We start from the raw sequence: 144,179 nt of genomic DNA on the forward strand, positions 1-144,179 counted from the left end.
AACTGGGCCCTTATCTGACACCATAACCAAAAATTAATTCAAAATGAATTACAGACTGAAACATAAAACTGAAAAACTCCTAGAAGGAGACATAAGGTAAACACTTATGACATTGAACTTGGCAATGATTTCTTGGATATAACACCCAAAGCACATGCAACAAAGTAAAAAGAGATGAGTGGAACCACATCAAACTTAAACACTTATGTGCATCAAAGGACACAATCGACAGAGTGAAAAAGCAACCTATGGAATGGGAGAAAATAACTGCAAATCATATATCTGAAAAGGAAGGGGTTAATATCCAGAGTAGATAAAGAACACCTATAATCCAACAATGAGAAAAGCAAATAACCTAACTTAAAAATGGGCAAAGGACTTGAACAGCCATTTCTGTAAAGATGATACACAGATGGCCAACAACCACATGAAAAGATGCTCAACATCACTCATCATCAGAGAAATGCAAATCCAGGCCACAACGAGCTATCATCTTATACCCATTAGGATGACTACTATTAAAAAAAAACAACTACAGGGGCGCCTGGGTGGCTCAGTCGGTTGGGCTGCCGACCTCGGCTCAGGTCATGATCTCGCAGTCCGTGGGTTCGGGCCCCACGTCGGGCTCTGTGCTGTCAGCTCAGAGCCTGGAACCTGTTTCGGATTCTGTGTCTCCCTCTCTCTGGCCCTCCCCCGTTCATGCTCTGTCTCTCTCTGTCTCAAAAATAAATAAACGTTAAAAAAAAAAAAAAAAACCAAAAAACAACTACAGGGGCACCTGGGTGGCTCAGTCGGTTAAGCATCTGACTTCGGCCTTAGGTTATGATCTCGTGGTTCATGAATTCAAGCCCCACATCAGGCTCACTGTTGGCACAGAGCCTGGTTCAGATCCTCTGTCCGCACCCCACCCCCCCTGCCCCTCCCGAACTTGCATTCTCTCAAAACTAAATAAAAACATTAAAAAAAAGGGGCGCCTGGGTGGCGCAGTCGGTTAAGCGTCCGACTTCAGCCAGGTCACGATCTCGCAGTCCGTGAGTTCGAGCCCCGCGTCGGGCTCTGGGCTGGTGGCTCAGAGCCTGGAGCCTGTTTCCGATTCTGTGTCTCCCTCTCTCTCTGCCCCTCCCCCGTTCATGCTCTGTCTCTCTCTGTCCCAAAAAGAATAAATAAACGTTGAAAAAAAAAATTAAAAAAAAAAAATTGTTTTAAAAAAAAAAAACATTAAAAAAAAAAACCCTACAGAAAGTAACAAGTGTTGGTGAGGACGTGTAGAAACTGGAAGCCTTGTGCATTGTTGGTGGGAATGTAAGATGGCCCAACTACTATGGAATACAGTATGATGGTTCCTCAAAAAATTAAGCATAGAATTATTACATGATCCAGCAACTCTTCTGGGTATATACACTAAAGAATTGAAAGTAGGATCTCAAAGAGTATTTGCATGCCCACTTCCACAGCAGCGCTATTCACGATAGCAAAGAAAACAAGTGTCCACTGATGGATGAAGAGAAAAATGTGGTCTTTACATACAATAGAATATTGTTCAGCCTTAAGAAGGAAGGAAATCTTGTCACATGCTATTACATGCATGAATATTGAGGACATTATGCCATGTGAAATAAGCCAGTAACCAAAAGACAAACATGGTGTGATTGCACTCGTATGAGATACCTAAAGCAGTCAAATTCACAGAAATAGAAAGTAGGGTGGTTACCAAGGGCTAGAGGGAGGGGGAAAAGGGAATGGTTATTTAAATTTTTTTTTTTTAAATGAGTAGGGTTCACTCATTTTTTGAGAGACAGAGAGCGAACCGGGGAGCAACAGAGAGAGAGAGAGGGAGGGAGACACAGAATCCAAAACAGGCTCCAGGCTCTGAGCTGTCAGCACAGGGCCCGACGCGGGACTCCAACTCACGAATCGTGAGATTGTGACCTGAGACAAAGTTGGATGCTCAATTGACTGAGCCACCCAGGCACCCCAGGAATGGTTATTTAAAGAGTATAGACACTCCTCTGCTCAAATCCCTGCAATGGCTCCCCATTGCAACAAAGAAACAGCAGAAGTTGTGATAATGGCCTCCAAGGTCCCCATAGCCTGTTCCCCACACTGTGCTGGCCCATCTCCTTTCTCTCTCTCCTTTCACTCACTCTGCTCCAGAGTTCCTGGCCAGCCTGATGTTTCTCCACCCTGCAAGGCCTATTCGTATCTTAGTGTCTTTGCTCTAGACAGTTCCTCTTTCTGGAATGTTCTGTGCCCAGAAATCCTTAGATTCCTTCAAATCTTTGTTCAAATGTGACTTTCTCAACGTGGCCTACCTTGACCACCCCATTCAATACGTCAATGTGTAGACTCTGTTTACCCTCCTGTACTCTTATTCTATGTACTCATCATCTTCTGGCATATTCATATTATTTTTTAAATATTTTTTATGTCTTCCCCTGCTAGAATGTAAGCTCTATTGGGGGGGGAGTGATTTTTGTCTGTGTGTAGTTGATGTGTATTCCAAGCGCCTAGAATAGCGCTTTATAAATAATGGCTCCTTAATAAATAGTTGCTGAATGTTGAATCAGTCTTCACAAGAGAAAGCACTGTTTCCCGCGTGAATCTGGGGAGTGCTAATATGGAAGACTGCATCTCGCACACAAAAGGTATCCTGTGGTCAACTAAGCTTGGTGCCCCTTTCTTGGAGACTGACAATGGACTTGATGGCCTACTAGTATATTTTTGCGAAAATCTAAGCTTGTTTTAGAGGCTCTTCTGTGAGAAGTGACCAATAATGATGGGAAAATGTTTAGAAATAAATTCAAGTGGCAGAAATGGCACATTAGGAGTACAGGAATAGAACTAGGGGGACAGGGGCAAATACCTACTTCGGTTCTATAAATAACAGACTTCACTGTACTGTCAGCATTTAGGGCTGGCCAGCCTAACGTGCTGACCGAAGGCTTCAGAGGCTCCAAACAACAAGCTGGGTCATGAGGACTTCAACTGGAAGAAAAGAGATAGTCATGAGTCCCGCTGGCTGCGCTGACTGCCAGGGAACCATCTATCCGCTCATTCCAAAATGTGGTTACGCTTGGCACTATCATTGGGCCAGGCACAGAACAGAAAGGGGAAGAGGAAGGTGAAAAATTCAAGAGTTGAGGGAGATTCCAAATGGTCTCCAAGATGAACACAAGGGCTCATGGTTAACACATGGGTTAATGCTGTGGAGTTCGCGGAGGCCTGAGATGGCAGTAGCCTTAGCAGCGACACCCACAGTGAGGCTGAGGTGGGGGATGGAGAGAGCGGGAGCCAAGCACCTCAGCACACCCAAGGGCTCCAGCCATTGGGCTAGGTCCTACCTGGCATTTATTTATTTATTTATTTATTCATTCATTCATTTATGTATTTATGTATGTATGTATTTATTTATTTATTACTGCAGCCAACCAGAGAATCCTGACAGCATTACCATAACCAGATAGCCTCAAGTATTGTCTTCAATCACACTTTATTATTCTTAGAACACTTCTTTGGCAGGAGTATTTGGAACATAGCCAAAGAAGCAGGAAATAAGGGGTGGGGGGGGGAAGACTTTGAATATCCAAGATAGACAGTATGGGTTTACTTAAAATTGAAATACTTCACTTCTTCAAGAACTCCTTTGGCACTCAGCCAAAGTCTCGTGAAGGCAGTCTATGGAGTTCACAAGATCACAGGAGAATCAAAATGGCAGGTTGAGGCAGCGACAACCAGAGTATGAGAGCAGAAGAGAAGACTGAAAAACTAGAAAGTAGACACAATAATTGAGAAAGTTTACTTCTTTGGGTATAATGTAGGGCAAGGACAAACCCTTGACGGCATCAGTGGACTCAGAGACATTGCTGCATTGTGGAATGGGTTCTTATTCACCGTAATGCCCGACTCACCAATAAAAATTCAGTTGTGATCACTAAGTCCACTTAAGTATGCAGGGATGCATTTGGGGAAGCTCTCATTCCCAAAAGACTAAAGTTAAAAATAAAATGTCAGCTGGTAAAAGGGAAGCTTCAGCTGAGAAGAGTTAATTAGTTTGTTAATTAATCTGTGCCTCCTCTAGGTTTTAGGCTCCAGTCCTGACATTTAGAAGTTGTACAAAATCATGTTTATAAATATCGTTCTGAGTATTTTTAGCTGATGGAGTTTTGTCAGCAGGCTTTATTTCTGCATTCAGTTATCAGTGACTAATCTCTTTTTTTTTAAGTTTTATTTATTTATTTTGAGGGGGAGAGAGAGAGAGAGAGAGAGGGAGAGAGAGAATCCCAAGCAGGCTCTGTGCTGTCAGTGCAGAGCCTGATGTGGAGCTTGAACTCATGAACATCATGACCCTAGCTGAAATCAAGAGTGGACGCTTAACTGACTGAGCCACCCAGGTGCCCCATGAGGACTGTTTGAATTCAGTTTTGTTGTTTGAGAAGCATTGGTTGGTTCTGGCCACTCATGTGACTGGTCTTGAGTTTCTATCAGTCCATAGTATCATGCTGCCTTCCTGAAACATGCCAGAAGGATTTCCAGGTCTTTTTGTCTGGCCTTCACAATTTGAGCATGGCTCTGTATGGGAGATTAAACAAGTGATCTCGACATCAAGACTCATTCTTCTGCAGACAGAAAACAGGCAAGGCTGACTGCCTGTAGCACCACCCCTGCCATCTCATTTTTGGACAGTAAAGGTAATTTCTGTCCACAGGAATGACAGGCCCGTGTCACGTGTGTGGGCGGGCCTCTTGATAGAGAAATGCTTTGTTTTAGAGAAGGCAATGTGGATAATGACTGAAAGCCCAGGTTCTGGATCAGATAGACTTTTTTTTTGGTTTAACCTCCCTTAACACAACTATGATACTTAACTTTCTAAACTCCAGTTTTCTCGGGGCACCTGGGTGGCTCTGTCAGTTAAGCATCTGACGCTGACTCAGGTCATGATCTCGCAGCCCATGAATTCAAGCCCCACATTGGGCTCTGTGCTGACAGCTCGGAGGCTGGAGCCTGCTTTGGATTCTGGGTCTCCCTCTCTCTCTGCCCCTCCCCTGCTCACTCTCTCTCTCTCTCTCTCTCTCCCAAAAAATAAATATTAAAGAAAAATAAACTCCAGTTTTCTCCTCTGTAAAATATTGATTATAGTAACTGCCACATGGGCTATTGTCACTGATAAATGAAACAACTTTTGTAAAGTTGTAGCTAATATATCAAATAATAATTATTACAAATCTACAGTTGACAGAGGATGTGAACAGAGATAAATGGGAAGGAAAGGGGAGTGACGTGTCTATGGTGAATCTCTCATACGTCTTAGAATTATAGTCCATTCTTTAGTAGCCTGTTTGATTAATCAATCATGGAGCTATTCCATTCTCTTGATATTGCACCTGATCGTTCTTTTAGCATTAATTGTACTACAATATCACTAGAATAGAACTGTTAAGATTTAAGTCCTGTAACATTTTGTTTTCAAGATCTGAGCATAGTTACTGCATTTTTAAGGGAAAATTTTAGACTAGATTATAACCTGTGTTTTGCTGAGCAGAAGAAAATCTGTAGATGGCTACTCTTGTCATTTTATTTTAATTTTTTATTAAAAATTTTAAATTTTATTTATTTTTGAGAGAGACAGAGTGTGAGCGGGGGAGGGGCAGAGAGAGGGAGACACAGAATCCGAAGCAGGCTCCAGGCTCTGAGCTGTCGGCACAGAGCCCAACGTGGGGCTCGAACTCACGGACTGTGAGATCATGACCTGAGCCAAAGTCGGCCACTTAGCCGACTGAGCCACCCCGGCGCCCCTACTCTTTTCTTTTTAAATCTATGCCAGTGCAAAGACCCATTTTCTGAACTTGAGGAGCATGGATTTGTTTGTAGAAGATTATGAGTGTCTGAGTACTCGCTTCATAAATACCACCCAAACTGGCCTCCACTTCCTTCCTGGGAGTTCACATCTAAGTATTGAGTTTATTGATTTTACTTTATTTTTATTTTTTAAACAGGCTTCCATGCCCCTTCTGCCCTCAACCACCTCCCTTAGGCTGTCATCCTGCTCAGGGTAAGAGGAACACAGCTTCAGTTCTGGTCAGTTTCCAGAACCGTGTGATATCCGTTGAACCTGTCTAGCCTAGTGCCTCTGTGAGTGTGAATGTGGGTGTGGGGTGAATAAAGCAGAGATTGTCATCTGCTGTTAGTGACCTCCTATAACATCTCCGTGGGGCAGGGGAGTAGAGGTAGAGACTTTTTTTTTTTTTTTTTTTCCCCACCCCTGGATGGGGGATCATAGGTTGAGAAACTCTGGCCTGGCATTACAAAGTTTAGGGCGGCTCTTTGGTGATTAAACCCCTGGAGAACGCAAGCGTGAGGGCTGAGCTGGGGAGAAGTTGTTACCAGTGTCTGTCAGGCAGGCCTGCGGGTGGATTTGAAGATGGAGGCCACGTTGACAACAATATTATGTCTGCCTGAACGTCCCCCCGTTTGGATTCTCCTTGGCTCAGTAACAACTCCCAGGTAAACTGCTGATGCAAAAGTTTGGGCTTGGTTTCCCCGTGTATCCTGGGAGTCCGCATCAGCTCCCTTTTCCCTGGATTTATTATGCCCATCAGTTCAGAGCGCTGCTTTCCTGTAAAGCTTGCTTCATCAGCTGGCATACAGCAATTCAAAGCTTTCCGGACTCTCCAAACCGATGAATCAACTGAAACCATTCTCTGAGTGCCCGTGATACGTTTGGCTCCCTCTGGGGACAGAGACGAAGTGTCTCCCTTTTGAGAACACGTGCGTGAAAACGTGTATCAGAATGCACTAACGTAACAGAAGCACCGCTTCTTACAGAGGTAAAAGAATTCCCAAGCCAAAGGGATGGGGGGAAAGGATCCCTCCATTTGCTGATGTGACACGGCTCAGGGTCTCGCGCAGAGGAACGCGAAGAGAGGGAGCCTGGGTTCCGGGGCGCTGGTTTGCAGCCCGGTGGGGGGGGGGGGACGGGGGGTGGTGTCTCCTTGGGCCTCCAGCCCCTAGCAGATTAACCCTTTGCAGCAAGGACTGCGAGCGAGAAGGCTCCAAAGGAAAGCGCAGGAAATGTTAGCCAGCGCGCGGACTGGAAGGGGGGCGGGGAGGAAGCCGAGACTGCAGCGAGACCAAAACAGGGTGGGGCGCGGGGTGCTCCCCGGGGAGAGGCGCCCGCCCGGGTGGCCGGGATGGAGATCTCTGCGGGGCGCGGGGAGGCAGGCCGGCGAGCTCGGGAGAAGGAAGCGGACGGGCGCCTCCCGCCCCCGGGGCTGCCCGCCAGCGGCCGCAGGGCAGGGCGGCGGCGCCCGCCGGCGTCGCTCTCCCTCGCCCGGGTCGGCCCGGGCTCTGGCCCGGTGGGCGGGCCGGGCGGCGCTCGGGGCCGCGCTCCGCTTCCCCACTTTCCCTCCGTCCCTCCCTCCTCCCGGGGCCGTCCCGGGCGGCCGGGCCAATGAGCGCCGAGAGGAGGGCAGCGGGAAGCGGAGCGCGCCCGGCGCGGCCCTCCCACCGCGCCCCGGGGCCGCCGCGCCAACGCCGAGGTTGCGCCCCGGGAGTTCGCGCGGCCCCCGGCCTGGTGGCTCGGTCCCCGCGGGCGAGGCGGCCGTGCGCGCGCGCGCCTGGGGCAGCGGCCCGCGAGCGCTCGGGCTGCGGGACGGGGAGCGGGGTGGCGCGGGCTGGGGCCGGGGCAGCCGCCTCCCGAAGATGCAGGATGGCAGCGGAGCCGCCGTCCAGCCTCTCGTACCGCACCACGGGCTCCACCTGCCTGCACCCGCTCAGCGAGCTCCTGGGCATCCCGCTGGACCAGGTAACGGGCGGCCGGGGCGTGGGCGCAGCGAGGGACCCTCCTCCCGGGCCACCGCGGGGGGTGCGGGCTGCGGGCACGCGTTAGCCACCGACGGTCCTCCCCCCCCCCCCAACCCCAGCCCCTATAGCAGATTTCACAGCCACAGACTCGACAGGTGGGCTTTTTTTTACTGACAACGTTTTTGTCCTCGAAGTGTGAAAAAAATCGGTATACCCTGAAAGACGGGTTCAAATGCTACGTATATTTTTTCTTCTTGAGGTTTTGGGTTGCCTCGTTTCCTGTCACGAAGTTCTAAGGTATTCTGATAAATGAATCAGGTGTTTTTTTTTTTTTTTTTCCCCATCCGTGTAGTCGAGGCTTGATTATTTTTAATTTAGATTTCTGTCCTTAAAAGATAAGCCGGATTGGTCTGTTTCTGCAGCCTGTTGCTTGAACAGACACCTGGGTTTTAGACTTGGGTGGTGAGGCTTGCCTGATCAGAGGGACAGTTATTTTGTGCCAGGTGTGATGTCCATCGGAAAGGGAGGAGTTACACAAGATTGCCATGGTTTCCCAAGGGGCTCCAGTTTATCCAGTGGGTTCATTCTTGAGGTTCTAGGCTCCCAAGTGAGTTAGGATAGTGGGAGAAGGGAGGCTCAGAGAAGTTACTTGGACCGTCCGGGAACTGTCTGCTACCGTGAAAACTGAAAATGGCAATAAAGAACAATATAATTCCTGGTAGGAAATCTGCCTGAGGGTTGAGGCTGCCTTACTCATTTTCTTGTGTCTGCAGGTGCTGTAGGCTAGATCTGCCGGGTCTTTCGTGGTTGAGTCAGTAAATATACGTTGATTTAAGTGGAATGAAGTGTGTTGGGGGACCGCCCATTCACCTCGGTTTAGTTTCATACTGAGGTTTGCCCCAGGTTTCTTCCTGTGCTTTTCACTACTGGTCTTTTTTTTTTTTTTTCCCTTCTTTTTTTTTTTCTTCTTCAAACGGGAGTATACCTGCTGCCCTCTCCACGCACATTCCTTCTGCAATGAGGAAGTGAGACCTGGACATTTGCCTTATTCACATACTGTTTACTGAGCCACCCTTCTACCTGGCTGCCTCCAAAGATCTGATTCAGAGCTCCACCTCCTGTGGCCATTTGCCTTCTCATCAGTTGCAAAATCCAGAAAGTTAACAAATCGGGGGCGGTATTAGATGCTAACCTGTGCTTTTGTAAATCAGTCTTGGATTTGTAACGAAGATGGGAGAGTCCCAGGGACTTAGGCAAAGGCAGAGATGCTCACAGATTCTTTTGCCCTGAAACTGCTATATAACTCATAGCTGACCTTCCTTAAGCGGAATGTGTTTTGTACTTACCCTTCAGCCCCAGCCCCAACCCCCATCAGAATTTATTTTAGTTGCATTTTCTGTTTTAAGTTATTTGGCATTGCTAGAGAGAGGAATCTGGGGAGCATTTTCGTATGGAAAGGGATAGTTAAGGAACCCCGACAAGTTACGACTGAGAGGTGCTGGTACGATATTATCAGGTGCTTTTTAACTCATCTACCCCCGTCCCCAGTCTCCTGGGTTTGTCAGAGGAACCCTGTTTTTAATTTATAAACAAGAATAAAAGTGGCTTAAGGATGTTTAAGGCTGGGACAAGGGGATTTCTGGGATAAACTGAAAAAGAAAAGTGGGCCATGGGCAAGGAAGGACCCCCCCCCCCCCCACCGCCCCATGATGTCTTTGTTCTTTGGATGGCCCCGCCACCTTCCAGCAGGGTCACATCTGAGTGACTCTTGCTGGAAGAAGTACATATAGGGCAATGCCCCAGCGCACTTATTTAAGGCCTGATGAAAATCGCAAACCATAAATAATGTGGTTTGAGGTAAGTTGTGGCTTGAGAATTTGGAAGCTTCGTGTGTTTTTCTCCCTCACACTTTCTAATGTTTATTTTTTATTTATTTTTAAGAGAGAGCGCACGAGAGAGAGGGAGTGGGGGAGGGGCAGAGAGTGAGACACACACAGAACCCGAAGCAGGCTCCAGGCCCTGAGCTGTCAGCACTGAGCCCGATGCGGGGCTCAAACTCACGGACTGCGAGATCATGACCTGAGCTGAAGTCCGGGCCTTAACCGACTGAGCCACCCAGGCACCCCTCTCCCTCACCCTTTCAAGGCCTTTTTAAGGTCTTAGATGTCAGACTTGACCTACTCTGCCAGCAGACTTCTTTTGTGAGTGCTTCTGTGACCGCTGGCTGGCTTTCAGCCTCCTAGAGCTCCAAATGCCCCCATGGGTAAAAGGGGAAATGGCAATATGTGCTGCATTCTGGGGGCCCCCCGGGGGGGGGGGCTCAGTCAGTTAACTGTGTGAGTCTTGAGATCAGCTCAGGTCATGATGTCAGGCCCGTGGGATTGAGCCCCACGTGTGCTGAGAATGGAGCCTGTTTAGGATTCTCTCTCTTTCTTTCTCTCTCTCTCTCTCTGCCCTTCTCTCCTGCTTGTGCTCTCTCTCTCTCTTTAAAAGAAAAAAATCTGCATTTTAGAATGGAGAAAGTTTACGCAGATATAAAATGCTCTACATCGGGAAGGTCCTTCATTCACACAGGGTCCTGGCAGGAAACTCAACTCAGTGGGTTGCAGTGGAGACACTTTAATGAACTACACGGAGGGATGTGGGCAGCATTAAGGGACCCACCGGCGGAGGTTCAGGTACTGAGACCTGGATGCAGAAGGGGAAGGGGAAGGGGGAGGATGTGTTGTTACTGTTGCCCAGTGAGAGCTGTATCCACCCCCGCAGGCGGAACAGGCGGAAGCAGAGAGAGAGAGAGCCTCAGCCTTCCTTCCCTCCACCCACAGTCCTTCCGTCTCTTGCCCATCTCCGCAGTGGTCAGATCACATCTAAGGGTGATGGCCTGGGGTGCCTGGGTGATGCGGTCTGCAGGGGCTCCACTCTGGGCACAGAACTTGGAAGAGAAAGGGAGAGCCAGAGGTGGAGGACAATCCAGGAATAAGAGAATAGTCCTCAATAAATGTTTGCTTCTGTCCCACCAAAGAGTGGCTTTTTATTGGCCTGCAATATGCTAGAGGTGACAAAACATGTCCCTTGTGTTACTTAAATAGCTCCTTATAGGCCACCTGAAGACGTTGACTCTTCCCCCCCTCCCCATGTTAGCATTTCATAGCATTTCACGCTTGTATTCGTAATTTCTGCATTGAACGTACATCTGAGAATGTCTTTGGCTTCTGGGTGTCCCTGTGTCAAGTATTTTATTACTTGCAAAAAACCTAAAATATCTGTTGAGCATTCTACTGTGCGAGTGAAGAACTCATTTTTCATTTGATTCTTTCATTTATCTGTTCTGTTAACTCCCCAGGGAAGCTTGCGGGCGATCGATCGTGAGGAAACGTCTATTGTTTTAATTTCCAGGGACTTTACTAGTCTGACATCTTCGTAGGGATGTTAAATGTAAAATCATCTTACTTAATTAGAAACAAGTAGAGTACAGAAGAATTCAGATGCAGAGGGTAGGAAATGGATGATGATGTAGGACCCGCCACAGGTGTGTCACAGGTGAGTGTGTGAAAATTGGATTTCTAAAACAGTGGGTCGCTGTGTTTAGCAAGTATAGAGCGCCGACAGCTAGTAGGATTATTTAGATCTAAAGCTTCACTTGCCCGGGATAAATTAGGGAAGAACTTTTCTTCCTCATTTAGAGTGAATCAGGGAACAAAGGATGAGTATTTGTCTTAGTTTTTAAGTCATCTGCTCGTTTCCTTTTCACTTGGTTTTGGTTGTGGAATGTGACCTGATCTGCCTTTAAACTAAGGGTGGCTTTCCTGCCTGCCTGCCTGCCTTCCTTCCTTCCTTCCTTTCCTTTCCTTTTCTTTTCTTTTCTTTTTAAATTTTTAATGTTTATTTATTTTTGAGAGACAGAGAGAGAGACAGAATGTAAGCAGGGGAGCGGCAGAGAGAGAGGGAGACAAAGAATCCGAAGCAGGTTCCAGGCTGTGAGCTGTCAGCACAGAGCCCGATGCGGGGCTCGAAGTCACGAACGGTGAGATCATGACCTGAGCCAAAGTCGGACACTTAACCAACTGAACCATTCAGACACCCCTCTTCCTTCCTTTCTTTCTTTTCTTTCTTTCTTTCTTTCTTTCTTTCTTTCTTTCTTTCTTTCTTTCTTAATGCTTATTTATTTTTGAGAGAGAGAAAGAGAGAGAGAGAGAGAGAGAGAGAGAAAATTCCAAGCAGACTCAATGCTGTCACCTCCCCCCTCCCCCTGATGTGGGGCTTGAACTCAAGAACCAGAGATCATGACCTGAGCCAAAGTCAAGAGTCGGATGCTTAACCAACTGAGACACCCAGGTGCCCCTAAACTAAACATAACTGTCACAGTTTGTAAGACTGATTTAACCACCATGATGGATGGATATCAATGTTGTTAATTGCGTGATGCATTGGATATCAATGTTGTTAATTGTTAAAACGCCTATTTTGAAAGGAGTTTTGAAAGCTGAGCAAGAAATGGTTTCCTGACTATAAGGAATTTCCATTCTGGTGGTGGGGAGCTCTGGGGGCCAAGGCTGTTTGTATCGATTGTCCTACCAGACTTTGTATACTTTTGCATAAAGTAGCAATTCTTTGTTGAATTAGAAGTCCTTGCCTGGCTTTCATTCCCCTCCCAAACCCCAACCTAATCAGAAAAAGGGTCAAGGGAAAAATAGACCAGGACATAAGAATCCAGGAAATGATTTTGAGATTAAAGCGGCAAAGGTTTAGGACAATTAACATAAGCTTGTGTTATAGTTTAAAAGGCTGGGTGAATGAAGACCAGCTCTAAAGACCTGTCATTCTTGATGAATGGTGATTCCAGTAGTGAGTTTCGATTATTCCACCAGGGCCTCTGACCATGAGGTTTCTTTACTTGCCTGGAGCTTTTAGTCACCGGTTGTTTCCCTTGTCCAATCTTGGAAAGCCCCACCTGCAAGTCTCTTCTTATCTAGATCTTGCCCTTGGTTAAAAGCTCAGCTCACATTCCATAGTCAGTATTAAACCAATGAAATATTTATTTAATGCTGTTAGTGCCTGGTACCTGGCCAGGTGGTACAAATACAAGGCTAAAAAGCATCAAGGCCCCTGTCCTGGAAGGGCTTGCACACCAGTAGAGGAGACAAAGGACCCATGTAAGTATACAAGTACTGTGTACTCACTGACTTGTGCAGGTGCTGACAGAAGTTTGTAGATGGTGCCCTGGTGGAACCGAGAAGGCAAAGCCATAGGACATGTTGGATTCCTGTAGAAGTTACTATTTACTTTTAACGTGGTTTACAACCAAGTGGACAGCAGATCAGCCTTTGTTGGGAGAAGGGTCCTTTGCTTGGCCCACCCCCTCCACACTCCCCACTGATGCCGCCTCCAGGCTGTACCCTTGGGTTTCTGACTTGAACAATCTGCTCCTCACCTTGGGACTTTCCAGTTCATCCCAGCTCAGGATGGGTGTGGGCATATGGCAGGCCGGAGAACATCAGCCCTGCAGAGTGCTAGTTTAGTTTTCTTTTTTGGCCTCAGTAGTTCCTGCAAAGTCAGGTCTGCACTCCCCTTGATACCCCCTTCTTCTGATGTCGAAAATGATTGGCAAACAGGAGGAAAATAATTTGGTTCGACTGCAGACAACAAGTATTGAGTTTCTCCCGTGTTCCCCAAGAATTCCTTGGGGTTTGTTGGGCTGTGATGATTCAAACAGCAATAAAATAGGGCCCATCCTCAAAAATCTTGTTGGGTGAGGCAGGGACACATACGTCAACCGGTGTTGCTCGTGTGCAGTGACCTGGACCAACGGTATCAGCCTGGAAACTGGTGAGAAATGTACATTCTCAGGAGCGCCTGGGTGGCTCAGTCCATTGAGCGTCCGACTTTGGCTCGGGTCGTGATCTCACGGTTCGTGAGTTGGAGCCCCAGGCTTGCTGCTGTCAGTGCAGAGCCTGCTTCGGACCCTCTGTCCGCCTCTCTCTCTCTCTCTGCCCTTCCCCCACTCATGCTGTCTCTGTCTCAAAAATAAACGAGAAAATAAAAAGTAATGTCCATTCTCTGCCTAGTGTCCCCATCTGCTGCTCGGGGGACAGGCACAGCCCTGGGTGGTTTAATGAACCCCCTGGGGCGCTGAGGCACCCCGAAGTCTGAGAACCACTGCTCCGCACGGCACACTGGGATCCCAATTAATCAAGCGGAGTGGAGGGAAAGATCTGTTCTTTGCGAGGGGACAAGGCGTGGTTGTCAGAGAGCCTCTGGCAGGTGAGGAGTAGCACGTGTTCGGTCTTGCAGGATGAGGAGGAGTTTAGCAGGCAAAGTGGGTAGAAAGAACACACGCATAGGTGTGGACGAGTGAAACCGCTCAGTTCTGGGAGCTGAGAACCCCGCTGAAGTGGGTTGTGGGCTGCAGTGAGTGGACCGTGGGGTCCAGGCTGGGGAAGAGAGCAGGGGTTACGTCATGAGGCAGCCGATGGGCTTTGGCGTGTCTGTACCTCATCCTACAGACTGCAGCCCATCACATCTACTCAGCTCTGCCATTGCATGAAAGTAGGATAAATAACATAATACATAGTGAATCCATAATTGGGTGTGGCTGCATTCTCAGGAAACTTCATTTACGGATACTTGTAAACTGGTGTTTCGAGGGCACCTGGGTGGCTCAGTCGGTTAAGTGTCCAACTTCGGCTCAGGTCACGATGTCCTAGCTCATGAGCTTGAGCCCCATGTCGGGCTCCGTGCTGACAAGTCAGAGCCTGGAGCCTGCTTCGGATTCATTCTCTCTCTTGCTGTCTCTCTCTCTCCCCCCTGCTCTGTCCCGGTCTCTCAAAAATTAATAAACGTTTCAAAAAAGTTTTAAATTGGAGTTTTGTATAGTTTTTCATGTGTCAGGAAATTTTCTTCTTTTGATTATTTTCAATCCTTAAAAAAGAGAAAAAATGTTTTTTTAGCTGGCAGGCCACACAGAAAACGGGCAGTGGGCTGGGATTGGCCGAGGATTGGATTTTGTAGACCCTTGCTAGAGACGAGTTTTCCATAAAATTTGATGCATGGACATTCTTCAGAATCTACTGACGTGTGTTTCAGGAATCCGGCCCCAACTGGTGAATCAAATGTTGGGGTGGAGGGGCTCCCCAGGTGATTCTCCGGCCAGCTGAAGCTGGGCACCAATGCTGCCATCAAAGGGAAGACAGTGACGGACATAAGGTGTGGGAAGATTTTAATTTTGTGGAGCAGGGCAGGAGTCATACGGCCGCAGGTGCAGGGATGGAGGAGGGCGGGCCTTTGAGGATGGGAGAAGGCGTAGCATTGTCTTTCTGGGATGTGGAGAAGGGGGTGTGCACGGTCCATTTCACAGGCTGCTGGGTGTAATCGAGGGGCTGAAAACCACAAATTTTGAGAGGCATGAGTTTGTGCCAATATGCGATTTTTCTCTTTGAGCAGCTCCTTCTAGGAGCAAAAGTAAAACCGTTGGGCGTTTGCAGAGAGGGTTGCTAGGCAGTTAAGAAGAAGGGGTGTTGAAAGATGCCGACAAGTACTTGGAAGTGATGGGAGAGGGAAGGGACACATCCAGAGTTTTGGAGGGACTGAGGAGTAGGTGCAGAGGAAAGAGGGCGGGTGGGGGCTGGCCTAGTGAGTGGAAGATTCCTAGAGAAGCTGTTCGGGGCAGTGATGACAGTCCGGGTGTGGTTGTATGGTAGGGGTGACAGTTGGGTTTAGCCAGCCACCCCTGTGGACTGGGGGGGATCTGGCAGACTTCCTCCCAAAGTTTGAAGCAGGTGGACTTGGGACGTGAGCCGGAGGCGGAGGAAAAGGCTGGGCAGTAACTGAGCTCTCTAGGCTGGGAGATTCCGAGAGCATATGGCTAGACCGGAGAGGGTAGACCCACCCTCCTGTCAGGCACTCAGTCAGCTGCTCTGCGTGCATGATCTCACTTCATTATTTTGTTTGTTTATTTTGAGAGAGAGAGAGAGAGAGAGAGAGACAGCATGCACTCATGTGCGAGCAGGGGAGGGGCAGACAGAGGAGAGAGAATCCCAAGCAGGCTCTGTGCTGCCAGTGCAGAGCCTGACATGGGGCTCAATCCCACCAACGTGAGATCATGACCTGAATCGAAATCAGGAGTCAGACGCTTAACCGACTGAGCCTCCCTCCCCCCACCCCCCCGCCCCCCGCCTGCCCTCGCACCATCTCACTTCATAAAAGGAGGAGTTTGGGCTGAGTCTGGAGGGAGCACAGCTTTTCTAGAAGGATGGTGGAAGAGAAGTGGGCTGAGGCAGCAAAGGGGAGGGGAACTTGGAAAAGCAGTGACGCTCCTGTCTCTGCTCACCCGTTGGCACATAGTTCTCCACCAAGGCTGGGAGGGAAGGGAGAGAGCTGGGAAGGCCGTGCGGGGTTTGGGGTAGAGCAGAGGGAGGGCTTTGAGGAGGTCGGCAGAGGGAAGGAGGTCTGCATGGGACGATGAGTCACGGAGGAGGAGGAAGTCCGAGCGGCACATGGCTGCAAGTTGACAAAGGGGAGCTTGGTGGCTGGGCATGGGAATCAGAATGAATGGCAGGGTTCTGGGCAGTGGGCGTGGGCCCCTGGGGTCCCGGAGTCCTGATAAGCCTGTGGCCAGTGACCGACCTTGAACATGGAGTGCAGTGTTTCCTGGGGCTGCACAGAAACGTGGTGGAAAGTTCCTTTGTGGTTCCGAAGAGATTGCTCAACTTGCAGAAACAGTGTGCGAATACCAAGCGATAAGATGTGTTGAGGGCAAGGCTGTGAATTCCATAGAGTCGAGAGGGCAGGGCTGGTGGAGCTGGGGACTGCCCCATGGCGTGGCCCTGAGGGAGCCTGTGCACACAGAGCAGGAGAATGAGCCGTCTCCATCTGGGGGGACTCTGGGTGAGTCCAGGAGGTAGGCTGGCCCGTCTGGAAAATGCTGACTGGTGTCGCAATCTGGTGGCTTAACTTGACAATAATTGAAGAGAGGACAGAGAATGTGCAGGCGTGACCACATACTTCCTGCCATTTTAAGCAGAGGCCCAGTGGGTTCTGGAGCTTTAACCTTTCTGTCATGGAACAAGAGTGGATTCTTCCCAGCTTGGCCTCGGCTTACCTTTCTGGCTTAATGACACCGGCGGCTCTCTATATTGAATGCATGTGCTCTCAGGCCTTCAGTCAGCTGCTCTGCGTACATTATCTCATTTAATGGGTGTGACAGCATTGAAACTTATGCTGCAAATTTCAATGTAAGCAGTGGGCCTACGGGGCTTTAGTGCCTTGCCGGCAGCCCAGAGGCTGGAAAGGGGCAGAGGCAGGACTTGAGCCCAGGACTGTCTGATTGTTGTGCTTCCAGGAAGTATGGCAGCCACCACTTACTGCCCTGTGCCCCGTGCTGTCATCCCAGGGGACTGTTTATTTCCTATGCCTCAAATGCCGTGTGCCTTTCGCACCTGCCAGCTTCCGCCCACACTCTTCCTTCTCTCTCTGAGCCTCGTCCTCTTCCCTGTTCTCATTTCCTGTTTCATCTCCGCCTGCTCTCTGTAACCTTGGCCTTGCTGTCTCCCTCCGCTCCAGGGGCAAACGGGTCCCTTCGTTTTTTCTGTTTCTCCCCGGGACTTTGCATACCATATTGCGGGGCTTACCTTACGTCTTAGATATTAATTGGTCTTTCTGCCCTGCCTGACTCTGGGAGGCCAAATAACTGGGTTGGAATGGGGCTGCGGAGATTGGTTAGGGTGTACCTTAATCAAGCGACAAACCCATACCCGCTTGTTCAACCACTGTATCGCATGTGAACCCTTGTAATACAACGTGCTGCATGCTTCAGGGAGTCCCTGCACGTGCCACTGCCCGGGGGCCACCAGGCCTCTGCAGCCGCCCTGCGAGCTGCCGCCTTAGGACGAGAAGGGGAATGTGCTGGGCTGGGGCCAGATGGGCCCTGCAGAATCTTCCAGGAAGAGGAAGCTGTTGGAGCAAAGCTACTGAGACTCGATTGGAGAAAAGAACAGCATTCTTCGTGGGCAGTGACTGAGGGTGAACCTTCGTCATCTCGGTGTGCTGAGTACAATGCAGGAACTTCATAAATGTTTGTTGAACGGGAATTTTATTTATGTTCTTGCATTGGAACGAATGAGTAAATTCAGTGAGGCTTGGGAGCCAACTCTTTTTACCAACTGGTTAGGTCTGTTTGTTATTTGGAACCTGCATTTCAGATTCGTAGGCCTGATATCTGATTGGAGAGTTAATGAAGGGCCTGGTTGCTGATAGTTTGAAATTAGCCTTGGCTTGTTTAAATTCTCCATTCCCAGTTGTATTATGTGGGATTGATGTATGCATTCCTTGGGATTATTAATATCAGTTTTGGGCCCGTTTTCTCAGATTTGTGTGGGCAAAACGTGGAAGTTTCCCGCAGCAGCCTACAATCAGGTGTCGTGTGTAAAAGATGCCCTATACCCAAGTGTTTTGCAGCATGGCCTCCGAATTACATTTATAAAGAAAGGTTTCTGAAAAAGGTTCTGTCTAAGGAGAGACAATCTGGAATTATGTTTTGTAGTAGCAACTTGTAAAAGGAATTCAGTATGTGTAATTTAATAACAGAACTTGGTTGTGTGCCTTCCAGAAGCTTTCTATTTTAAGTAAGTCAACCCTTTCAGTAAACAAGATAAAGGAGAAACTTGCTGTGGTCGTATTAATGGCTATTTCTAGCAATTTCACCAAGGATCAGTGTAATACTCGGTGGGAAAAGTTAACTTCAGGTAGTTTGTACAGCTGAAAAATGTGCTTTATGAAAAGACCTCTGTCCCTTTGGGCTTAAGAAATGTGACCATCTCCCCCACGATGAACTCTTTGACCTCTTTGTAATGTGCTTTCTGGTTCTCCCGAAGACGTGCCCTTGGTGAATCAGATATCCAGTTCCTTGTAACAGTGGGGCTGTGGTTACAACTTCCTCAAGTTGTCAGCGGTTCATCTTTTATGCGTTAGTAATCAATCGGACTCCAAATTGGTTTTCAAAGCCCATAACAGCATGAAAGCGGTTTTAAGTGTTGAATTCAGATTTCTGGGCTGATAGTGCTGGGGGTTTCCCAACCATCTTATTATTACAAAGAGTCCATTCGCAGGCTTGTTTACCAAACACCAGCACAGAACTCAGGTCTAACGTGAGAAAGATCGAGGGAGGGGTAACCTTTGAACAGTTTTTGTCCCCGTGGTTCTAAATTCTGAGGTCAAACAAGTAATTAAAATCACAAAGACTGCAGTTCATCTTCTCCCAGCCCCTGATTTGTCGCATTCATCATTCTGTAGTTCTAATTTGTCAGCAAAGGTAGACAACAGAAGGTTGCTAAGGCCTAGAGGAACTAGATCTAGAGGAACTTTGGCTAAATTCAAAAGTCCTTCTGTGAAATTTCATGAAGTGGTTTCATTATGAATGTCATAGAGTTAAAACTTCTTTGTTTTTTTTTTTTTTTGTTTTTTTTCTGGCATTATGTTTTACCCTGTCTTTGTTTTTATTTAATTTTATTTATTTGTTTAAATTTTAAAAGTTATTTGAAATTAATTTTGTGGCTTTTATGTTACTTCATTTTTAAATTTTTTTAAATGTTGATTTTTAGAGACAGAGAGAGACAGAGCATGAGCGGGGGAGGGGCAGAGGGAGACACAGAATCCGAAGCAGGCTCCAGGCTCTGAGCTGTCAGCACAGAACTCGACGCGGGGCTCGAACCCACCAACTGTGAGATCATGACCTGAGCCGAAGTCGGACGCTTAACCAGTTGAGCCACCTAGGCGCCCCTGTGGTTTTTATATTGTAAAAGTACAGTAAAAAAAAAAATTCGTTTTCTGCCTAGGTAGCTTATATGCTTAGTATCAAAAGCACAAGGCAGAAAAGAGGATATAATGAAGGGTCCCTTCCCACACTCCCCCTGCCCCTTTGCAGCTGCCCAGATCACCTCCCCACTGGCAGCCAGTGACGTCCTTTCAGAGATGGGCTGGGCATACGTGTGTACAGAATCTCTTTGTCTGTGTTTCTGAGAGTAGACAGTTCTTCCACTCCTTGCCTTTTTTTTTTTTTTTTTTTAACTTAGTGTCTCCTAGGAGTGATTCGTATCTGTATATACAGAGCTCCTGTGACATTTGACTTGCTTTCTGCCTTTTCTGAGAGTTCTGTTTCTGTTTCCAGGAACTGCCTTGCCCCTTAGCAAGAGCATGGAGTGCCAGTCATGGTGGGAGAGGAGGTCGGGGACGGGGCTTCCCACGCTGGCGCCCCCTCCTATGTTCTCATTCCCCAGGACTGTGGTATTAAACAGCACACATTCAACTGGGTAAATTTAAAGATCAAATTGGCTTTATGCAGCCTTTCGTGAGTTGGGCAGCACCCCGTTTAGCAATTGGAAGGAGCTCCGACAAGCCGTAGAAAAGGAAAACATTTTTAAATGTTTGCGTATTTATTTTGAGAGAGAGAGAGGAGAGAGAGAGGGAGGGAGAGAAAGAATCCCAAGCAGGCTGTGCACCTGCTTGGGATTGACAGGGGGCTTGACACCGTGAACTGTGAGAGTATGACCTGAGCTGATATCAAGAGTCACGCAACTGGCTACCCAGGGGAAGACTTTTAAATGCAAAAAGGGTGCGGAAAAAGGAAATTATTAGCAAAGAATGCATTGTTCCAGGCAAGGTCCCCTTCCTAAGGGGACTTGAACAGTCTCTCTGGTGGGATTATTGCATTGGTGCTGACCAGGTAATTCTGAGCTGATTAGTTAAAGCTTATATTCCTGGGGGTGGGGGGCATTGGGTGGCTCAGTCGGCTAAGTACCTGACTTAATTTCAGCTCAGGTCATGATCTCATGGTTCATGAGTTCAAGCCCCATGAGTTTGAGCCTCGCGTTGGGGTCTGTGCTGATAGTGCAGAACCTGCTTGGGATTCTCACTCTCCCTCTCTCTCTGCTCCTCCCCTGCTTGCTCTCTTTCTCTCTTTCTTGAAATAAATAAATAAACTTAAAAAAGTTTTTTACATTCCTGGGTAATCAAAACTACAGCTAGGCTAGGTATTAAGTCTTTGCCGATTGGGGCTTAGCATAAGTGACTCCCAATTTGGGTCTGCTCTCTTCTGCTTAACAATGGGGAGCACCGAGGTCCCCTTCCAGTAGCACACATGGTGGGGAGAGAAATTGGGGTTTGTTTCCAGTTTCCCCTCACATGGAGAGAAATCCATTCTGGACTGAGGCATAAGAATATTAAAGACCCCTGCAATCCTCAAGTCCCAGGGATGAAAATGGCTCTGTCTCTAACTGGTGTCAGCTGTATCTCGTCAGAACTCTTGGTATGCCCATCTGCTGAAAACCTGTTCAGCCCTAAAATTCTATTCTTCCAGAATCTTCAATAATAGCAAGGAAGGCTTGTTTTTTGTTTTTTAAAATTTTTTATTTAAAAAAATTTTTTTAAACGTTTATTTATTTTTGAAAGAGAGACAGACAGAGTGCAAGTGGGGGAGGGGTAGGGAGAGAGAGCGACGCGGAATCTGAAGCCGACCCCAGGCTCTGAGCTGTCGGTACAGGGCCCGACACAGGGCTCGAACTCATGAACGGTGAGATCGTGACCTGAGCCGAAGTCAGACACTCAGCTGAGTGAGCCACCCAGGTGCCCTGTAAAGAAACACTTTTTGAAGGTAAAGCCCGCAAACCAAGACTCTTTATTTTCCACTTTTTGGTGGCTGTAGGTAATAGGATTCTACATGTATATTTTACTTTTTTATTTCTGCAAATGTAATGTGTGCCTTTTGGTGAATGTTGGCTGAATTGAGTTAGCCTTTGGGGTTCTGGAATCCTCTCTCCTTTCATCTGTTGAGGTGGAGGAAATTTTCTATGACTTTCAGAGTCCTTCTAGCTGGACTAAGAATGAAATTGACATGAGACAGATTAACGGGAGAAAATCAAATCTAATAGCATATGTATGAGGAATCCGCACAGACATGAAAATTCTGAAGACACTCAGGCCACAGAAAACTTATTTTGTGACCTCCTGAGCTAAGGAGAGGGGTAAGGTCTGGAGATATAAAGGGGAGGATGACCATTAGCAGGAAGGTGAGGAGATGTTTAGAAAACAAAGGTTGTCCTGCTATGCAAATAAATTTCTTCAGTAAAGAGGAATCTCTGTTCATAGCTCTCTTTCTGGTTCTAGCTGTCTTTTCCAATGTAAATTTACACAGTGGAGGGGGAGGGAAGGAGATTTTTCTGCATCTGCAGTTTGGATTGCTTTTAAGTCAAAACAATCTTTATGCCAAAGTGGCCCCATCTTGGGGTGGCCTGACCCTGACCACTGCACCCCTTTTTTAGTGTAAAATCAGAATTTAGGAATTGGGGTGCTTTACTCTAGAAAAAAGATCATGTAAAGCAGCGTGGCTATTTCTTGTCTACTAGGGCTTGTTGAGCTGTTTTTCTTCCCTTCTCCATTCTTCTCCAAACAATACATGTTCGTTTGCCTGCAGATTATTTAACGGAAGGGGAGAAAACCAGCATTTCTATGAAATTATATTCCGAGAGTCAGTTTATGTGGAGGAAAGGACAAATGATTTTTAATTTTTTGTTTTTAATGTAATGGTAGAGTTTACAAAAGAGTATAGTGGTAGACTATTTCACATTTATTTTTGTAATCTCAGCCTCATTGAGCTAAGCTCAGTTTTATAGTTAGCTTTACTAAGCTGCAAAACTGAAGTTGACTTACGTGGTGTTTATCTTTCTACTGAAGCATTTAGAGCATCTTTAGACATATCTTTATCTGATTGCCAGTTCTGCTATCTTAGGTTAAAGGAAGGGCAGAATGTGGCCGTAAACTAAAAATCATTTCCTCAGGATTTAGGTTGGGGCTCAATTTCTTCATACCAACGAATGAGGAATTATGAGTGTGCCCCTTTGAGAGCTGAAACTGCGGAGAGAATTTTAAGGCAGGTAGTAGGCTATGAAACTATTTCGAAACTGACCCCTTATAAGTTTGCATGAGAGCTGGAAAGCCAGATCTTGTGTACTTGGCAGCCTTGAAACTTTTATTAGACTAATGCGTGTCTAGCTTTGGTCCTCTGTTGCAGTTTCCAGAAGAATTGGAGAAGGTAGGAAAGAGCAACGAAAATGGTTCTAAGAACAATTGAACTTGACAATTACGTGAAGTTTGCTACACAGAAGGAAATAACCTCAGGTGAAAAAGTGACTAAGGATAGCCAAAGCCACAGATCATGGAGGGCCATCAGTGAAGACCTTAAAATGCAGGGTAGGTGACCATAAGTGGGGTGTACCACTAACGCACCTCGTTTCCCCACAAAGGCCTTGAATGTGGTGGCCTTTGTAGTATTATTTTGTAATCAGCCCTCATAAACTCAAGTGAAAGGTACCAAGGTCTTAGCAGTATTTTAAGAAAAGACTTGCACATCTTTTAAAGATGGCCCTTTGCTTCGTAATAGATGGGTCACATTCTTTGGTAATTAAAAAAAAAAAAAAACTTACCGTTTTGGAATAATTTTACATTTATAGAAAAGTTGTAACGATAGCACAGGGCGTTTTTATGTATGCCTCACCCAGTTTTCCCCAGCGTCAACATCGTACGTGGTACATCTGTCAAAATGACAAAAAGCCAACACGAATGTATAACTATTAAATAAATTCCAGAGTTTTTGAATTCCACCAAATTTTCCATTCATGCGCTCTTTTTATTCCAGGGTCCTGTACCTTCCAGTTCACTCATTTAAAGTATAGGGTTCAAAATGTTTTTTAGTATAGTCACAGAGTTGTGTAACCATTGTCACAAGCTAATTTTGGAACATTTCTGTCCCCCACCCCAGAGAAAGGCCCATGTCATTAGCAGTTCCTGTTTCTTCCTAAATCCTGCCTCTCCGTGTCTGCCCCTCCCAGTCCCTGGCAACCCCTAACCTACATTCTCTCTCTGTAGACTGACCTATCCTGGCTGTTTCCTGTAAATGCAGTCATATAATATGTGTCTTTGTGATTGGCTTCTTCACTTTTCAAGAGTCTTTGGTGATTTTTGATTGGGTGCTCATGCCTCGTTGCCCTGTTGTACTTTAACTGTGGGAATATTTTGAGACCCGGATTTAAAGCGCAGCCCTTTTAAAAAACATTTGGGGGGGCGCCTGGGTGGCGCAGTCGGTTAAGCATCCGACTTCAGCCAGGTCACGATCTCCCGGTCCGGGAGTTCGAGCCCCGTGTCAGGCTCTGGCCTGATGGCTCAGAGCCTGGAGCCTGTTTCCGATTCTGTGTCTCCCTCTCTCTCTCTGCCCCTCCCCCGTTCATGCTCTGTCTCTCTCTGTCCCAAAAGTAAATAAACGTTGAAAAAAAAAATATTTAAAAAACAAAACAACAACAAAAAAAAACATTTGGGTTCCCCTTCTGCGGGGACACCTGGGAGTATTCCCAATCCAGGCTCACTTAAATTGTACTTTCTGCTTTGGACTTTTTTTTTTTTTGGGCCATACAGGGCACGTAAATTTAGGCCTCCAAACTCTCATTCTCAGGGGAGTCTTTGCACGTTTCCCCTCTCCACCGAGAGTCGCGCCCCTATGAACGCACACCCCACTGTCTTGGCTGCGGGGAGGGCGGTTTTCCCTAGTTAGCCGTTGCCTTTCAGGACTTACGGAACAGTCCTGACTTCAAGACGCGTCTTCACTTTTTGCCGAGTCTCCAGTTCTTCCTCCCGTCTCTCCGTTCTCAGCCTGCCTGCCTGGTCTCTGGTGCCCAAGCTCTGGACTGTCTGGAGCACGTGCCAGATATCCTACACGTCTGATTTCTGCTTTCTTGCATTTCTGGCTTCTGAGGAATTTTCCCACCAGTTCAGCTGTGCATGAAAATGATCAAGCGTGGCAATATGAGCTCATGTTTAGCTTCACAAATATAGATGGCAGCACGTAGGAGTATTTATAGATGTGTGTATATTCCAGAGTTAGTGTATACACATAGCTCCTTGCGCTTTCAGCTGAAAGGGTCTGCAGGCAGTGACACTCCGTTAGTGGTGAGGACACCTGTACCCACATGTTGGTTTCTGATACTTTTCTCCAAAACCAGAATAAAAGCTCGTGGTGAGAATGTGTCAAATTGACATAGGAGCTCACTGAAAGAGGTCCGAATGACTAGAGGTGGAAAGATTTGAGCAACAAAGTAAAGAAGGCTTAAATTGTAGGAGTATCAAGAAGTAGAAATTATAGGTCTATCATCTATCGATGATAAGCCAAAGTATAGAATGAGCATCAGTGAGTTCCTACTGATATAAAATAATTGAATAAGTGAATACATGGGGGAAAATAGACAAATCTCCTTGCAGAAGAATTCTTCCTTGCGGAAGAATTCCAGATGATACCGGTGGTGTAAATTTCCACTCTGCAAGTGTGGGCTGTGCGTTGTGACTTCCTTCCAAAAGGATGGTGTAGAAAGGGAAGGTGGGGCAGAGTAAATGTAGAGTGCAGGAACCTAACAAACATGACCTCAGCCATGTGACAAAGGTCAGGATCCACAGTGATAATTATACTGGTAGTATGTTCCCCTTAATACGGTGTGGGGAAAGTGACACTTTATTTCTGCGATCGTCCTTTCCAAAACCCATAACCCTCTTCTAATTATGAGAAAAACCTCAGACAAACATGAGTTGAGGGAGTTCACAAAATACCAGACTAGTACTCTTCAAAGTGTCAAGGTCATCAAAAACAAGGAAAGTTTGAGAAACTGTCATAACCAAGAGGAGCCTAAGGAGACATGACAATGAAATGTCATGTGGTTTCCTGGATGGGATCCTGGGACAGAAAACGAGCATTACGTAAAAACTAAAGGAATCTGAATGAAGTATGTATTTTAGTTAATACTAGTGTATCAACATTGGTTCGTTAACTGTGGCAAATTGCCATACGATGTAAGATGTGAGGGGAAACTGCGGGGTGTGTGGAATCTGTCTGTACTGTCTTTGTAATTTTGTGTAAATCTAAAACTGTTCTAAAAAAATAAGGTCTATTTAAAAACTGATGCTTTTTTTCGGGGTGCCTGGGTAGCTCAGTCAGTCGGGCATCCAGCTTCAGCTCCGGTCACGATTTCGTGATTTGTGGGTTCAAGCCCCGCGTTGGGCTCACTACTGTCAGCCTTGAAGCTGTCAGCATAGAGCCCGCTTCAGATCCACTGTCCCCCCCTCTCTGTGCCCCTCCCCTGCTTGCTCACGCTCTCTATCAAAAATAAATAAATAAACATAAAAAAAAGCATCAGGTTTTTTTAAAGTTTTTATTTATTTTGAGAGTTAGGAAGAAATAGAGAGGGAGGGAGGGAGAGAGGGAGAAGGAGAGAGAGAGAGAGAGAGAGAGGGAGAGAGAAAGTGTGGGGGAGGGGCAGAGAGAGAAGGAGAGAGAGAATCTGCTGTCAGCACAGAGCCCTATTCGGGACTCCATCCCATGAACTGTGAGATCATGACGTGAGCTGAAATCAAGAGTTGGGGGCTTAACCAACTGAGCCACCCGGGTACCCCAGCTTTTCATTTTTTTTACTTACTAATATACAGTGTTGTATTCGTTTCAGGTGTGCAGTATAGTGATTCACCAGTTCTGTACGTTTCTCAGTGCTCATCATAAGTGTACCCTTAATCCCCTTCACCTTTTTTACCCATGCCCCCACCCGGATGCTTTTTGTATTTAAAGTAGGATTATTAGTTGTGCTGTCACTGTGAACGTTGAACTCCTCATATTGTCAGAAATGGAAGTTGGGACCAGTATGTTTTTAGAAAATTTCCTAGTCAGAAACATGGAAAGAAAACGTGCAGTTCTGCTGGTCCATGTTCGTGCTTTAGAATTACTTTTTACTGTAAGGTTTGATTTATGAACATCTTTGCATGTGTCTAAGTCACTTTCAGTAAAGGTGGGACGGATTTTTGGTTCATCCTGACTCCTCAGGCTCCAAATCAGGTGACTTTAGCGAATGAGTAGTTGTTTCATAAGATAAATATTTCTCTTGTAACATCACACAATAGAACCACCCCAAACCAAGCTCTCCATGCACTCACCATTGCTCACTGAGATAGTTCCTCCTTGGAAATGCTATTCTGCTACTCACTTCTCCATGCAAACAGCACATATTGATGAAGCCACAAGAATCCATGCAAAAATCTTATAAGGAACGATGGAATACTAGCTGTATAAAAGGAGACTAGAGTTCAGACACACACTGTGCAATTGATGTTTGGGGTTCCCTCTGAGATCTGTCCTGTGAACTCACCTGGCTCTAGGGGAGTAGGAAGAAAGGTGGAATAGCCGGTGGGGGAGCTGGGTTCTAAGCTGAGAGCCAGTATTTATTAGATACGTATTGGACAAGCTATTTAGACGTTCTGAGCCTGATTCCTGATTTGTAAAACAAGCCAATAATCTCTACAGTGAGGGGTCGTTGTGAATATCAGGTAAGGTAGGTGATCCCCTGGGAACGGGTTTGCAGACCAGTCAGTAAACAGGTAGGTGTCATTTGCTGTCATTTCCCCATCGCCAGCTCCATCACACTTCTGAATCTAAGGGATGCCAGTGTCACAGCACAGAACTTCAGCGAGATGGGTGTGGGTGGTGTTCGGCTAATATCCGGTGAATGGAAGAAAAGACCTGCCCTTGCAGGTGCTGGGGAGGAAGGAATGTAGGGTACTTCAAGGCAGAAAAGATGGGGCAGAGGGAGGAGTGAGTAAAGATACGGTGACGGGGTGGAAGGAAAGCTTTTTTTTTTTTTTTTTGACCGTGAGATCTAAGCTGATATGTGAGTAGGTTTCGTGTACCTAGGAAGTGTGAAAGAACTTCTTATCAGGTAAACATTACTTATCATCTGAAAATGCTGGGGTTGTTAGTTGGGGTGTGTTCACAGCCACCAGCGTGGCTTTGCATGTGGGAATATTAAGAAAATCAGCTGTCTTCTAAAGCAGACAGTGAGACACAGTTTTTTTGCTTATTTATCAGACAGTTGGGTATATAAAAGATACAAGTTCTTTCTCTTCTGATAGAAAGGAAAATGCAGCTTGATTCCCGAGGGAGTATGGGCCATAGGTATACTTATTCCACCTTATGGCATTATTTCTCCTTTCAGCTTCTGGTCGTCATGCTTATCTAGCGATAAATAAAACTTTTTACAGTGAATGCTTCCTCTATGCTGTGCCAAACACTCGGCACGAATGATCTCGTGTAAGCCACACCACAACCCTATGTGGTAAATAATATTTTCCCGGAAAAAAACGGAAGGGTATGTGACTTGTGTAAGATCCCATGGATTTTGACCCAGGAATTTAGGGTTCCAACCCTGGACTCTTATCCACTCTTGTATTTTACGTCTAAGGGTATGGAGCACAGTCTCAAAGCAGGAATCATTAGGGGAATATTTGGTAAATCTGGGAATGAACTAGATAGAATACAAAGCAATTTTGCAGCTGCCCCATTTGGCTTGTGCAGTGGGGTACAGTGACCCAGGAAACATGTCTTGCTCTCCTGTACAAGAGCAGGTGGTCACAGCAGATCACGCTGTGTGGTGTAGTCACAGCTCCCCAAAGCTGTTAGCTTTTAAGAAGGACACTGGAAAACTGAGGCATAGCTGACGGAAGGTGAGCAGGAAGCTAATTCATATGAGGATTGTTGAGGAAGAAGGGGTGTTTAAGTTAAAAGCCTTAGGAATGATAGGATAGCAGTTTTCAGATATTTGAAGAATATAGCTATTCTGTGTCCTTAGCAGAGTTAAACTCATGGGACAGAAGCTTTAGGGAGGTAGGTTTTAATTCGTCATAAAATTCCTTATTGCTGTGAGTTGCACAGATAAAAGAATTGATGACCAGTGGAGTTCACGAGTCCCCATCCCTGGCAGGATTCAAGCAGAGGCTGTATGATGATGGCGCCTGTCTTCAGGAACTACACCCTTCCTTTCCTGACGTCCCTACACGCATGTCCTGAGTTCTGTTTCATGTCCAGCTGCCACTCCACGTGATTCTTGTTTTAGTATTAATTGCCAAATAAGTCAGTGGTTTGAGGAGCCAAGTTTCTCAGTAGGCATTTAAAGATCATGAGAGCCCAGGATGTCTGGGGCTCAGTTGGGTGAGCATCTGAACCTTGATTTTGGCTCAAGGTCATGATCACAGGGTCGTGGGTTAGAGGTCCGTGTCAGGCTCTGTGCTGAGTGTGGAGCCTGCCCGAGACTCTCTTTCTCTCTCTCTCTTCCTTTCTCCAGCTCTTACCCTCTCTCCCACTTGTGTTCTCTCTCTTTTTAAAATAAAATTAAAAAAAAAAGATCGTAAGATCTCTAAATGTTAAGCAGTAGAGGAACAGATTAAATTATGCTATTTAATGGAACCATATACAAATATTAGAAGGAAGGCAGTTTGAAAGAGATCTATCACACTGAGTAAAAGCAAGTTGCTGAACAGCATGTATATTATGATCCCATCTCCCATTTAAATTAAAAAAAAATCAATATGCTCTTTCTCTCTCTCTGTCTTTAGTTCTGGAATGATAGTTACCAAAATGTAGCTAGTGGTCTCATCCCAGTGGCCTTGACCCTCACAATAATCATCCAGATTATTGGGAAGGGTGAAGGAAACTTTAAAATTTTACATCTGTGTGTGTGTGTGTGTGTGTGTGTGTGTGTTTAACAGCCCTAGTATTTTGGCATTTAAAATCTATAAAAAGAAAGAGCTTCAAGACCCAAAGGGATGACGTAGTTGTGCAAGATGACGGGTGATGTGGCGGTTACTGTGTGGCTCACCCAGTTGTGAACCCAATAGGGTTGCAGAGGAAGATGTCAGAAGAGGAAGAAGACGAGGCTGTTCTGCACTTGGAGTTTTGAGTATCTTGGCAAATGGGACTACTTTGGACAGGAATGAGGAAACTGGAAATAGAGGTTGCCTTACAATGTGACTTCTGCTTGGGCCACGTTGAGATGAGAGCAGGATTTCAAAATGGACACGTCCTGAAGGGAAAGCGAGCTGTGAGCTATCAGAGCTGAGAAGTTGGAGGTTTGGAGATCACTGGCATCTGGGGGCAGATGAAGCCAGAAAAGGTGTGAACTTGGGGGAGGGCAGAGGGGGTGACCTGAGACCACAGAGACCCAGTTTGCCCTGGCGAGTGATCCTGCTGAGCACCGTGCACATTGGGGAGCCAGGAAAAGGTAATTGAGCCGAGTAGCTTGGAGACGGGGGAGGGGCGGGGGAGGGTGTTACAGGGGCCCGAGGTGGGAGGAAATGGATGTCTGTGTAGACCACTCAAGAGAGAAATCTGGGGACTTTGAAGAAGAGAGACAAGAAACAATGGCGGGAAGGATCAAGGGGAGTTTGGTTTTGTTTTTTAAGACAGAGGGGAGTTGTCCTTGTTTGAAGACAGCAGTGAAGTCGAAACCTGGGGAGAAGAAGCTGACAGACGTGGTGGTACAGAGTGGACTGAATGTCAGGAGGGATGAGGTCAAACCCCTGGTCAGCTGAGGACCTCGAGAGAAGTCCGCTGTCCACCCAGGAGGTGGGGATGGACTTGACTCGCTTCAGCGTGGAGATGGGAAGAAGGTGGGGTGCTCCTGCTGAATAGCCTTGGCTTTGGATTTTGGGTGAAAATGTGGGAACTAATTTATCGGTGTTTATTGTTCAGAAAGAGTGAAGTGGATGGGAGCTTCAAAAGGTTGGGATTGGGCTCAGTGTGTCCGAAAGGCACATCCAACGGGCCTAAGGCATCTGCGGTGGTCCAGAGTGTCCGTGGTCTACGGCACTCATTCCTAACCAGCAGTCACCATCAGAACCATCTGGGTGGCTTTTGAAACCCAGGGATGCCTGGGTCCCACCCTTGATCTCTCGGAGTCAGAATTTCCTAAGAAGTCCTCGTCTGGGACTCTTAGGAATTTAAAGATTCCATGTACCGTTCAGGAGCTGCTGGGGATATGCTGGCTGCCTTGAGGAGGAAGCGTGACTTTCCAGAGCATAAATAGCCTTGAGTACTGTGTGAAGGCTCGTCTGAGCATTGGCTCCTTGAGGGACTTGTGAAGTTTTGTGCACTTGGGAATTTCAGTCTCCCCTGGTGATCGGGCAACTTACTATTTCTCAGGCAGAGCCAGCCTTCATATGTGCGGGTATGCGTGTGTTTACTGTTCTTAGCCTGCCGTGTCTCCTTCCAACTCAACTCCAAGGCGTGTCTGAATACCCCCCGCGTCCTTTTTCTCTGGGTGTTCTTCAGGTTCTCAGGGTGGCCTCTTATGCTCCATATGGTGTTCCCATTTCACTTTTATTTATTTATTTATTTATTTATTTATTTATTTATTTATTTCAACGTTTATTTATTTTTGAGACAGAGAGAGACAGAGCATGAACGGGGGAGGGGCAGAGAGAGAGGGAGACACAGAATCGGAAACAGGCTCCAGGCTCTGAGCCATCAGCCCAGAGCCCGACGCGGGGCTCGCACTCACGGACCGCGAGATCGTGACCTGGCTGAAGTCGGACGCTTAACCGACTGCGCCACCCAGGCGCCCCCCATTTCACTTTTAAATGTAGGAAGAAAACCAGTGTTCTGTTAAGTTTCTTCCTTTCTTGCCCTGACCAATGGAAATGATTCTGTTTCTGCTTATTGCTTTGTATGAATTAATCCAGGAGTCTCCCTCCTGATGTGACTCTCTTTTCTTGCTTCTCGTCTGTGTTGGAGATGGAGGTTGCTGAATCTCTTCTGGTTTTGTACGTTATTTTAAATTTGTAAAAATAGGAATTTGGAACTGTTTTCACAGGAGAAGTGAGAAGGAGAGGGGTGCTCTGCAGGACCCCTGGAGCAGAGACTCAACCTGGAGAACACTCCCCATTAAGTGTGCATGGAGGAGCCATTTGGCCGTGTGCAAAAAATATGTTACATATAATTTTGTCATGGGATTTTCAGAATTATCCTAATGATAATCTGATTCCCGTCCTCATTTGGTAGACAAGAGCTAGGCTCATTGAGATTAGATCACTTGCCCAAGGACACCCAGCTAGCTAGTGGCAGAACTGGTTGTCTCATACCAATGTCTGTGCGCTTTCCCCTGTGGCATGCTTACTACTTTGTTCGTGTCTTCAGAATTAATAAGATGTGCCCACGATAAGAAGGCTAGGCCTTTGAATTAAATGGTTATTGCAAATGGAGTTGCTGGTGTTGAAACATTCCAGATGCCCTAGGAATCCTGTCTTATGTCCTTGGGAGGACTTTATGGTTGATATCTGAAATGAGCAAATTGTGATGGCCAGAGATGTTTCAGAGGAATAAACATAGGTTATTTTTATCTGGAAGATGTTTAAGTTTGAAGTCAATGTTTCCAAACAACTTGGTAAATAGTTTTATAACCATGTTTACACATCGCAAGGTTTTGCTTAAAGCTGAATGGCTTCTCCTTTTCTTTCCACATTTCCAAATGTGGAACTCGTTCATTAACTAGAAATCGATCATTGGGAATAACTCTAGTCTCTGTGGTTTTCTTCTCAATTTCTGGTTAGTTTATTTACTTTCAGAAGTCCGTGACTTTTTTCTCATGTGGTTTTCTTAAGTCCCAGACCCAGTTAGAGTTTAAACCCCTTTACGATGTGCCTTTGATAGAATATTCTTGTTTGTGCTCCTTCTTCAAGGGCTGCCCCAGGGCCCTGCCTCAAAGCCATGGGAGTTTAGGCTGGTGTCTGTGAGTCCTGATTCAGGCCAGTGGCCAGCCGGGGAAGAGCTTGTGCAGTAAACTTATTCCAAACATCAAGCTCTTATCTTTCCACATAGTCCCACTACAGCCTGCCTCCCTCTCTGTCTTCCCTCCTCCTTTATTTCCCCCTTCCCTCCCTTCCCCTCCCCTCCCTTCCCCTCCCCTCCCCTCCTTAGCCTCTCTTTCTGTTTCTCATTCCCTCACCCTGGGTTTTAGGAATGGTGACGAAAATCGGGGCACATGGGTTTTTAAGTGCTTAGGACTGGAGAGTGAGGACAATAGGAATGGGACCAGAAGCACCACTGAAAATGGACTACCTACTTGTGCAGCCACTATGGAGAGCAGTGTGGAGATTTCCAGAATCCTAAAAACAGAACTACTCTGTGATCCAGCAATCCCTTTTCCAAGTATATACACAGAGGAAATCAAATCACTATCTGGAAGAGATAACTGCACCCCCATGTTCATTGTGGCGTTATTCATAATAGCCAAGACATGGAAACAACCAAGGTGTCCATTGATGGATGAATGGATAATGATTATATATATATATACACACACACATACATACATATATATATATATTCCACTGTAAAGATACATACAGTGGAATATTATCCCCCAAAAAGCGAAGGAAATCCTGCCATTTGTGACAACATGGATGAATGTTGAGGACACTCTGCTAGGGGAGATGAGTCGGACAAAGACGAATACTGTATGGTCTCACTTACATGCAAATCAAGAAAAGCTGATTTTGTCTTCAATCACATGGAAAAGCTTTTGACTCTTGTTCTGGGGGCAGGGAGGGGTGTGGTGAAGATAGAGTACCTGTGGGTGCTGAAGCTTCCAGCAAATTCCAGCCCTCTCACCCCCATTTCCTTCCTCCCAATCACTTACTGATGTGAAGCAGCAGGTGAAGGCAGGGAGCCAGGACTGAGCTGGGATTAACTGCCTGGGACGCCTTGGGCAGGTTACCGCTCTTTCTCTGTTGGGCACTGTCCTAGGTGCTAGGCTCACAAAGATGAGTAAAACTTCCTCTTTGCCTGTAGAGAACTCAAACGTAGCCAGAATATGGCCCACAAACAAATAATTACAGACACGTGGGAGCTGCTTACCATCTAGCGATTGAGGCCCGGCCATCAGCCTTGGCTAAGTGACGAGGGTCCTGCTTTCCAGGGGGGAGTTGCCTTGTCTGCCTTTCTGCCAGCATGGGCTTCTAACCCTGGGTTGCTGCTAGCTAGTCTCTGTCCACTTCTTGTGGATGGCTTCACTGCAGACAGTGTCCCATCCTCCTCCTGTCCCTGCAAGATGACCGTCTGCAGGATGACCGGGGATGCTGTGATCATCAGGCCCGGCTTTTGCCGGCCAGGCTGGACTTCCTGTCAGTGCCAGCACCTGAACAGCCCCCTAGCATGCCCTCACTGGTGGCCCTCTTCCTGCACATCTTGCTGTGAGTTACTGGCTGGAGACCCCCGGGGTTCCTAAAGTACCTTTCAATTTTAGGGCAAGTAATGGCAAAGGTTTTAGAGCCGGGTGGCAAGCCTTTTGGGGAACAGCAATAACTTGGTGGAGTCACAGCTCTTCAGGGTCCTGTTCTTAACTTTGCTAGTTAGTCTAGAGTCTTGATTTTTGTTGGGGTACTTAGACTTGATGGGACTCAGGGATGGACACCAACCAAACAGAATACCTTTTTATCCGTTCACTGTGGCTAATACAATTGACACGCAGGGCAGAAATCCTGATGTTGGGTAGTCATTCCATTCACATCCCATGTAGGAAACTTTTCCTACAAATTGCAAGTATAATCAGAAGTAAAGGGAGTCAGTTGGGTGGGCATCATGGTCATGGTGATCGAGCCATGTTAGTCAGATGGACCCAGTTGCATCATACTTGGTACCTGGGCCACCTAGTTGTGGTACCTGTTCACTCATAGCGTATTCACGTACTCAAAAATTTTTTTCTTTTTCTTTTGTTGTTTAATAGAATCCTTGCAGACCTCCCCTTTCTGTAAACACATTATCTTTTCCGGGTAGGTCATAGTACCGTGGATTAAATTATCGTTTATTTTAGTTACATTCCAGCCTCAAGGACAGGGCTGCCTGCCAGATACCTTGAGTGAGAGAGTAACGAAGGGGAGCAGAGGACAGGGAATCCTCTTTGGCTGTAGTCATAGCCTCACCTCTCTGGAGAGGAGCGAATGATAAGGCCAGGGGACTTTCAACGACTGAAGAGTGCTGTATGTCAACTTGTTTTGGTAAATGTCGCACCAGTCCTTTCCATTGTGTTTTCTGAGTTTTTCCTCCTTCAACGATAACTTCTCCATTATGTTCCAGAGTTACAATAACGGTTGGGATGTGAGAGTTCGTTCCATTTTCACCCCTTCCTATGGGCTGTGAATCAATTGACAAATACTCCTAGGTCTCAGGCTGCTGGATATCAGCTTTGATACTGGGAAAGCTAAACTGGAGATGTCATTATGGCTCTGGGGCTAACGAGAAGCTCCCACAAAACTGGATTGAGCTGATCTATCCCAGTGGCAGGTTGAGCAGCTGCCTGGGGGGCTTGCCCCATGGTGGGAAGAGGAGTGGAAGACTGAGCAGCCTTCGGGAAGGCATCTCAGGAGAGAGTCCAGACTCTGAAGGCACTGCTCCCTCCCTTCTAGGAAGCAAGGGTCCCCCTAGTGTCAATCATACCCTCCCTTGGGCAGACTGAGTGAGGGGAGGAGAAAATGGAGAGGGTTTCTGCCCAGTGTTCTAGTAAGGAAAAGTCTTTGATTATGTGTGGGCCGAGGGGGAAAGGTTATTGGCCTGGAAAGGTTTGAATAACCTTTGGTTTGAGTAAATACTCAAATTCTTGTAGCAACCCTAAAAGTAGGTCAATACTACCGTCTTATGACTGAGGAATTGGAGTAATTTGTTCAGGGTCACCCAGGTCTGTGGAAGAGAGCAGGGACTTAAATCCACGTCCCCCTGACTCAAAATCTGGGCTATATCCTATCACACCAACTTGTTTATGAGAAGTTGTGTGTGCTGCTATCCCTTCCTTAAATTCACTGTGGCCATAAAATAATCTCTTAGTAATCCAAGGCACGAGATGGTAAATATATGTACCTGTGCCCTTTAATTGCGCTCTACAAGCACAGTGTCCTCTTAGCATGACTGCTTCTTTAACTTCTCGTTCCCATGCAGATGTGAGCTCTCTCTGATGCTCATACGGGTTGTGTCTCCCATGTGTGAGGATCAGCGATGCCTCTTGCTTGAGTTGTCTGTTGGCCTCGCTTCACCCCTTTCTCAAGAAGGCGGGGGCCAAGGCACTTGCTGTTTTCCTACCAATTGTAGCATGTAGCACAATGCCTGAACCCACACAAGCTCTGTGGGATTATTTGTTCAATTGAATAAATGTCTGGATCCACTTTAGCGTGCAAGAGAGGAGGACTAGATGGAGAGAGAAGGCCAGAAAGAGAAAGTAGAGTTAAGTGGGGTGGGAAGAAGGAGAGGACAGAAGGGAGGCGATAAGAAATACATTTTATTTAGTTATTTATTATTGTTTTTTTTTTTAGAGAGAGAGAGAGAACACAAGCAGGGGAGAAGGGCAGAGAGAGGAGAGAGAGAGAGAGAGAGAGAGACAGAGAGAGAGAGAGAATCTCAAGCAGGTTCTATACTCAGCACGGAGCCAGATGTGGGGCTTGATCCCATGACCCTGGGATTATGATCTGAGCCAAAATCAAGAGTTGGATGCTCAACTGACTGAGCCACCCGGGTGCCCCAGGAAAATACATTTTAAAAAGAAGAGGAAAGGAGAGGTTGCATGGTGAGCATTTGACACGGGCCAGGATATTATGCCTCCTCTAGCTGAGACGGTCCTCTCCCTTTTTGGAGGCTCTGACAACACTTGTCTTTGGCGGAACTTGAGGAAGGCGTCACCACAACAGTGGCCAGGGAGGCCTCTTTTGTCGCCAGAGCGTCACTCATAATTCATCTGCAGCAGCCACCCAGGTGGGAAATGCCCTCAACAGGCAAGTACTTTGGCGGCTGACAAGTAGGCAAGAGGCAAGGTTAATAAATCCACCTGGTTTCTATTTTTAGCATGCTGTTAGCACTGCCTAAAGCTGATTGGCCCAAGGTAATCATTTGCTACTTTATTCTCTTTTAATTATAGGTCTCATTAAACTCAAGTTTTGGCTACATTAAACTTTAATTCTTAAATTTTAAGTTCCAGATATTTTATCATTTTTGATGTACCTGTAAGTGGGATTGTTTTCGTAATTTCTCTTTCTGCTGTTTCATTATTAGCGTGTAGGAGTGTGACAGATTTCTGTACATTGATTTCATATCTTGTGATCTTACTGAGTTCATTTATCAATTCTAATAGTTTTTTGGTGGAGTCTTTAGGGTTTTCTATATATAATAGTATGTCATTTGCAAATAGTGACCGTTTTACGTCTTCCTTACCAGTCTGGATGCCTTTTATTTCTTTCTGTTGTCTGATTGCTATGGTTAGGACTTCCAACACCATGTTGAGTAAAAGTGGTGAGAGTAGACATCCTTGTCTTTTCCTGATGTCAGAGGAAAGACTCAGTTTTTCACCATTGAATATGATGTTTGCTGTGGGTTTTTCATGTATGGCTTTTATTATGTTGAGATAAGTTCTCTCTAAACCTACTTTGCTCAGGAGCTTTGTCAAATGCTGTTTCTGAATCTATTGGAGTGATTGATAAATGGCTTTTATCCCTTCTCTTATTGATGTGATGTATCATGTTGATTGTTTTGCAAATATTAAACCATCCTTGTATCCCAGGAACAAATTCCACTTGATTGTGGTGTATGGTTTTTTAAAATGCATTGTTGGATTTGGTTTCCTGGTATCTTATTGAGGATTTTTGTATCTATATTTATGAGAGATACTGTCCTGTAGTTCTCTTTTGTTGTGTGGCGTCTTTGTCTAGTTTTGGTATTAGGGTAATGTTGGCCTCATAAAATCAATTTGGGAGTTTTCTTTCCTCTTTTATTTTTTGGAACAGTTTGAGAAGAATAAGTATTTACTCTTTAAATGTTTAGTAAAATTTACCTGTGAAGCCATTTGGTCCTGGACTTTTGTATTTTGGGAGTTTTTTTGATAACTGACTCAATTTCATTGCTGGTAATGGGTATGTTAGAATTTTCTATTCTTCCTGCTTTAGTTTTGGTAGGTTATATGTTCCTAGGAATTTATCCATTTCTTCTAAGTTGTCCAATTTGTTGGTATATAGGTTTTCATAATATTCTGTTACATTTGTTTGTATTTCTGTGGTGTTGGTTGTTATTTCTTCTCTTTCATTAGCAGTTTTGTTTATTTGGGTCCTCTGTTGTGCGCAGTCTCTCTCTCTCTCTTTTGATGAGTCTGGATAGAGATTTATCAATTTTGTTGATCTTTTCCAAGAACCATCTCCTGGTTTCATCGATCTACTCTGTTATTTTTTTTAGTTTCTGTATCATTTCTTTCTGCTCTGATCTTTACTTTTTCCTTCCTTTTGCTGGGCTTGGTTTTGTTTATTCTTTTTGTAGCTCCTTTAGATGTAAGGTTGTTTATTTGAGATTTTTCTTGCTTCTTGAGGTAGGCCTGTATTGCTATAAACTTCCCTCTTAGAACCACGTTTGCTGCATCCCAAAGATTTTGGACTGGGATTTTCATTTGTTTCCATGTAATTTTTTATTTCTTCTGTGATTTCTTGGTTGACTCATCCATTGTTTAGTAGCATATTATTGAACCTCCATGTGTTTGTGCTCTTTCCAGAATTTTTCTTGGGGTTGATTTCTAGTTTCATAGCATTATGGTCAGAAAAGATACATAGGAATAAGCCAAAGAGGTGAAAGATGTCTACTCTGAAAACTATAAAACACTGATGTAAAAATTCAAGATGATGCAAAGAAATGGAAAGACATTCCGTGCTCATGGGTTGGAAGAACAAATATTGTTAAAATGTCTATACTACTCAAAGCAGCCTACACATTTAATGGAATCCCTATCAAAATACCAACAGCATTCTTCACAGAACTAGAACAAGCAACCCGAAACTTTGTGTGGAATGAAAAAAGACCTTGAAAGACCTCCAAGCAATCTTGAAAAAGAAAAACACAACTGAAGGTATCACAATTCCAGATTTCAAGTTGTATTACAAAATGGTAGTAATTAAAACAGTGTGGTACTGTCGTAAAAATGGACACATAAATTAATGGAATAATTAATTTATGTGCCTGGGTGGCTCAGTCAGTTGAGCATCTGACTCTTGATTTCAGCTCAGGTCATGATCCCAGGGTCATGGGATTGTGCGCTGGGCTCCGCACTAAGTGTGTAGCCTGCTTCAGATTCTCTCTCTCCCTCTGCCCTTCTCCTCTGCTTGCTCACTCTAAAAAACCAAAAAAACAAAAAACAAGTGACATATATGTAATGGAATGTTACATAGCCATAAAAAAGAATGAAATCTTGCCATTTGCAACAACATGTATGGAGCTAGAGAGTATTCTGCTCAGTGAAATAAGTCAGTCAGAGAAAGACAAATACCCTATGATTTCACTCTTAGGTAGAATTTAAGAAACAAAACAAATGAGCAAAGGAAAAAAAAAAAAAGAGACAAACCAAGAAACAGACTCTTAACTCTAGTGAACAAACTGATGGTTACCAGAGGGGAGGTGGGTAAGGGGATGGATGAAATAGGGGATGGGGAGTAAAGAGTACACTTATGATGAGAGACAACAACCACCACAACCGCAAAAAAACAAAACCAAAAAAAAAAAGCAAAACAAAACAAACCCTCACTTGCAAGCCACCAGGGGTTCTGGGACTTTTGAGCATTAGCTCCCCATTCTCCTGGGTGGTGCCATACCAATAAATTACCTTTCTTCACTGCAAAAAAAAAAAAAAAAAAAAAAAAGTTCTAATGAAGCCCTTCTATACCTCTAATTTGAAAACCTTTTACAAGTTTACATAAGAGATGCCATTTATTAAATGAAGTTTTCATTAAATTCACTTGTCCATGGATATACTCTATGTTTTGAAATGGAAAAAAACAACAACCCAAATAATTGGTATTTGTTAAATGGTAGGCAGGAGAGTGGGTGCCATATTTAAAGGCCAGAAATTCACACCATGTTTAAGGCAATTCAGGGTGGAATTTTGTTGGCAGATACACCAAGTACAGACAACTCTTGAGTTTCGTTAGCAAAAAAACTAGAGGAGCCGATTCTGTGACGGTGGGAGAGTGGGGTGTACACAATCCACAGCCAGTGGTGTTCATTGGAGCAGGAAGAGGTTAGGGAGCTGCCCCTGAGGGTGTGTCTGAGAGTGTGTGCTGGGGTGTCTCAGAGAGATGATGGGAGTGAACAAAGATGGAATATTGCAGGGCCGTGTGGGGAATGATGGACAGGTCATCTGGGGAGACCAAGGGTAGTGGGATGTGGTTGGGAGAGGACTATGGGGGAAAACTGAAGTGGGTTGGAGGACATCAGTTTACCTTGGAGGTTTGTTGAAACAGCCCAAGGAGTGTGTTTTCTGGGCAATGCAGAGGTCAACTGGGTAGGGCTCCTTTGTTCAAGGAGGACACAGTCTACTAGCAGAGATGACCCGTCCGCAGATACTTTGGCCACAACACACGCCGTGGTGGGTGCAGTTGGCCAGCATGAGCCGATTGCCGTGGCTGCCAGAGGGAGGGTGAGATCCTATATCTATCTATGTCTATGTGAGATCCTATATCTATCTATATCTGTATCTATATCTATATATCTGTAATTATTATTTTTTTAATCCAACTCTTGGCAGGTGCCTTTTACCAACTGGACACCCAGTGTATGTTTGGTGAGCTGAACTTGGAGGAAGAGTGGCTGGTGGGATAACCTTGTGCCACCCAGTACCATTTGTGAATTTCCCGTGCTGTCTTGTGTGGTTACCAGTGAGTTCACATGAAGTAAATCAGTTAATCATTAGCTGGCAGGTGCCAACCAATCTGCCTGCTCTCTTTGGCTAAGTCATTTGGTCACAGCCAAGGCATTATTAATGTTTATAAGAATTTCTGAGTTAGATCCTAAAAAAAAAAAAAAAAAAAAAAAAAAAAGAATTTCTGAGTTAGAAGGGAACTCATGGATCATTGATATGACTTCCCGATGGCACCAGTTAGAAACCTTATTAGGTCCTCAGTGATGACAGGAGTTGCCTGATGTTCCACAGGTAACAGATGTTGCTGTATCCCACGTTGAACCTGTCACAGAGCTAGGCAGCGTTCAGCCCAGGGTTGGGGAATGGACACCCTGACTCTGATGCCAGGTGCACTCGGAAGGGCCATCACATCTAAAATGACTATTAAGTTTTAAATACTTACTTCCCAGAATTCTGTGATGCTTTTCTAACCCTGGCATGTTTTTGTGGCATTAGCTACTTGCTAAAGATTGCAGCGATGGACTCTTCATAGTAGTAGGTAGCCAGAGCAAGACCAGCTTTTTCTCTAGAGGCAGATGGTGTCATTTGAGGTGGCCTAGAAGTCGATTCATCGAATAAGCAAGTCATGACTGTGTGCACGTTATGTACAGATTTTAGGAACTTCCCTGTTTCATTATGCGTGGGTACCCTTCAGCCTCCTCTCCCCCATAGAATTTATACCCTCGAGAACTGGTGGCAACAGGCAGTAACTTCTGCCTTGTAGTGTGGAATGGTGCAATTCACATGGGAAACAGAACAGAAAAACCACAACAGGTGAAAGGAAGTGGCATCTTGGCTTAATGGGGTTGCAAAGTGAGTAGATTTCCTTTTTAAAGTTTACACCATTGCAAAAACTAAAGTATATACTCTATAGGACTGGGAGGTTATACATAAAACCCAAAGGACATTTCCCTCCATATTGAGATAGAATCCCTTTAATGCTTAACTGTGCGCTCGCAGGACATGAGTCTCCTGAGTGGCACTCCATGCCAGCTAATCTGCCCAGCTGTCATTCCTGCCATCAGGGACTTAGAGAATCTGGTATCAGAGGGAAGGGAAGGAGGGAAGTGAGGTGGCATGGTAGAGGTGGGGGGAGGTCAGTTGCACTTGGAGGGAACAAAACAAAAATGAGAAAATGTGAAGTTTTAGCGATAGCAGGCATTTTAGGGTAATTAGAAACATTTGCCAAGTTTTGTGAAAAACCATTGTGGTTCCTTTATTGTCCATATCTACATAGCGTGGTGGATTTATTTATTTTTTTTATTTAAAAAAAATTTTTTTTAATGTTTATTTTTGAGACAGAGACAGAGCATGAACAGGGGAGGGGCAGAGAGAGAGGGAGACACAGAATCGGAAGCAGGCTCCAGGCTCTGAGCCACCAGCCCAGAGCCCGACGCGGGGCTCGAACTCACGGACCGCGAGATCGTGACCTGAGCTGAAGTCGGACGCTCAACCGACTGAGCCACCCAGGCGCCCCGTGGTGGATTTCTTTAAATAGATGTATTTGGGAGCTTCTGGGTGGCTCAGTCTCTTAAGCATCCGACTTCAGCTCAGGTCATGGTTGGTGAGTTCAAGCCCTGCGTCTGGCTCTTTGCTGACAGCTCGGAGCCTGGAGCCTGCTTGGGATTCTGTGTCTCCCTCTCTCTCTTCCCCTACCCCGCTCATGCTCTGTCTCTTTCTCCTCAAAATAAACAAACATTAACAAAGAAATTCAAATAGATGTATTGGTTATTAGAGTATCCCAAGGCAGGGATACTGTTTGCCACTTAAAATAATGAGGCAGGAGAAAATATTTAAGTTCCTGAAGTTCAGAGGCCAGCCACCCTGGAGAAAGGTGACTTTTTAATTGTTGAAACACCAGCTGTTAGGGTCTTTATTAGTGTTTTCATCTGGATGGTGACTGTGGGCAGGTAATTCTTGATGGCAGGTTAGACGGTTAAAAACCGTCTTTTTTAGTGTTTCTAATATGTATGAAATAACTTGGTTAAACTGTCCAGTTCAGCCCGTCTTTAAAATTAGTAATTATGAGGCCAGGCCTTCTTATCATCTTTGAAATGGAGTAAAAGCTGATAGTAAAAGCTCTCCTGTCCTTCAGGTTGTATTTTCTGTTTAAATCCTCACCTTTGAAAAAAATTACCTGTTTCTAAAAAAATAAATAAATAAAGCTATTTCTGAAGTAAAAATAATTAATAATAAGCCCTTAGTCCTTAGATAGCTTTTGTCAGAGCTGTTCTAAATATTGATTTTTACATATATTAATTCATTAAAACCTCACAATCACCCTAAGTGGTAGGGTTATGTCTATTACGTAGATGAAAATGGTACTAAGCAGTGTGTGAGTCCAAAATTTGGATCTGAACGGACCCGAACGGACCCTTGGCTATGCTTTCTACCACAGTACTGCAGCATATTTTTTGAAAAAAATTTTTACTTACCAGCAATTTTTTTAATGTTTATTTATACTTGAGAGAGAGAGAGAGAGCGAGTGTGCTTGGGGGAGGGGCAGAGAGGGGGAGACACAGAATCTAAAGCAGGCTCCAGGCTCCGAGCAGTCAGCACCGAGCCCGAGGCGGGGCTCGAGCCCATGAACCGTGAGATGATGACCTGAGCCGAAGGCGGACGTTGAACCAGCTGAGCCACCCAGGTGCCCCAACACTGCAGCGTATTAATCCTAAAACAAAACCAAAAACTCACATGCCCTCACAACCCAGCTCGGAAGAACTCTTTGCAGACAACCCTTACAGTGCTGTAGGGCTGCTTAAAATGTGTTGCAAGTGAATATGTATTTTCCAGCACGTAGTATTTTTTTCTAGACTTTCTTTTGTAAAGGAAAATAAAAATTTCATGGAAGAGCCTAAACTTAAAATTCTCCACTTAAGAGGAACCAAACAGTGTCTTGTGCTAAAGATAGTTTCTCGCCTTGGGCCTTTCTCACTATATTACTTTCATTAATTAAGGAAAAGTGTTTTGGGGCCTCTTAAAGGGGACCGGCTCTTAGGGGAGGGGACGGTGTTTTGATACTCTGTTTCCCCTGCTTGCCTATGGAAGTCTTCATTCTGTGTTTCAGAACTTAAGGACAGTGGTTTTGCTATAACTCTCTCGACTGTCTTAGTAAATAATCTATCCAGGGTGAATTAATTTGCCTCTCTTGGATATTACCACCTCTTTTCTGCCATGCACCCATCATGTCAGACAGGAAAATGGAAATTCAAGGACTTTTATTTTAATTTTTTAAAGTTTATTTATTTGGAGAGAGAGAGTGCGTGCAAGCAGGGGGGAGGGACAGAGAGACAGAGGGAGAGAGAGGATCCCAAGCAGGCTCTACACTGTCAGCAAGGAGCCTGACGCGGGGCTTGATCCCACCAACTGTGAGATCGTGACCTGAGCCGAGATCGAGAGTCAGATGTTTAACTGACTGAGTCTCCCCGGCGCCCTCGATCTGATTTTTATTCCGTGTGGGTCCTGTGAGTGGAACTGTTTGCAGGTACCTGTGATTTCTTGAAGCTACTCATGAGAAGGAGCTCTTCCTTCCTGAGCCCGATTCACCAGGCTGCCCACGGCAGTGTAGTTGTGCTGTGTGTGGGTTCAGCCACAGCAGTGGCTGTCTGGAGTGTCTATAGATTGGTGGCCTGGGCACCGGGCGCCTGATACTTTATTTTCCCCACTTCTCCCTCTGGTGTCTTCGTTTGTGTCCACACATACCCACCAGCTTTGCACTGTATCCTGAAGGTCACCTTTTATCTGCGACAAGAGCAAGTGTAACCCCACCACCTGGAGGACGTGGTCCCCTGACATCCAGGTGTGCTGCACATACATACACGTATTCCTCGGATCACGATGGATCTGGAATGTACCGTAAGAGTTGGAGTTAGTGCCATCACAGATTTGTTCAGTTAGTGTGCTAGCATTTTTTAAAATGTATTTTTTTAACATTTATTGTTGAGAGAGAGAGAGAGAGAGAGACAGAGCTCAAGTGGGAGAGGGGCAGAGAGAGAGGGAGACACAGAATCTGAAGCGGGCTCCAGGCTCTGAGCTGTCAGCACAGAGCCCGACATGGGGCTCAAACCCATGAACCACGAGATCATGACCGGAGCCGAAGTCGGACGCTTAACTGACTGAGCCACCCACACGCCCCAGTGTGTTATCATTTTTAAAGGTTTCTTCAAACCCTGTATTTTATGTAAAACATATAAACCTTTACAGAAAACCCACCAGTTACTATTAGTCGTGCTTTTCATCAGAGTTCATAGAGGCCCCAGTAATGCCTGGCTCAAGGTCATTGGGGTCAGCCAGGCAGCCTCTGGAGCTTGGCCCACGGGATGAGGAAGGCAGCGGCTTCACCTCTGTCTGGTCCATGCTGTGTTTGCGGAGGGCTGTCCCTTGGGCATTGAGAAGAGGTGGGTGGAATGGTCAGAGCCCCAGGGTAGACTTGTCTTGGCTTTTCAACTCTAGAGAAAAAAAAAAAAAAAAAAGAACTCAAACAGTCTTCCAGTCAGTAAAGCCTGAATATAATTTTGCTGTTACCCAAATAGCACGTGACCTACCGTAAAGCAACAGGAACTAGCTGGGATCGTTCTTTGGAGCCCCCAGTTGTGGGTGCCACCGAGCGATGCCTGTTGCAGCTGAGCAGTCCCCCTTTCTCCCTTAGATTTATTTCAGTTTTCTTCTTTATGTATTTTTCCATTCACGTATTCTACAGAGATTAAATACTTATGTGCCAGGCACTGTACTGGGTGCCAGGATCCAAGGGGTAACAAGGCAGTAGGTTTCTGTCCACGAGACCCTCACGTTCTATTGGAAGAACAATTAGAGATTTTGGTCAAGAGTCTCAGTTGTGCCGTCGATTCTGATATCTCATCTGAGTTCTGTAGTGGCATCGTAAGAAGCGACTGTTACGGTATCCTTTGTGTCTTTTCCCTTCTTATTTATTTCCCTTCCCCAACATCTTTGTCTTTATCATTTCTCTGTATTTTAAACCCAGGATTTCCAAACTATTTACTGGCACTGCCTAGCTCTGTGCAGAGTACTCAGACTTCAACAGTTGTCTGATCTCTGGTCTGTCTCTTTCTAAGTCAAGCAGAGTTTTAAATCTCCTTCGTGTCCTCCTGTTTGTGAACAGCCAAATGTATTTTGACTCTATTTCAGATATTTTCCAAAATCAGTCATTAATCATTTCGGGTGACATGTTTCCATTAAGTCGTAGTATGTTGTAAAAACCTGTTTCAATCTCTGTGATTATTTTATGGAATTTTAAGATTTAAATTTTAGATGAACTTTCAGAAGTATTTTGCTTCTGTGGGAGCCGAGGTCTAGAAAATACTAGCTTTCTATACTCAGAGACTCTAAAGTTCCAATTTTGTGTGACATGGGGAGGAACGTGCGTTTTCTTCAGAGTCCCTCTGAGGAAGCTAAACCGTGTTCCTATATTTCTGCCCTTTTTGCCTGCCCCCTCCTATGTTTTTATGTATCTTTTTATGTTGAAATGTTTGTTTAATACACTACTGATGATCTGTATGCATATATCAAGGTCATCTATGCATATGTGTACACTTAGGTGTTTACGGGACTTTTTATTGTCATTTGCCTTTGACTTTTTTTGGAACTGAAACTTAGGCGCAGAGGGCACTTGCTAACTAAGATTTAGAAAGGTGAATAAGGCTGACTTCACGTTCTGTTTGGTAGTAAGAGCAAAAGTGGAGAAGGCAAGGCCATAGACATTTCTTCGATTTTTGTAGGTAGAACAGCCATCTTTAGGAATCAGTTTTTCGTAGTAGTTGAGACCACAGCATATTTATTATCTTCTCTTTTGTTTTTCTTGTGTTAAAGAATGTAAAAGAGTTTCCTGCTGTCGGTGATGCTGCTGGGTTTGGATTAAGAGGTTTAACTGCATTGTTTCCCATTGCAGTTGGGGGTGAAGGTTAGATTCGGGAGAGACCATTGGGTGTGGATTGTATCAATCACGTCTAAATCGTTGTACATGAAATAACTTCGATTATTTAAAGAAGTAACACTTGGAACTCTTGAAGGCTCCAAAACAGTCTGTTCTTGCATCTGAAAATGTCTTTCGGTAAACATTTTCTGAATGCCTAGCAGAGGTCTGAAACTATGTTCCTTATAGAATAAAGAGTAAACATAGTCTCCAGAGGCTTCTCTTACCTCTTCTCTGCCCTGCCTTTCTTTATCCACCTTTTCTTATTCTCCTGACATGCTGACCACTTAACCGCTTGCCCTGAGCATGCCATTCATTCATTCATGCATTGCACTATAGAGAACCTAATATATAGCAGGCGCTGTGTGTACATTGATCAAAAGGATAGATGTGGCCTTCTCGAAGCTATTGGTCCAGTAATAACAGAGCATGAGGAGTGATATGATTGCAGAAGCTGAAGGTGCCGTGGGAGTAGCAGAAGGGAAGGCTTTCTGGAGGAGGTGACCTCTAAGCTGAGATCCGAAGGACTGAGGAGGAGGGGAGGGAGAGTTGGGCAAGGTCAGAGGCAGGGAGATTAGTAAATGGCTGTTGAAGTTGTCCAGGTGAAATGAATGGTAGTCTGAATTAAGGTGGATGTGGAGAGGGGAACGAATGGATTAAAGATAGATTTAGGAGGTAGAATTAATAGAGTGAGGAGATTGATTCTATTTGGAGGGTATGTAAGAGAGAGGTGGAGTTCTCTGGTTTCTGGCCTGAACAGTTGGGTGGTTGAAGGGTCCCACCCTTAGATCAGAGACCTAGCAAGAGGAATTGATGGAGGGGGCAGGTGATGAACTCTGTTGGGAGCTTACGGAAATTTAGGTGTTTGTGGCTTATCTAAGTGTTGATTCCAGTAGGCGTGGGGTGTCTGTCTGTGATTTCAGGGGGGCACATCTGGGCTGGAGAAAAAGATTTGGAAGTCATCAGCTGGTATTGGAGGCACAGGAATGAGAGCGGCCCCTTGGCATATAATGTGGCATGAGAACAAAAGCTGGCCTGGGATGGCCCCCCGAAGGGCACCATTTTAGCAGGAATGGGCAACAGGGGAGCAGCTCTCAGGAAGGAGGTAAGGAGTGATCAGAAAGGTACAGACAACCAAGAGAATGTGGTGGGAGGGAGTCAAGAAGAAAGAGCATAGAGGGGCGTGTGGGTGGCTCAGTTTAGCTCAGGTCATGACTTCAGCTCAGGTCATGATCTTGTGGTTTGTGGGTTCGAGCCCCATGCCATGCTCTGTGCTGACAGCTCAGAGCCTGGAGCCTCCTTCAGATTCTGTGTCTCCCTCTCTCTCTGCCCCTCCCCAGCTTGCACTCTGTCTCTCTGTCTCTCAAAAATAAACAAACATTGAAAAAAATCAAAAATAAATAAAAAAAGCAGAAAGGCCATAAAGTACAAGTGCCAAATGTACTCCAGGTAGACAAAGACTGGATGTGGTTCCTTGGCTTTGACAAACAAGGACGTGGTGGTGACTTGGGCAAGCAGTTGTGGAGTGTTAGGGATATGGCATGGTTTATGGCATGATGGGGAGGTTACAATTGGAGGGTGATTTTAGGGATTCTTTGGAGTTTAATTTTTAAAATAAATTCCCTTTCCCCTCCTTTACTTCTATGAATGTATTGGTGGAAGAATTGATAGGCACCAAAGAAAAGCTTGCTGACTACTTGAAAAACATTTTTTAACCTACAGCTGGCGATTTGTTTCCTACCTTTGAAAACTGTGTATAGTTTGCTGTTGAGTAGGCTAAGGTATTGCTGTTGTTTTTCAAATGGGATGCATGGTTTCTTTGACTCTCAGTCCACATTGGAGTTTCCCTTTTGTTACAAACACATATTCTAGAGAACATGATTACATAATAGGAGCTGAAAATAGCTTCATTCCTAGGGACCAGGCAAAAGCACAGATTTTCCTCTTATCATGGTCCCCCGTTATACAAGGGCCAGCAGCCCTTGCGACTCTCCACTCTTGGAATTGTGATATCTGTGTTGTATCCCCTGCGGCCCCACAAGGTCTCTGTTTTGTAAAAGGTAAATGGTGATGTCTTCTATTTTCGGTGTAAACTAAATGAAAAAAATTAATTCTGTCGTGCGACTTTGGGGAATTGCATAACACGCTCAGATAATTGGTCACACCCTAGGGTATTGCATAAGAAAATACATACAGTCCTGGTTCTGCATTTTCCATTGTCCCCATAGATCTTGCTCAGAGTAGCATCTTAAATAGCAAGTAGTATTATGGGTGACAGCAAAGTGTCCATGTCTATGGAGGGTATCGTCTTTAGAGTGGTAAAGTTGTTACTTAAGTCCACCAGGAAAGAAGTTGTTCAAGTCAGATTTTTGTGTGTGTGTGTGTGTGTAGGAGGCAACATAGGTTGTTGGGGAGAGAGGCAAGTTGGGAATCTGTTTCCTTCTCTCGCGTTAAATAACCTTATTTAACCTCCCCACTTTGCCCACTGGGAAAACACTGGTGCTATTTGTACTTACTGCCTCCTTAGTGACGTGAAACAACCAAATGCAACATGTGCGTGTACGCGTGCATGCGTGTGGGTACAGTTACTGTTTTCTAAGAAAGGTGACACGATGGTATCCTATGATTGACTCATGCTCCATGCTGATTGGGCTTATGTCTCTTAATTCTATTTTAAATGTATGCCTAAGAATTTTAAAATAAATAATGAGATTTGAAAAAAAATGTAAATTTGATTCTTTTTTTTTGAGAGAGAGATTGAGAGAGAGAGACAGAGCATGAGCAGGGGTGGGGCAGAGAGAGAGGGAGACACAGAATCCGAAGGCAGGCTCCAGGCTCCAAGCTGTCAGCACAGGGCTGGATGCGGGGCTGGAACCCACGAACTGTGAGATCGTGACCTAAGCCGAAGTGGGATGTTTAACCGACTGGACCACCCAGGCGCCCCAAAAGAATGGGCTAATTGTGTTTTTCATCTGGGAAAGGTCTTTGACTATATAGGAGCATATTATGCATTTCATAGGCCAGCAGTGATTTTTTGGGTGGGGGTGTTTCATCATTTATATGCTTTCTACTAAAGGATGTGTAGAGAAATTGGTCAGCCATAATTAGTACGTTTGAGCTTTTCTCCTTGCTACTGTTTGAAAACAGCTTGATGGGAAACAAAAAAGAGATGATTAGTACGCACTGAGCATTTCATGCTGGACAGGCATTGTGCTAAATCACTTTACATGTATTAACTCAATTGTATGAGGGTATCTGTATTATCATCCTCAGTTTTTGGAAGAATTTAAGACACAGGTTAAGTAACCTGGCTAAGGTGGTCCAGGTAGAGGTTAGAGTTAGGGTGGGATCTGTCTCCAGCAGTCTGACTTCACAGCTTGTGCTCTTTATAACTGTTCTGGCTCTCGTCACTATTGATTAAATCTGTGTGCTTAATTCATCTGTATAACTCTCCCTTTTTATAGCAAATAACTTAAAAATGTTAATCTGTTGGCCAATAAAGTCATTGGCCAAAGATCAATAATAAACGAAAAGGTGCTCAACTAGTAGTCAGGAAAGTGTAAATTGAATTACTACGATACCAGTGTTTTTCCATCTGATTGAAAAAATTAAACAGATTGACAGCATTCAGTGCTGGCTGGCAAGGGTGAGGGGTGAAGGACACATACACATATATGATGGTGGGAGTAAAACATTGCTTCAACTTTTAGAGAAAATCTCTGGTCATATTTATTAACATTTTAAGTAAATATGCCACTTGACTGAACTCCTGGGAATTTATCTTACAAACATAAAATACCCAGTACATAAAGTATATGTACAAGGACTTTTTTTTTATGGTGCTATTTGCAGTGCCCCCCTCCCCCCGCCCCCAAAAAAACCCCAAAAAAATCCTGGAAACCACTTGGAAGTTGGAAAGTGCTTGAGGAAATTATGTCACGTACATAATATTGAAGTTTTGGAAAGCTTAAGAAGACCCTTTGCTTCCCTCCTGGATGTGGACCAACTTGGAAAGAAAACCCAAGAGACAGCCAGAGGGAGATCAAAATATTATCTTTATTAATGATAAAGCTGATTAACCACAACAGATTCCCTATCTCTTTACCCTTGACTGACTTACCCGCCCCCCCCCCCCAATCACTGGGAGCGGGGCAACCATACAAGACCCCCGGGGAAGGACAAGGCAGAGAGCATAGAGCAGGAAAGGCTCTTTCTAAATGCAGACCTGCCCCCACAGAGAGATCCCAGAAGGCCTGACTAGCCATGCTCAGTGTCTCTTCTCAAATTCAGCAGGTGGCTAAGTCATTCCTTCTTCCCAGGGGAGGAGGGACTGAGCCGGTCAGGGTGGAGACCTTTCATATTTTCCCTCTGAGGGAATGGAGTGGAAATTATCTTACTTCTGTGGAAATCATTCTGTGGAAATCATCTTATTTCTATGGAAGTCATTCTATGGAAAATAGAAAACATTCTCACCCCAACTCATGTTATAGAATATCATGCAGCTTTGAAAAGTACATACTAGCTCAACGTGAATGGACTTGGAAAGATGTCGATGGTATTTTGTGAAATGAAACATTGAGTTACAGGGTAATTTTTATGCCATGATTGTATTAAACAAAAGGAGAAACCAATGTGTATGAGTATGTTTTATAAATATAGAAAAAAGTGTTAAAAAATGGAGAATGGTGGGTGTTGTGTGTAGAAGCTTGGGGATGGGGGGGGACCGTGAACTTTTCTCACTGTATATTTCTGTATCTTTCAGTTGTTAAAATGAGCATTTGTTAATTTTTATAGGAATGTAAAATTGGATGAAAAAGAACCACCATGACTTCTTTCAGTTGACTTCATTCAGGTGTAGTTTTGCTGGATGCCTGGAAGAAGGATCTAAAGCTCTTTCGATGTGTTTCATTGAGTCCTCACAATGGAGGATAGTAGTTCGATTCATTTGGATGCCTTTTATTCAGTTTGTATGAACCAGTTGGTTTTCCTGTTCATTTTTAAACCTTCCGAGAAGAGTGAGGTATACAGTGCGCTGGACCTTTTGAGTAGTTCTTTTGCCAGTTGAGAAAGCTCTTCTGTGATGGGGTGGTGAGTGCCAGGAGCCAAAACATAGCCAGAGTTAGTCAGCCAGCACATATGTCAATGACGTATCAATAAGGATGTCATAAGTCGCACAGGGCATGGGGTTCTGAATCCATTTATAAGGTGGAAGGAGATCTGCCTAGAGAGTTAGGAACCTCCAGCCATAGTCCCCCCATTTCTTCCCCCCATGAGCCAGTTTCCTTATCCACAAAATGAGAGGCTTGCACCAGATAATTGTTAATAGCCTAAAACTTTCTTGTCTATTTTATGCCTGATTTAAAATTTTTGGTTACTCTAAAATACACTTATTTTTATTTAAAAAAACTTTTAAGAATGTTTATTTATTTTTGAGAGAGAGACAGAGTGCGAGCTGGGGAGGGGTAGAGAGAGAGAGGGAGACACAGAATCTGAAGCGGGCTTCAGGCTGCGCCGAGCTGTCAGCACAGAGCCAGACGCAAGGCTCCAACTCACGAGCCGTGAGATCATGACCTGAGCTGAAGTCAGATGCTTAACGGACAGAGTCACCCAGGTGCCCCTAAAGTACACTTATTAAACTGCTTCTTCCCTCCCTGTGAGCAATATGATAAGTTGAAGCTGTGATTCATTCTCAGACCTGGGCGACACATTAGAATCAGCCAGGAACCTTAAAAAAACTAAAATGACTGGCCTTCCCCCACACCTGTCGCTCCAGAGTCAGAGTGGGGCCTTAGAATCAGTCCTTTTTATTTTGTGTTTTTTAAAAAATCGCTCCCTGGTTGATTCCAGTGTTTAGTGTCGAGAGTCACTGACTGAAGAGGGGTCTTGTGCGGTAGTTGAGTTGTGGGCAGCACAGCAGCAAGTGGTCTGTGTGGCGGTTCGTTAGCTGGCTGGACAGTTTGTAGCTCACCTAATACACAAGGTTCTTTCACCTCTTATTTAGTGCCCGTTACAATCTTGTGAAGCAGATGTTGTTATTGTGTCCTATAACCTTGTAGGTGGTGGGAGACTCTTAGTGGAGGTTACTTTTCACTCTGGAACCCAGTTGAGAGAAGGCAGCTGCAGACCCAGCTGGGTGGATTTGGGTCACGTGAAAAATTACACACACACACACACACACACACACACACATAAACACATTTACATAGATTATATATTGAATGTATGTTACACATGTACACTACCCCCCCCCCCCATACCTGCTTCTGGTGGTGATCTCTGTCTATACCCAGGCCCTGGTCGAGATTATAAAGCCATAACCAAAATCAGTAACCAAAAACCTTCCCACAAATAAAAGTCCCGGACCAGATGGTTTCACTGGTGAATTCTACTGAACATTGAAAAGGAGAATTAATAACAGTTCTTCTTACGTTCTTCCAAAAAAAAAAGAAAGGAGAGAACACTTCCAAACTCATGTCATGAGGCCGGCGTTACCCTGAAATCAAAACCAGACAAGGACACCACAAGAAAAGAAAATTATAGGCCAGTATTCTTGGTGAACAGAGATGCAGACATCTTCAACAAATATTAGCAAACCCAATTCAACAATATGACAAAAATCAGACACCGTGATCATGTAAGATTCATCCCAGGGATGCAGGGACGGTTCACCATCTGCAAACCAGTCAACATGTTAACGAAATGAAGGATAAAAATCATATGGTCATCTTGATAGATGCAGAAGAAGCATTTGACAAAATTCAATATCCATTTATGATAAAATTGACAAAGTAGGTATAGAGAGAACATTTCTTAGAATAATAAAGGCTATATATAATAACACCACAGTTAATATCATATTCAATGACAAAGAGGTAAAAGCTTTTCCTCTTAAGTCAGGAACAAAGCAAGGGGTACCCACTCTCACTACTTTTATTCAACATAGTACTGGAAGTCCTAGCTAAAGCAATTAGGCAAGAAAAAGATACGAAGGCATTAGAATTGGAAAGAACAAAGTAAAACTGTCTCTATTTGCAGATGACATGATATTATATATAGGAAACCCTAAAGACTGAACCAAAAAACTTAGAACTAGTACACAAATTCAGTAAGTTGCAAGATATGAAATCAATGTACAAAAATCTGTTATATTACTGTACACTAAAAATGAGCCAGCAGAAAGATATATTAAAATAATTCATTTATAATCCCATAATTATATAATTTACAATACTTAGGAATAAATTTAACCAAAGAAGTTAAAGACCTGTACGTTGAAAACTGTAAGACACTGATGAGAATGACTGAAGAGGACATAAGTAAATGGAAAGATATTCTATGTTCATGGATTAGAAAAATGAATATTGTTAAAATGCCCATACTACCCAAAGCAACCTGCAAATTTAGTACAATCCCTATCAAAATGTCAATGGCATTTTCCACAGAAATCGAACAGTCTTAAAATTTGTACGGAGTGGCAAAAGACCCTGAATAGTGAAAGCAATCTTGAGTAAGAAAAACAAAGCTTGAGGCATCATGCTTCCTGATTTCAAAGCGTATTACAAAGCTGTAGTAATCAGAAATACTGTCGTATTGGCATAAAACAGAATAATGGGACAGACTACAGAGCCCAGAAATAAACACTTGCGTATATGGTCAATTAACGTATAACAAAGGAGTCAAAAGTATGTAATGGGTAAGGACAGTGTTTTCAATAGATGGCGGGGGAAAACTGGACAGCCACATGCAAAAGAATGAAATTTGACCACTATCTTTCACCATACACAAAAATTAACTCAAAATGGATTAAAGACTTGACTGTAAGACCTGAAACCATAGAACTCCTGGAAGAAAACATAGGCAGTTAGCTCCTTGACATAGGTCTGGCAATGATCTTTTGGATTTGAGACCCAAAGCAAAGGCAACAAAAGCAAAAATAAATAAGGACTGTAACAAACTAAAAAGCTGCACAACAAAATGAAAGGCAGCCTATGGAATAGAAGATATTTACAAATCGCAAATCTCATGAGGGGTTAGTATCCCAAATATATAAAGAACACATACAACCCAATAGCAAAAAACAGTCTGATTAAAAATTGGGCAGAGGAGCTGAAATAAACATTTTTCCAAAGAAGACCTATAGGTGGCCAACAGACACATGAAAAGGTGTTTGACATCATTGATTATCAGGGAAATGCAAATCAGAAGCACAATGAGATACTACCTCACACCTGTCATAATGGCTAGAATCAAAAGGACAAGAGATAATAAGTGTTGGCAAGGCTGTGGAGACAAGGGAACCCTTGTGCCTTACTGGTGGGAATGCAAATTGGTGCAGACACTGGGGAAAACAGTATGCACCTTCCTCAAAAAATTAGAAATAGAACTAGCAATTCCACTTCTGGGTATTCATCCAAAAGAAATGAAAACTCTTACCTTGAAAAGATACGTGCCCCCCCTATATTCGTTGTAGCAGCATTTTCTGTAGCCAGTACGTAGAAGGAACCTCAATGTCCACTGGTGGTTGAATAGATAAAGTGTGTGTGGGGGCGCCTGGGTGGCTCAGTTGGTTAAGCATTTGACTCTTGGTTTTGGCTCAGGTCACGATTTCATGGTTTGTGATTTCAAGCCCTGCACTGGGCTCTTTGGTGACAGTGTGGAGTCTGCTTGGGATTCTCTGTCTTCTTCTCTCTCTGCTCTCTGTGTGGAGTCTGCTTGTGCTCTCTCTTAAAAATAAATAAACTAAAAAAAAATTTGTGTGTGTGTGTGTGTGTGCGCGCGCGCGCGCAATGGAATATTATTCAGCCATAAAAAAGGAAAATAGGGGCACCTGGGTGGCTTATTCAGTTGGGCATCTGACTTTGGTTCAGGTCCCGATCTCACATTTCTTGGGGTTGAGCCCCATGTTGGGCTCTGTGCTGACATCGTGGAGCCTGCTTGGGATTCTTTCTCTCACCCTCTCTCTCTGCCCCTCTCTCCCTCACGCTTTCTCTCTCTCTCAAATCAGTAAACTTCAGAAAAAAAAGGAAACTTGCCATTTGTGACAATATGAATGGACTTTGAGGGTTTTATGCTAAATGAAATAAGATGAAGGACAAGTACCATGTGATCTCACTTACACGCGGAATCTAAAAAAACCCCCAGAACTCATAGAAACAGAGAACAGATTGGTGGTTGCCAGAAGTGGGGGCTGGGGCTTGAGCATAATGGGTGTAGGGTGTTAAAAGATACATACTTCGACTTATAAAATAAGTAAGTCATGGGAATGTAATACCCAGCGTGGTGACTGTAGTTAACAGTACTGTATTGTGTATTTGAAAGTTGCTAAGAGATAGATCTTAAAAGCTCTTATCGCCAAAAGTGGTGCCTGGGTGGCTCGGTCAGTTCAGTGCTCACTCTTGATTTCGGTTTGGGTCATGATCTCACAGTTCGTGAGTTCAAGCTCCACGTTAGGCTCTGTGTTGCGATGCAGTGCCAGCTTGAGATTCTCTCTCCCTCTCTCTCTGCCCCTCCCCTGCTCTCTCTTTCTCTCTCTCTCTGTCTCTCACAACAAACTTATAAAAAAGTTATCACCAAAAAAAAGTGTGTAATTATGTGTGGTGATGGGTATTAACTGGACTTATTGTAATCATTTCATAACATATACAGATGTCATTCTTTTGTACACCGGAAACTAATATGTTACATGTCAATTATATCTTAATAAGAAGAAAACCAAAGGTGATAAAGTCGCCCCAAACCTTGCACTTCCTTGTGTGGTGGTGCTTTCTCCTGCCGCGTGTGTCCCTTCCTCCCGCTGGCCGTCTGGGACTCCTCCCTCAGACCTCACCCTGGCGTGGTCCTCTCTGACCTGCATCCTGTCTTACTTCCATCCCGCATCCACGACTGGTAAAGGATTGCAGGCAGGTGCACCGGACCAGGGTCAGGACACCTTAGTTCTCGTCCCAGCTCTGACATTCCGTGGCTGTGTGACCCAGGCCAAGTCACTGCCAATCTCTGGTCTCCACCTTTCCTTGCCTGGAGAATGAGATGTTGGAATTACAGGTGAAGATTTTGATGAATCATGCATGGTTGGCTAAGCAGATGGGCTCTGGAAGCAGGATCCGGGAGGCATGTGATGTTTGGGAAAATTTCTTAACCTCTCTGTGACTTAATTTCCTCTTTTCTAAAATGAATGCCTCGAAGAGCCTCAGAGAGTTGTGAATGTTGAAGAAGTTACTCAGAAGGACCTAGAGCAGTGCCTGTGATGTGGTACACGTCCTGCTGTTAGTTATTATTATCGTGTTATTATTGTCACTTTCTTTTATTTTAATAAATATTTATTTTTGAGAGAGAGAGAGAGCGAGCAAGCAGGGGAAGAAGGGCAGAGAGAGAGGGGACGCAGAGGATTTGAAGTGGGCTCTGTGCTGACAGCAGAGAGCCCAATGTGGGGCTTGAACCCGTAAACTGCAAGACCCTGACCTGAGCCAAAGTTGGACGCTTTGTGGCGAGCCACCCAGGAACCCCTTTGTTGTCGCTTTCAAGTGGCTAACGACGGAGGTGGTTTTCGTGGGGAGATCACATCTCCAGAGGACATGGGTGGGTGTTTGTGGACAGTGTTTTCAGCACTCCTCAAATGGTCCCAGATTTTATTCAGTCTTCCCTGCCTCCTTGGCCGAGGATTAGAAGGAAATGATTTGTGGGCTGGGAGGCAAGCTGGAGGCAGATCCTTATAAAACATGTCACCCACATATTTTAAGGTTTCAGTCTGCCATGGCTAAACAGCATAAACATTTTTTTGCCCTTGTATCTTCTGGAATTCATTTCTAAAGGGTTTTCATTCTAAATCATAACTAATACATGACATGATATTTACAGCATAGGGTAGCCACAAGTCTAAACTAACCAAAATACAGGATTTTTCCCCTGAGAATTAATAGAGGGATTATCTCACTCCAGAGGAACTGGATGACATACTCTGAACTGAGGGAAGGAAGCTTCTGATGTGAGTATACAAACTCCAGAGAAAAGGTCTGGGTGAGCCTCAGAGAACAGTTGTTGGACAGGATGTTGAGCCTGGCAGCCTGATTCAGGTCCGCCCCTACCCCCAGCCCCGCCACCCTACAAGATCGAGATCTTGAGACACAATCGTAGGCAATGGCTGAGCATCTCTAAATATTTTTTTTAATGTTTTATTCATTTTTGAGAGAGAGAGAGAGAGTGAGTGAGAGAGAGAGAGACAGAGCGTGAGCAGGGGAGGGGCAGAGAGAGAGGGAGACCCAGAATCCGAAGCAGGTTCCAGGCTCTGAGCCGTCAGCACAGAGCCCGACGCAGGGCTCGAACTCACACACGCGAGATCATGACCTGAGCCAAAGTCGGATGCTTAATGGACTGAGCCATGTAGGCGCCCCCAGCTGAGTGTCTCTAAACCAGTCGTGGTGCTGCCCAGCAGTTGACAGCTCTGAGGCCCTTCGCCTTGTGTCTGAGGTTCCTCAGTGGGACAGTGAGGCTCTTTGAGAAGACTAAATGCGGTAATGGATGTCAAGCATGTAGAGTAACAGCCAAGGTTTTGTTGAGCTCAGTAAATATACGTGCACAATACATCCCTATTATTATTAGTCAAAACTTGTATGTTATGGGGCGCCTGGGTGGCTCAGTCAGTTAAGTGTCCCACTTGGACACAGGTCGTGGTCTCTTGGTCTGTGGGTTCGAGCCCCGTGTCGGACTCTATGCTGACAGCTCGGAGCCTGGAGCCTGCTTCCGATTCTGTGTCTCCCTCTCTCTCTGCCCCTCTCCTGCTCACGCCCTGTCTCTCTCTCTCAAAAATAAATAAACATTAAAAAACAAGTAAGAAAAAAAAAAAAAGCATTTCTTGTTGACATTCCAGGGAGGTTGGAACAGAAGTGTAACAAGGCTCTCTTTGAAAGCGCAAAGTAGCTGAAGAGTGTGGCACAGACACTTTTTGTTCCATGGTGCAGAAGGGAATAGCATTTCTTGTAGTCTCCCCCAGCCACATTTATTCGTAGGAGGCAATGCAAAAGAGCACTGTTTGTGGAGGAGGGAATGGCTTGCCTTTAAATAAGGAATTGTTTAATTAGATCGGTTTTGTCTGGGAACATATAAGGCACTGTTGCTGAGAGAAACATTCCAGGCCTGGACAGTCGCCTGCACCTCATTGCTGAGCCACTGTCATGGAGGACATAATTTTGGACCGTTAATATTTGCTGTTTGTTAAAAATAGACTGCTTACATCTCTTCATTAGGAGGAAGGCAGTGCTTTCTTGCCCCTGGCAGAGTTCGTTTCTCGTTGCAAGAATATGAAGACCGAGGCACAGAAATCCCCAAATAAACCCCCTCTCCAGCAGCACGTTACAGCAGAAAGATTGAAGACGTGCGCTTGAACATTGCAGTATGGTTTCACCGTGCTTTGGTGAAATAGGGAATCACAGCCTTGGGCATGTGTTTTATTTGCTTGTCGTGGCTTTGAAATCTTGCAAGAGCCGTGGAAACCGAGCTCTTGTTAACGTGAGGTACGCCAGGCTTGCGTTTTGAGCGTCTGATCAAAACCGCTGTGCTCTGCTGTTTCCTTAGGCATAGGACCCACACAATACTCTAACTGTGCACAGCATATTGTTGTGTATCACAGATGAAAGCGTAGCTTTCTTTTCTGCTCGGGAGGGGGTACGCCAGCCCCAAAGTCAAGACATCCGCACATGTTCCTTCTAAATGTGAAGGGTTTATTCAAGAGCATCATGGGACATATTTCTATTCTCTTTGGCTGTCCACACCGTTACCCTTGACATTTTACTGCCTGTAAAACATGTTTTTCTTTAAGAGGAAACTTTTTACAGGTTAATTTTTTTTTTTATTTATGCCTAACTCCTTCCTAAAAGTTAGCTGTGGTAGGTGCTAATAAATTCAGCCTTGAGGCTAGCGTAAGTAGAATTAAATACAGATTTTTTAGAGTTTCTTAGATTGCCTTGATTGTGTGTGCTCACGCGCGCGTGTGTGTGTGTGTGTGTGGTGTGTGTGAGAAATTCCACGTGGAATTTACAACTATAAATTGTAAAAGAATTTTTGCAAAAAATTTGCCCAGATTCCCGTCACCCTGACAAAACCTCCGAATTCCATCTCACGTGTTATGTTTGCCTTTTTCCTAATACCACTGTTGTTGTTTTTTTTTAACACAGGTGTAGGCATACATACACTTTTATTTATTTTTTATTTTATTATTATTTTTTAAATGTTTATTTCTTTTTGAGAGAGAGAGAGAGAGAGAGAATGAGTGAGTGTGCACATGAACTGGGGAGGAGCAGAGAGAGAGGGAGACACAGAATCCGAAGCAGGCTCCAGGCTCTGAGCCATCAGTACAGGCCCTGATGTAAGTCTCAACCTCATGACCCGCAAGATCATGACTTGAGCCTAAGTCATGATGTGGCTTAACTGACCGAGGCACCCCTGGAATACTGTTCTGTTGCATAGGTTTACCATTAATTACTATCCTTTTGTCCTACGATTAGGTAAATTTTATGTCATTCTGTCTTGTAAATAATGCCTTAACATTTTTTTTTTTTTAGCATTCTGCTTTTTTGTCATCCAACGAATAGATTTCCATTCGGTTGGAAGTGTGGCTTACGGCAAATAGTACCACAGTCGTTTCAAAAAGGATTATAATTCAGGGTGTGTCCTTGAGTTGTTCATGTGTTAACCAATCTCTTTACTAATTTTGTTGAACTTTTAGGTCCCTTCTTCTTGCTTCGAGAAGTTAACACGGAGTTAAATATTTTTTTGTGGAGATTTTTTGTGCACATCTCTAATCGTGGTGATAATGATGGGCTGAAAATTTTCAGCCAGAGATAGATGTGCAAAAACTGTAACTTTTAAGTTTGTCCCTACTAAACTTAATTTAGCTTTCGCGCTACATTGCCAGTTATAAGCGGCTTCCTTCTGTTTGGGGCTGGTTATGGTAGAGGTTTGTCTCCCTCTATGGCTGGGAATCAGGTAAGCCCTGAGGGGTCTACAGACCTCTGTAGCCTGGGTGAGGGCCTCCGGTCCCTGTGCTGTTGGGGTCTTGCTGGCTTCTGCTTGAGTGGAGCCCCTCCCTGTGGTCTTGGGCATTAGCCTCTTGCTGCTGGTTTATCTGCTGTTCGCTGCAGCATCTTCCGTGGCTCCTGGTGGCAGGTTCACACTCAACATTCTCCTGAATGCAACCGCAAGACCTTCTCGGGCCTACCAGTTCTCAGCTGGCCTCTCTGCTGTTCTGGAGCCTGGGAGAGGGGCCTGAGAGATGCCCTGAGCCCATGTATTTCATCACCCTCTGGGCCTTCTGGAAGCAATGCTGGCCCATCTCCCAGGGCTGCATCCTGGGAAGCTAGACAGCCAATCTCCAACAGTGATAACCTGTGTCATTCCTCCGGACTTCTCCAGGATCCCATCAAGTTTTGAGGTCTCACCGCCTCTGCTGTCACCGCCCCCCCCCCCCCCCCTCCCACCCCATGTCAAGTTGCTAGTCCTGCTCCGCTGAATCCCTCCTTCAACACACTGGCCAAACTCTATCTCCTTATTTTGGACAGAAAAATAACCCTTTCATCATTAAGAACTTTTCTTCCCTCCACGACTGTAGTAGAAACTTCATACTTTAAATTCTTCCATTTTGCTCTTGATCTATATAAAGACAAGTTTTTAGAATTTTAAAAAGGAAAAAAAAAAAACTATCTTTTCAACATTGGTAGACTGCTTTGATTTATTCAGATTGATCTCTGCTTTTAGTTTATAAAACCCCACTTGGGAGCTGGAAAGCCCAGAGATTGGCTCTTTGTCAGAAGCTGCATTGCCTCTCCCTGTGGAAGAAAGGACACATGGAAAGTTCTGGCGGCTGCCTGAACGTTGGGTGGGAAAGGGAATCGGTACAAAGGCAGCAGGGAGGAGACTGGGGAGGCCGGCTCTTAACAGCTCAACAGTAGTGACGGTGTATGGAGTTATTCTACCCACAATCTGCATGTTAACTTAGTAGATGTAGAATGATATTAATAGTAAGTGCTTATCAGTGCCAGGCACTGTTTCAAATAGTCTTATATATTCTTTTGTCCCAGCAATCGTGTCAAATGGTACCACTGTTCCTACCCCCGTCACATGAGCTAAGAGCCAAAATGCAGCAAGCTGGTATAACTCTTCAACCAGTAAGTGGTGGATCCTGGTCGTGCAGCAGAGTATTCTGGCTCTGTGTTGACTCTTGGAACCACAAAGTCTATTCTTGGTTGTGGGATGGGATCAAATACTTCATTTGATTATTATTATTGAAGGTAGGTCTTTTGTTCTCTTGTAATTGTAATTTGATTCTCTTCTTAACGGGGGTTCGATCATTTCCTAAAAGGCTTGATCCCTCCCCCCCTTTAGGAAGATGCGATCCCTTTATTGTTTTAGTTTGTTTCTGTACTTATGTGTGTTACTTTATTAACTTAGTGTTTCTCCAGTTTGGATAAAGAGGCCTTCTCAGTTTCAGCTGCTTGTAGTCACCAAAGTTTAATATCTGTATCATCCCAGGCCAGTGATTTGCTTTCCAGAGTTGTATAATTTTTAAAACCGGTTTATTATGGAAAAGTTCAAACATACACACAAGTGGAGAGATTAGTAGAATGACCTCTTTCATGTGCCCAGCACTCAGTTTTCAACTCGTGGCCAATCTTGTTTCGTCTATACCATGATTTGTTCATAGCGGCTCTACCGACATTTTGGGCCGGGAAATTCTTTGTTGTGGGAGGCTGTCCTCTGCCTTTTAGGATGTTTTGCGGTATTCCTGGCCTCTACCCACTAGATAGCAGGAGCATTCCCCCACCACCATTTCTGGTTATAACAACCAAAAATGTCTCCCGGGAGGGGGCAAGTCATCCCCAGTTGAGAATCACTGATTTATACTCCCTCCACTCTACCCATCCCTTCAAGGTTATTTGGAAGCAGATCCTATACATCAAATACAATCCACTTTGGGATGCATTTCTGAAAAACAATGCCTCCAATTTTGTTGGCCCTATAGAGAGGAAAGGAGCCAAGATCTCATTCTGTTCCTGTAAGAACTGTTGTCATGGCAGCCTGTCACCGTTGGCCACAGAAGTAGCAAATGCAAAGAAATTGGTGTCATGCTTCAGCCTATACTTAAAAAAAAATTGTGATAAAATACACAAAATATGAAATTTTCCATTTTAACCATTAAAAACATTTCTTTTTACGTGTATTTATTTTTGAGAGACAGAGTGAGACAAAGTGAGAGTTGGGGAGGGGCAGAGAGAGAGGGAGACACAACCATTTTAACCATTTTTAAGCATATAGGATAGTTCAGTGGCATTAACATTCACGTTGTTGTGCAACCATGCCACCACCCGTCTCCAGAACTCTTTTCATCTTGCAAAACTGAAACTCTGTATCCACTAAATAATAAGCCGGTTCCCTCTACCCCTCAGTCTCTGGAAATCACTGTCCTACTTTCAGTCTCTATGAATTTAACTACTGTATTCTAGGTACCTCATTTAAGTGGAATCATAGAATAGTTGTCCTTTTGTGACTGACTTGTTCACTTAGCATAATGCCCTTGAAGTTCATCCATGTTGTAGCATATGTCAGAATTTCCCCCATTTTAAGGCTGAATAATATTCCACTGTATTTGTTTGCCACATTTTTTTTTTAATCCATTCATCTATTGGTAGACACTTGGGTTGCTTCCACCTTTTGGCTATTGTGAATAATGCTGCTACAAACATGGGTGGAGAGATATTTCTTCAAGACCCTTTTTTCAGTTCTTTTGGGTAAATACCCAGAAGTGGGATGGCTGGATCATATGTACTTATATTTTTAATTTTTTGAACCGCCATATTGTTTTCCACAGTGGCTGTACCATCTTACATTCTTACCAGCAGCATACAAGGGTTCTGATTTCTCCCGGTTCTTGCCAACACTTATTATTTTGTTTTTAAAATAGCCATCCTAATGGATGTGAAGAGGTGGCTAACTGTGGTTCAGCTTGTGCCTTTTAAGATGTACATCTGGTGGTTGAAAAGCAATCCTGCTAGGAGCCTCCTGCGAGAACTGAGTGGTGTTGCTGTGTGTGTGTGTGTGTGTGTGTGTGTGTGTGTGTGTGTGTGTGTTTCCACTTTTGCCTTGGAACAGTTTGCCAGGGAACATTCATCCAGCCATCCATGACTCACTCCCGGGAAGAGGATGGGGGTGTGGGTTGTGTCTGTGTGTAGGAGGAAGCTTTTAGTCCCAAGGGTCTTGCATTTAGGCATTAACCACTACCAGTTAAGGGAAAGGATTTGAGTTAGATTAGAATCAGAGACCGTTACAGACTAGGTCTCCCAAAGCACATGTTTTGGAACCCCCCTCCGCCCCCCAAAAAAAGCAATTGAAACCCAGAGCATGTAAGTCTTCTTTTCTTAACTTGCTGGTAGTGACAATATTTTGCCCGCTGTACCCAGTATCTGGCATATAGCATCAGCCAGCCAATGTTTGTAGAATTAATCAATGAATTACCAAAGCTCACCCAGCTGACACCCGAGAGTCAGAACTAGGATATTCATCGGTTACCCATGAGATCATGGTGGCTGAAAAATGGCAGATTGCTTCAGTGGCCCAGTGAGTCTTTGTTTCCTCCTTATTGATCACGAGGGTGACAAGATCAGAGGTAGTTTCCCCACAGTGAGCCTTATTCTTCCTTGGAGGTGGGTTAGAAGGACCCACCTTCCTTAAGACAAGCCAAGTTGATGAGACTCTCAGGAGGCTGAGGATGCCTGGGCCGGCTGAGTGACGACCATTGAGCTTAAATCTGTTGTCTCATCCCTGCCACACGACCTTCACCAATCTCCTTCTCCTTTATTTGTGCTTTTCTTCTTTATGAGAAAGTCTAGTTCCTCCTGGGTGCCTCTGAGGGTCCCTCTTATTATACTTCTAAACCAGGTGCTTTCCATCTTGCCTGAATATCAGAACCACCTGAACGCCTTGGAAAGTCCTGATGTCAGGCCAGTTATGTCAGAATGGTTGGGGATAGGATCCAGGCAGCAGTATTTTTTTTTAACGTTTTTTAATTTATTTTGAGAGAAAGAGAGAGAGGGAGAAGGAGAGAGAGAATCTTAAGCAGGCTCCACACTGTCAGTACAGAGCCCGATGCGGGGCTCATTCAGACTCAACGAACCGCGAGATCATGACCTGAGCCGAAGTCTGACACTTAACTGAGCCACCCAGGTGCCCCAGGCAGCAGTATTTTTCATGTCCTTAACTGCTCCCGCGCCTCAGTTTTTACCTATTTCAACAGTTTTTTTCCTAGTTGTCAGCCTGAGTCTCATCCCTCCTTAACCGTGAAACTTCTCATTATTTACTTCGGATCTAAAGGGGGTGTAATGTAAGAGAATAATAATCATGTACTAACTTCGAGCCATGTTAATGTTACTTTACAATTACTTGTGGGTTCTTTTGTTCCTTTCTCAGAGTATAAGGTCTGCTAGGCAGGCAGCGTGCCTCCTTTCTCCTGTATCCCAGGGCTTCTCAAAGTGACTATGCACCCCCATTTCTTGGGGGGCTGTTAAAGCACAGATTGCTGGACCCACCTTGGGAAGGTCTAATTTAGCTAAGTCTCAGGTGGGGCACGAGAGTTTGCATTTCTTTTTCAAAAAATTTTTCCATTGGGGCGCCTGGGTGGCTCAGTAGGTTAAGCGGCCAACTTCGGCTCAGGTCATGATCTCACGGTTGGTGAGTTCAAGCCCCGCGTCGGGCTCTGTGCTGACAGCTCAGAGCCTGGAGCCTGTTTCAGATTCTGTGTCTCCCTCTCTCTGACCCTCCCCTGTTCATGCTCTGTCTCTCTCTGTCTCAAAAAAAAAAAAAAAAATTTTTTTTTCCGAGATCATGACCTGAGCCTAAGTTGGACGCTTAACCGGCTGAGCCACCCAGGTGCCCCGAGAATTTGCATTTCTGATGGTTTTCCAGCTGCGGCTGCTGGTCCCGGGACTGCACGTGAGAACACGATCTACCCTTTGGATCATTCCTCACGTGCAGGGGTGCTCGGTAATTACCGGCAAACCTCAAGGAATGGAACCAATTTCCCCTGAGCTGCTCTGCTGCCTGGGGGACCGTATTCTGCTGTGGCTGAGAGAATGAAAGAAAGTGTGATTGATCACCTACAGATGATCATAACTTCTACTTTCCAGTTGCCAATTCTTTGACATTTGGACCCTCACTAAGGTGATTATTTTTCTCTCCATTGTGTGTGTGTGAGAGAGAGAGAGTTGGCGGTGGCGTGTTTAGGCTGCACGAAATGATAGGACCGCATCCTGCAGACCAGAATCACGGTTCACCTCCTCTCTGTCTTCCAGGGTAGAAAGCCAGGGCAGGCAGTAGCGGGGATCAGTGTTTGGAAAGGTCCGCGAAGAGTGGTCTCTAAACAGAGGGGAAGCTCAGCACAGTTTTCAAAAACGAAACAGAAGATTCTCTGAAAGCCTTCCTGTGAATTACCAGGGGCCCCAAGTCGTCTTGGTTTTTATCGGGAAGACAAAGTGAGCTCAGGAGGAGCTAATGTTGCTGCCTCCGCCCCCGCCGGGAGACAGCCCTAATGAATTTCACCAGCAGCTACAGTTTTTTGTCGTTTGAGAAACTGTGGAGGCTGAATTTGAGGCTCTATTCAGGTATTTATATCCTCGATCCCTTTTCCGTTAAGTGTCTTCTAGAAGCTAAGTTTTCCCTCCGAACACTCTGAAAAGTTTGAACCGCTCTTCCTGTTGTAATTAATGGTTACATCACCTGATGCATTTGGGTTTTGTGTTACATCAGCCGGTCTTTCCCCGGGGTGTCAGGGAGTTATTTTATATTTTCTTGTACGTACAATATTTTTGAGAGATAGATGAATGAGACTTTTCCAAGGAAATTTGTTGCCTATTTTAAATAATTGGATAGGGTGGCGTTGGAAGTGTAAGGTGGGGGTGTTTCTTTTTTGTGTGTGGCTTTTTAGTGACAGTCCTTGAACTTGAGCTGTCCTCTTGTTCATTTGGTGTTCATGTGTTTTTATTTTTTTCATTTGGTGTTAAGTTAAAATGAGAAAAATTAGAGTCAAACAGTTGATGATGACTTTGGAGAGAAGCATTTAGTTTCTCAGGTATTTCATGAGGGACGCGTCACGGATTTAGTTCATTTGTGCCTCTTACAGAACACGTGCTTTATCTTAGGATAGCGCTGGGGATGCGGTGGAAAGAGACCCAGTAAACTGACCTCACAGTCACTGAGGCCCTCTGCATTGAAAAGCCCTCTGTGTTGTGGGTGAGAAAGCAAGCTTGGCTCGTCTTGAAACATTAGACATGAAATCTACCCCCAGAATCAAGAGCCTACTGTATACACTATATGGTAGCTAACTTGACAAATTATATGTATATAAAAAATGAAAAAAAAAATTGAGAATGAAACTCAGGTTTCTCACTTCTCACATCAGATGAGGGCCTGGTTACCTGGTCAGTCTCCTGAACCTTTTCCAAACAAACACTCTGCTGAGGAAAAAGTCCATGTTGCAGATGCACCCAGATGCGGAGATCTGAAAAGACCGGAGAGAAATCGCACACAGGCAGAAGGATAAATAACGGTTTTGAGTCTCTCTCTCTCTCTTCCCGCCAAACAGGTGAATTTTGTAGCATGTCAGCTCTTTGCCTTGTTCGCTGCTTTCTGGTTCCGCATCTACTTAAGTCCTGGTAAAACCAGTCCCGATGTCCGGCACGCATTTGCCACCATTTTTGGCATCTATTTTGTCATCTTTTGTTTTGGCTGGTGAGTATGAGCCTCAGAAATTCTAGTATTTATCATTTGGGTGTGTTGGGGCAACATTCTTGGCATTTCCCAGGCAGGAAATGAAATATATACTCCTATTGTAAAAAAAATATATATATACTCCTATTGTTTTTTTATATATATATCTATATATATAAATATACGCATATATATACACACACATATATATAAACACGCATATATATACACACACATATATATACACACATGTATATACACACACACATACACATATACATGTGTATACACACACACACACTACTATTGTATATTCTAGGAATCTCATTTATTGTAAAGAACCTAGAACCAATAAACTGACTATCCATTAGAAGTCAATTCGGTGAATTTTTTCTAGAAATTGTGCTTCCATTGATGTTACCCTGGGTCAAGTAAGTGGAATGCTATAAGGTTTCATTTCCCAGATGAGGAACCTTTCTTACCTGTTGTAGATATTGGTGTTTTTCTTGCATGACAATAATAATTGATGTTAGTCCTGTGCGTAAAGTAGAAGAAGAGTTTTAGTGCTGGTCTTAGGAAGTGTGAGTCATTGCTCAACAGCAAGAGCCTGCGGATGACTCTTTTCTCTACCAGTTAAGCTGGCCAAATACCCTGGGGGTGGCACTTCTCGGGGAAAGAGTTTTAGGAACCAACATTTCTAGAAATCCAACTTAAGGATTTTTGTGAATTCATTCAGGATACTATAATACTGCTGTTCCTCCTTCAGTAAAAATTTGAGAAAAGACGATGAGTATGTTGAATCAACTAACAGGTAAAAGTCTTGGTATCTGGTGAGGATCAGTTTTGGTCCTGGTGCTTTAAAATTAAAAAAAAAAAAAAAAAAGTTCTAAAGAGAGAAAGAACTCTTCTGGACTCTCAGTTGTATGTGTGCCAAAGTGCAAGCCTTCCATTTATGGATCCTGACATTACTGCACCACAGGTGACAGACTGTGTCATGACTTCCTCCTGCTGCTTCAAGATCTAGTCTAGTACCTTAATCACACAGAGCAAAACTCTTTGATGTATTTTCTGTTGCATAAACATGACTTAGCAGATCATGTGCTTTCTGGTGGGGGCATAGGCGGAGCACAGTGTGCGTGTCCAGTAGGCGTGTTCATTTGGAATATACTCAACGCTCCCCCTTCTCTCTCCCTGATGTCTTAAAGGTACTCTGTGCATCTTTTTGTGCTGGTGTTAATGTGCTACGGGATCATGGTCACGGCAAGCGTATCCAGTATTCACAGGTAAGATTCTGGGGGTGAGCCGTGCAAGGTGAGGTTTTTTTCCATGACCTGTGAAATGTGTTTCTAGGGTCAAGGGGCACTTTGCCCACGTGCCCGTCACAAGTGGCGTATCCTAAGTTCTCTGGGATATCAGAAGGAGACATGGGGGCCCTAAGTGCTGGGAGCAGTCAGAGGAAGCTTTGTGAAAAGGGTGGCAAGCCCCTCGTGTCAGAAGAGAAGCAGCTGTATGGTAGCCACAAATTGGAAACCGCCCAGATGGTCACCGCAGTGGAATACTACTCAGCAGGAAAAGGGAACGAAGGATTAATAGCACACGATGATATGGATGAATCTTCAAAGTAAATGTGCTGAAGGAAGGAAGCCACACACATTTCTATTCTTGAAAATGCAGACTAATCTGAAGTGACAGAGAACAGATCAGAGGCTCCCCGGGGTGGGGGCGGCACAGGGAGATGTGACAGGGATCAGAGAGGCAGGAAGACACTTGGGGGGTGACGGATATGTCTGTTATCTTGAATTTGGCTGTGGCTTTCCAGGCGTGGACCCGTGTCAAAACTTTGTGTACTTCAAATATGTATACTAAAATGGTCAAAAGAGGAAGAAATATTCTTACTGTGATATTTTGATTTGAAAGTAGAGAAGTAACTTAATTCTGCCTTGAAGGCAACGTGCTTGGATAATCGATTCAGACACCTGGGTATCTGTTTAGCATTGTCTGTGTTTCCTGTGGTCTTTGTGAAACCCCAGCATTCGTTCTGTCTTTCTGTAACACTGAAACGTGAAAACACAGTCCACTGTTGTGTCCACAGAGCCTAGAACAGTATCTGTCACAAGTAAAGTCTCAATAAATATTTACGGAATGAATGAATACCTTTGAAAAGACATTTGTCCTGTTGTAAGTTCTTTTCTGATGGCTTCCCTGAAAAAGCAGATGCCTTATTTTAGTTTCAGAAAGCTCTTTGATTTTTTTTTTTTTTTAGAGAGAGAAAGAGAGAGAGAGAGAGAGAGAGAGAGAGATCATGTGCAAGTGGGGGTGGGGCAGAGGGAGAGGGAGAGGGAGAGAGAATCTTAAGCAAGTTCCATGCCCAGCATAGAGCCCAGTGTAGAGCCCAACACAGGGCTCGATCTCACGAGCCTGAGATCGTGATCTGAGCTGAAATCAAGAGTCTCTGAGCCCTAGAGGCTCAACCAAGTGAGCCATCCAGGCTCCCTGAAAACTCTGATTAGTAAGACTATTAGCACAATAGTTTTCCTTCTGCAAATCATTGAAATTTCACTTTTTAATGTATAATCTTGTAAATTACTTACAATAAATTTCCGGTTTCCGAGGGAAAAAATTTTTAAGGGAAAGTATTTTTGTATGCTTTAAAATTTTGTTTTCACCCAACTTAGTGTCTGGATGAGTTCTGAAAAATTGAATTGCCATCCTCTTCCTTCTGAATGCCCTCCTTGAAAGGGATAGTGTCACTCCTTCAGAAGGGAAATAGGAAATCTATATTTCTGATTTGGTAAGAATGGGCTTTGGGAATGCTCCATATTATGACAAAATGCCGTTGTTAGTGGGAGGTGAAAATGTCTGGCTTTCCCCAAACTTGAGTTTGGAAGCCATTCAACAGTTAGTAAAAATTGGGTATATCTCTGTAGCATATTTTTAACTACCTTACAAGTTGTGATTTGTCAGCTCTCTCCACACTCGTGTGATTCCGATCGGTGTGGACCATTTTTCAGGGAGTCAAGAACCTGCATGCACATGCTTGTTCCATGCGGGGCCCAGTGTCAGCCTCTGGCCAGGAATGGAACGCTCCAGCCTTGGCTGAGCCGAGCAGTTTACGGACAGGCTGTGTCTGTCCCACCACAGTAATATTGTGGTAGCAGAGGCCCGGGTCATAAGACCAAAAAGGACTCCAGCACAAGCTTTCTTTGCCAGGACTGCGGAAGTAGGGAGTGGTTCATGGTTCCTGACGGAGGGAAATTGCTTCCTATTGATGCAGGGAAAGAACATGAGACTGGAAATCTGGCTCTCTCTGGCAGTGTGAGTTCAGAAGGGTCATGCAGCCTCTCTGTACATCAGATTTCCCACCTATAAAATGTGGCGTGTGTGATAGTTTGAACTTAAGGTTTCTTCAGGATCAGGATTTCGTGATTCTTTGTGAATCGTTTTCTTCCCCTTGCCGAGCCAGTTACAAGAGTTCTGTCACATGGCTGGGGAGAGTCGGGGAAGGTCAGGCTTTGCCGCTATGGGGAGTTAACTGATTTCTAGACATACTGTTTTCTCTTTGTCTATAGATTTCTTGGGGTGCCAACTGTTTCCTTCTCAAGCCACTGTGTTGGGCAGAAATTACAGGTGTTAATTGATCATATCCAGACCGACTGGAGCAGAATATAGTTTGTGTCTCCTAGGATGGACCGCCTCTGTGAGAACGTGGTGATAAGTTGCCAGTTTTGGGGTACCTGCTTTGTGCCAAGTGCTAAGCCATGCTCTTTTATTTTTTTTTATTTTTTTATTTTTTAAATTTTTCTTTTTTTTTTCAACGTTTATTTATTTTTGGGACAGAGAGAGACAGAGCATGAACGGGGGAGGGGCAGAGAGAGAGGGAGACACAGAATCGGAAACAGGCTCCAGGCTCCGAGCCGTCAGCCCAGAGCCCGACGCGGGGCTCGAACTCACGGACCGCGAGATCGTGACCTGGCTGAAGTCGGACGCTTAACCGACTGCGCCACCCAGGCGCCCCAAGCCATGCTCTTTTAAATAGATATGTTTCAGGGTGTCTGGGTGGCTCAGTCGGTTGAGCGTCCGACTTCGGCTCAGGTCATGATCTCACAGTTTGTGAGTTCGAGCCCCGCGTCGGGCTCCCTGCTATCAGTGCACAGCCTGCTTTTGATCCTCTGTCCCTGCCCCCCCCCGCCCCTCCCCTGCTCATGCACTCGCTCGCTCTCTCTCATAAATAAGAACGAAAACATTACAAAAAATAGTTCTGTGTCATTATTTTGAATCTATAAACTCTTACTTAGTATATCATGTAATATATTTAATACTTCACGTCATTATTACAAATATATTCTCTCTAGGACAATTAATTGGGATACAGATCCCCCCCCCCCCCCCCTCCACAGGTTGAAGAAATGAATGCTCAGAGAGGTAAATAGGTGTACAAATAGGGAATTTTCATAAATGAATACATCCATGTTACCACCACCCAGGTCAGCAGGGGAGTGTTACCATCACTCATGCCCCAGTCTCTGCCACATCCTTCCTTCATAAAATAGCTAGTATTTAAACTTCCCACATTAGCTTTGCCATTGCTGGGCTTTGAAGTCCTGTTGGTCTGTCTCCAGAACATAATGCGTAGTCTCTCTACCACTCCTGGATTCCTTAGATTTTTCAGGTGCGTCCAGAGCATGAATGCATTGTGCTGTTGTCTCGGGACACAGCACTTGTTATAACTACTGAGTTGAAGTCCCTTTCTTCGCTGGGCTGGGGGGCAGGGGAAGGTATGGGTCTAGCTCTTGTGAAGGAGAAAGAGGAAGCAGGTATGGTTGCATTCAAGAGGGCCGTGGGAGAATTTGTCTTTTGTATCTGCCTCGTGCTTTTGCCTTGACCTTCACGAACTGGCTGGAGAGAGAACACAGAGGCTGGAGGCAGAAGGGCCTAACTAGCACCATTCTGCTTCTGCTCAGCCCTTCAGGGAGTTGTTTTCTCTCAGTCCTGCTTTGTTCACCGTCTTTCTGTTTGGGAAAGGGTTAAGGATGAACCCGAGGCAGGGAAAGTCTTATTTTGTGTCAGGACGTCTTTGTTTGCCAAGAGAACGTAAAGTTATGTAGTGCTTTAGAGTTTACAGAACTGCTTCACGCCCACTAGCTGGTTCCCCCTTGCCACCAAGTGCATTTTTATTATTCTTACCTCACCATTCGGTCTCCATGAGTTGTTTTAACATGAACTCGTGAATTTCAGTATAATTCGAGAATATGCTTCATCTCTGTTTTATGACCCATGTTTCAGTGTTATACCTTCTAAATTTATGTCTGCTTCTGATGGGCTCCTGCACCATTTAAAATGTCGAATGTGCTCCTTTCAGTGCCTTTCAGCTAACCATACACGAACCCCCTCTATGGCCAAGGGTTGGGGTGCTCCAGGTCATGGTGAGTTGGTGTAACAGACACATGCATATAATTTCAGCATCATAATGATGAGGTTGGCATGGAGCACTGGAGATATACCAGGAGCGGAACAGTGAATTGTGCTGGGGGTAGGAGGGGAGGGGTGGAGCAAGCCGGTGCGGGGGGGACTGACCCGGAGCCCGGCCTTACCTGGTAATTAGTTCCTAGGTAGGCTGGAGGACGGAGGAGGGAGTTGCAGGCAGAGGAAGGGGTGTGCGGAAGACATCTGGCCTGGAAATGCAAGCTGTAATTGTGGAGAGAGCGCGGCCGGTGTCGTCTGAGCATAAGTGGACGTGGGGTGTGCTCAGAGAGGAGTCCACGAGGGAAAGGCAGAGCTCCGTGCAGGAGCACATCGCCTGCTGCGTTTAGGAGTCATGATGTGACTGGACAGTGGGAGCCATTGGAGACTTTAAGACAAGTAACATTTATTTGGTTTTTGTTCACTTAGCACCCAGGAGGCCACTCTTGTGAGTGAAACACACAAGACATTCTTGCCTTCATGGTCTAGTAAGGGAGACAACAGTTAATTTGATGATCATTATGAAAAAGAAGACCACAGACCCAAAATGGAGTCACGTAGGCCAACTCACCAAACTAGGGCTTAGGGCAGTTTCAGACTCCCCCAGAAATGGAAGTCTTACCCGGTCAGCCAGGAATTTTCTGGTCAGCGCTAATGACCTCTGGAGTCTATCCCATGGGCCCTCTCCATCCCCCAAAGGGAACATGAGGTCATCTGCGTGAGGAGACCCTTCCTCCTAAGGGAAAGTGGCCTTGCCTGAAACAGTCCCTTCTTTTCCTAGTCACTTCCCTGTGCCACCCTCCTTCCTGTAAAAACCTTCCATTTTGTGCAACTCCTCGGAGCACCCCTCTATTTGCTAAGTGGGGTGCAGCCAGGTCAACAAATCGCTTAATAAAGATAATTCGATCTTCAAAGTTTACTCAGTTGAATTTTTGTTCTTTAATGTCACGTATGTGTGATTACAAATTGATGAATGTTCTGAATGATGTACATGCGTGTGTGTGTGTGTGTGTGTGTGTGTCTGTCTGTCTTTGTGTTGCTGGTTCGTACCCCGCTGGTCATGGCAGGTGTCGGAAGGAAGCCAAGCCGTGATCTTGGTGTGTGGTAACTGAAGCCTCAGGCTTGGGCAGGGGTGTGCCCAGCAGGGCACTGGGAATGCTCACACCTAAGGAGTAAGTGGAGGAAGACAAGCTGAGCAAGAACCTTGGCAGCATTAACCAGAGAGGCGGGAAGCAATCACGGAGAAGAGAAGCCAAGAGAACAAAGTATTTCAGGAAGGGAGAGGTCGGCGGCATAATGCTGGTTTGGTTTGTATTTTACAAAGATCGTTGTGTGGACACAGTGGTTTCTGAGGAGGAGAATCTGAGCACAAGATCTTGCAGGTTCTTGCTTCGCAGCTCTGGCTGCACGATGAAATTACACCTGCTGGGCGTATCCTGTACCAGTTAAGCCAGAATAGCAGGGGTGAGGCCCAGGCATCGGCAATTTGTAAAGCCCTCTGGGGTGACTCCATTGTGCTGTGTGCAGGTGAGAAAAGATGAAGGGTCCCAGGCAGTGAATGCAAAAGTGAGCGGAGGGGGTCAGCTGGGTTACAGACCAAGCAGAGAGGACTTTGTGACTGACGATATGTGGGGAGGGAGGGAGAGGAAGAGGAGAAAGTCGATCGTGTTACTGCCACGCGTAATCATCCGATCTTCTCTCTTCTGCTTTCAGATACTCCTTCTTTGTAGCAATGGGATACCTTACAATATGCCACATCAGCCGGATATACATCTTCCACTATGGGATTCTCACTACAGATTTTTCTGGGTGAGTGTATTAATTTGGGGGGGAGGGCCCGACTGCAGACCTGCACTCCGTCTCTCGGGGTCTGTAAAGATCAAGGCTGCACTTGGGGCACCTGGGTGGCACAGTCGGTTGAGCGTCCGACTTCAGCCAGGTCACGATCTCGCGGCCCGTGAGTTCGAGCCCCGCGTCGGGCTCTGGGCTGACGGCTCAGAGCCTGGAGCCTGTTTCCGATTCTGTGTCTCCCTCTCTCTCTGCCCCTCCCCCGTTCATGCTCTGTCTCTCTCTGTCCCAAAAATAAATAAACGTTGAAAAAAAAAATTAAAAAATAAAAAAAAAAAGATCAAGGCTGCACAGGAGACTCCTTGGTGGCTGGTTCAATCGGTTGGTAAGACTGTGCCAATGAGGTTGGGGCTGAAGGTTTGATTGCTCTGCAGGACTGTTGGCCCTGCTGTGTTGTAAGGTTGGGGTGGCAGCCGATGGCCCGTGGGCCATGTCTGTCCTGCTGCTTGTTTCTGTAGAGTTCCAATGGAACACAACTGGGCACCGGGTCATTACGTGTTGTCTCTGGCCTCTCTTGCACTACAGCGGTGGAGTTGCATAGTCAAGACAAAACCATGTTACCTGCAAAGCCTACAGTATTTACTGTCTTCCTCTTTAAAGGAAACGTTTCCAGTCCTCTGGTACAATGCTCTTAACATGGACTTGGTGTTTATCTCCTACTAATTAATAATACAGAAATTTTTTGCTCCCAGCTGATAAATGGTTCCCGTCCTGACCCTTCCCCCAGATTCCCTAGGCTTCTAGTGACTTGAAGGTAATACCCAGCACAGCAAGGGTCTCCATGCTGGGCTGCAAAAGTTTTTTCTTGGCCTTAACCTGCTGGGCCACCCCTCTCCTGATGGTCACCTGGGGATGACTGTGGGCAGAGAAGTGAAAATTCTATACTCTGTCCCTGTTTGTTTAGGAACAGCTGTTTATGAATCTTGAGGAATGGACACTGAAGCAGGGTGATTCCTCCTAACACACTGTATATTCACCATGTTCCTTCCTGGGGAATTTGGTCTGTTCTCTGCAGCAGCGTGAGGTCAGGCAGAGCCTGGGGTCTCCCCTCCGGTTGAATTGCACTTCCTTTCATGAGTTATTGGAGGGGAGGTAGTGAAATAAAGGTGTTGCAACTCACAGCTCAGTTCTGCGAACTTTGCAAATTTTGCGACTTAACTGTCCCACCTTGAAGAGGCTCGGGAAGCCAGAAGTGTTGGTTTTGGCCACAAAGACTGTTGTCCTGAAGTTTCTGTGACTGTGGTTTGGTCTTTCATGCATTGGTTCTTCTTATCCTTGGGTTCCTGGGATTTTACGTTTCTCTCTGACTCGTCTCCTTTCTGCATTTCCCTCCCTGTATGTTGTGGAGCACGGTTGTTGTTGAGTTTTTCTGAAACAAGTTCACAACTTTTTACCTTTTTTTTTTTTTTTTAATTTTTTTTTTTCAACGTTTATTTATTTTTGGGACAGAGAGAGACAGAGCATGAACGGGGGAGGGGCAGAGAGAGAGGGAGATACAGAATCGGAAACAGGCTCCAGGCTCTGAGCCATCAGCCCAGAGCCCGACGCGGGGCTCGAACTCGCGGACCGTGAGATCGTGACCTGGCTGAAGTCGGACGCTTAACCGACTGCGCCACCCAGGCGTCCCACAACTTTTTACTTTTTAATGACACATGAGCAATATGTGGAAAATATGGGAGCAACAAAGATAACAATACAGCCAGGAAGTTACGGCATTAAATGTAATTTTTAATTTATTTTAATGTTTATTTATTTTTGAGAGAGAGGGAGAGAGCAAGAGAGAGCACATGAGCGGGGAAGGGGCAGAGAGAGGGAGACACAGAAGCCGAAGCAGGCTCCAGGCTCCGAGCTGTCAGCACAGAGCCCGATGCGGGGCTCGAACCCACAAACTATGAGATCATGACCTGAGCCGAAGTCGGACGCTCAACCGACTGAGCTGCCCCAGCCTGCCTGTACTGCTATATAAACTGATTGTATATGGACGTGAAAGGGGAGAGAGTGATCCTTTGGAAAGAGACGAAGGCAAGTTCATCATGCCACAAGTAATGGCTGTTGAATGAGAAGAGGGTAGGGAGGTTGGAAGGGGACGGGGAGGACTGGAGTCCTGCAGGAGTCGGCTGTCAGGTTGCTCGGCAGGCTGGGCATCTTGACTTGCTTCTACTGCCTCAGTCCCCGTTAGAGGAATGACTGTGGAGGTGGCAGACGGGGCTTATGGAAGAGCAATGCCATCACTCCGCAGATCCCCGCTCCGAGGAAGGGCTTTGGTGCCGAATCAGAAGGCTCATTCATTCATCACTCAGCAGGCACTGGCTGAGAACCCCGAACATGCCAGGCCTGGTTACAGGAGACTGGCATGTCTGAGCAGAGACTGGCATGTACGTAGGGTTACCGACTTCAGGTTGGTTTGGGAAGTTCTCTTGAGAGCATATTTATCGTCGTGTACTGGGTTGATTGATGTTCCTGCAACCTCAGTCTCTGAATGTATTCTTATTTGGAAATAGGGTCTTCGTAGGTGTAATTAGTTTCTGGTTTTAAGCCACCTAATTGGTGATACTCGGTTCCGGCCGTTCTCAGACAGCAGCACACGGTGTTCTGTGATAGCGTGCCTTTTGATGGGCCAACAGCTGTCCCTCGCCCCCGATCATGCAGGTGAGAACACCTGCAGCGTCCCCACTTCTCCCCACTCTTGTCACACCTCCTTCCTTGTCGGTTCTGTCCGTAAAACCGGGGACTTTGACAGAAGGGGACAGTGGAAATCAGTCACTGTCAGCTTGACTTCCAGCAGCATGGTCGTGACATCTTTCCTCAAGTGATGTCGGTGCTTAGAAATTTTTTTTTAAATGTTTATTTATTTATTTAGAGAGAGAACTTTGGGGGGGGGGTGTGCAGACACAGAAGGGGAGAGAAAATCCAGGCAGGTTCCGCACTGTCAGTGCAGAGCCCAACTAGGGCTTGAACCCATGAACAAGCCGAAATCAAGAGTCTGGATGCTTAATCAACTGAGCCACTCAGGGGCCCCTCGGGCATTTTTTAGATCTCCTTGTATTAAGAAGTCTCTGACATTACACACTAGATCATAGAATGTTTGAACTATAAAGAACACTGTGGATTGGGGAAGGATACAGAGAAGATGTGTCTGTTCCCTGTAGTTGTGTGAGACTTATTTCTCTAACTGCTGGATGGCCGTGCTATTCGGTTCTTCAGCATATGTCTTTTTTTAAATTATAGGACATTATTGGGGCGCCTGGGTGGCTCAGTCGGTTTAGCGTCCGACTTTGGCTCAGGTCATGATCTCATAGTTCGTGGGTTTGAGCCCCGCATCGGGTTCTGTGCTGACCGCTCAGAGCCTGGAACCTGCTTCGGATTCTGTGTCTCCCTCTCTCTGCCCCTCCCCTGCTCATGCTTTCCCTCTGTCCCTGTCTCTGTCTCTCTCTCTCTCTCTCAAAGAATAAAACATTAAAAAAATTAAATTATAGAACATTATTAAGCAGCAGCATTTTTTCCCTGCCACCAGAAATGCACTGTGCCTCACTGACACATAAATCTGCCTTCTTGGATAAACAGAGAGGCACATACCAACCTGAAATTGACATGATGTTTTAAATCCCAAATTGTCAGTTACAGAGATTCTTTAATGGTGTCTGTTTTGATGATGAGCATGCAGAAAACCCCAGTTCCCCTTCAGAATGGACTTTGTCTGACACTTCCGTTTGTTTCAGCTTAAAATTTTTGTGTTGTGGAGGAATAAAGTAGAGTTTTTAAAAAATTTTTAAATTTATTTCTGAGAGAGAGAGAGAGACAGAGCGTGAGCAGGGGAGGGCCAGAGAGAGAGGGAGACACAGAATCCGAAGCAGGCTCCAGGCTCCGAGCTGTCAGCACAGAGCCTGATGCGGGGCTCGAACCCATGAACCGTGAGATCATGACCTGAGCCGAAGTCAGATGCTCAACTGACTGAGCCACCCAGGTGCTCCTAAAGTTCTGTCTTGAAGTTGAACCTGATGTTTTAAAACAGCCTAACGAGATAGCTGTTCCCTTTGTAGCATGCTTCCAAACTGAAGAGCTTAACATACTTTATTACGTCTTTATTTGTTTAATTTTTTTTTTTATTTTGGGAGAGAGAGAGAGTGAGTGTAAGTGCATGGCCATGAGTAGGAGAGGGGCAGAGAGAGAGGGAGACAGAGAATCCCAAACAGTCTCCACACTGTCAGAGCCCGACCGGGGGCTTGAACCCAGGGATTGTGAGATCATGACCTGAGCGGAAACCAAGAGTTGGACACTTAACTGAGCCACTCAGGCACCCCTATAAACGTCTTTAGGATAAGAGCACAGACAGGAATTGAGTGGGATTAGAGGAGATCAGCATTTGTGCCAAACAACATATATATGTTTTTAATTTGAGAGTAACGGCTAAACTCATACTTTAAATTATTCTGGGGCTTGGCATTTTATTTGTCTTTCTGAAAGTAATCAGGTTTTTGTGGGCTGGACTGTTGTTAATGGCGAGGATACCACAGACGACACGCTTTTATTAGTGGCGAATATCCTTTGTGTTTTCTCTGTGAATGTGGGCTGTTAAAAATACCAGAACATTTACTGTTCCCCTGCAGGACGCTCAACAGTTGCTGGTAATAAAGCGGGTACTTGATTCCTTTGAAGTGTGTGGAAGTGAGCTCATTCTTCTGTCTTGCTCCCAGAAGGGTACAAATTGATATTTCTGAGGGAAGCAGAAAGAAGAACCCTCATTTCCTCTTTGCAGGCTCGGCCGATTCAGGCAGCTAATTGCTCTCCCATCATGTTGGCAATTTGAGTTGCCCGTGTGTTTTTGAGAACAGTCTGAAACAAGAACGCTTATACACTGAGAGTGGGAGTACAAATCGGTACCGTCCCCTTCTGGAAGGCAACTTAGCCATAAAATTTCAAGCAGGAATTTTTTTTTAAGCTCGTATTCTATGATAGGAGAAATTCCTAGGAATTGAATTACCTTAAGGAAATCAAATGTATTCCTAAGGGTGTTCAGCTGTTGTCAATAGTGAAAAGCTGTTAGCATCCTAAATGGTCCAAAAGAGGTGAATGATTAAATCATGGTACTAATACGTGTCCACTGAAAATGTTGTCTTCAAAGAATGTTTAAGGACACTGGAAAATGCTTACAATACAATGGAAAATCAAATCCACAAAACTAATACATGACTTAAGACTCCCACTTTTAGGGGCGCTCAGTCCCTGACTGGGTGGCTCAGTCAGTTAAGCATCTGACTCTTGGTTTTGGCTCAGGTCATGGTCTCACAGTTCATGGGATCAAGCCCCACCTCGGGTTCTGTGCTAACAGCATGGAGCCTGCTTGGGATTCTGTCTCCCCCTCTCTGCCCCTCCCTTGCTGGTGCTCTTTCTCAAAATAAAAATAAACGTTCAAAAAGAAAAGAAAAAAAAAAGATTCCCATTTTTATGAACGTGGGCATGCGTAGTAAGCCCTGGAAGGAAATAATCAAAATGCTGAGACAGTAGTTCTGTTGGGAGGTCTTTATTGGTGATTTTAATAATTGTTTTATTCTTTTATATGATTATAATGAGAAATCATAAATAATACTTAAATATATTTGCAAGTATGCATATTATGAATGCATATGCATGCATATTATGGTGACATGGTCTAGAGGAGTAGAACAATAGCCTTTGTGTTCCCTTTTACCTTACTGGGGCATAATAGAAATATCACTTGTCTGCACCCCTTGCTGCTAGAGATGATCATTTGTCTGGGAAATGTTTTCTTCTCTTGGTTTATGACATCCTGGCCCCTCCACCTGACCAACTCAGTATGTGCAAATAATTGGGTTTTATAATATGGGCAAAGAAGTGATGTCTGCTGGGAGATTTGCTTATTTCGTGCTTCTTCAGGCTTCTGTCAGCTCTTTGATAACTAGTATAGTCCCTTGGAATTTAATTCCCAGACGTGAGTATAAGTTCTACCAAGTAAGTATATTTGGTGGGTGCCTATTAGAATGGAGAACTGATGATTCTGTTATTGTTGAGTGCGAGAGTGTGGAGATTACAACTTTGGAAAGATTAATGTGAAGGGTAAGCCTATTCTACTCTGATTGACCACTGGATGGTTCCCAACAGATACTCGGTGAACTTTGAACTAAGTGGAGAAGAGTTCCTGCTACCCTTAGTTGTAGTCCTGGGGAGCTGATGGAACCATCTCTTTTGTTTGCTGTGACTTCTGGAGCCCTCCATATTCTTCCTGATGCTGGAAGAGTTGATAGGAGTTTGGTAACATTCTACTGAAGTTGTCATACCATCACCTCCTTCTTTGGTAATCCAGGGAGTGGGGGTTACCAGTGGGGCAGAAGCAACAGAGATGAGGGAGTACTGTCCGAGCCTCCTGTGCTCCTCAGCTGCTGAGTTAAGGCTACTAGTTGCATGGTTCATGTTGCATTTGGAGCCCCTGGTTGTGCAAGATGGCAGTCCCAGCCTAGGTTGCCGTTGATTGAAAGTTTGTCATATTCCTATTCTCCCACCCTGTCTAACTTAGGCTTGCCTGACTCTTTGCTTTCCTAATATATTAGTATTACAAGAGGACTTTTATTATAAAGAAAAGAGTAATGAAAATGCAAAATATACTCTTTTGGATCTAAAATTACCTGTTGGAGGAAATAAGATCCTTGAATGTCAGATCTGGCGTGATGCTGGCCAGCCAACTTTATATCATTGCCCCATCTCAGTTTTACCAGGACACCCTGGTTTTAACCACCCTAGCTCCAAAGAGTAAGGTAAACTAGGTAGGTTTTATTGGAATGCTGTTCAAAATTGAGTTTCTGTTTAATGTTTTAAAAGACAGGTTATTTTTTGGTGGGAGTTGATATGGAAAATAGACATGGACGAATGGGTACCACTTCTGGTAAATTACCCGGAGTTTGTAGGAAGGCACTGATTTTCTGTGTGTGTGTGTGTGTGTGTGTGTGTGTGTGTGTTGGAGGGAGTGGCATTGTTCTTTCTACCCTAATCACATCTCCATCTGCCTGTTTTCCCTTATTCATTTTTCCCTGTATGTCTTTCTCCAAATTGGAACCATAATCAGAAAAAAAAGTGATTTTCTTCCCTTATATATATGTATAAATTTTTCCTTCTGTTGACTTTTAAAATTTCAGTATAATTAACATAGAGTGTCATATTAGTTTCAGGTGTACAGTATATTGAATCAATAATTTTATACATTACTCTGGGCTCATCATGATTAGTATAGTCTTAATTTCCTTCACCTGTTTTACCCGTCCCCACACCCACCTCCCTCTGATAACCATCAGTTTGTTCTTTGTACTTAAGGGTCTGTTTTTTTGTTTGTCTCTTTTTAAGTTTTTGTTCGTTTGTTTTCTTTCTTAAAGTCCAAATAGGAGTGAGGTCATACGGTATTTGTCTTTTTCTGACTGACTTATTTCACTTAGCATTATACTCCCTAGATCCATCCATGTTGTTGCAAATGGCAAGATTTCATTCGTTCTTCTAGCTGAGCAATATTCCATTGCATGTATATGTACATACCACATCTTCTTTATTCATTCATCTATTGATGGACGCTGGGCTGCTTTAATATTTTGGCCATGGTAAATAATTCTGCAATAAACGGGTGCATATATTGTTTTGAATTAGTGTTTTTATATTCCTTGGTTAAATACCTAGTAGTTGAATTCCTGGATCATATGGTAATTTTACTTTTCACTTTTTGAGGAACCTCCATATGATTTTCCACAGTGGCTGCACCAGTTTGCATTCCCACCGATAGTGCACTAGGGTTCCTTTTTTTTTTTTCACATCCTCGGCAACACTTGTTATTTCTTGCGTTTTGGATTTTAGCCATGTTCATAAGTGTGAAGTGATATTTCATTGTGGTTTTGATTTGCATTTCCCTGATGATGAGTGATTTTGAGCATCATTTTATGTGTCTGTTGGCCATCTGCACGTCTTCTGTGGAGAAATGTCTGTTCATGTCTTTTGCCCATTTTTAATTGGGTTATTTGCTTTTTGGGTATGGCGTTGTATCCGTTCTTTTTACATTTTGGATATTAACCCTTTATTGGATATGTCATTTGAAAATATTCTCTGCCATTCTGTAGGTTGTCTTTTAGTTTTGGTGATTGTTTCCTTCGCTGTGAAGAAGCTTTTTATTTTGATATAGTCCCACTAGTTTATTTTTGCTTTTGTTTCCCTTGCCTCAGGAGACCTATCTAGAAAAATGTCACAGCCAATGTCAGAGAAATTACTGCCTGTACTCTCTTCTAGGATTTTGATGGTTTTGGGTCTCATATTTAGGTCTTTAATCCATTTTGAGTTTATTTTTGTGTATCATGTGAGAAAATGGTCCAATGTCATTCTTTTGGATGTAGCTTTCCAGTTTTCCCAACACCAGTTGCTGAAGAGACTTTTTCCCATTGCATATTCTTTCTTCTTTTGTCAAAGATTAATTGAACATAAAGTTGTGGGTTTCTTCTGGGCTCCTTTGTGTTCTGTTGAAATATGTGTCTATTTTTGTGGCAGTACCATACTATTTTGATTATTACAGCTTAGTAATATAACTTGAAGTCTAGAATAGCGATACCTCCAGCTTTTTCTTTTTTCAAGATTTCTTTTTGAAATTTAGGTCCTTTTGTGGTTCCATACAAATTTTAGGATTCTTTATTCTAGTTTTGTGACAAATGTTGGTATTTTGATAGGGAGTACAGTAAATCTATGGATTCCTTTGGATAGTATAGACATTTTACCAATATTTGTTCTTCCAGTCTGTGAGCATGGAATATTTTTCCATGTGTTTCTGTTGTCTTCAATTTCTTTCATATTTTATAGTTTACAAAGCACAGGTCTTTCACCTCCTTGGTTAATTTCTTCCTAGGTATTCTGTTATTTTTGGTGCAGTTGTAAATGGGATTGTATTTTTAAATTTTCTTTCTGCTACTTCATTATTAGTGTATAGAAATGCAACGGATTTCTGTACATTGATTTTGGATCCTGTGATCTTCCTGAATTTCCTTATCAGTTCAAGTAGTTTTTTGGTAGACTCTTTCAAGTTTTCTATATATGGTATCATGTCCTATGCAAATAGTGGAAGTTTTACATCTTCATTACCGGTTTTATTCCTTTTATTCCTTTTTTTTTTTTTGTCTGATTGCTGTGGCTGGGACCTTCTGTATTATGTTGAATAAAAGTGGTAGGACACTTTTGTGGACATCCATGTCTTGTTCCTGATCTTAGGGGGAAAACTCGGTTTTTCACCATTGAATATGATGTTAGTTGTGGGTTTTTTATATATGGCCTTTATTATGTTGAGGTACGTTCCCTCTTAGCCTACTTTGTTTAAGAGTTTTTATCATGAATGGATATAGTACTCTGTGAAATGTTTTTTCTGCATCTTGAAATGATCACGTGATTTTTATCCTCTTATTGATCTGTGGATTTGTGAGTATTGAACTACCCTTGCATTCTGGGAATAAATGCCACTTGATTGTGGTGAATGATTTTTTTTAACATGTTGTTAGATGTAGTTTGCTAATATTTTGTTGAGGCTTTTTGCATCTATGTTTATCAGAGATATTGGCCTGTAGTTTTCTTTTTTTTTTTTGTAGTGTCTTTTTTTTTTTCTTTGTAGTGACTTTATCTGATTTTGGTATCAAGGTAGTGCAGGCCTCATAGAAGAAATTTGGAAGTTTTCTTTCCTCTTGTATTTTTTTTGGATTATTTGAGAATAATAGGTATTAACTCTTCTTTAAATCTTTGGTGGAATTAACCTATGAAGCTGTCTGGTCCTGGACTTGAGATTCAATTTTATTGTTGGTAATTGGTCTGTTCAAAATTCCTATTTCTTCCTGATTCATTTTTGGGAGGTTGCATGTTTCTAGTAATTTATCCATTTCTTCTAAGTTGTCCATTTTGTTGACATATGATTTTTCATAATATTCTGTTATAGTCCTTTGTATTTCTGTGGTGTTGTTATTTCTTCTCATTCAGTTCTGATTTTGTTTATTTGAATTCTCTTTCTTTTTTGATGAGTCTGGCTAATGGTTTATCAATTTTATTGATGTTATCTGTGGAATTCTTTATCTCCCCTTCTATTATGAATGATAACCTTGCTGGATGGAGTATTTTTAACCGCAGATTTTTTCCTTGCAGCATTTGAATATATTGTACTACTCCCTTCTGGCCTGCAAAGTTTCTGCTGAAAAATCTGTTGATAGCCTTGTGGGGTTTCTGTGTATGTAATAATTTTCTTTTGCTGTTGTAAAATGTTTCTCTTTACCACTATGTTTTGCCATTTTAATTTTTAATGTCTTGGTGTGGACCTCCTTGGGTTGATTTTTGGGTGGTGCTCTCTGGCCTCCTGGATTTGGAGTTCTGTTTCCTTTCCCAGATTAGGAAAGTTTTCACCTAGTATTTCTTGACATAAATTTTCTTCCCCCTCTTCTCTTTCTTCTCCTTCCAGGACCCCTATAATGTGAGTGTTTTTATGTTTTATGGTGTCACTGAGTTCCCTTAGTCTATTCTTATTTTTTATTATTCTTTTTTCTCTCTCCTGTTCAGCTTGATTGCTTCCATTACTCTGTCCTCCAGTTCACTGACCCATTCTTTTGCTTTCTCTAGTCTAGTCTACTATTTATTCCTTCCTGTATAAATTTTAGTTACTGAGTTCTTTATCTCTGATTGGCTCATTTTTATGTTTTCTCTTTGTTGAACATATCACTGAGATCCTCCACTCTTTTCTCCAGTCCCATGAGTATCTTTATGAACATTACTTTAAGTTATCTCTCAGGCATATTACTTATCTCCGTTTCATTTGGCTCTCTTGCTGTGATTTTTGTCCTGTTCTTTCATTTGGAACATAGTCCTCTGTCTCATTTTGTCTAACTCTCTGTGTCTGTTTCTCTGTGTTAGGAAAGTCAGCAGTGTCTCCTGCTGTTGAAAGCAGTGGCATTATGAAGAAGGGGTCCCTTAGTGCCCTACAGTGCAATGTTCCATGTTCACCAGAACCTGGTGCTTTATGGTTTTGCTTCCTCTGTGTGTTGAATGCACCCTATTGTTGTGACTGAGCTGCATTTGCCTTCAGACCAGTTGTCTGCGATGGCTCTCTTTGCCCGTTGTGGGCAGGATTTGGTCCCTGTGTGTCTAATGGGCCAGTTGGGCTACCTCGGGCTTGAGTCGGGTCAGACCAGGAATTTTTCAGAGCTGTGGTCACACTGAACTTCAGGGTGCTCTTCCTGTTTTGTCCCCTGACAGGCTCTAGTTGGTGTGTGGGGTCTGCAGTCAGACCCGATGTCTGCCCCAGCCCACTGCTGGGGCCGGAGTCTAACTGGTGTGTGTGGTTATCTTCTTCTACCTGCCTCCCCAAGGCAGGAGTCACTTAGAGTGGCGCTGGCCCCTGTGGCAGTTGCTTGCACAGTGCCAGCTTGTGGTGCTGCTTTGGATGGACTCCTGCCAAGGGCAGATTAGATGGGGCAGGAGAGTGGGGGTTGTGCGGTATTATCAAGCTAATTGGAGAGTATTCGAGCCGGTTCCCACAGGTGTCCTATTTAGGCAGGGATGTAGGGGAGAGAAATGGCGCCCACCAGCTGTTTTGTGTTTGGAGAAGACTCCTAAAGATCCCTGCCTCTCAAGCACACGCTCTGAGATTAGTAAAGCTCCTTCCTGTATACCACAGTATACCCCAGGTATTTTTTCAGATTGCTGCTTCTGTGCTGTATCTCAGCACGCCTGTTTGTCATGCTGTCTCTTTAGGGTCCAGGACTCCGTTTCCTATCAAGCTCCAGCTGTCCCAGAGCTGAGCCTGCCGGTTTTTAAGGTTCTAGGTGTTACGTGCCGCTGTTTTTAAGGACTGCTGGCGTTAAGCCACTGTGGTTTTCAAAGCAAAATGTGAGGGGGATTTATTTTCCCGGTGCCTGGAGTGGGGTCTGCTCCTCTCCATGCTTGCAGTGACCCTCCTTCCCACAGACAGTCTCATGGGTCAGTTTGGTTCCCAGCCGTGTTTGCACACTTCCTACTCTTTTCAGTGTGGCCTCTTCTCTCCGTTTAGCTGTGGTGACCCTGTCCTGTCAGTCTTCAGGTCCTTGTTTGGGTCCTCTACACCGATGTGGCTGTTGCCTGGCCGTATCCAGGGGATGAGGTGAGCTTAGGATCCTCGTATTTTAGCATCTTCCCCAGAAGTTGGCCTGTTTACCTTTTTTATTTCTTAATCATGAAAAATGTTATCGGACAAAAGAGAAATGGCCCTGCCTCCACCACGCTGGACTCAAACCTTGATTTCAGATTGACCGGATGGTTCCCATGGATGCAAGTGCAGCGCCTGCTACTGGCGAGTGCGTGCAAACCCCAGCACAAGGCGCGCTTCTCAGCGGTGGAAAACCCGAGTACAACTCAAGTTTTGAGGCCTCGTTGTTCTGCGCAAGTTCGTTGGCTGCATCAGGGAGCCTTTTTGCGTCCTTCCTGTACTTGTAGTTGCTCGTGTGTGCCGCGTTCTGCATTTTTGCAAACAGTAAGCATGAGTTCCGATCATCATCAGACATGTCTTGGACTATTTTAGGTTTTGACTGAAATACAACATGGATGGTATTTGAGTTTCATCTTTTAAGTCAGTAACTTTACGGATTTGACTCTCAAATCTCGTAACTTGGGCATTCTGAATTTGGCATCTCATCTACTCATAAGTTTAAATAAATGGATCAATGAAAAATGTTGAGACAGGAAGGCTTCTGAGCAAGAGCATATGGCACTCCTCCTTACATGCATAGAAGAGTGAGTATGTGGGAGGATTCTAACTCCACTTCCTCTTGGCGAGATCTAATTCACATATCCTACAGTTCACTCATTTCAAGAGTGCGATTCAGGGATGCCTGCCTGGCTCGGTCAGTGAAGCGTCCGACTCTTGATTTCAGCTCAGGTCATGATCTCACCATTTGGGTCTGAGCCCAGCGCTGACAGTGTGGAGCCTGCTTGGGATTCTCTCTTTCTGCCTCTCTCTCTCTCTCTGCCCCTCCCATGCACAACTTCTCCAAAATAAATAAATAAACTTTAGAAAATGGAAGATTAAAAAAAAATTTGAAGAATACAATTGAGTGATTTTGAATGTGTTCACAGAGTGGATTGACAGAGTGCAACCATTACCATAATTAATTATATGACATTTTCATCACCCTCCCAGAGAAACCGGTATGCATTAGCCCTCAGTCCTCATTTCCTCCCAACTGCCCCAGCCTTGGGCAGCACTTCCTTTCTCTATGGATTTGCCTGTCCTAGGTATTTCATGTCAGTGGAACCGTGCAATATATGACTTTTGTGTCTGGCTTCTTTCATTTAGCATAATGTTTTTAAGGACCATTTGTGTTATAGCATGTGTCAGGACTTCATTGTTTTTATTGCTGAATAATACTCTATTGTGTACACATACCACATTTCATTTACTCATTCATTAGTTGGTGGACATTTGGGTTATTTCCCTTTGGGCTATTACGAATAATGTTGCTCTGAACATGTGTGCACAAGTTTTTGTGTAAGTGTATTTTTATTTTCCATGGGTATGTTCCTAGGAGTGGGATTGCTTGGTTATATGGTGATTCTATGTTTAACCTTTTGAGAAACTGCCAGACTCTCTCAAGTAGCTTATACCAGGGCGCCTGGGTGGCTCAGTCAGTTAAGCGTCCGACCTTGGTTCAGGTCATGATCTCATGGTTTGTGAGTTCGAGCCCCGCATCGGGCTCTGTGCTGACAGCTCAGAGCCTGGAGCCTGCTTCAGAGTCTGTCTCCCTCTCACTCGGCCCCTCCCCTGCTCACAGTCTGTCTCTGTCTCAAAAATAAATAAACATTAAAAATAAAAAATAAAGTAGCAGGTACCATTTAATATTCCCACTGGCAGTGTATGAGGGTTCTCCAACTCCTGGCCAATACTTGTTATCTGTCTTTTTGATTCTAGTCATCCTGGTGGTTGAGAAGGGGCACGTGATTTGATTTGCATTTCTTGGATGGCTGATGATTGTTGAGCATCTTTTCATCTGCTTATACCTCGGCCAGAGCAACTTCTTACTATTTGTATATCCTTTCTAGAGAAATGTCCATGCAGATCCTTTGGCCATTTTTAAATTATATTACTGTCTTATTCTTATTGAGTTGTAAGAGTTCTTTGTATATTCTAGTGCCAAGTCCCTTATCAGATGTGTGATTTACACATGTATTCAGCACATTCTGTGAACTATCTTCTCACTTTCTTGATGGTGTGTGTCATTTGAAGCACAGGATTTTAAGTTTTAATGATATCCATTTAATCTATAATTTTCTTTTGTTACCTGTGAAGTTACAGGTTATTGGCGTTGCATTTAAGAAACCATCACCAAGGGGCACCTGGGTGGCCCAGTCAGTTAAGCATCTGACTTTGGCTCAGGTCATGATTTCCTGGTTCATGAGTTTGAGCCTCGCGCCAGGCTCTGTGCTGACAGCTGGAGCCTGGCAACCGTTTTGGATTCTGTCTCCCTCTCTCTCTGCCCGTCCCCTGCTCATGCTCTGTATCTCTCTCTCTCTCTCTCTGTCTCAAAAAATTATTAAAAAGAAACCGTCACCCAATCTAAGGTCATAAAGATTTATGCCTGTGTTTTCTTCCAAGAGATTTATGGTTTTAGCCTGCATTTAGGTATTCGATGCAGTTTTAATTACTTTTGTATCTTTTTTTATATGACTAGTTGTGCCATCACTATTTAAGAAGATTGTTCTTGCCTCTATTGAATTATCTTGGCGTCCTTGTTGACATGATGCCACTTCTTAGGCAAGTTTTTATTTGAGGTCTTTTTTCAGACTAGGATTGGTGTTATTTTTGGTCACTAAACGGTTTATGGACAGGTGGCTGCGTTTTACAAATGAATCTTTTACTACGGAAAAAGTACGTGCAAGAATTGCCTTTACTAGAACAACACATGGTAGAAGATACTAGAATGAAGAAGCCAGAATATGTACCTCATCCAGGCGGAAGCAGGGCACTGGGTTTAGGTATCCCCCAAACTGATGCTGCTCATATGTTACTGTGCATCTGAGTTCCCTGGAGATCTTGGTAAGATGCAGGTTTCCATTCTCTGGTTCCGGAACGAAGTGTACGAGTCTGCATTTTTAACGAGTTCCAGACAATGTAGTCGGTGCCGGTACTGAAACTCAAGACTTTGAGTAACAGTGCAAGAGCGGCTTTCTGGTGTGATCTCGTTCCGTGTTGTTGTATCTATTTACTTAAAGTGATTTGGAAAGGAAATAAAAGTGTGTTCTTCAAATCCAGTGTGTTCGTATTTTATTGAGTAACCTTCCGGATAAAACACCACCAATCAGGGAAATAGAATGAAAGTTTCTTCTAGTGGCCCTTCTGCCAATGGATTATCTTCTGTCTTCCTTTTAGGCCTCTGATGATTGTCACACAGAAGATCACGACCTTGGCATTCCAAGTTCATGATGGTGAGAAGAACTCTCCTTTTGGTTCTGAGAGTGAGCCTGACACAGACCTTCGTTTAGAGTATATCCACAGTCCAGATCTTATTATAACTTGTCAGAAATTTGCAAGCTTCTTTAATCAAAGCTTTTTACTTCCTCAGCTATTATTTACCACTTTTCCTGCTGAATCTGCCGTCTACATTTGCTGAAGTCTTTATACCGAGAAGGGTTTTTTTTGTTTGTTTGTACCACATTTTAAATGTATGGTGCGCTCTGCCCTTCATTTCTAAATCTGTTGATTTTTTCTTTGGTTTAATCTGAGATGCTCATAAGGTAATAAAAAATAGTATTGGCTGATTAATCTTTTTTTTTTTAAATGTTTATTTACTTTTTGAGAGAGAGAGAGAGAGCGAGAGCGAGTGGTGGTGGGGGGGGTGTGGGCAGAGAGAGGGGGAGACACAGAACCCGAAACAGGCTCCAGGTTCTGAGCCGTCAGCACAGAGCCCGACGCAGAGCTCGAACTCACAAACCCGTAAGATCATGAGCTGAACCAAAGTCGGGCGCTCAACCAACTGAGCCACCCAGGTGCCCTTGGCTAATCGTTTTTCATGCTGGATTTGTTTTGTTACCTTAGTGTTTTTTCTTTTTGCTTGGCTTGGAAAATTATCTAATGAGATTAGTGTGACCCTTGTCCTAGAAGAAGGAAGAACCTTCTGTTTGTATAAAACTGAACATTTTCTTTGCTCATGCCCTTCCTGCAAATGGCCAAGAAAGTGTGATTTACATGATTAAAACCTGGTTCCAGGGGATGAGTACAGCACTTTCAGCCGGGTGGAAGATTTTAATATGGACTTAAGAGGTGTCAGGTACAATTAGTAGAAGGATATTCTACGGATTTGTACTGCTCTGGCAAACGCTTTCGGATGGTTGAAGCTTCTTTATGTGCCAACAGGTTGAGTAGATTTACAATCTCTGTCAGCTAGTCTTATTTTTCTCTAAAGCTTGGGAACCGATTTAATTTCATTTTGACCCTGGGTATTCCGAGTTCATACTTGGCAATTTAATCACTGTGTAGAGAACTGGGTAATTTCATACCAAGGATGGGGTCTTTCTAGGGAGACCATCTGTCCTGGTTTGCCCAGGACTGAGTGCTTTCCCAGGACATGAGACTTTTAGGACCCAAACTGGGTAAGTCCTGGGCAAACGGGGGTGAGTTGCTGAATGTTTTTGTACCTAAAAGTCTACTTGGTAGTGGTTATAGACTAATATTAGCACCATAAACCAATAACTAAAATCAATTTAATTTCTAGGATTGCCAGAGATGTATTGTTGAGATCTTAGAAGAAAGTGTGTTTTTTTTTTAAATACTGCCTTTTTTTTTTTTTTTTTTAATAGGCTTTTTGCCTGCATTTACTACTTAAAGCACTCTCAGTATACCCTATTTTCTGGAACAACCCTTATATGCAGCAAGATGTTTATTTGCCGTTTCTTTTTTTCTTGTGCGTGGGAGGAACAAGTAAAATTCAGAAACACTCTGCCTGCCTTTAGACATGTTTCTGAATTGCCTCTGTGATCGGTGATCATAATCAGTCTTAGCTGAATATACAGTTTTAAAGTCAACTTATGACACTTCAGTTTGAGTATAAGTTAACATCTAAATTTTATGAGAAGCATTAAGGTGATTTTCTGGCATGGATGAATTTTGTTTTATTAAAAATTCTTCGTAATGTTTATTTATTTTTGAGAGAGACAGAGACAGAACACAAGCAGGGGAAGGGCAAAGAGAGAGGGAGGCACAGAATCTAAAGCAGGCTCCAGGCTCTGAGCCGTCAGCACAGAGCCCGACGCGGGGCTCGAACCCATGAACCGTGAGACCGTGACCTGAGCCGAAGTTGGATGCTTAACCGACTTGACTCACCCAGGCGCCCCTGGATGAGTTTTAAAAGAATAATCACCTGATGATTCTTCTGTGTTTTCCCCGCATTCAGGCTTCCATTTCCTGTTTTTTGGAAGAGGAAAGTCCCCTGTTCCTTTCCCCATTCCGCACCTATGTTGTCAGCCAATACTGGGTGTCTGTACCCAGTGCACTCAGGGAGGTACTTAAGCTGGTGCGGGCAGCAAAGGCCGGCTTCTCTCTCTCATGTAGCAGTGAAACCAGAGGCACTTTGTCAAGGAGTGGAGGAGATGTGGGGGCTTCTCTGGGATCCATGACAGACTGTGCAGATTCAGTAGCAGTCCCTGAATCCTCCCCTCTTCACAAGAACATATAGAGACTTTCCTCCTCACACACGTATTTGTGGGTAGCTCTTGAATCCGGGACATTAAAAAAAAAAAAAAAAGAAAGGAGGACCCTTTTATGATTTCTGAAGCAAAATTAATGAAATATGAGATAAATCACTTTCTTCAAATGAATTTTGTAAGCCTCTTTTAGAATGAGTTATCTGCTTCACACATCTTCTTTCTAACTTTTTTCTTTTTTATAGGATTAGGTCGAAGAGCTGAAGACCTCTCTGCTGAGCAACATCGACTTGCTGTGAAGTAAGTTTTCACAGTATGTTCTCTAGGCCTTGGTGTATCAGTGTCCAGAAATCCCCCTCTTTTCAGTATCTGCATATTCACTGCATTATATGGAGGTAATATTGTCTGTTTAATGAATCTGCTGTTGATGGATACTTGGGGTTGTCTGTCAGTCTGTGGCTTTTACAAGTCAGTGATGCATGACCCTGTTCCTTGGTCATTTTAAACAAGTTTGGGTATAATGGTGGGACAGATTCCCGGAAGCGGGGTTGCTGGGCCGGAGAGTAAATGGATCTGTAGTTTTGTTTGTTTTGCAAGATTCTCCTTCACGGAGGTTGTTATGTCCATTATTACCGAGTTAATTTTTATGGGGCCCGTGTCAGAGGGTCCTCAAGAAAGAGTTGTCGGTGCCCGTCAGTAGGATTAAATGCTGGTACGAAACGGACTCAAAGGGCTGGACAGAGGACTGGGGGCCGGGGGATGGGAGGCAGGTGGCAGGAAGCAGGCTGAAGACAGATTGTGGCTGGTGTGGGTGTTGGAGAGGAAGGGAGACTAACGGAGGAGAGTAGCACTGATGGGGAGTGGAAAGAGCCCGTGGCGTAGCACATCGGGGAAGGTGGTGCAGCCATGGTGGTGGAGGGTTCCTGCCAGAGACTTGTAGGAGGCAGGGTAAGGAAGAGAGGGTCCTGGGTGGTCAGGAGACGGAGTGCCCCATTTTCACACGAAGGGATCGGGACTTGGAAGAAACGGAGACCCATTGCAAGAGACTAATGAATCCAACCCTTTGGTCAGTGTTAGGAGGGCATAAGTGCTGTAGGGTATATTCCAGTGACGGGTTACCAGGGGCATTTTAGGGAGCCTTGTCCCCACAATACCATCCTGCCCTTTTAAATGCCATTAAAACACTACCCGGAACTGGCCTCTACAGAATTGTTTCCTGCCGCTACTTCTGTCTGTTGTTCAGGACCTCGTGCCTGGATGCCAGAGCAGACAAGAGGCTGCACAGGGGTGGTTTTGTGTGTCCTCTTCTAGTGGAAACTGGTTCCACCCATCATTTGTTTTGTATTTATTTTGGCAGTCGGGAGGGAGTTTTCCCATTTCAGTGCATCTCGAGCAGCTAACATTAGGTCAGGTTCCCACCCTGCCTTATGTTTATTACCTTCCTTTTTCTCTCGTTAGGCGACCAAGGGTGATGAGAAAGCTCATTTCCCAGCCTCAGAGCCTCCTTTACCCTGGACCTCACCCTCCATGTCCATAGCCGCAGCCGGCCAGCAGAGGGCGCCACGGAGCGCTGCGCCTTCCCCGAGCCACTCCCCGATTTAACCTGCCCTTTCAAACCAGGTTTCTAGCTTTGGTGGATTTTTAGAGAAACGGAACCCAGAAAGACCACCTCACGTCTGGTAATCTACAAAGACAACCCCTGTGTTTAGGATTGGCCTACTTGCGGATCTAAAAGAAAAATCCAAAGACCGAAGACTTCAACTTGTTGTTTATTTTCACAGGGTAAAGCCCTCCTTTTTGCAATACTTAAGCTATCTTCTCAACTTCATGAGTGTCATAGCTGGCCCTTGCAACAATTTCAAGGACTACATAGCCTTTATTGAGGGGAGACATACGCACATGAAGTTGCTGGAAGTGAACTGGAAGCAGAGAGGTTTCCAGAGCCTGCCAGAGCCTTCTCCCACTGTAAGTTTTTAGTGCCGAGAGTGTTTACGCAGAGCTCCAGAAAAATAGAGCTCTGTTTCCAGGGCTGACTCTCACTGGTAATTGTTCTAATTAAAAAGCCAAACAGTTCACCAAAAAGCGTGGCCAATAACCCCCACCACCACCCCTATGCACTGAAAATACCGGTATTGGTATTTATTTACAGCAGTTTTCCATGTTGAAACACCACATGTTTATTTCACAGAGGAGCTCATTGGCTGGAAATATTAAGGCAATTCGTCCGTTAGTCAGTCAGCCAATATTTAATGCTTACAGTGTGCTCGGCCCTGTGCTAGTTAACACGTTCGAATTTATGAGTGTTTTGTCTTTAGGGATAGAAATTCATATCCAGCCCAAAGATAATATCGGGAAAGGGGGCACGGGAAGGGATGGGAACCAGAATAAATGCGATTTTTATTTCAGAGCCCACTTCTTATGTGGGAAACCAGTTTTACGTGGGTACGCTTAAAGCTTGGTTTTATTGGGGTGCCTGGGTGGCGCAGTCGGTTAAGCGTCCGACTTCAGCCAGGTCACGATCTCGCGGTCCGTGAGTTCGAGCCCCGCGTCGGGCTCTGGGCTGACGGCTCAGAGCCTGGAGCCTGTTTCCGATTCTGTGTCTCCCTCTCTCTCTGCCCCTCCCCCGTTCATGCTCTGTCTCTCTCTGTCCCAAAAATAAATAAACGTTGGGAAAAAAAAATTAAAAAAAAAAAAAAAAGCTTGGTTTTATTGACTTCGAGAGAGTTTAAGATGGCTTTTTAAAAAATACTTTCAGGGGCACCTGGGTGACTCAGTCGGTTAAGCGTCCGACTTTGGCTCAGGTCATGATCTCACGGTTTTTGAGTTTGAGCCCCGCATCAGGCTCTGTGCTGACAGCCCAGAGCCTGGAGCCCGCTTCGGATTCTGGGTCTCCCTCTCTCTCTGCCCCTCCCCCGCTCATGCTCTCCGTCGCTCAAAAATAAATAAACGTCAAAAAAGCCAAAAAACCACTAGCACATCTCAAGGCCAGAGCAGACCACATGTAAACCATCCTGGAAGGCTTCCTAAAGCTTTCCATTACCTGCTCACGTCCTGGCTCAGGCCCTCGAAAACTGGCACAGAATCCTTCCTAGCTAAGCCTCTGTCCTTGTGGTGACTGAAACCCATTTCCTCGGCTCTGCTGGTGACAGAAGTGGAAGACAAGCGAAATGGTTCTTTCTGATGGAAGATTGCCACCCTATAATGTCATTTCCCTTATGTTTTGGGTAATAAGACGCCCACCTTTTATTGGTAGAATGTGCTGGTAATCATGGTCTTCCATTTTAGATACATTCAATCCTCAAGGGTCAGAGGTATGTGCTTTCTTCACTTGTAGCCCATATGCCCAGCATCCAATTTGTGTCCTAGGCGTGCCTCTCCTTCTAGGGCCTATTGCCAAAGCGGCTCTTGGAACAGCTTTGTTCTTAATGTGCCCTTGCTCGAGTTGTTTTTCTTCATACTGGAATCTTGAATGGTTACACCGATTCTTTTCCACATTTTCAGGGAGCTGTGATCCGCAAGTTGTACATGACCTTGGTGTCTCTCCTTCTGTTTTTGACACTCACGAAGACCTTCCCTGTCACCTGCCTGGTTGATGACTGGTTTGTTCACAAAGCGAACTTTCTGACTCGACTGTGCTACTTGTATATCGTCATGCAAGCCTCGAAGCCCAAGTATTACTTTGCCTGGACGTTAGGTACGTTCGATGGAATGGCCCTGTGTGACAGAACAGCATTTGGGATCACCTAATCAAAACAGAGTTCAATACGTAATGGGGGTGGCTGAGCCAGTATCGTTTTGTATTTTATCGCGCAGCACTTCTGTCTCCTGCCCTCCGTAAACTCAATCACCCATGATAAGAGAAAAGCAATCCTGCCTCTCGTTTAAACTCAACGCTATTAACAGATGTCCAAATCTGGAAGCTTCCTCCACCAGTCAGAACTGGCCTTTGGTACGGCGGAAAGTTAGGGAAGAATTCCAGAATGAGCTGGTCATCGGGCCATTTTTCTGGGTTGTACATAATACAGGATACATGCTTGAATAATTTACCGATGCACGTGCTGATGGAGGTTATGCTGCTTTAATTGTTGGTTAAGATTTTTTTCAAGTGATTTTTTTTTTTTTAAGGTAGAAAATTCAACTTACTTTGATTTTTCTCTCTTTCCTTTCAAACAATTTTAGACTGGAAAAGTTTAAAGCTTTGCTGGAGTGAGCCGTGAGTCCTTCTATTTACTTGCCAGGCGTGGTAAGGGATTTTGATAAGGCACGGCAGCTGTGTCTAGTTCACATTTGGAACCCTTTCAGGAATGGAAATTTGACTTCTTAGCTGAGGGTGACCTGGGGCTTGATGTCAGGGAGCGATGATTTGGTTTATTAAGCGAGACAGATGATTAAACTCAGTGCCTGGTGCTTCGCCCATATTCCGTGAGTGAAGGCATAGCACTTAATTGAGTTCCTTTTTTCTCATTTCATGCTCTCAAGTTTTTATCTCCAAATTAAACCTGGTAGCTACTGAATTTTTATTTTTTGTGGTAAAATAGACATAACGTAGAATTTATCATTTTAACCATCTCTATGCGTCCAATAGACTGGCATTAAGTAAATACACGGTGTTGGGCAACCATCACCACCATCCGTCTCCAGGATGTTTTCCGTCACCCCAAACAGGAATGCTGTACCCATGAGAAAAAGTAATATTCTCCTCATTCCTCCCTCTCCCCGGCCCCTGGTCTACGTGATTTTCATAGGTCGAGATGTTCAGGGATAAGTTCAGTCCGGTGCAGTATTGATGTAATACTTGGCCAGAAAGATCTGACTTAAGGCTCTTAAACAAGTTTGCAGCATGGGAAATTGTGTCTGTCCTATTTGGTTACTTCAGGGAGTTTTTGTCGAGGACCGGGGGCTGTGCTCGGGGGAACGTAAAGGGGGGACAAGAGCTCTGGTCTGTGGTCAAGATGGTTACGTTGTGTGGGCACAGAATTGTGCACCCCATCCAGGCAGGACACAGAGAGAGCTGTCCCCAGGCGAGGAGTACAGAGGGGACGAGGAATTTGGGCTGGGGCTTCAAAAGTCCTATTCCTCTTTCTGTAGTCGTTCGGTTACTTGAGAAGGAGAATTTCTTGTAGGTAGGCGTGACGCACACTATGGCGAACCCTGCCCGGAGTACCAGGCTTAGTTTTCTACGTGAATTACTTAATGTCTTCACTCTGCTCTAACCTGCGGGTGCGTCTGTGTGTGTGTGCACGTGGGCGTGTAAGCGAATGAGCGAGAGAGGAAGAGCTAATACTCTTTCACACCCTCTTCTGCCTTCTGCTAGTTCACTTACTTTCCTTTTCTCTCTCCTCTCCCTACTTTTCCCTCTCCCGTATTCTGTATCCTAGGGCTTACGGGCTGGCTTCTGGACTAAATGAGCTCCTGCTTTAGGAGGAAAGAAAGGCCAGTCCGTGGCCTCATAGGGAAAGTCTAACACGAGGTGGGTTGTGCTGGTGGGGCTGTGGGTGGGGAGGGGGTTCTAGGGAATGGGGTGTCATTCTGCCCTTTCGGGAGTGCCCCAGATACTGGGAGTGTAGAAGTAATCTTTCCCGTGGGTAGCTTTTTCTTTGGACTTGGCTCTTTTCTATACCCTCTTCCCTTTATCTGTTTTTGATAGCTTCAGTAGAAACACTTCATTAATTTGTATGGCCTCAAATTGAACCTTGTTAGTTTAGATTGCTTGGGCTGGTCTGAAATTAACCTTTGTGTTACGAATAAAGAAGCAATGAAGAGTGTAACAGGGAATGCTTAAACTGCTTTACCAAATAATTGTTTTATCCAGCTCCTTAAAACATCATTTACATATAATTGATGCACTAATTATACGTGATTATAAATTTAATCCTTAAAGCTGGCCTCTTGATGGATCTCAGCTGAGCTGCACCGTGTTAGCCTCGTTTTCTCGTTACTGTTTACAGTGAAATAATTAAAGCTGTTTTCTTTGGACTTCATGTACGATCCTGGTTGTTTTTCCCTTGCTAATTAGTACTAATTAGCGAGACTCAACTTCAGCCCAGGCTGTGTTCCAAGCATCACGACCTCCAAAATATGAGTATCCAACTTATCTATGATCATACAGTAGGCAATACAAGTAAAGCCAGTTTGGGGCTGGTGAATTTAGCACCCACCTCCGCTTGGAGACAAAAACAAGTCTTCGGTTAAGAGGTGGAATGCACTAGGGGGACCCGGTACGTCCCCATCCTCTATAGAGACATAGCATCTGAGAGTCACTAATTCTGGTCCTTCATTTATCTTGGCGGGGTGGCTCGTAGCCGCTCAGGCTGTGGGATCAGAATTCCTTCTAGCATTCGGAGTCTGGCATTGTTGACCACCTGCATGATGAGAATGTTAGGATCACTAAGCCTGGGCAAGACGGACACGGTGATAACAGTCTAACATTTCTTGAGCGCCCACAGGCAAGGCACCGTGCTGTGCGCTCACTCATATCTCATTTAAGTCTTTCCACATGGCTTTAAATTCGATACCATTCTTCTATCCAATTTCCTCTCAAGGGAATGGGTGTCTAGATGTCAGACAACTCTCCCGAGGCCATACGTTCAGGGTGTTGCTCGATGGGGGGCAGGAAACCAGGGGCTTTGCCTCCGGAGCTCACCCTTGCCACTGTCTTCGCACCGCTGGGAACACTGACTGAGAACACCTGTAGAGAGAGAGCTTTCTACAATCCTGGAAAGGTAGCGAGAACCAGAAAGAGAAGAAGTTGTTAATCTGTGTTTTAGATGAGGCTGGAGGGGGGCGGAAGGAACTGCGTGAGGGGCTGCCTTGCAGGTCCCAGCCCTTGTTTTAGTCTCCAACACCGACCCCAACTGCCCCTCTTCTCTTTGTCTTGTCGTTCAGTGTCTTCCCGCACGTTTAAACTGGCACACCCAGTCGTTTCTTAACTGGCACACCCTTGCTTTGTTGTTCTTCTCCTTGTCCGCTGAGTATCCATCCAGTCAGCTTGGGAGAATGACCTATCAGCGCTCAGTACTTCTCTTCCCTCCTTGTAAAAGAAGCCAGATCGTTTTCCAGTGAAGCCAAACATAGTCACCCGGCTAGAGGACCAACCTAGAGGTGGTAAAGCAGTCATCAGCCCTGCCAAAAGGAAAGGAGACGAACATAGAACGGGCTGTTTTTCTTTAGAGTAACCCTTCAGAGGTCACTCTGGAGCTGGCCCTGAACTCCTATAGAAAAGAATGAGTAGAGCTACAAGAAAGATTTTTCTAAGATCTCCCCAGATCTTAAGATGGCGCTGTGATTTTTTATTTTAACTTCAGTAAACATACAGCGTTGTATTTGGTTTCAAGTGTGTGATATAGTGATTCTACACTTCCATACATCAGCAAGTGCCCTCCTTAATCTCCAGACCCTTTTTCACCCATCCCCCTATGCACCTCCCTTCTGGTAACCATCAGTTTGTTCTCTAGAGTTAAGTAAGAGTACGTTTCTTGGTTTGTGTTTTTCCCCCCTTTGCTCATTTGTTTTGTTTTTTAAACACATATGAGCGAAGTCATATGGTACTTGTCTTTCTCTGACTTATTTCACTTAGCATGATACTCTCTAGTTCTATCCATATTGTTACAAATGGCAAGGTTTCATTTTTATGGATAAATCATATTCCATTGTGTGTATGTGTGTATACGTACACACACACATATCACATCTTTATCCATTCATCAATGATGAATACTGGGACTGTGTCCATAGTTTGGCTATGGTAAATAATGCTGTATCTCTTTGAAGCAGTATTCTTGTATTTTTTGGGTAAATACTCAGTAGTGAAATTACTGGATCATAGGGTAGGCCTTTTTTAAAACTTTTTAAGGAACCTCCATACTGTTTTCCACAGTGGCTGCACCAGTTTGCATTCCCACCAGGAGTCTATGAGGATTCCTTTTTCTCCACATCCTTGCCAACTCTTGGTGCTTGTTGTATTTTTTAACTGCTCTGACAAGTAATAAGGTGATAGATATCTCATTATAGTGTTGATTTGCATTTCCCTGATGAGTGATGTTGAGCATCTTTCTATGTGTCTGTTGGCCATCTAGATGTTGTCTTTGGAGAAATGTCTGTGTCTTCTGCCCATTTTTTATCTGGACTATTTTGGGGCGGGGGCGGGGTGTTGAAGTTTCTTTTTTTAAAGAAAATAGTCTGACAGAATTGAACTAAGTGAAAAGAGAAAATCAGCCTCTTGGTCGGCATCTACCTTGATTTCATCAGGTCTCTATCTGATTCCAAAATCGCATAATTAAGGAATCAGAAATGTTGCACTCACCGCAGGGGGACATCTTCTTACAGTTCAGTGAAGTGAAATAAAGATGGAAACGGGCGTTTTCTCAGACTGACTTTGTGGGTAGGATGCTTTGGTAATGGGGTCCACGTGTGGTCTCCGTGGCTGCTGGCCCCAGATTCATGTCTCTCTGTCTCAGCTCTTTGTCTTGTGTTCTGAGCTTTTCTAACTGTATCTCAGCAGCTCTGGCTGAAACCTACTGGCATGTCACCCTGAATGTGTCTAGAACGAGCCCCGGTTTCTCTTTCAGAACTAACGCTGTCAGTTCACGTTGTGCCATCTTGAATGACAACTCTTGGGCCTGAGTCCCCTGGGCCCTCGGTTTCTTCTGGCCTCTGCTTCTGAGCTTAGATGTGTGTTTACCTTCTTCCCTGTCTCCCCTCCTATCAAGTTGGTCACTAAATCCTTGCTGCTTTGTTCTGATTCATTTCTCTTTTACTTCCATTTTGTGTTCTGTGAGCGTCTAGTGCCTTCTTATTATTCGCAGGTGCTCACTAAATGCTAGCGAATGAATAAAAATGAGTCCGTGAATGTTAAGGCCACCAAAGAACCACTGATGTTTCTGTGATTTATGATGGTACCAGGTCCTTTAAATTGTGTTGGTTTCTTTCCCAAAGGAGAGACCACTGCCTCTCTCTCAATCTTAAAGCTAGACAGACATTTAATATCTTATAAAGCAGCAACGTGACTTTTGTTCCATATCCTAATGTGTTGTTTTAAAAACCATAGCTGATGCAGTGAATAATGCAGCAGGCTTTGGGTTCAGCGGAGTGGATAAGAATGGAAATTTCTGTTGGGATCTGCTTTCTAACCTAAACATCTGGAAAATTGAGGTGAGTCTATTATGCTTTTGCATCAAGCTTCCGTCGCAAATAGTGCAAATGATTTGCTTTGAGTGTGGTGTCCCTGGAAGTTCTTCCTCAGAGTGTCCGAGGGATCAGGGAATTCTAAGTCGAGCAGCCCCTTGGACTTTTTTTTTTTTTTTTTTTTTTTTTTTTTTTAAGATAACCTACTTTCTTGACAGTTTGCATGGCTCAAGGAATGACGTGTAGAAATCTGAAAAGGAACCAGGAAAATCGTTTTGTTGTTTACAGTCCTGTTCTTTCTACTAGAAAGTACAGATGTCGTCTTCTCTCATTTCACATTCTGCTTTCTTCAGTCAAGAATACAGACTGGAAGTTCCTGCATTTAGGTTGTTGTATGGCAGGCATTCTCTGTGGTTCCTTTTGAAACATTTCTAATCCATTGGCTTTTAAGAAGTGTTGTCATGGCACACGGCTTTTAGGCCACTCGAATCAGCGTGGGTTTCTTTTGTTGTTGTTTGTTTGTTTGTTTTTGGTCTTTCCCTGGCTCTGTTCTTGGATCACGGTTCGGTTCTTGACATGTCCTTATCTTCAGAGGTGGTCTTGTTGGGGCCAGGAGATTCCTGGTCTTCCTGGCATTGTGTGAGCGGTCAGAGCAGCCTTTCCTCCTGGCTGCTGAGTGGGAGTAAGGACTCGGTTCTCGACCTACAGAAGGGTTGATCCTCTAGCCGGGTGACTCATATTTGCTGTCAGTTCTGGTTTCCCACCCACCACAGGGCAGGCAGGGTGCCACGGGAGAGTCTGAGCAGAAGAGGATGTGCGTGTAGAGCAAGAAACCAGGGATGTGGAGACTGACCGCCTGCTCCCTGTTAGGTGGACACCAGGCCAAAAGGGGGCATGGCCGATGTTCTCCGCCTTCTTAATGCCCGAGGCTTCTCTTCTTCTTAATGGACAAGCAGCAGCCTCCAGTACGACCTTTCTCATGCTTGGAAAAGCAGGGTAGATCATCTACAAGCTTCCCATTTCTATACAGATGACGTCCGAGAGAGTCGCATCGGGACTTCATTCCCTTTTCCCACTCAAGTTCTTGGCTTCCTCAAAAATCTCGGATCACTGCTGGTTGCCTTGGGGTGCTACGGGTGCACGTCCTTTACAGCAGCTCCCTTTGGCCTGCTCACCAGTCCCCTCAGCCGTATGCCCAAAACACAGCCCTCCTGTTGTGGGTGTGTGGTCAGGGTGAAGTGCTAAGTTGTTAAGTCACATCTTTATTAGAAAAGAAAACCAGAAAGCAGAAGTTTGCATTCTCGGTAGAGTTGATCTAGAGCAAAGAGCTGAAGAAACCCAAGGAAGTCTGGTTTAGTTAAGGTACTTCGAAGCTGTACGTATAGCATTGTGTTAGCCAAAGACAACATAAATAAAACCCCTTAGGGCTTTGAATTAAAAAGTTATAATATCTACTTATGTATTTAATTTTCTGTCTAAACTGTCTACCTACCTACCATCTCTCACCTTCCCTCCAAACATACTACATTAGGCCAATATATGGCCCAAGATATCCTTAGGGCTGGCATAGAAAAAAGTGCCACTTATACTCTGCCTTTATTAGGAATTCTGGTTTTTTGTTTTGTTTTAAAGTAGGCGTCATGATGCGGGGCTTGAACTCACAACTCTGAGATCAAGGCCTAAACTGAGATCAAGAGACACTTACCCAACTGAGCTACCCAGGCACCCCAAGAATTCTGGTTCTTGAAAGTTTGCTTCAGGCTTTCCACTACCAGCCTTTGATGTGACTTTTTTCTTTCTTTCTTTTTTTTTAATGAGAAAACCCAATTGATGGATTATTTTGGAATCTCTCTCCTTGGCACCTGTGTCATTGCCAGTTGGGTGATGTTTGTTTTCTTTTTTTGTATGGAGACTCCTTCATGCGTGAAATCTCTCCCTATTCTAAATCCAACTGGAAGCCCTTGAACCTGTGCAGCTCTTGGCAGAATCACTTCACAAGACTGACCTAGTGTATAGATGGCCACATAGGGAAAGATGACAGTTAAATTTAGGTTGTCTCCAGAAAAGCCTAAATCGACATGATGAAACTTTTCCTACGGCAAATCCCCCTTTAGAGTGTTTAGTTTTTAAACTCAGATGACTTAAAAAAAAAATTTTTTTTTAACCAGAGTGGGAGAAAAACCTGTAAGACATTCCTTCAATTTTCCTATAATTTGAAAATAAGTTTTGAGGGAAATGAAGACTTTGCAAGCCAAGTTTTAGTGCAAAGCGAACTGTCTAAACACCAGGAAATTGTACTGTGTAGGATGGAACCGCTGATCTTCTCTGGATGGAGTCGTCTCTATGCACATCTAATCTGCCGCCAGGGAAATTCTGGGGAGGACTTTCCATTACTTGGGGAATTTTTGAAGCTAATGATAGGTGTTATTTTCTTCTTTCTAGACTGCCACAAGTTTCAAAATGTACTTAGAAAACTGGAATATTCAGACAGCTACTTGGCTAAAGCGGTAAGAAAAATAAAAAAAAAAATGACCTCATTGCTCGTGGCACTGGGATATGTTTAGATGGGCGTCGCTAGATGAGCAGTAGCCTGCCAGGAGTAACGTGTCATCTGACACTTTTGTTTTGTATTAACATCTCTGCCCTGTAAATGGAAAAGTAGAAATAATGTGAGAGGGTCACAGCGTAGCATAGTTATTTTAGTGTATCAAAAACCTAATAGTGCTCTTCTTGTCTAGCAGCCACTCGTGTGGTTCTCAGGGCAGTTCCATAGGAGATGGTGGTTATCCCCATTTTACAGATGTGGAAAGTGAGACAGAGAGGTTATGACACTTGCTTAAAGTCACACAGCTAATGAGTACTTGATAAGAGCCCAAAGAGACTCTCTCCAGAGCCAGGCTCTTAAACCTCTGTTGTTTTGCTGCCTCTTACCTATAGGAGATTAGGTCAAGGAAGGTCAATGTCAGCATCAAATCACTAAAGATCTCCATTTATCCCTAGCATTAACAGCTTGATGGCCCCTTGAAGATTTATGTTTTTTTAACCTCACATTTTTGTTCGTTTTTCTCTGTCGTTTATTTCCCTACACATTCCAAAACTGGAAACGTTACTTAATATGGAATTAATAACGTGCTATCCTTGAAGCAAAAAACTCTAGCTAGCGAATACCCCGATCATATGAGTGCAAGAAGAGTGTGAAACTATCAAGCTGTAGATTCTGTTTCTGATACGTAGCATTTTTCATAGGTCCCAACATCGGGGTAAGAGACAATATACGGTAACACTCCAAAGTAAACTCAAGCAGCACCGTCTGAGAATTGACCTGAACGTGCAAATTTTGGGAATTTGTACTTACTGCTGCTATTAATTTTACCAGTAAATTTAGCATAAACCTCTATTTCTTTTTTTGTTTGTTTGTTTTAACATTTATTTTGAGAGAGAGACAGAGTACGAGTTGGGGAGGGACAGAGAGAGAGGGAAAGAGAGTCCCAAGCAGGCTCCGCACTGTCAGCACAGAACGTGACACAGGGCTTGATCCCATGAACCGTGAGATCATGACCTGAGCTGAAATCAAGAGTCAGATGCTCAACCAACTGAGCCACCCAGGGGCCCCGAAACCTCTATTTCTGTATGTCAGGTAATCCCAGTATCTCCATTGGGAATTTATGTTCTAAGATGACTGAACATACATAATGAGCACATAAAAAATGTAACAAATATTAAAAAATCATTTTAGAAAACAAAGTATCTTATTCATACAAAAAGATACAGAGGGTAAGAAACAAATACCTGTGAAGACTAGCCCATTTCAAAGAAACAGGTTCTGTGTCTCTTTCCCCAAATGCATTCTCTTTCTTTGTGTGACGAGGAAGCCATTGTCCTTAGTTTGAGTTCACCTCTGTTGCGTTTGACAATCCATACAGAGCTGGATTGGTGTTAACTGTTTGAATTTCTATTTTATTTTCGGGGGGGGGGTTCTATTGTTTAGTAAAGCACATAGTGGTTTCCTTATACTGCCACTGGCGATTTATAGATCGGATTTGGGAGAAAGTCCCCATCACTTTGTTTTAATCAACGAAGAAGTCAGAGATCTCCAGGGTATTTGCTGACCGTTTCTAGGTCCTCTCAGTGTCACTCTTTAAAGCGAATTCGTGGATTGAAATCCAAAGGGACACTGGAAGCCCTGAAAAGTCGTGTAACCGACATCTTGATTTTGTGCTGGAGTCCTTGCCAAGAGAGATGAAAAGGTTTGCAGCGTCGGCTGGGTAGATGGCATGGAGGCCAGGTTGGGATTCACTTGACCGAAGGAAGATACCCACTTTGAAAGACGCTATCCTGATTTGAAAAGTTCTAGTGCCAGTGGCACTGATCCATAAGTGTTCCCGGTAGATCAGGGCACTGGTGGAGTGTGCATCTATGAGGCAGGAGCTCTTGCTGGGTGGAGTGACCGCTTGGACTTTTATTAGATCTCGTATGATGGGGCCCAGATCATTTAGTTCCATGCAGTTTAAAACTTCCTATTCTACTCCCCACACGATTGGACTATGAATTCCCTGTCTGGTAGCATTCAGGAAACGGAGCTCAGGCAGCTGGCATTGCATTGAAAAGCCCTGATAGGGGTAGGCATGTTCGCCATCCGTAATGGGTCAGATGATTTCTGTGTGGTCTGAAGGCACAAGTGTAGTTAGACGTTTCTGGTCCTCTGACTGATGGCTTTGTTCTACCTTCCTCTCTTCATAGAGTGTGCTATGAGCGGGTTCCCTGGTACCCCACGGTGCTAACCTTTGTCCTGTCTGCCTTGTGGCATGGTGTCTACCCTGGATACTATTTTACCTTCTTAACTGGAACCCTTGTCACAGTAGCAGCCAGAACGGTAAGCTTCCTTTGGTTGTAGGATCTTTTCCCCAATAATCTGATGCCTGTATGTGTGTTACCTTCCGTTCTCAGAAGTAGGTGGGGGAGATGGGAGTGATACTTTGAAAACTCACCACACAGCAGAAGTCTTCCTCTTAGAGAAATACTTCAATATATAGGAATTTTTGGCCACCAAGTGATTAACTGTTTTCATGTTATTTACAGACGGTATTTGCAAAACAAGGAATTTTAGGAGTAACGAATGTTTCGTACCTTAAGAGATGAAAACATTTTTAATCGTTAAGCGGTCTACCAATTACGATGCCTTCGTAATTGAGGCTCCACAGGCTTCATTCTGCTTGTACCCAACTCATTTTCTCATTTCATCATCGTAAGCTGAGAAACAATCCACCAAATCTGTGCAACCAGTAAAATTGTGTTGTTAGAGATCACTCTAACTTTTCACATGCTCATGCCTGATCCGATTAAGTTAGTTTGTGTGAAATTCTTTGTGAATGTGTTTGGGTAGCCTCCAGTTCGTCCTGGACTGTTCCTACTCTGTGCTGGTTGCAGAGTAGGATGCTAAAGAAACACAAACCCTGCCTGCCCTTAAAGAACGAAATGAACACGTATGTGAGTAATTGTAAATCACGGTGTGCTGATTGTGCAGTAGAGTTTTGTATTTGATTTAATCGCAACCTTTGATAATGATTGTGGCCTTCCATCTTTAGGTGCCAGGGATTAAAAAGAAAATTTTTTTAATGTTTATTTATTCTTGAGACGGAGACAGAGCATGAACAGGGGAGGGGCAGAGAGAGAGGGAGACACAGAATCCGAAGCAGGCTCCAGGCACCGAGCTGTCGGCACAGAGCCCGATGCGGGGCTCGAACCCATGAACCGTGAGATCGTGACCTGAGCTGAAGTCGGATGCTCAACTGACTGAGCCACCCAGGTGCCCCTGGTGCCATGGATTTTTAATGACATTTGTTAAACTGTATTTTGGATGTGAATTCAGGAGCCCCAGCGTAGCTATTCACGCTTTCTTTAATTCATGTATCCTGTGAGTGTTTCAGGCACTGGAATCCCGCAGTGAGCAAGAGTCCCTTCCCTGCAGAATACCTGTTTTAGTTCGATGAATGTGGGTTGGAATATACGTGTGAATAAGAATAATTGATTATTTTAAAAGTGCACTAATCAGCATGAGTAGTAACGTCCATATTCCACATATCTGTAAGTGGAAAACAAGGAACGCAGTGTCTTTTCTCCCATTCACATACGCCTTACATTATAAAAGCACAGAACAGATGGCCAGGACAAGCTAAAACAAAGACTGGAATTGTGCTCGTTTATATATCCAAAGTATTATTCCTGAAAATGCCTTTAGCTCTGTGATTTCAACTGGTATCAAAGCATTGATTTATGGAAAGCCTTTCTTTTGGGTGGCCCGGACATATTTTTCACAAATGAGTTAGGTAGGGGGTACAGAGGGTTGATAGAACAGTATTCCCAGGAGAATGAACTCAGGAGTTTGCTTTCTGATACTGCTTACGCTCCCCAGGGGGTGGAGCTCTGACTGTCTTGAACTCACCAAGAAGGAGACTTTAGCTTACCCAGAGGCCCCCAGGAAGCCTCTCCTGCTTTGGGGCTAAGCTACTTGTAAGCCAGTCACTGTCCCAGCTGTGCCTTTGGTTCTTGGATCTGGGAATTACATGTCTTTCTGGAGGCAAATCTAGTCCCATTTATTAAAAGACCTACAAATTAATTATGGAAAAGTTAGCTTTTCCATATTATATCACAGGTTAATATTTTCAGCATGGAATATGGTTTTCGATAGAATCCTAAAAAAAAAAAAAAAGCCTAGAAAATAAATCCGTGCCATCAGTGAAAATATAAATGTGGATGTGTATGCATAGTGAGAGGCTTGGGAGGATATGTGCCAAAGTTATAAACAGTGCTTTTCGCTGGGAGAGATCAAAAGATAAAATTCTTTTTTTGCTTAGTTCTTTGAACACTTGTCAACAGTGGACATAAATATATGTTTTTACAATAATAAAAATCATAATGGCATTTTTGATCACCTGTGTTCCCAAGGTATACTGCCCCCATGCGTGGAATAAAAACTGTTTTTATTTTTTTATCCCTGGCTCTGCCTTCCTTGGCTTGCAGATGAGGAACAACTACAGACATTACTTCCTTTCCTCAAAAGCCCTCAAGGTTGCATATGATGTGGTCACCTGGGCGGTCACTCAGCTGGCCGTGTCCTACACCGTTGCTCCCTTCGTTATGTTAGCAGTTGAACCAACCATCAGCTTATACAAGTAAGTTTCCGTCGTTCTCCATTGCCGTTTCATAAACTTGTCTTCTCTGCGTTTGGCTTGGGAGTTGGCAAATTGAATCCATCGGTATTAAGAATTTCTAAATATGGCTTCCACGTATCTTAAGTGGAGGAAACTGCCAAAATGCGAAATATGTGTCAACTTACAGCAGGAATGTCTGCGTTCAGCTCAAAACCATTTAATACCTTCTGGTTGCTGGGCACTGTCCTAGAAGTTAGGGATAAAATGGTGAGAAAAATAAAAGAAATCCTTCCTGGTGCTCCAGACACAGGGAATAGCACTGAAAAGGCCCCCTGTGCTAGGAGGAGGTTCTGGGCACTGAAGCCCCAAGTGACCTGAGTGTTGGCAGAACCGAGAATCCATGGTAGATAACGGTGAGCTGAGGGGAGAGAGTAGCTATCAGTATCCCTGTTTGTCGTAAGAGGAAGTGGAAGCTCAGAGAGGGTGATTGAACAAAACTCACACACCTCGACCTGAGTTTCAGACCTGGAGTTCCTTTATAGCAAGAACAGTAGCGCAGTCACGAGAAATGTCTTTACAAGCTATTCGGGCAGAATGTTACTGGTTGGAGATCATGCTAAATAGCGATTTGTTGAAGATAACGTGTGTTTAACCGACTAAAGTATGCTGATTCCTACACTCGGGCTCTAGAGGAAGAGAAGCAAATAGCTACCAAGCCAGATCACCCAAGTAGATTTCCATGTATTTACAAAAACAATAATTCCCTGCCCAGATCAGCTCTGTCCAGAAGTTCCTACAGGATAGAAATGCTATCCGGTGTGTTAGTCATCGGCTCGTGTGGCCGTTGAGCATTTGCAATGTGGCTGCGGTGACTGAGGGACTGAATTTTCAATTTTATCTACTTTTAATTAATTTGAATTGTAACAGCCACGTGTTGCCAACGGTTATCATAGATTGCATCTCACAAAGTGTTTTCAGCATCTCTTAAGAGAATCACTGAATCCGATGAAAGAAATGAAAATTGAATGTGCGGTTTTTGGTTTTTTTTTTTTTTTTTTTAGCGGAGGTGGGTCTGGTTGCATTCCAGATCTGTTCCTCACTTGGGGCTAATTTCGGTGACTGGCAATGAATGGCAGTTGTATGCAAATCACTTCTCCGCACATCCATCACTGCTTAACATTTAAATTTCAGATGTGCTTTATTTTTAGGTCTAGTCGGTTTTCAATCTATGGTGACTTCCCATCTCAGCTTTAAATTCCCGTCTAATCTTATAAATTGTGAATCCCAAGTAAACACTTAAATGTATTATGAAAGAACCTGTCTGAGCTCAGGATACTATGACTAAATATAGCCTGAGTGAGTTCTGCCACATTTCCCTCGTTGCGGAGGCCGGGAAGTCCCAAGATCAAGGTGATGGCAGATTTGGTTTCTGGTGAGTGCTATCTTCCTAGTTTATGGAAGCTGCCTTCTCTCCGTGTCCTCACAGGGTGGCAGAGCCACACAGGGAGAGGCAGCTCACACTCTCGTTTCACTTTATCTTCCTATAAAGGTACTAATCCCATCACAGGGCCCACCCCCAACCAGATTACCTCCCAAAGCGCCACTTCTCCAAATACCATCCCTTGGGAAGTTAGGGCTTCAATACGTGAATTGGAAGGTTGGGGCACCTTGGGTCCATGGCCGGACCTTTTTGGGAACTCCTTTTGAAAGGCAAATCCTTATCCACAAACTTGTCTTTAAGTAGAAGACACTTAAAAAATATTTTTTAACATTTACTTGTTGAGAGAGAGACACAGAGCAAGCAGTGGAGGGGCAGACAGAGAAGGAGACACAGAATCTGAAGCAGGCTCCAAGCTGACAGGACAGGGGCTCGAACCCATGAACTGCAAGATCATGACCTGAGCCGAAGTCCGACGCTTGACTGAGCCACCCAGGTGCCCCAGTAGTGACGCTTTCTTAAATTCAGTGTGTAAGGATGCCAGGTAGAGACCTCTTTTGCAGATAGCATCTCCTCGAGAGTGAGGACTATGCCTCATTCATCGGTGTATCTGGGGTACCTGGTTCGGAATTAGGGTGCTCAACAAATGTTGAAGTTTTCCATAATAAAGAGATGAAGTGTTTAAAATTTTAGAAAAATATGGAATGGCAGAATAGGTTACTAAACTTTGGGAGGGGATCGAAATATTTTCCTTTTGACTTCCAAAATAATTGGCTTTAATCTAACATAACTGTTCCAGTGTAGATACGGCCACATATGAAAGATTAAGGAAAATGCAAGAACAAAGCGTGGCTGGAGTGCCTGTTGAGCCAGTGTGTCTATCTATAGAACTCTTTTTCACTCTCAGTGTCCTGGTTTAGACAATAAATTAATTGTTTACTTGCCTGGGGCTGGTTAAATTATAGGAGCCTCCTTATCCCCGGTTTTGCTTTACATGGTTTCAGTTACCCGCAATTACTCTCTGGGAGCAAATGATCCGCCTCCTGATGTGTGATCAAAAGGTCAGTAGTAGCCTAATGTTACTAATTTTATCATCTCCCATCATCACAAGGGTGAGTACAGTACTATTGTACTGTATTTTGAGAGAGGAGAGACCATATTCTCATAACTTTTATTAAACTACATGGTTGTAGTTGTTCTATTAATTTCTTACTTTGCCTAATTTATGAATTAAACTGTATCATAGGTCTGTATAGGGAGAAACAGTATATATAGGTTTCATTACTGTCCACAGTTTCAGACATCTACTTGGGGCACTTGTCTACTTTCAGACATCTACCGTGTCCTCCAGCTAAGGTGGGAGGGAGGTGTCTGTGGTACCCTCACTCCTATATTCCTGTTGTTCCCCATTCCCCTGAAGGAAGGAAGGGCTTTGCCTTTTTTTAGGTCCTGGTTTAATGCTTTGTACATCCTAAGCAGTAAATGCTTATTGAAAGAATAAGTGAAGATGTATTTGCTTCTGTTAGAACTCTTGACTATTCTGTAGATGCTTTCAGGGAAACTTATTTAGGGGATATGTGAATTAACCTGATTCCAACGTGTCTGAGAAGGATACATGAATCCGTTCTGGGTTTCTTGACATTATTTTCCTTTGATCTTCCAGAAGCATTGGAGAACGTTAAGTTCAGCCTTTCCAAAAGGCTATAGAACAGTTGTACAAATGTGAGCGGTTTCTAATTACTTGCATTTACAGATATTTATTGTCTACAGTGTGTTCAGTGTGCCGAATGCCACGTTTACACAATAGAAATGCACAGACTGAAAAAGCAGCACTTGTTTCTTATTAGTTTGGGTGAAAGCGATTTGCAGAGTCATAGAGCAGGTTTTGAAAATCTGGATTCGTCTGGCTCCTAACACACACAAGAACAACTCTTGACACTTGAGCATATCAGTTAAAGTGTAAGAAGCGTTTGTGTCTAGGGAACAGAGTATAGGGTTTGAATTGGGTCCTGTGTGTTCTTAGATTTCAAATCATTAGGGGTTTCTGGCTGTTACGGGATTAATGCTCTTCGTCTGATTAGGGCAGGGGGACAGTACTGTGTATCTATCTGTAGATGGGCTGATGGGTTTGCTGTGTTCAGTTCTATGCTTTTGGTCCATCCCTGGCCTGCTCACCTACCGAAGGAGCCCCCCCACCTTGGGGTGGATCAAGGCAAACTGGAATACAGACGGGTTGGCTACTGCCCAAAATTGTGCCTTCACTTGCTGGCCTGCAGATGACATAATCACACCCATGTGACTTTTCCCATTTGCATCCTTGTGCGAAATATAATTTTTGTGTTTTATTTTAGGTCCATGTACTTTTATTTACACATCATAAGTCTTCTGATAATACTATTTCTGCCAGTCAAACCCCATGCTCATATTCAGAGGCAGCCTCAGACTCTGAACTCCGTTAATAAGAAGAAAAAAGATTGATACCTCCAAGAAAAAGCTGAGCTTGTAAAACTGCAAAACATCGGAAAGTTGAGACCAAAAGGCTCAAGGGTTCTCCAGTGACTTAGAAGCAATGTTTACATGCATTTTTAAGTGCAGGGAGAATTTTTAGTCAAGCCTTTTTAAGTCAGCCATGTCCAGTTGATTTAATATTTCCTAGGACATTTGAGTGGTGTGGAGGTATGTGCAGAACGTGCCAGAGACCGTGCAGTCTGGGCTGCTGGGTCTTTGCTTCTCTGGCACGGATTTCCAGCCACGGGAGCCCATACATCTGCTCCGGAAGGCAGAAGGTGGTTGCTGACAGAGCTGATCTTCCAGAATATACCCAGATATGGTTGTTCCTTGGGAAGCCCCAGACCCTTTGACCACAGTGACACAACACTCAGAAGACCACGGAGGAGAAGGAGCTGGCACGAAAGAACCAGGAGGACTTGCCGTGAACACTTGAGTGGATGGAAAGTCAGGCATGCCCTAAATTAGGCTGCATTTTTTTCCCCCAAGAGATAGAACTTTTCCCTTTTTTCCTTCTGAACTGAGCCAAGATTGGAAATCAGTCTCCTGTACTCCAGGAGTCTAGGAAGGGCTACTGTTTTCCATTTCACACACGCCATCTCTTTGCCCAGGGATGGCCCTGAGAAAACACCCAAATGTTTGCACCATCAAAGGCAGAATAAATAAGCCTTCTAAATAAGTAATTTGTTTTTAAAAAAGTTCCATAGAAGCTTGTTAAGAAGCAGCATTTTTCTCTTTGCTCACCTCATTTCGTGGAGGTGTTCATGATCTTGGTTATGATACACACACCAGCTGATTTTTACTTTTCTGGTTTTGCGGTTGATTAAATTTGACTATTTTAGTTGAATCATCGTAGTGGAGAGCAGAAATGGAGGACCGTTTTCTATCCTTGTTATGAATGTGCTGTGGTTCCTTTCGGGGACTTCTATTGGATAATATTCTACGTGGGAGAAAGAAACATGGTATTAAATGTGCAAAATGATGAAACTGATAATAATAAATTATATGTTACAACAGTGTATCCTAAAGTAATGGTGAGAGAATTTGTTCCAATCAGATGGCTCCCAATTGGTTTTTTACCAAATGAATGCTGTGTTTCTATATAAGAGAAGCATTCCTGAATGGAATGATTGCTTTTTGTTTCTGTGAGGGGTGACTCAGCATTCTGAAGCACGTGCCTTATATTTGTGTGTTTCTCTAAGTTTTAACAAATGCACATAGTTCAGGTTTTTCTCTTAAGTTTTAACAAATGCACAAAGTTCCAGTTTTTACTTGTTTAAAATTTGACCTTTTATGACCTGTTCAATTTGTCCTCTATGTCAGGTACTTGGAAGGTTTTGGTTTTTGGTTTGATTTCCTATCTTCATTCCCAACTTTGCAGGTAGGATTAACCCCCTTTCCCAGACGAGGAAACAGAGAATCAGGGGGAGGTTTGCTAAGTGCCCCCACAGTCACAGAGTTAGTGAAGGAGCAGAGATTAAAATCCAAATTCCAAAGCTTTGGACAGTTTGTGATTTCCAGGAGGTACCCTGCTGCTGCTTAAGGCAATGAAATGTGAAATGATGTGCTTGTCCCTTGAAGAGTTTGTATGGTGTTCATGGAGACTACTAGAACCTAAACTCTAGGCCTTATATGTAAGATAATGGAAGTTAAGAAATAGCACATTTTGGCCGGTGTCTGAGGCTCACCCCAATTTAACCAGGTAACCTTGGGGCAATACCACCTTGCTGGTCCACGAGGAGTGTTAGGGGAGAGGGGATATGGGTACTTACAATCTATCAGAGTCTTTTTCCAACAGGAACATGTAGAGGTGCAAAACCAAGAAAAATGCACACCAGTAAAAATGATATAGATCACCGTGGGCCCAAAGTCTTTGGAGTAATCCATGTTACAGTAAAGTCTTTGAACTTGGCAATATGATTTATATTCAAGTTTCACTGTATCTAAATATCTTCATTTCTGAGAGAAGAATTTTGGTAACAAGAGGAGGGGTGATCACCAGGGTGACCATCCTGTTGTACCAGTGACTTTACTGACCCCTCGGTCGTGGGCAAACTTGGACCATTTGGTCCCTCCAGTGTTTGCTGAGAATCAAGTATTCATTACAGAATGGAGTCAAAGTCAGGCCTTTGGAATCTGGGCTCATAGAGGCCTTATGTCAGACAGTGCTGGGCTCTTAGGCACATTTTTCTTATTGTGGGACTTTATTCAGTGCAGGCACTTTATTGTGCTTTGCAGATACTGCATTTTTTGTTGTTGTTTTTACGATTTGAAGATGAACGGCAACTCTGTGTTGAGCAAGTCTGTTGGCAACATTTCTCCAACACCATTTGCTTACTTCGTATCTGGCTCAGCTTGGTGATTCTCACAATATTCCAAACATCTTTGTTATTTTATATTTCTTATGGTGATCTTTGATGTTACTATTGTGACTGTTTTAGGGTGCCATGAAGCACACCCATATAAGACAACAAACTTATGGGGCGCCTGGGTGGCGCAGTCGGTTAAGCGTCCGACTTCAGCCAGGTCACGATCTCGCGGTCCGTGAGTTCGAGCCCCGCGTCGGGCTCTGGGCTGATGGCTCAGAGCCTGGAGCCTGTTTCCGATTCTGTGTCTCCCTCTCTCTCTGCCCCTCCCCCGTTCATGCTATGTCTCTCTCTGTCCCAAAAATAAATAAACGCTGAAAAAAAAAATTAAAAAAAAAAAAGACAACAAACTTAATTGAGAACTGTGTGTGTTCGGACCTCTCCACCAACCAGTTGTTCCCCCAACTCCCCCTCTCCTCAGGCCTCCCTATTCCTGAGACACAATATTGAAACTAGGCCCATTAATCACCCCACAATGGCCTCTGAGTGTTCAAGTGAGAGCAATAATCACACAGCTATCACTTTAAATCAAAAACTAGAAACGATTAGACATGGTGAGAAAGGCATGTTGAAAACAGGCTAAAAGCTAGGCCCCTTGCATCAAACAGCCAAGCTGTGTTTCAAAGAAAAAAGTTCTTGCAGGAAATTGAAAGTGTTACTCCAGTGAAACAGGAATGATAAGAAAGCAAAAGAGCCCAGTTGCCAGTTTGGAGACAGTTTTAGTGGTCTGGATAAACCAAACCAGCCACAGCATCCCTTACGTCAAAGCTTCATCCAGAGCAAGGCCCTAACTCTTTTCAGTTCTATGAAGGCTGAAAGAGGTGAGGAGCTACAGAAGGAAAGTTTGAAGCTAGGAGAGGTTGGTTCGTGAGGTTTAAGGGAAGAAGCCGTCTCCATGACATCAAAGTTCACGGTGAAGCAGCAGGTGCTGATGTAGAAGCTTCGGCAAGTTCTCCAGAAGTTCTAGCTGAGGTAGTTAATGAAGGTGGCTATGCTAAACAGTCTTTTACTGGAAGAAGATGCCATGTAAGGCTTTCAGAGCTGGAGAGAAGTTAATGCTCTTGTTAGGGGCTAATGCAGTGGGTGACTTCAAGCTGAAGCCAATGCTAGGTCCCTTCAGAATGATGCTAGATCTTGGGGCGCCTGGGTGGCGCAGTCGGTTAAGCGTCCGACTTCAGCCAGGTCACGATCTCGCGGTCCGTGGGTTTGAGCCCCGCGTCAGGCTCTGGGCTGATGGCTCAGAGCCTGGAGCCTGTTTCCGATTCTGTGTCTCCCTCTCTCTCTGCCCCTCCCCCGTTCGTGCTCTGTCTCTCTCTGTCCCAAAAATAAATAAACGTTGGGAAAAAAAAAAAAAAAAAAAGAATGATGCTAGATCTACTCTGCCTGCCCTCTATAAATGGAAGAACAGAGTCTGAATGACAGCACAGAACAGAGTCTGAATGACAGATGCCATATAAGGGTTTCAGAGCTGGAGAGAAGTCAATGCATGGCTTCAAAGCACAGCTGGCTCTTGTTAGGGGCTAATGCAGTGGGTGACTTCAAGCTGAAGCCAATGCTAGGTCCCTTAAGAATGACGCTAGATCTACTCTGCCTGCCCTCTATAAATGGAAGAACAGAGTCTGAATGACAGCACATCTGTTTACAACATGGTTTCCTGAATCTTTTAGGCCCACAGTTGAGACCTAGTGCTTGGGGAAAAAACGATCCCTTTCAAAATATTACTGCTCATTAACAGTGTCCCTGGTCACCCAAGAGTTCTGATAGAGATGGACAGAGATGAATGGTGTTTTCATGCCTGCTGACGCAACATCCATTCTGTAGCCCATGGATTATTGGGTAATTTTGATTTTTACGTCTTATTAATACATCTCCTAAGGTATAGCTGCTATAGATAATGATTCTTCTGAAGGATCCAGGCAAAGTAAACTGAAAACTTTCTGGGGTTCTTGTCCAAGATGGTGACCTAGGAAGACCCCCTTCCTCCCCTCCTCCATGGATACAGCAAATCTACACCTATTTACAGAGTAGTTCCTCCTGAAGAAGAACTGGGGGCTAAGCAGGTTTTGCACAGGTAAGGATAAGCCATGTAGAGAACAGCAAGAGAGGTGGGAGACATGGCAATGAAGCGAACCCCCCATCCCCAAGGCTGCAGATGGCAGCGGGGAGGAATAGTATTGAGGGATCGTGAGCAGATTCATCTGATGTGATGTGGGGCACAGAAAAAAAAAAGCCATGGTTTAAAAGGGCAACTAGAATAAGAATATAAAGGAACTGCTCTAGAACCCTGCAAATGGCTGGCGAGTTTCTGGAACTTTCTCCGGGTTGCAGGGGCTGATGAATACCATGGTTTATGTTCGTCTTTTTTTTTTTTTTTAAGTTTTTAAAATAAGTTTATTTTTGAGAGCAAGTGAGCAAGCAAGCATGAGCAAGAGAGAGGCAGAGAGAGAGAATCCCAAACAAGCTCTGCACTGACAGCGAGAGGCCCGACGCGGGGCTCAAACTCATGAACTGTGAGATCAGGACCTGAGCCAAAATCGAGAGTCAGATGCTTAACTGAGAGAGCCACCCGGCACTACTGTTTTCCTTCCTTCTTGATAGTGCAGATGACAACAGGGTTCTGGTACCATAGCTGGCCCGCCGACTCAAAGCCCTGGGACCCTAGCCCATGCCAGCCCCAGATGCTCTGGGGCACAGAAAAAAAAGCGTTTTCAAAGAGCAACTAGAATGGAAGAGATCCAGCCCTAGACCTCTTCCAAATAGCAAATCTTCTGGAACTCTATCCAGGTTAGAGGGGCTGGGGAGCACCATGGTTTATGTTTACCATGTACCGTGATAGTGTAGATGGAGGGAAGGTTCTGGGCACCACAACTGGCCAGCCACCTCAGTGAGCCCTGGGTGCCTAGTTCATACCAGCTGCAGATACCCTTGGGCACAGAAAAAAAGCCATGGCTTGAAGGATCAACTAGAATATAAAGGAGCTAGCCCTAGAACACTGCCAAATGGAGGGGGAGCTGATGGAACTTTCTTGAGGTCACAGAGGCTGATGAGCACCTTGGTTGACTTTCCTCTCCACCCTGATAGCATGGGTAGGAGCAGCGTTCAGGTCCACCCTAGCCAGCCTACTGCCTCAGTGAGCCCCAGGCACCTAGCCCACACCAGCCCCAGCCATCCCACCAAGGTGGCCCCAGCATGGTACATACCAGGACACCCCTAGTCCACGCAAACTACAGCTTTAGCCATCTCACCAAGGTAACACAGTCACAAAGCATCCCAGAACAATCCAAGCCTATCTGAAAGGGAAAAAAAACAACAACCCTACCTACAACCAAGAATACTCTACCTGGCAAAGTTATTCAGAATTGAAGGAGAGGTAGAGTTTCTGAGACAGACAGCAATTTTAAATGTTCATCACCACTCAGTTGGCCTTAGGAGAAATGTTAAAGGTACGTCTTTAAATGGAAAATAAAAGGACATAATTAGGAGAAAATTATAAATAAAAAGATGTAAAATGGAACAACATATACATAAAATGTAGAGTGGGGAGTGAGAAAGGGACTATCAACTTAATATAGATTGCTATGTACTTAGGATGTTACATGTGAACCACATGGTACCCTGGAATATATATATACAAAAAATACAGAGAAAGTAGTAAAAGCATAACACCTACAGAAAGTCACCAGTCATAAGGAGAGAGCAAGAAACTTAGAAAAACTACAAAAAAATGAAAGAGTGAACAAAATGTAGCAAGTACATATCTATCAATAATTACTTTAAATGTAAATGGCCTAAATGGTCCACTTAAAAGACACAGGGTGACTAAATGGATAGAAAAACAAGACCTTCTATATGTTGCCTAGAAGAGACTCACTTCAGATTTAAAGACACAAAGTAAAAAACCAATGTAGCAATATTTATATCAGAAAAAATGGACTTTAAAACAAAGTCTGTAATGAGGGACCATGAAGGACATTATATAATGATAAAGGGATCAGTCCAACAAGAGGATATAACAATTGTGAATATCTGTGTACAAAACATTGGAACACCTAAATACATAAAGCAAATATTAATGGACAAAAAGGGAGAAACTGACAGGGACTTTAACACCTCACTTAAATCAGTGGATAGGTCATCCAGGCAGAAAATAAAAAAACAATAGTATCTTTGAATGAAACAGACCACATGGACTTAACAGATCTGTATGAATGTTCCATCCCCAAAATACCAACAGAATACACATTCAAGTGCACATGCAACATTCTCCAGGACAGCTCACACGTTATGCCACAAAACAAGCCTTAATAAATTTTGAAAGATTGACATCATATTCATCTTTTCTGACCACAATGGGATTGGACTAGAAATCAATCCTGGGGAAAAAACTGGAAAAAATACAAACATGTAGAGTCTAAACAACATGCTACTGAACAACCAATGGGTCAATGAAGACACAATGGCCAAAATCTGAGACACAGCAAACGCCATTTTAAAAAGGAAATTTATAGTGATTCAGGCCTACCTCAAGGAACAAGAAAAGGGGTGCCTGGGGTTCTCAGTTGGTTAAGTGTCTTGATTTGAGCTCAGGTCATGCTTTTACGGGTTCATGAGTTTGAGCCCCATGTTGGGCTCTGTGCTGACAGTGCACAGCCTGCTTGTGATTCTCTGTCTCCTCTCTGTTCCCCTCTCCTGCTTGTGCTTTCTCTCTCTCAAAAATAAATAAGCTTAACATAGATAAACCTTTAGCCAGATTCATCAAGAAAAAAAAAGAGAGAGGACCCAAATAAATTCAGATACAAAAGAAATGACAGCTGACACTACAGAAATACAAAGGATTTTAAGAAACTGGTAAGGAAAATGATATGCCAACAAATTGAACAATGTAGAAGAAACAGATAAATTTCTAGAAATATACAATCTTCCAAAACTGAACCAGGAAGAAATGGAAAATTGGAACAGACCAGTTAGTCATAACCATATTAAATCAGTAACCTAAAAACTCCCAACAAACAAATGTCCAGGACCAGATGGCATCACAGGTGAGTTCTACCAAGTATTTAAAGAAGATTTAGGGGCCCCTGGATGGCTCAGTCAGTTGAGCGTCCGACTTCAGTTCAGGTCATGATCTCACGGTCTGTGAGTTCAAGCCCTGCATTGGGCTCTGTGCTGACAGCTCAGAGCCTGGAGCCTGCTTTGGATTCTGTCTCCCTCACTCTCTTCCCCTCCCCCGCTCATGCTCTCTCTGTCAAACATAAATAAAACATTAAAAAAATTTTTTTTAATAAAGAAGATGTAATACTTATTCTCCTCAAACTATTCCAAAAAAATAGAAGATGGAAGAAAGTTTCCAAATACATTCTGTGAGGCCAGCATTACCCCAATATCAAAACTAGACAAAGACACAACCAAAAAAAAGAACTATAGACCAATATCCCTTATGAACATAGATGCAAAAATTCTCAACAGAATATTAGCAAGCCACATTGAATGGATTATTCACCTCTTATCAAGTGGGATTTATTCTTGTGATGCAAACGTGATTAAATATTTGCAAAACAACGTGATACACAATATTAACAAAATGAAGGATAAAAATATAATCATCTCAATGAAAAAGCATTTAACTAAATACAACAACCATTCATGTTAGAAGCTCTCACTAAAGTGGGTTTAGAGGGAACATACTTCAACATAATAAAGGCCATATATAAAAACCCACAGCTAACATCGTAGTGGTGAAAAGCTGACAGTCTTTCACCTAAGATCAGAAACAATGGAAAAAGGTCTACTTTCACTATTTTTATTCGACACAGTACTGGAAGTTACATTCACAGCAATTAGAGATGAAAAGGAAATGTAAGTCATACCAGTTAGTAAGAAAAATGTTACTAATGGTCACTATTTGCAGATGACATGATACTACACTTAGAAAACCCTAAAGACTCCATCTGAAGACTATTGGAATAAATGAATTCAGTAAAGTTGCAGGATATAAAATTAACATAAAGAAATCTGTTGCATCTCATTACACTAATAATGAAGTAGGAGAAAGGGAAATTAAGAAAACAATTCCATTTGTAATTGCACCAAAAAGAATAAAATATCTAGGAAGAAACTTAATGAAGGCGGTGAAAGACCTATACTCTAAAAACTGTAAGACACTGATTAATTAACGTTGATACAAGCAAATAAAAATATATACCATGTTCATGGATTAGAAGAACTAATATTGTTAAAATGTCTATACTGCCCAAAGCAATCTATGGAGTCACTATAATCCCTATCAAAATATCAACAGCATTTCTCATAGAACTAGGAAAAACAATACTAAAACTTGTATGGAACCACAAAAGACTCCAAACAGTCAAAGCAATCTTGAGAAAGAAGAAAAAAGCTGGAAGCATCATAGTCCAGATTTTACTGACAGAAAAACAAATATACAGATCTATGAAACAGAATAGACAGCCAGAAATAAATTCATGCTTATATTATCAATAACAAAGGAGGCAAAAATATACAATAGGGAAAGGACAGTCTCTTCAGTAAATTGTGGTGGGAAAAATGAACAGCTACCTGCAAAAGAATGAAAACTGGACCACTTTCTTATACACAAAAATGAACTCAAAATGATTAAAGACCTAGTGTGAAACCTGAAAACCTAAAACTCTTAGAAGAAAACATAGGCAGTAATTCTTTGATTTCAGCCTTAGCACCATTTTTCTAGCTATGTCTTCTCAGGAAAGCAAAACAAAAGCAAAAATAAACTATTGGAACTACATGAAAATAAAAAGCTTTTGCACAGCAAAGGAACCATCAAAAACCCAAAAAGACAACCAATGGAATGGGAGAAGATATTTGCAAATGATATATTTGATGAGGTTAATATCCAAATTATATTAAAACACTATACAAATCAATACCCCAAACCCCAAATAATCTGATTTAAAAATGGGCAGAGGACCCAAGTAGACTTTTTTCCAAAGAATATTTATAGCTGGCCTGCAGACATATGAAAAGATGCTCAACGTCACTAGTCACCAGGGAAATGCAAATCAAAACAACGAGATAGCATCTTACACAAGTTAGAATGACCAGAATAAAAAAAGCAAGAAATGACAAGTGTTGGCAAGAATGAGGAGAGAAAAGAACCCTTGTACACTGTTGGTAGGAATGTAAATTGCTGCAGCCATTAGGATTCCTCAAAAAATTAAAAATAAAAATACCATATGATCTAGTAATTCCACTTTTGGGTATTTACCCAAGGAAAATGAAAACACTAATGTAAAAAAAAAAAGGATGTACACCCCTATTATTTACAAAAGCCAAGATATGGGAGCAACCCAAATGCCCATCAATAGATGAATGGATAAAATATGGCTATATACCCTGAATGGATGGATATATACAATGGAATCTGACTTGGTCATAAAAATGAGTGAACTCTTGCCATTTACAACAACATGGATGGCTATGTATACAGAGTATATGTTGTGTGAAATAAGTCAGAAAAAAACAAATGCTATATGATTTTACTTATGTGGGAATCTAAAAAGCAAAACAAGGGGCGCCTGGGTGGCGCAGTCGGTTAAGCGTCCGACTTCAGCCAGGTCACGATCTCGCGGTCCGTGAGTTCGAGCCCCGCGTCAGGCTCTGGGCTGATGGCTCAGAGCCTGGAGCCTGTTTCCGATTCTGTGTCTCCCTCTCTCTCTGCCCCTCCCCCGTTCATGCTCTGTCTCTCTCTGTCCCAAAAATAAATAAACGTTGAAAAAAAAAATTTATAAAAAGCAAAACAAAATCAGAAAAGAATCCATAAGTACAGAGAATAAACTTAAGGTTTTAAGAATGGAACAGGTGGGGGGATAAGCAAAATGAGTGATGGTAAGTGGGAGACACAGGTTTCCAGTTATGGAATGAATAAATCATGGAGATAAGAAAGATACAGCACAGGGAGTAGAGTCAATGGTATTGGAATAACATTGTATGGTGACAGAGGGTAGCTACACTGGTGGTGAGCATTGTATACTGTATACACTTGTTGAATCACTATGTTACATTTGTGAAAACTAATGTAATATTGTATGCCACCTATACTTCAACAAAAAATTAATCCGTTAAAAAAAAAAAAACCCACCTGGAAAGGACTCACCATGAAGAACCCTTGTGATTCATGAGATGTGATCAAAACAATCAGTATGAACAGGAGTTCAGAAGCAGTTGATCCCAACCCTCATGGATGACCTTGAGGGGTTTGAGACTTCTGTAGAGGAGGTAACTGCAGATGTGGTGGAAACATGAAGAGAACTAGAGTTAGAAGCGGAGCCTGAAGATGTGATAAACTTGCTGCGATCTCATGATAAAACTTGAATGGACAGAGAGTTGGCTTCTTGGGATGGAGCGATGAATTTGATTTCTTGAAATGAAATCTACGCCTGGTGAAGATGCTGTGAAGATTGTTGAAATGACACCAAAGGCTTTTGAATATTATATAAACTTGGTTGATTAAGTAACAGCAGGTTCTGAGAGGATTGACCCTGATTTTGAAAGAAGTTCTACTGTGGGTGAGATGCCATGAGGCAGCATCTCAAGCTACAGAGAAATTGTTCATGAAAAAGCAATCTATGCAGCAGTCTTAACTGATGACTAATTTTAAGAAATTGCCACAGCCACTCCTACCTCAGCAACCACCACCTTGATCGGTCCAGAGCCAAAGACATTGAGGCAAGACCCTCCACCAGCAAAAAGATTAAGACTTGCTGAAAGGTCAGATGATGGTTAGCATTTTTAAGCAATAAAATATTTTTAATTAAGGGGTGTGCATTCCTTTTTTGACATAATGATATTGCACACTTTTTTTTTAATTTTTTTTTTTAACGTTTATTTATTTTTGAGACAGAGAGAGACAGAGCATGAACGGGGGAGGGGCAGAGAGAGAGGGAGACACAGAATCGGAAACAGGCTCCAGGCTCTGAGCCATCAGCCCAGAGCCCGACGCGGGGCTCGAACTCACGGACCGCGAGATCGTGACCTGGCTGAAGTCGGCCGCTCAACCGACTGCGCCACCCAGGCGCCCCTGATATTGCACACTTAATAGATGACAGCATAATGTAGATGCAACTTTTATATGCACTGGGAAACCAAAAAAATTCATTTGACTCACTTTATTGCAACATTTGCAATAGATACTAGACTATTTATTGCAGTGCTCTAGAACTATATCTGAAATATCTCTGAGGTGTTCTTGTACTAAAAAGACAACTCCTAGAAGGGTGAATAGCAGCATTTTCCCCATGAGAACGATTCATACATAGAAAAAGTTTCAATTTAGGACCAAAGTTTAGATGGAAAGTTGGAACTATTTCTGTTGCCTTATAGATCCAAGTTGTCCTAAAAATACATTAAACAGTTTTGGATCAATGAGCTTTCAGTTTAAAAGACATACATTTTAAGTATTTTTTTAATTTTATTTTTTAAAATTTATATCCAAATGAGTTAGTATATAGTGCAACAATGATTTCAGGGGTAGATTCCTTAGTGCCCCTTACCCATTTAGCCCATCCCCCCTCCCACAACCCCTCCCGTAACCCTCAGTTTGTTCTCTATATTTATGAGTCTCTGCTGTTTTGTCCCCCTTCCTGTTTTTATATTATTTTTGTTTCCCTTCCTTTATGTTCATCTGTTTTTTCTCTTAAAGTCCTCATATGAGTGAAGTCATATGATTTTTGTCTTTCTCTGGCTGACTAATTTCACTTAGCATAATACCCTCCAGTTCCATCCACGTAGTTGCAAATGGCAAGATTTCATTCTTTTTGATTGCCGAGTAATTCAGGTTTATTTTTGTATATGGCGTAAGAAAGTAGTCAGGTTTGATTCTATTTCATGTTGCTATACAGTTTCCCAGCACCATTTCTTGAAGATACTGTCTTTCTTCCCATTGCGTATTCTTGCCTCCTTTGTCAAAGATTAATTGACCGTATATTTGTGGGGTTATTTCTGGACTTTTGATTCTGTTCCATTACACATTGTGTGTCTATTTCTGTGTCAGTACCATATCGTTTTGGTTACTACAGCTTTGTAATATAACTTGAAATTTGGGATTGTGATACTTCCAGTTTTTTGTGTGTGAGACATGAAACCATAAAAATCCTAGAAGAGAACACGGGCAATGATTTCTCTGATGTTGGCTGTATCAACATCTTTCTAGATATGTCTCCTGAGGGAAGAGAAACAAAAGCAAAAACAATCTATTGGGACTACATCAAAATAAAAATCTTTTGCATAGCAAAGCGAACGATCAACAAAACTAAAAGGCAACCTACTGAATGGAAGATCTTTTCAAATGACATATCCAACAAAGGGTTAATATCCAACATATATAAAAAACTGATACAACTCAACACCCAAAAAGCAAATAATCCAATTTAAAATGGGAAGAACACATGAACAGACATTTCTCCAAAGAAGACATCCAGATAGCTAACAGACATACAAAAATATGCTCAACATCGTTCATCATCAGGGAAAAGCAAATCAAAGCCACAATAAGATATCACTTCACGCCTGTCAGAATGGCTAAAATCTGACAGATTTTATTCCTGATGAAACACAGGAAATAAGAGTTGATGAGGATATGGAGATAAAGGAACCCTCATGAACTGTTGGTGGGAATGCAAACTGGTACAGCTACTGTGGAAAACAGTATGGCAGTTCTTCAAAAAATTAACAATAGAACTACCTTACCATCCAGCAATGGCATTACTGGGAATTTACTCAAAGAATACAGGGACACTAATTCAAAGGGACACATGCTCCCCTATGTTTATAGCAGCATTATTTACAATAACCAAATTATGGAAGCAGCCCAAGTGTACATCAATTGATGAATGGATAAAGAAGATGTAGTATGTTTATACAATGGAATATTATCCAGCTATAAAAATAGTAAAATCTTGCCATTTGCAATACCATGGACGGATCTAGAGTGTATAATGCTAAGTGAAATAGGTCAGAGAAAGAAAAATGCTGTATGATTTCATTCGTATGTGGAATTTAAGAAACAAATGAACAAAGGAAAGAGATAACCCAGGGAACAGACTCTTCACTAGAGAGAATAAACTGATGGTTGCCAGACGGGAGGTGAGTGGAGAGATGGGTGAAATAGGTGAAGGGAATTAAAAAAGACACATCATGATGAGCACCAAGTAACGTATGGAATTGTTGAATCACTATACTATACACCTGAAACTGATATAACACTGTATGTTAACTACACTGGAATTAAAATAAAAAAAAAATAAATCCATTTCATAGTTTGTTTTTCAAAAAGCCAAGTCTAAAATGTTTTTTTTGGGGGGGGGGTTCTTTTTCTCTTTAAGGTAACCATTATTCAGTAGTTGCAAAAAGCAATAAATAATTCAGTGATATTTTTACAGTTTAAGGGAGAAAAAGATGGAAATTGGGAAGACTGGGAAATGGGGAGGAGAAAAGAGGGGTTGGCAGGTGGTCTGAGAACTGGTGTGGGTGCACCCTCCATTATTGTGCAGGCTCTGGGAAGACAGCCATCCCAGGCAACATTTGTCCACCCTGGCTGCACAGTAGAACCACATAGGAAACAAAAAAAAAAATTTGACCAATGCTCAGCCCCTTCAAGGTACCACATTTTATTTCTCTTTTGCCTTCAGCACTTGGCATAATGCCTGCTATGTAATGATTTAGTAAGTTTGTTGAATGAATGAAGTATCGAATGAATTAGTTTAATGCATCGTTGCACTTGACAGTTCTGATGGAGTCCCTTTTACACTGGGAAACATATTTTCTGGTTTTCAGAACGAGTTTTATGAAATACAGGTTTGTGTTTTCAGGGGATTCAGAAAGCCTGTTATGTGAAATAACCACTCAGGCAGTTTACATAGCCTAAAACTCCCTCATCCGTCCATCTATCTGATCCATTAATGAACACATTCACTTCTTTCCTTTTTCTTTTTTTTTTTTTTTTTTTACGAGGGAGTGAGAGAGAGTGTGAGCAGGGGAGAGGGGCTGAGGGAGAGGGAGAAAGAGAGAGAATCTTAAGTAGGCTCCATCTTGAGCATGGAACCCAACATGGGTTTCGATCCCATGATTCTGGGATCATGACCTGAGCCAAAATCAAGAGTCAGAAGTTCAATCAACTGAGCCACCCAGGTGTCCTAGCATTTACTTAATTCCTTAACTATTATTATGTCTGCTATGGGCTTGGTACTCTGTTAGGTATGGCAGGTAAAAAAGACTGCAGGTTAGAGTGTCTAGGAAAACCCCAGCATCCACAATTATTCAGTGATCGGTGGCCTTCCACCCTTGTTTTCCTGTAAGTTTGGAGCACATCATTTCATGGTGCCTGATGGTCGCCCAGCACAGCAACATTGCTGTTTTCCAGCCTCATGTCCAGGAGTCCTGTCCTGTCTGTCGGAATCGAGCTTGCCCTTGTCCTGAAATTAGATGTCGACCTTGCAGCATATCAGTACTTGTTAATGCAGTGACCACCCAGGGCAGCAGGCTGTACTTTCACAGTTGTCCAGAGCAGTAGTGGGGTATCTAGTCCCCGTCTGGAAGGATATTTGGTAAAGGTCCCACACTCAGTAAACGACCTCATGAGGTCCGGGAGAAGATGTATTGACAAAGAGAAAGCTCATCCCACCTAAGCTTTTGTCTAATTCCTAAACTTCTGCAAGTTTGCCTACCAGATGCTAGGAAGATGAAAGCTAGCAGTAGTGTGGGTTCCCATCCCATCTAATGTCACCTCCTACAGTTCCATGAACTTGGTATTCTCATTCTCTTTTTTGCAGATGTGGAAGCCAAAGCTCAGAGACTTGAAGTAACTTGCCCAAGATCGCCCAGCTAGTTAGTGGATCGCCCAAATCCATCTCACAAGTGCAGAAGCACTTCTTTTTCAGAGAGACCAGGAATTTTAAAGTTGAAGGTAACTGTATCATTCACCTGGTCCAGTGGTTTCCAAATACAGAATAGCTGTATTGGACACTTAGGGAGTTAGTAAACATGCAAGGAGTGGGGAGACAGACTGATTTGCTGTTGAAGAGAAAATGCCATCTGCCACTATTCCCATCTTCTAAGGGAAGCAGCAGAATTAATATCAATGGAAGGCAATGGTTACCTTGCCATTACTCTCTGCTGCTTAGGGGAAGGAACAAACCCATGAGGTGAGAGTCAAAGTAAATCATTTGATTCTGTTCAAGAGGTGTTTTGAAACTTCTGTCAGTGCTTGTGCTCCTCAAAGACCTTTTGTTTAACGCAATCTTTAGTGCATTTTGAAATAAGCAAAGGTTGGCCGAGATTTTCAGCATTTGATGCAGGTTGTGTGGGGCAAACTGCCTCATGGGGGAAATGGACAGGACTTGGGGGGAATTAGGTACACACTGCTCAGGAGAAGAGTGACAAGAGACAACTTTGGGACCTGAGGGGAAGGGGAAATCCCCATGGGTGGACTGGTCAGCTGAATTGTTATGGACTATTTGTCTCTTACCACCATGGCTGGAGACACTCTTAATCTTAATGATGGTGGGCTCACTTCAAGTTTGACTGGCATTGGAAAAGAGAAAGGAACAGACCCAGCGAGGTAGAGAATACAGTAAGTGCTAGAGATTGGAGCAGGTATGTCCAGGAGTCACCTAAGCCTCCTGTGAGAACTGCCCTGAATTCTGGCCAAAATATTGGCCATAGGGTTAGGGGTGGTGCTATGCTTCCTATAATTTGAACTTGTAAGTACAAGAATATCTTATAAAGTGAGGGACCTTGGGGATAGGCAGGTAACAGACGCCTTAACAAATATTTGGTCATGAACAGTCTCCAGAGTTCCCCTCCCCACATACCTTGATTCCATTGGTCGAGAGTTATGCCTTGGAATCATTAGTTTTAACTGACTCCCCTTGTAATTCTGATGTGTGGCCATGTTTGGTAACAATTGGCTTCATCTCATATTTTCACATCTGAGGAAACTGAGGCCCCACGTATCCCAGAGCTCTTCTGTAGGAGAGTTGAGGGTAGAAACAAATTCTTTTTAAAAAAAATTTTTTTTTCAACGTTTATTTATTTTTGGGACAGAGAGAGACAGAGCATGAACGGGGGAGGGTCAGAGAGAGAGGGAGACACAGACTCGGAAACAGGCTCCAGGCTCTGAGCCATCAGCCCAGAGCCTGACGCGGGGCTCGAACTCACGGACCGCGAGATCGTGACCTGGCTGAAGTCGGACGCTTAACCGACTGCGCCACCCAGGCGCCCCTAGAAACAAATTCTTTGACCCGGCAGAGTGCACCCCATGGACACACGGGTCTATGATGTGCCTCCTAAATCTTAATGACACCTTCTCAGATGAGCATGCCCTTCTAAGGCCTGAGAATGGGAGCACAGGTGAGTGGTTGGGTGTTCCAGTGGCCTGGACACCTGCATTACCTGGGTACCAGCTGGTTTCTACAGGCTGCAGCATCATGTCAACCTCTCAGTTTTTTCAGAGCTGCTGATCCAACCAGTGGAGGCAGATGGGGGACACTTTTCTGGACAGCACAGCACTTTTCTCTATGCCTTTCTGGATCCACATAGCCCCGAGGATCAAATGGCCCTTTTGTTCTCAAAGAAAATTCATACGGAATAAGCACTTTTGACATTAAAATATACACGGTCTAAGCAATTGCCAGCTACACACATCCATTCATTCTGGGCCCTCTATTGTCTTGTGTTTCACAGGCAAAATAACCTTTCAGCGATTCCAGCTGCGGTCCTGAGTCACAACTATCTCTGTGTGCACCAGCCTGGAAAAGCCCCAGATGCCGGGACAGGTTTTCTGCCTGGCCGCCAGTCCCTTCTCCCTCCAGTCCTTCTGGAAACTACTGCCAGAGAATCTTCCTGGACAGCCCATCAGGCCAGGCTTCTTTAGAAAAAGTTTGTCTAACTCCTACTATCTATAGCTTAAAACCCACCTCCTTCCCCTCTTACCCTGACCAGCCTGGTTCCTATGCCGCATGCCAGGCAATGCAGCTGCCCCGCTTAGAGCCCTGCCCCAGCCAGCCTGGGGCATTTGTGACTTTTTGCCCTTGTACTTTTTGCTGCTGCCTTCAAGGCCTGTCTTTTTTGAACAGACACTTCCCAAAGCAAAAAAGGCCTTTCCGGCAGAGAAAATACAATGTGCAAGATGCTGTTTTCACTGTGACATCTTCACTCACCTCTGGGTTCTGCTCATAGGTCCCCAGTAATACCTTGTGTAGTGACTTGACTTCATTGGTCTCTCCCCAGCCAGCTACCTGACAACTATAAACTGTGTTTATCTTTATATTTTCATACCTAGCAAGGCACTGGGCTCAAAGGGGTACTTGAGTCAGTGCTGGTGGAACAAATGACCAAAGGAATAAATTCCATTCACCCTGGCAGGATTTCTCCTCTGGAATGAGCTAGAGGGGGCATACTGGAGATGCAGGCTGGCTTTGGGATTCCGTCCTGTCTTTAGAGATCAGCCCTATAAATCTCCTTTGTAATGACCAAAGGCACCATGTTGCCTTTTCCTCTACCATCTAGGCTTTCCTTTGGATATGATGCTAGATCAAACTCTCCTGGCCACTGGAGTTCAGGTAGGATAAGATCAACATGCTTCAACTAAATTCCTGGGGGTTGTCTACTCACAGGACTCCATATTGCTGGGACCCTCATCTTTTACCATTTTTGGTGGTTAGTGGGACTATTGTCTGCATAACCAAGGCTTTATTTATCCATTTTCTACTGATGGACTTTGCATTCATCTGCTCAGGCTGCCACAGAAAAGCACCGCAGACTCGGTGGCCTCAACAACAGAAAGTTATTGTCTCACAGTTCTGGAAGCTTGAAGTCTGAGATCAGGCGTTGGCAGGGTTGATTTCTTCTGACGCCCCTCTTATTGGCTTGTCAATGGTCATCTCTCTCCATCTTTACACGGTCTCCTTTCTGTACGTGCCTGTGTCCTAATCTCTTCTTGTAAGGATACCATATTTGATTAGAGCTCACCCCAATGACTTCATTTTAATTACCTCTTTAAAGACCCTATTTCCAACTATAGTCACATTCTGAGGTACTGGGATTTAGGACATCAACATAACAATTTGGGGGGCACATGATTTAGTCCACAGCAGACCTTTAGGTTGTTGTCAGTGTTCCCACGGTATTAAGCCAGGCAGCAAGAACGCCCTTTGTATTTCTCTGCACACGGGGGGTGATAAGCTACATATGGGGAAGTGGGATTGCAGGATCTCAATAAAGGAATGGATTTTTCAGCCTGCCTGGCTGTGATTGCTCTCCAAATGAATATAGGAATTTCCCCTTTGCCCAGCAATGTGTAACAGTTCTTCCTCCACATTGTCATCAGTACCTGGTGTTACCAGACTTTTGTTTTTGCCAGTCTGATCAATGTTAAAAGATATGCAGAGAAAAGTAATTCTGCCTCCTAGGTCTGTCTTCAGCAATCTTGTTTCATTCCCTGGAGGCAGTCACTATTATCTTCTTTGTGTGCAGTCTTTCAGAGAAATTCTGTACCCTGCATCTGGACCTTCAGAAATGTTATAAGCATTTCCCATATTATTAAATAAACTTCCTAAAAGTTTTACTTATTTATTTTTGAAATTTATGGTCAAATTGGTTTCCATACAACATCCAGTGCTCATCCCAAAAGGTGCCCTCCTCAATACCCATCACCCACCCTCCCCTCCCTCCCACCCCCCATCAACCCTCAGTTTGTTCTCAGTTTTTAAGAGTCTCTTATGCTTTGGCTCTCTCCCACTCTAACCTCTTTTTTTTTCCCTTCCCCTCCCCCATGGGTTTCTGTTAAGTTTCTCAGGATCCACGTAAGAGTGAAAACATACGGTATCTGTCTTTCTCTGTATGGCTTATTTCACTTAGCATCACACTCTCCAGTTCCATCCATGTTGCTACAAAGGGCCATATTTCATTCTTTCTCATTGCCACATAGTACTCCATTGTGTATATAAACCACAATTTCTTTATCCATTCATCAGTTGATGGACATTTAGGCTCTTTCCATAATTTGGCTGTTGTTGAGAGTGCTGCTATAAACATTGGGGTACAAGTGCCCCTATGCATCAGTACTCCTGTATCCCTTGGGTAAATTCCTAGCAGTGCTACTGCTGGGCCATAGGGTAGGTCTATTTTTAATTTTCTGAGGAACCTCCACACTGTTTTCCAGAGTGGCTGCACCAGTTTGCATTCCTACCAACAGTGCAAGAGGTTTCCCATTTCTCCACATCTTCTCCAGCATCTATAGTCTCCTGGATTTGTTCATTTTGGCCACTCTGACTGGCGTGAGGTGATATCCGAGTGTGGTTTTGATTTGTATTTCCCTGATGAGGAGCGACGTTGAACATCTTTTCATGTGCCTGCTGGCCATCTGGATGTCTTCTTTAGAGAAGTGTCTATTCATGTTTTCTGCCCATTTCTTCACTGGATTATTTGTTTTTTGGGTGTGGAGTTTGGTGAGCTCTTTATAGACTTTGGATAGTAGCCTTTTGTCCGGTATGTCATTTGCAAATATCTTTTCCCATTCCATCGGTTGCCTTTTAGTTTTGTTGGTTGTTTCCTTTGCTGTGCAGAAGCTTTTTATCTTCATGAGGTCTCAGTAGTTCATTTTTGCTTTTAATTCCCTTGCCTTTGGGGATGTGTCAAGTAAGAAATTGCTACGACTGAGGTCAGAGAGGTCTTTTCCTGCTTTCTCCTCTAGGGTTTTGATGGTTTCCTGTCTCACATTCAGGTCCTTTATCCATTTTGAGTTTATTTTTGTGAATGGTGTGAGAAAGTGGTCTAGTTTCAACCTTCTGCATGTTGCTGTCCAGTTCTCCCAGCACCATTTGTTAAAGAGGCTGTCTTTTTTCCATTGGATGTTCTTTCCTGCTTTGTCAAAGATGAGTTGGCCATACGTTTGTGGGTCTAGTTCTGGGGTTTCTATTCTATTCCATTGGTCTATGTGTCTGTTTTTGTGCCAATACCATGCTGTCTTGATGATTACAGCTTTGTAGTAGAGGCTAAAATCTGGGATTGTGATGCCTCCTGCTTTGGTCTTCTTCTTCAAAATTACTTTGGCTATTCAGGGCCTTTTGTGGTTCCATATGAATTTTAGGATTGATTGTTCTAGTTTGAGAAGAATGCTCGTGCAATTTTTATTGGGATTTCATTGAATGTGTAGATAGCTTTGGGTAGTATTGACATTTTGACAATATTTATTCTTCCAATCCATGAGCACGGAAAGTTTTCCCATTTCTTTATAACTTCTTCAATTTCCTTCATAAGCTTTCTATAGTTTTCAGCATACAGATCTTTTACATCTTTGGTTAGGTTTATCACTAGGTATTTTATGCTTCTTGGTGCAATTGTGAATGGGATCAGTTTCTTTATTTGTCTTTCTGTTGCTTCATTATTAGTGTATAAGAACGCAACTGATTTCTGTACATTGATTTTGTATCCTGCAACTTTGCTAAATTCATGTGTCAGTTCTAGCAGACTTTTGGTGGAGTCTATCGGGTTTCCATGTATAATATCATGTCATCTGCAAAAAGTGAAAGCTTAACTTCATCTTTGCCATTTTTGATGCCTTTGATTTCATTTTGTTGTCTGCTGATGCTAAAACTTCCAACACTATGTTAAACAACAGCGGTGAGAGTGGACATCCCTGTCGTGTTCCTGATCTCAGGGAAAAAGCTCTCAGTTTTTCCCCATTGAGGATGATGTTAGCTGTGGGCTTTTCATAAATGGCTTTTATGATGTTTAAGTATGTTCCTTCTATCCCAACTTTCTTGCGGGTTTTTATTAAGAAAGGTTGCTGAATTTTGTCAAATGCCTTTTCTGCATCGATTGACAGGATCATATGGTTCTTATCTTTTCTTTTATTAATGTGATGTATCACGTTGATTGATTTGCAAATGTTGAACCAGCCCTGCATCCCAGGAATGAATCCCACTTGATAATGGTGAATAATTCTTTTTATATGCTGTTGAATTTGATTTGCTAGTATCTTATTGAGAATTTTCCCATCCATATTCATCAGGGATATTGGCCTGTAGTTCTCTTTTTTTACTGGGTCTCTGTCTGGTTTGGGAATAAAAGTAATACTGGCTTCATAGAATGAGTCTGGAAGTTTTCCTTCACTTTCTATTTTTTGGAATAGCTTGAGAAAGATAGGTATTATCTCTGCTTTAAACGTCTGGTAGAAATCCCCTGGGAAGCCATCTGGTCCTGGACTCTTATTTGTTGGGAGATTTTTGATAACTGATTCAATTTCTTTGCTGGTTATGGTCTGTTCAAGCTTTCTATTTCCTCCTGGTTGAGTTTTGGAAGCATGTGGGTGTTTAGGAATTTGTCCATTTCTTCCAGGTTGTCCAGTTTGTTGGCATATAATTTTTCATAGTATTCCCTGATAATGGCTTGTATCTCTGAGGGATTGGTTGTAATAATTCCATTTTCATTCATGATTTTATCTACTTGGGTCATCTCCCTTTTCTTTTTGAGAAGCCTGGCTAGAGGTTTATCAATTTTGTTTATTTTTTCAAAAAACCAACTCTTGGTTTCATTGATCTGCTCTACAGTTTTTTTTAGATTCTATATTTTTTATTTCTGCTCTGATCTTTATTATTTATCTTCTTCTGCTGGGTTTAGGCTGTCCTTGCTGCTCTGCTTCTATTTCCTTTAGGTGTGCTGTTAGATTTTGTATTTGGGATTTTTCTTGTTTCTTGAGATAGGCCTGGATTGCAATGTATCTTCCTCTCAGGACTGCCTTTGCTGCATCCCAAAGCATTTGGATTGTTGTATTTTCATTTTCGTTTGTTTCCATATATTTTTTAATTTTCTTCTCTAATTGCCGGTTGACCCATTCATTCTTTAGTAGGGTGTTCTTTAACCTCCATGCTTTTGGAGGTTTTCCAGACTTTTTCCTATGGTTGATTTCAAGCTTGATAGCACTGTGGTCTGAAAGTATGCATGGTATGATCTCAATTCTTGTATACTTATGAAGGGCTGTTTTGTGACCCAGTATGTGATCTATCTTGGAGAATGTTCCATGTGCACTCGAGAAGAAAGTATATTCTGTTGCTCTGGGGTGCAGAGTACTAAATATATCTGTCAAGTCCATCTGATCCAATGTATCATTCAGGGCCCTTGTTTCTTTATTGACCGTGTGTCTAGATGATCTATCCATATCTGTAAGTGGGGTATTAAATCCCCCTGCAATTACCACATTCTTATCAGTAAGGTTGCTTATGTTTGCGATTGTTTTATATATTTGGGGGCTCTTGTATTCGGCACATAGACATTTATAATTGTTAGTTCTTCTTGATGGATAGACCCTGTAATTATTATATAATGCCCTTCTTCATCTCTTGTTACAGCCTTTAATTTAAAGTCTGGTTTGTCTGATATAAGTATGGCTACTCCAGCTTTCTTTTGACTTCCAGTAGAATGATAAATAGTTCTCCATCCCCTCACTTTCACTCTGAAGGTGTCCTCAGGTCTAAAATGAGTCTCTTGTAGACAGCAAATAGATGGGTCTTGTTTTTTTATCCATTCTGATACCCTATGTCTTTTGGTTGGCACATTTAGTCCATTTACAATCAGTGTTATATAGAAAGATATGGGTTTAGAGTTATTGTGATGTCTGTAGGTTTCATGCTTGTAGCAATGTCTCTGGTACTTTGTCTTACAGGATCCCCCTTAGGATCTCTTGTAGAGCTGGTTTAGTGGTGACGAATTCCTTCAGTTTTTGTTTGTTTGGGAAGACCTTTATCTCTCCCTCTATTCTAAATGACAGACTTGCTGGATAAAGGATTCTCGGCTGAATATTTTTTCTGTTCATCACATGGAAGATCTCCTGCCATTCCTTTCTGGCCTGCCAAGTTTCAGTAGAGGGATCAGTCACGAGTCTTATAGGTCTCCCTTTATATGTTAGAGCACTTCTATCCCTAGCTGCTTTCAGAATTTTCTCTTTATCCTTGTATTTTGCCAGTTTCACTATGATATGTCATGCAGAAGATCAATTCAAGTTACGTCTGAAGGGAGTTCTCTGTGCCTCTTGGGTTTCAGTGCCTTTTTCCTTCCCCAGATCAGGGAAGTTCTCAGCCTTTATTTCTTCAAGGACACCTTCAGCACCTTTCCCTCTCTCTTCCTCCTCTGGAATACCAATTATGCGTAGATTATTTCTCTTTAGTTCATCACTTAGTTCTCTAATTTTCCCCTCATACTCCTGGATTTTATCTCTTTTTCTCAGCTTCCTCTTTTTCCATAATTTTATCTTCTAGTTCACCTATTCTCTCCTCTGCCTCTTCAATCGGAGCCGTGGTCATCTCCATTTTATTTTGCAGTTCATTTATAGCATTTTTTAGCTCCTCCTGACTGTTCCTTAGTCCCTTGATCACTGTAGCAATAGATTCTCTGCTGTCCTGTATACTGTTTTCAAGCCCAGCGATTAATTTTATGACTATTATTCTAAATTCACTTTCTGTTATATTGTTTAAATCCTTTTTGATCAGTTCATTAGCTGTTGTTATTTCCTGGAGATTCTTTTGAGGGGAATTCTTCCGTTTCGTCATTTTGGATAGAACTGCAGGGCACTTCCCCTGTGCTGTCTTGAATAACTTGCATTGGTGGGCAGGGCCTCAGACCTGATGTCTGCCCCCAGCCCACGGCTGGGGCCACAGTCAGACTGGTGTGTGCCTTCTCTTCCCCTCTCCTAGGGGCGGGATTCACTGTGGGGTGGTGAGGCCCGTCTGGGCTACTTGCCCACTGCCAGGCTTGTGGTGCCGGGGATCTGGCGTATTAGCTGGGGTGGGTAGGCAAGGTGCATGGGGGCGGGAGGGGCCAGCTCAGCTCGCTTATCCTTGGTGATCCACTTCGGGAGGGGCCCTGCGGCACTGAGAGGGAGTCAGACTCGCCGCCAGCTGGAGGGATGGATCTGCAGAAGCACAGCGTTGGGTGTTTGTGTGGTGCAAGCAAGTTCCCTGGCAGGAACTGGTTCCCTTTGGGATTTTGGCTAGGGGATGGGTGAAGGAGATGGTGGTGGCAAGCGCCTTTGTTCCCCTCCAAGCTGAGCTCTGTCATCCGGGGCTCAACCACTCTCCCTCCCGTTGTCCTCCAGCCCTCCCGTTCTCCAAGCAGAGCTGTTAGCTTATAACCTTCCAGATGTCAAATCCCGCTTGCTGTCGGAACACACTCCATCAGGCCCCTCTGCTTTTGCCAGCCAGACTCATGGGCTCTGGAGACTCCGTTCTGCTGGTCTTCTGGCAGTTTTCTGGGTTATTTAGGCAGGTGTAGATGGAATCTAAGTGATCAGCAGGATGCGCAGTGAGCCCAGCGTCCTCCTACACCACCATCTTCCAAAAGTTTTTTTTTAATAGCTGCATTCTATTTTGTAAATAAATGTGCCATAGTTTTGAAAAACACCCCCTTCTAATTGTTGGACGTGGATTGTCGCTTCAGTTAAAAAAAATCCTTTTAGAAAGTTTTAAGTTCATGAGGAGGATAAGACATCCTTAATCTCAGTAACTGTTAACACTTTATTGTATTTCTAGTTTTTCTTTTGCAGTTTAAGAGATTTTCTAGTTCCTTTTATAGGCACTTATTTTTACAAAAGTCTAATACTTCCTACAGAGTTCGGATTTTTTTTTCTTATTTAACTTTACAGTGTGAGGATGCCCCAAGTGATCAAAATCTTCCATACCTTTCTCTTCTGCTCCCGTGAGTATGTTGAGGAACAAAAACCAGTGAGGCCATGATGGGGGTTGGCTTGGACATGGCATATAATTTTTTAAAATGTTTAAAAGTCCATCATCAACTTTATCTTTTAAAATTACTATCAGTAAGAAATTACGTTGACAGGAGAGGGAGAAGATGACAGAATAGGAGGATGCTGAGCTTACCTTGTCACCTGGACACCCTGAGGCAACAGTTACATTCTCTGCAACAACTCTGTAAACAACCTGAAGACTGGTACAACAGATCTTCCATAGAGAAAAGAGCACATTAAAAAGGGTAGGAGGAGTGGAGATGCCATTGGGATCCAAACCCTCAGCACAATGAACCATAAACAGGAGGGACACCACAAGCATGGAAGAGAATCCACACTAAGTACCCCTGGCTGTGGGGATCCTCACTGGGAAAACACTGGCTTTGAAAATCAGTGGGCCTTAATTTTGGGAACTTTTGAAATCAGCAGGACTTAACTCCAGGAGAGCTGGAGGTGATACGAAACTGAGTCTGCACCCTTCAAGAGGCAGCATCATAAATAACTTAGTGGGAGATACAACATAGAGCAGCAGTTTGAAAAATATGTGGCATATGTGTGAAGGAGATTTATTGACTAATCTTAAGGCATGTGCTGGAGGGGTGGGGGGTCTGCATATTTCTCTGGGAACAAAAGTGCTAGTGGGTGTCATTTATCTTGCATCACCCCCAGCTTAGTCAGTTGCTTGCAGGAGCCAATTCTAACACCCTCCACCTAAGTTTTTGGCACTGCGTGCTCCACTCTGGCATTCCCCTGCAGAACTGTCCCAACCCAAGCTAGCCACTGGGGCAGGCATCGCTCCAAAGCAATTCCTACCCCAGCTAGTCATCCTGCCAAAGCAGGTAGCCCCAACTAGAATCAGCATCACTCCAAAGCAAGTCCTGTACTGAGGAGGTGATGGGATAACACCACACAGCATGACTTCAGTTCCTGCAGCAGAGCCTTAGCAGGCTGTGCAAGGAGAAAGTCCTACCCTGTGGGGTACATGCAGCTGTCACAGAGACTAAGTGCAAACAGCTAGGCTGAATGCCAGCCCACCCACCAGTGAGCTCATGGTGGCTGCATCCAGGCCTCACACTATAACAAGGAGCAAACCATGCCAATGTGCCCATAGAATATGAGGTGGGTTACAGCAGCCAGCTGGGCTGAAGGCCAGACCCACCCACCACCATGCCCATGGCAACTGTGTCTAAGCCACAACAGTAGTGGGCACAGAGCCCACATAGAGAACACCTTTGGATGTCTGGTCCTAGTGACCCAGAGGGATTGCTCTACAAGACACCACAGGACCCCTTTTTCAACAGACCACTACTTTGAAGACCAGGAGACTTTGATAACCTACCTAATACAAAGAGAAAAACAGAGAGAAGTAGACAAAATGAGGAGACAGAAAATAGGTCCCAAATGAAAGAACAAGGCAAAAATCAGAGAAAAAGAGCTAAGCATAACAGATATAAAAAAATATACCTGATAAACAGTTTGAAGTAACCATTGTAAAATTACTCACTGGACTAAAGAAAAGAGTAGATAAACTCAGAATTTCAAAAAAGAGATAGATAATATAAACAGAAACGAGTCAGAGGTAAAGAATACAGTAAGTAGAATGTAAAATACATCGAGAATAAAAAAAATCAGATTAGAGGATGAAAAATAACAGATTAGTGGTCTGGAAGATAGGATAATGGAAAGCAACCAAGCTGAACACCAAAAACAAAAAATAATAAAAAAGTGAGAATGGGTTAAGGAACCACTGTGACATCATCAAGTGGTGATAACCACTTGACATCATAACATTCACATTATAGGGACACTTGAAGGAGAAAAGAGAAAGAAGGGAGAAGAAAATTATTTGAAGAAATAATAGCAGAAAACTTCCCTAATCTGTAGAAGAAATAAACATCCAGGTCTAGGAAGCAGAGGGCTCCCAACAATATAAATTCAAGGAGGTCCACACACCAAATCATATCATAATGAAAATCATAAAAATTAAAGACAGAATCTTAAAACCTGTAAGAGAAAGGGAAACAGTTACATATAAGAGAAATTCCATAAGGCTACCAGGTAATGTTTCAGCAGAAACTTTGTGGACCAGAAGGAAGTGGCATGATATATTGAAACTGCTGAAAGGAAAAACAAAAAACAACCACCCACAACCAAGAATACTCAACCTAGCAAGATTATCATTCAGAACCGCAGGAGAGATAAAGAGTTTCCCAGACAAAAGTTAAAGGAGTTTATCAGTATTAAGCCAGTTTACAAGAAGTGTTAAAGGGAATTAAGTGGAAAGTAAAGGCAATAACTAGAATAAAATTATGAAAGGAGAAATTTTCACTGGTAAAAGCAAACATAAAGTTAAAGTAGTAGATTAATCACTTATAGAGCCAGTATGAAGGTCAAGTCACAAAAGTAGCCAAAGCAATTATATCTACCAAAGTTAGTCAAGGGATACAAACAATAAAAAGATGCAAAATATGACATCATATACCCAAAACACGGAAAGGGGTAAAAATATAGACTCTTAGATTGTATGTGCACTTAAGAGATCATCAACTTAATATAGACCACTGGACACATAAGATGTTATATATGAACCCAGTGGTAATCACAAACAAAAACCTGCAATCGATATACAAAAAATAAAGAGAAAGTAATGCAAGCATTTCACTATGTAAAGACATTCAACCACAAGGGAAGAGAGCAAGAGAAGAACAAAGAAACCAAGAAGAGCTACAAAAACAACCAGAAAACATGAAAGAAAAAAGAAAAAAGCAACAAATAAATATGGACCAGTGATTATATTAAACGTAAATGGACTAAATGCTCTAATCAAAAGATAAGGGTGACTGAATAGATGAAAAAATAAGACCCATCTATATGCTTCCTGTAAGAGATTCGCTTCAACTTAAAGCACCTACAGACTGAAATTGAAGGGATGAAAAAAAACTTACATATAAATAAATGTGGGGAAAAAAGCCAGAGTAGTTATCCTTATATCAGAAAAAAATACACTTGAAAACAAAAGCACCAAAAGACAAAGGCATTATGTGAGGATAAAGGGAGCAATAAACAATAGTGCAATAAGGGGAGCAATCCAACAAGAGAATGTAATAATTATAAACTTCTGTGCACTCAACAGTGGAACACCTAAATACATAAATCAAATATTAATAGATGCAAAGGGAGATATTGACAGTGATACAATAATAGGAGACTTTAACATCCCATGTGCATCAACAAATAGATCATTTTGACAGAAAATCAACAAAGAAACAGACTTTGAGTGGCACATTAGACCTGATGGACCTAACCAATAAATACAGAATATTCCATGTCCCCCCAAATCAGAATATACATTCTTTTTCAGTGTACATGGACTATTTTCCAGGATAGATCATGGTAGGCCACAAGTCTCAATAACTTTAAGAAGACTGAAATCGTATCAAGTATGGTTTATGACCACAATGATGTAAGACTAAAAATCAACTACAAGGAAAAAAAAAAAACAAAATAGAAAACACAAACTACTAAACAACCAATGGTTTAATGAAAAAAATCAAAGAGGAATAAAAAAATACATGAAGACAAATGAAAATAGAAACACAAAGATACAAAATCTTTGGGATGCAGCAAAAGCAGTACTAAGAAGTAAGATTTAGTGATACAGGCCCACCTCAAGAAACAAAAAAAAATATCTAATAAGTAACCTAACCTCATACCTAAAGGAACTAGAAAGAAGAGCAAACAGAAAAGCCCAAAGTTAGTAGAAGGAAGTTAATACTAAACAAGAGAACAGAAATAAACACAGTCTAAAAGAAGATCAAACGAAACCAAGAGCTGGTTCTTTGAAAAGATAAAACTGATAAACTTTTAGCCAGACTTATCAAGTAGGAGAGAGGGGACTCAAAGTGAGAAGTCAAGGAGGAGAAATAACAACACACATAAGTAAAAACATTATAAAATAGTATGAAAAATTATATGCCAACAAATTGGGCAACCTGGAAGCAGTAGATAAATTCCTAGAAACATACACTCTTTCAAAACGGAATCAGGAAGAAATAAAAATTTGATTTGACAGATTCCCAGTAATGAAATAGAATCAGTGATCAAGAAACTCCCAACAAACAAAAGTCCAGGACCAGATGACTTTACAGGTGAATTCAACCGAGCATTTAAAGAAGAATTATTACTTCTCAAACTATTCCAAAATATGCAAGAGACAGAAAAACTGCCAGATTTGTTCCACAAGGCTAGCATTACCCAAAATATCAAAACCAGACAAAAAAAAAAAAAAATAAAACTACAAACCAATATCCCTGATGAACATAGATGTAAAAATCCTCAACAAAATATTAACAAAGGAAATTCAACAATACATTAAAAAAATAATTCACCAGGATCAAGTGGGCTTTATTCTAAGGTTGCAGGATGGCTCAACACTTGCAAATCAATTTAATAGACACTAATAAGAGAAAGATAAACATTATACAATTTCTACAGATGCAGAAAAAATATTTGAAAAATAGGACATCCGTTCATGTTAAAAACATTCAATAAAGTGAATTTAGAGGAACATACCTCAACATAATCAGGGCCATATATGAAAACCCACAACAAACATCATACTCAATGATGAAAAACTGAAAACACTTCCTGTAAGATCAGGAACAAAATACAGATCCATTCTCCATTTTTATTCAAAATAGTACTGGAAGTCCTAGCCATAGCAATTGGAGAAGACAGACAAATACAAAGCATCCAAATTGGTAAGGAAGAAGTAAAACTGTTACTACTTGCAGATGACATAATACTATTATAGAAAATCCTAAAGATGCTACCAAAATACTATTAGAATTGATAAATTAATTCAGTAAAGTGACAGGATACAAAATTAATACACAGAACTCTGCTGCATTTTTTTTTAATACCAACAAAGCAGAAAGATAAGTTAACAATCCCATTAAAGTTGCACCAAAAAGTAAAATACATACCTAGGAATAAATTTAACCAAAGAGATAAAACCTGTACTCTGAAAATTATGACACTGATGAAAGACACTGAAGATAACACAAATGAAAAACATACCATGCTCAGGGATTGGAAGAATTAGTATTGTCAGAATGTCTAGACTACCCACAGCAATCAGCAGTTTCAGCATAATCCCCATCAAAATACCCAACAGCGTTTCTCACAGAACTAGAACAAATAATACTAAAATTTGCATGGAATGACAAAAGAGTCCAAATAGCAAAAGCAATCTTGAGACAGAAGAATAAAGCTGGAGTTATACAATCCCAGATATCAAGATATACTACAAATCTGTACTAACCAAAACAGGAATGTACCGGCATAAAAATAGGCATATAAATCAATGGAAAAGGATAGAGAGCCCAGAAATGAACCCACACTTACATGATCAATTAACCTATGGCAAAGGAGGCACAAATACACAGTAAGGATAAGAATGTCTTTTCAAAGATAGCATTGGGAAAACTGAACAATTGCATGTAAAAGAATACAACCGGACCACTTTCTCACACTATACACATTTTAAAATAAACTCAAAATGGATTAAAGACCTAAATGTGAGAATGGAACCCATAAAACTCTTAAAAGAAAACAGAGATAGTAATCTCTTTGACATCTGGCTTAGTAATATATTTATTTATTTATATATTATTTATTTATTCCTCCTGAAGAAAGCAAAACGAAAGCAAAAATAAACTATTGGGACTACACCAAAATAGAAAGCTTTTGCGCAAAGCAAACCATTAACACAACAAAAAAGGCAAGCCACTAAATGGGAAAGTGTATTTGCAAATAATATATCTGTAAAGGATTAGTATCCAAAATATGTAAAGAAATTGTACAAATCAATACCAAAAAGAGCCCCCTAAATAATTTGATTAAAAATGGGCATTAAAAATGTCTAAAGACCCTTTTCCAAAGAAGAAATACAGATGGCCAACAGACACACGAAAAGATGCTCACCATCACTAATCATCATGGAATGCACGTCAAAATCACCATGAGCTATCCCCTCACACCCGTCAGAATGGCTAGAATCAAAAGCACAAGAAACATCAAGAGTTGGTGAGGATTTGGACAAAAAGGAACACTCATGTACTGTTGGTGGGAAAGTTAATTGGTATAAGCACTGTGGAAAATATGGAGGTTAAAAAAAATGAAAAATAGAAATTATCAATTGCACTTCTAGCTATTTAGCCCAAGAAAATAAAAACACTGATTTGAAAAGATATATACACCCCTCTGTTTATTATAGCATTATTTATAGTAATCAAGATATGGAAGCAACCTAAGTATCCAATGATAGATAAACAGATAAAGAAGATGTGATATATACCCACACACATTTACATAATGGAACTTTCTTCAGTCATATAAAATATGAAATTTTGTCATTTACAATAACATAGATGGACCTAGAGGGTATTGTGGTATCGTGCTAAATTAAATAATTCAGAGACAGAAGGACAAATATCATATGATTTCACTTACATGGGAACCCTAAAAACCAAAACAAATGAACAAAATGAAACAGAAACAGACTCAGAGAACAAACTGGTGGTTGCCAGAAAGAAGGTGGATTGGGGGAATGTGTGAATTAGGTAAAGGGGATTAAGAGCTACAAACATCTAGTTATAAAATAAGTAATTCACAGAGATGAAAAGCACAGCATAAGGAATACAGTCAATAATACCATAATAATGTTATACAGTGATGGATGGTAACTATACTTATCGTGGTGA

At 43.4% G+C, this 144,179-nt stretch overlaps 1 protein-coding gene across 7 annotated transcripts; it reads left to right on the forward strand.

Moving 5' to 3' along the window:
• Positions 1 to 6,804: 6,804 nt before the first annotated feature.
• MBOAT1 (membrane bound O-acyltransferase domain containing 1) lies at positions 6,805 to 113,284 on the forward strand. Of its 7 annotated transcripts, none has more exons than XM_045497253.1 (13): positions 6,805 to 6,824; positions 66,938 to 67,083; positions 68,268 to 68,345; positions 74,236 to 74,331; positions 89,774 to 89,829; positions 92,289 to 92,343; positions 93,825 to 94,008; positions 95,545 to 95,737; positions 101,090 to 101,193; positions 103,609 to 103,673; positions 105,907 to 106,039; positions 108,187 to 108,338; positions 112,107 to 113,284. In XM_045497253.1, exons 3-13 carry the CDS (start codon positions 68,299 to 68,301, stop codon positions 112,231 to 112,233), a joined length of 1,212 nt encoding a protein of 403 aa, XP_045353209.1. In that variant the 5' UTR covers positions 6,805 to 6,824; positions 66,938 to 67,083; positions 68,268 to 68,298; the 3' UTR covers positions 112,234 to 113,284. The 7 variants fall into 7 exon arrangements, with proteins under 7 accessions (XP_045353209.1, XP_045353208.1, XP_045353207.1 ...); XM_045497251.1 differs by lacking the exon at positions 6,805 to 6,824 and adding an exon at positions 7,501 to 7,801; XM_045497257.1 differs by lacking the exon at positions 6,805 to 6,824 and adding an exon at positions 14,906 to 15,003.
• The last annotated feature ends 30,895 nt before the right edge of the window (positions 113,285 to 144,179 follow it).

This window comes from Leopardus geoffroyi, chromosome B2, assembly GCF_018350155.1.
Source record: "Leopardus geoffroyi isolate Oge1 chromosome B2, O.geoffroyi_Oge1_pat1.0, whole genome shotgun sequence".
Classification (NCBI taxonomy): domain Eukaryota; kingdom Metazoa; phylum Chordata; class Mammalia; order Carnivora; family Felidae; genus Leopardus; species Leopardus geoffroyi.

Bases quoted from the DNA above. Each gene is read 5' to 3' on its own strand.
- MBOAT1 (XM_045497251.1), top strand. From the start codon at position 7,706: ATGGCAGCGGAGCCGCCGTCCAGCCTCTCGTACCGCACCACGGGCTCC. The intron at 67,084-68,267 runs GTGAGTATGAGC...GATGTCTTAAAG, and splicing joins GTCATCTTTTGTTTTGGCTG to GTACTCTGTGCATCTTTTTG. The intron at 108,339-112,106 runs GTAAGTTTCCGT...GTTTTATTTTAG, and splicing joins CCAACCATCAGCTTATACAA to GTCCATGTACTTTTATTTAC.